This window comes from Ovis canadensis, chromosome 19 (assembly GCF_042477335.2).
Source record: "Ovis canadensis isolate MfBH-ARS-UI-01 breed Bighorn chromosome 19, ARS-UI_OviCan_v2, whole genome shotgun sequence".
Classification (NCBI taxonomy): domain Eukaryota; kingdom Metazoa; phylum Chordata; class Mammalia; order Artiodactyla; family Bovidae; genus Ovis; species Ovis canadensis.
Window position 1 is genome coordinate 35,070,492 of NC_091263.1, and position 144,179 is coordinate 35,214,670.

Below are 144,179 nucleotides of genomic sequence, written 5' to 3' on the forward strand. Positions count from 1 at the left end.
ATGGCTACCCACTCCAGTACTCTAACCTGGAGAATTCCATGGACAGAGGAGCCTGGTAGGCTACAGTCCATGGGGTCATGAAGAGTTGGACACAATTGAGCAACTTTCACTTCATTTTAGTAGACTGTACTTCCAAGCATTCTAAATTTGATCTCTTATATTATTAGTAGATATGGCTTGGATGACTATTGACTTCTTATATAAATTAATGTCAAACTTCAGGAAAAAAATATTTGTGCCACTAAGCATGTTTGTAAGAATATATTCTAAAAGTAATTTCAAATATTCCAAAAAAGTATCAAACATCAAATAAAAGTACTAGAATAAGTGTTTAGACCTTCAAAGCATTATATAAAGGGAGGTACTTTTATCTGAATAAGTAAATTCTGGCATGCCTATCATTCTTTCACATTATAAATTTTAATTCTTTAGCAATTATAATTTTCTAATAATCTGGACATCCCAGCAATAAAATTGGCTTCTTCACAGTTTAATATAAAGCTTATTGGATGAAATTATGTAGCAAATTATTGAAAATATTATAGCAGAAAAGGGTCATTGATCATTTAGAAATTACTCCAATTAGAAACAAACATGTCACAGATTCTGAAAATGCAAATTTGAAAGTTTATTCAGAATCAGAATCACCAAAATTCTTTGTGTAAACTCTAAAGAGTTAGGTGAAAGTAAAAAGGACTGCCATTACTACTGATGGTGGAGTAGCTTTTTGCAGATCAGTTCTCCTGATAAGAACTGAGGAATGTATCCACATGGCTTTTTAATATGTTGAAGGTACTGGAGAGCTAGAAAGATAGCCAGGACTTGAGGATTTAGCATTACAGAAAAAAGGAAAACACTGCATCAGTAGACCTGTAACATTTTCCTCTCAAGGTTATTTACTAATGTGTAAGTGATGGATATAAAGTCCAAAGCTGTAAAGAGCAGTATTGCATAGGAAGCTGGAATGTTAGGCCCGTGAATCAAGGCAAATTGGAAGTGGTCAAACAGGAGATGGCAAGAGTGAACATTGATATTTTAGGTATCAGCAAACTAAAATGGACTGGAATGGATGAACTTAATTCAGATGACCATTATATTTACTACTGTGGGCAAGAATTCCTTAGAAGAAATGGAGTGGCCATCATAGTCTACGGAAGAGTCTGAAATGCAGTACTTGGCTGGAATCTCAAAAATGAAAGAATGATTTCTGTTTGCTTCCAAGGCAAATCATTCAATACCACAGTAATCCAAGTCTATGCCCCGACCAATAATGCTGAAGAAGCTGAAGTTGAACTGTTCTGTGAATACCTACAAGACCTTCTAGAACTAACACCCAAAAAAGATGTCCTTTTCATTATAGGGGACTGAAATGAAAAAGTAGGAAGTCAAGAAATACCTGAAGTAATGGGAATATTTGGCCTTGGAGTACAGAATGAAGCAGGGCAAAGGCTAATAGAGTTTAGCCAAGAGAATGCACTGGTCATAGCAAATACCCTATTCCAACAACACAAGGGAAGACTCTACACATGGACATTACCAGATGGTCAATACCAATATCAGAATAGTTATATTCTTTGCAGCCAAAGATGGAGGAGCTTTCTACAGTCAGCAGAAACAAGGGGAGATGATTGTGCCTCAGATCATGAGCTCCTTATTGCCAAATTCAGAATTAAATGGAAGAAAATAGAGAAAACCACTAGACCATTCAGGTATGACCTAAATATGATCCAGTATCAATATACAGTGGAAGTGACAAATAGATTTAAGGGATTAGATCTGATAGATAGAGTGCTTGAAAAACTTTGAGTGGGAGTTCATGACATTGTACAGGAGACAGGGATCATGACCATCTCCAGGAAAAAGAAATGCACAAAGGCAAAATGGTTGTCTGAGGAGGCCTTACAAACAACTATGAAAAGAAAAGAAGCACAAGGCAAAGGAGAAAAGGAAAGATATACCCATTTGAATGCAGAGTTCCAAAGAATATTGAGGAGAGATAAGAAAGCCTTCTTATCTTAGTGATCAATGCAAAGAAATAGAGGAAAACAATACAATGGGAATGACTAGAGATCTTAGAGATACCAAGGGGCCTTTTCATGCAAAGATGGGCACAATGAAGGACAGAAATTATATGGACCTAACAGAAGCAGAAGATATTAAGAGATGGCAGGAATACACAGAAGAACTATACAAAAAAGATCTTAACAACCTAGATAATCACAATGGTGTAATCACTCACCTAGAGCCAGACATCCAGGTAATGTGAAGTCAAGTGGGCCTTAGGAAGCATCACTATGAACAAAGCTACTGGAGGTGATGCAATTCCAGTTGAGCTATTTCAAATCCTAAAAGATGATGCTGTGAAAGTGTTGCACTCAATCTGCCAGCAAACTTGGAAAACTCAGCAGTTTTCCAAACTGCAAAACTTAGCAGAGTTTTCTAGAGTTTCACAGAGCTGAAGAAACAACAGTTGGAATTCAGGAACAACTGGTGCTCAATCTGGCCACAGGGTTAGAAAAGGTCAGTTTTCATTCCAATCCCAAAGAAAGGCAATGCCAAAGAATGCTCAAATTACCACACGATTACACTCATCTCACATGCTAGCAAAGTAATGCTCAAAATTCTCCAAGCCAGGCTTCAGCAATATGTGAACCACGAACTTCCAGATGTTCAAGCTGAATTTAGAAAAGGCAGAAGAACCAGAGATCAAATTGCCAACATCCATTGGATCATTGAAAAAGCAAGAGAGTTCCAGAAACACATCTATTTCTTTTTTATTGACTATGCCAAAGCCTTTGACTGTGTGGATCACAATAAACTGTGGAAAATTCTTCAAGACATGGGAATACCAGACCACCTGACCTGCCTCTTGAGAAATCTGTATGCAGGTCAAGAAGCAACATTTAGAACTGAACATGGAACAACAGATTGGTTCCAAATTGGGAAAGAAGTATGTCAAGGCTGTATATTGTGACCCTACTTATTCAACTTATATGCAGAGTGCATCATGAGAAACACTGAAGAAGCACAAGCTGGAATCAAGATTGGTGGGAGAAATATCAATAACCTCAGATATGCAGATGACACCACCCTTATGGCAGAAAGTGAAGAAGAACTAAAGAGCCTCTTGATGAAAGTGAAAGAGGAGAGTGAAAAAGTTGGCTGAAAATTCAACATTCAGAAAACTAAGACCATGGAATCTGGTCCCATCACTTCATGGCAAATAGATGATAAAACAGTGGAAGCAGTGACAGACTATTTTCTTGGGCTCCAAAATGACTCCTGATGGTGACTGTGACCATGAAATTAAAAGATGCTTGCTCCTTGGAGGAAAATTTATGACCAACCTAGACAGCCTATTAAAAAGCAGAGACATTACTTTGCCAACAAAGGTCCATCTAGTCAAAGGTATGGTTTTTCCAGTAGTCATGTATGGATGTGAGAGTTGGACTATAAAGGAAGCTGAGCACCACAGAATTGATGCTTTTGAACTGTGGTGTTGGAGAAGACTCTTGAGAGTCTCTTGGACAGCAAGGAGATCCAATCAGTATATCCTGAAGGAAATCAGTGCTGAATATTCATAGAAGGACTGATGCTGAAGCTGAAACTTTGACCACCTGATGGGAAGAACTGACTCAATTGCAAAAGACTCTGATGGTGGGAAAGATTGAAGGCAGGAGAAGGGGACAACAGAGGATGAGATGGTTGAATGGCATCACTGACTCAGTGGACATGAGTTTGAGTAAACTCCAGGAGTTAGTGATGGACAGGGAGGCCTGGTGTGCTGTGGTCCATGGGGTTGCAAAGAGTCGGACATGACTGAGTGACTGAACTGAACTGAACTGAAGTGGCACAGAGCTGAGGCCATAGGAAGGAGAGTGGAATGCAGCATCTCAGGATCTGGGAAACTTAGCAGAGTTTTCTAGAGTCTCACAGAGCTGAAGAAACAACAGTTGGAATTCAGGAACAACTGGTGCTGAATCTGGCCTCTGTACCCTGCCACCAAATTAATTTTTGGAGACAGAGTTTCAGGTGAAGTAGAAAACAATAGCTTTATTACTTTGCCAGGTAAAATTGGCCACAGCAGGCTAATGTCCTCAAAACTGTATATCCCAATCTAAAGTGGGTAGTGAAGAGTTTTAGAGTAACTGTTCAAACAGAAGAGTGTGATCAGCTTATGGACATTCTGACTGGTTGGTGGTGATGTAATTGGGAGACAGCATCATCAGCCTCTCGTTCCAAACCTGTATGGGGTCTACATGAGTTAGTGAGTGAAGTTGCTCAGTCGTGTCCGATTGTTTGTGATCCATAGACTATAGCCTACCACACTCCTCCACCCATGGAATTCTCTAGGCAAGAGTACTGGAGTGGGTTGCCATTTCCTTCTCCAGAGGATCTTCCCAACCCAAGTATCAAACCCAGGTCTCCGACATTGTAGGCAGACGCTTTACTGTCTGAGCCACCAGGGAAGTCTACATGCTGGAGTCTACATGCTGGGAAATATACAGTTAACTCCTCCCACATGGTGGGGGTTTCAGTATCTATTTATAAAACAGTTCAAAGATATTGTAATGTGTACCTATTGTTAAGAAATCAGGACCCTTCCCCAAGGCTACTGTTTCTTGACTGCTCCTCCCTTGTCTAGGCATCTCCTTCCTTCCCTAAATAGCAACTATTTGAGCCTGACTATGGAACTCAGGGAATGTCATGGAGGCTGAATGAAGCCTATTTCCCGCAAACAAGAAACAAATGTGGGACACAGGAAGACTTTTGTGCCCAGGAATCCATAGGACCCTGCTTGTTTCCAATCCCAATTTTTCTCTAGTACTCTTTAGTCTTGAGAAGAACAGATGTTGGACAAACAAGGGAACAATCATTTTGGATAGAGACATTAATCATGTTAGAATTGTCTGAGACACATGTAATCCATGGAACATATACTGATATAATAGCAAAAAGACTATAATTAACAAACAAAAGAGAAAAATGAAAAGAATGTAAATGTTTGATTAGGTAAAAGTAAAAATAGAATAAAGGGAAAGTAACATAAAGCAGGAAAAGAGCTATATAAAGGGATAAAATGACAGATTTAAATCAATTTAAATGATAACACATTAAATGTAATGGATGAAATATTTCATAGGGAGGAAAAAAGAGTCACCAGTATGGTTAAAACGTTAAAACTCTATTTAACTTAAAAGAGACACACCTTAAATACAGGGATACAGAAGATAAAAATAAAAGAATGGGAAACGATTTGTTATAGAAATACTAATCTAGAGACAGTTGGAGTTCAGTTTAGTCACTCAGTCGTGTCCGACTCCTTGTGACCCAGTGAATCACAGCACACCAGGCCTCCTATCCATCACCAACTCCTGGAGTTCACCCAAACTCATGTGCATCGAGTCGGTGATGCCATCCAGCCATCTCATCCTCTGTCGTCCCCTTCTCCTCCTGCCCCTAATCCCTCCCAGCATCAGAGTCTTTTCCAATGAGTCAACTCTTCGCATGAGGTGGCCAAAGTATTGGAGTTTCAGCCTCAGCATCAGTCCTTCCAATGAACACCAGGACTGGTCTCCTTTAGGATGGACTGGTTGGATCTCCTTGCAGTCCAAGGGACTCTCTGGAGTCTTCTCCAGCACCACAGTTCAAAAGCCTCAATTCTTCGGCACTCAGCTTTCTTCACAGTCCAACTCTCACATCCATACATGACCACTGGAAAGACCATGTGAAAGTGAAAGTGAAGTCACTTAGTCATGTCCGACTCTTTGTGACCCCATGGACTGTAGCCTACCAGGTTCCTTTGTCCATGGGATTTTCCAGACAATAGTCCTGGAGTGGATTGCCATTTCCTTCTCCAGGGGATCTTCCCAACCCAGGGATCAAAACTGGGTCTCCCGCATTATAGACAGACGCTTTACCATCTGAGCCACCAGGGAAGTCAAGGGAAAAACCATAGCCTTGACTAGTTGGAGTAGATATATTAAAATGAAACAGATTAGACCTTAAGATAAAAGGCACTACTTAAAATGACAAAAATAACCAAACAACATGAAAATTAAAATGTCATAGGTATAGTTTAAAAATATGTACAACAAAATAAAGGAAATAAAGGAGAAATAGGCTAATATATAATCAAAGAAGGAGACTCATGGTTTTCAAAATTTTCAAATCAACAAAAGTAAACACATGATTTGTATGAATAAATATCAACTAAGTAGCTTATATAAAAAATCACACTCAACACTGAAACAGTGCATGTTTCTCCTTATACATATCAAACAATCGTGAAGAGAGAATCATGACTAGGGTGTTTCCCTAGGTGGGTTTGAGAGTGAAACATTCTAGATTTCACAGGGTGAAAAAAATTTACAGTATGCTATATCAGAAAGCTAGTATCAGCAGATTTGAAAGAAAAAAATAAGCCACTCAGAACATGTTTTCTGACAGTAGAAACCAGAAAGCAGTCCCCAACAGGAAACTACTTGGAAAATAGTTAAATAATTTCAAAATAACCCAACAATTAAAGGATAAATCTCAGTGGACATTAGACTGTGGGCATTATTTAGTTTAAGCTTATTAATAATGAAATTAAGACATGTTAAATTTGTGGGATCCATGTAAAACTGTCAGTTTTAAATATATACATTAGAATAACAGCCTGAAATTCACTTAGACAGCATTCACTTATAGAAAAAAACAGCAAATTAAACCAAAAAAAAAGAAAAAGGAGAAACAATAAAGGCAAAATAACAGTAAAATTGATCATAGAATTTAAATATAGAAAACAGAAATCTCCAAATTAGTGATTTTTTAAAATAATATAAATAATGGGCTGATCAATAATAAAAAGAGAAAAAATAAATCATCAGTGAAAAGAAAAAGGAGAAATTACTGAAATCATAAAGAAATTACAAGGCAATAAAAAGATTAGTAAGAATAAGTTTATGTAAACAAAGTTAAAAATATAAAATAAATTGAAGAAAAGCATAGAACAGCCTAGCATGCCAAAACTAACGGAGAAAAAATTTTAAATCTGAACAGTTCTATATTTTCTTAAGAGATTAAATCCATAAAATAACCCCTTGAACTGAGGGCTTTCCTAGTAACATCTTTCAAAACTGTAAAGAAAAATATCTTTCCGACACAAAATCTTCCAGAGAAAAGTTGAGAAATCCCCTTCTCAACTTGTTTTATAAAGCCAGTGCAAAGTTTATCACACAAACCAACAAGGCTATTTATTACATCAAAGGAAGATTATAGGCTAATCCTCTTGACAACTCAGATTCAAAATACTAAAAAATAAAAATAAAGATTACTGAATCAGATTATGTTGGGGATGAATAAAACATCATGGCCAAGTAAAGTTTATTCTATGACTCCAAAATTAGTATAACATTAAAAACTCAAAGAAGACTTCTGGGAATACAGAACAGATGTACTTCCCTGTTTGTCTTGCTAAATGCAGCCAAAAATTTCTGAACATTATTGTGAAACAAACATAAGAAAACTCTCAAAAGTGAAGATAAGCAAGTACATTGATTGGGACTTCAGGAACTGAGGAATGGCATGATATTGAGAGTCCTGGGTTTCCTCTTAGCCTGAAATATGCAAGATATGGACTAAAGAAGCCAGGAATATGCAATGAGCACAGTCCAAAAAAATAAATGCTCTCTCTAGGAAAAGGGCCAAAGAAGGACGGCTTAGAAAGACACAAAACTTTTAGGTAAGAACACTCTACTCCAGCCAAACACTATACGAAAAAACTGGTTATACCTGCACCTATGCTAGCAAAAGACAAGGGGGTGCCTAGACTTTGACTCTTCTAGACAGTAACAAGGCATCACATGTCACTCTCCAGATGCGTGTCAGAGAAGACTGAATCAGGAACAGTCACTTTCATTCCCCCTAAACAGGAGCAAGGACCCCCTCATGTTGTCAGGGTAGACTAGGTGGGAAGCTGGGGTTCCCAACTTCACCAGAAAGTTGTGAAGCGTCCATATACACTGCGGTAATGGTACGAAAAGGCCTGTGGAGAGTCAGGGCTTCCGCTACTCTCCAGCGATAATGAAACCATTGCTTCTGTGGTGTCAGTGGAAGCCATGTTAAAATGAAATAATAAGTAATGAGATACTCCTGTTCTTGCCAGCTGGCGAGATATGGAAATCCAGAATTTCTACCGCTGTCAGGCAGTAATAAGGAAACTGTTCCCTTTGGTTTCAAATAAAGAGAAATTTACTGGGAAACTTGACTTCTATCATGTTTGGCACTAATGATGTATCAGGGTGAGAAAACAGCAACAAAAACAAGATCCAGAGTGTCATAACATAATCCAACATATTATGAATCCAACATAGGATCCATTCACTATCACTGGCCAACAAAGAACTGGGAAGACCTCAAAGATTATATAGATAGACCCTAGATAGACTTAAGGATGCATAGGTAGATAATGGAGATACATAGATACCAATGGGGAAGTGACAGGGATGCAAGAAGTATCTGATAAAGATTTTAGAGCAGTCTACACAATAATGTATCAAGGATTACAAACACACTGTAGAAACGTGGCAAAACAGACAGTCTCAGTAAGACAATAAAGTTTCAGAAAAGAACTTTAAAAATTTTTAAAGAACCAAATGGGAAAATTTAAGCTGAAAAAATATGTACCAAAATAAACAAACTCAATTGATAGGCTTAACAGCAGAATGAAGAATAAAGAAAAAAGAATCAGGTGTTTGCAAGAATAACGAAACTTGTATACCTTTTTGGTGAAACTATAAGTGAACTGAAACACTCTGAAAGGCAAAGTGTTTATCTGCTATCTAATACCTTTGAGGATGTACATATCTTATGGTTTAGCAGTTTCATTTCTGGAAATATTTGCCTAGAGGAACCTCCATCCATATAATCATGGAACCATAAACAGTGATGTTCACTGCAGCATTATTTATAATATTTTTAAAAAGGAAGCTAAATAGAATATGGATAACTAAACTGATATATTCCCATGATAGAATATGATACATGTAGCATTTCGAATGAATGAACTAGGACTCCTTGTTCTCATATGAATTGATATAAGCATTTCATGAAAGAAAAGAAACCATGCAGAAGGATTTCATTCACCTAAAGTTTAAAAGCAAACCAAGTTCAAGTATGTGTGTACGATAGATAAAAGTAAGTTATACTTACATTTTATAAAGAATAAAAACATAGATGAAGGGCTATGTGTCAAGTTCAGAACAGGGGTTATTCTGGATAGGGGAGGTAGAGGAATAAATGAATCTTCAGCTTTGCCTGTCGTGCTGTATTCTCTAAAGAAAAAGAGGTCAATTGAGAAGTGAAACATGAGTCCAAAATGGCAAATTATTAATATCTGTTCATCCTAGCTGGTAGCTACATAGATGTTTATGATAGCATTTTCTTCAGCCTTCCATCTGCTGGCAATGTTCTATAATTAAAAATATGAAAAGTGGGCCTGTAAGATGACTGACTCATCACTGAAAATACTCAAGTATATACTTTAAAGAACAAATACATATACACTTAAGAGCAACAGTGTGAGAGTGTCTTATCCGTCAAGTATAGAGGCTCTAAATAGATTTCTGTACAAGCCCTAAGAGGTATAAAGACTACAAAATTTTCAGCAGGGTTCGAAAGTCTTTTCCAATGAACAAAGCCTCCAGATAGATATTAGAAGTTTCCCTAATTTTCCTTGTAAATCCATCAGCCTCCTTCATAGAACAACATTATATCATAATGAAGGAAATTTGCAGTCTCCCACTTACATTCCAGAAATTCCCACTCACCCTAGAGAAGCTGCTCTCAGTGCACCATACTGCACCATAAAATATCACTTGTCACTAGCTTGCTTAAAGAACTATCACATTTCTTATGTTAACGGACTTAAGGGGAAATCCAAATTTGGCAATACATTTGGGCATCTGTTGTGTTTTAAACTTCATTTTTTAACAACTTCCCTGTTAAATATATTAATAGTGCTCACTCAGTCATATCCAACTCCTAATAACCCATAGACTATAGCCCTCCAGGTTCCTCTTTCCATGGAATTCTTCAGGCAAGAATACTGGAAATGGTTGCCATTACCTCCTCCAGGGGATCTTTCCAACCCCAGGGATCGAACCCACATCCCCTGCATTGCTGGTGACTTCTTTACCACTGAGCCACTAATGTATTAATACAATATCTTGATGGAAGTACAGATAGTACAAATAAAGTGGAAGTTCTGCTTTGCATCTCCAAAATTCTCTTAGGTTCCACTTGACTGTCCAGAGAAAGCCATTGTTATCAATTTAGAGCAGGGTTTCTGAATGTCAGCAGTAGTGACACTGTGGCTAAGGTAATTCTTTGCTGTGAGGCTGTCTTAAAGGATACTTAATAGCACTCCCAATTTCTGTCTCCTAGATTCCAATTGAACTTCCTCTGTCCCCACTGTGATAACCAAAAATGTCTTCAGGCATTGCAGAATGTCCCCTGTTGAGCAAAATCTCAAAACTGCTATCTAAAAGTGTATCATTTGAGACTTTTACCATACATTTATACATAAAACTTTATATATATATGTGTATATATATATATATATATATGCTGAAATACATAGGGATTTGTGTGTGTGATTTTAAAATATAAATGGTGTCATATACGCACATTTTTCTGCATCTTGGTTCTTTTAATCTAGTGGTAGATATTACAAATCTTTCAACATCTGTAGCTTATTCTTTTTATTTGCTAGGTATTATTCTTTAACATGGATATATTATTTTGTTTAACCATGAATATTTAAGCTAATTTAGGTACATTTAACCTGCTAGAAAAAGACATTATACATCTTTGCTCCCAATTGTAACTAAAATTGTTGCCTTTCCAGTCTGTGTGAGAGTCCCCTCTGCTTCTTATTTCTATCAAACAGAATAAAAATAGGCAAAATCAATATTTTTAAATCCTTCAGCTCTCTTACATATTTTCTAAATTATCTTTCATCCTTATCCTTTCCTTTCTGATGAAGGCGCCACCATGTCTAGGTATAAACAGGCCTTGGATTTCTTTCAACGGATACCTATCACGGTCTGCTTTCTTTCCTTGGGCGTTTTGAGGCTAAGCATTATTGCAGCTATAAATCACCCATTCACAGACTCATTTCCCTTGAAAGGGCCTAAGATCCTCTCGGGTGTCCTGTTTGAGAAAGCATTGATCTGAGCTGGAAGCTGTGTGGCAGAGTGGAAAACAATCTAGATCAGGATTGGAAAGAACCAGGTTCTGTCCTCCTGTGTTGTAAACTATGGGTCCCCAACCTCCAGGATATAATGCCTGATGATCTGAGGTGGAGCTGATGTAATAATAATAGAAATAAAGTGCACAATAAATATGACGCTCTTGAATCATCTGGAAAATATCTCCCCCACTCCAGCCCATCCATGGAAAAATTGTCTCCCATGAAACCGGTCCCTGGTGCCAATAAAGTTGGAGACCATTTCCTCAAGCAACTTCCTTTTGACCCCAAACCTCTGTTTTCTCCTTGGAGTTATAAAGATTTGTGTCAGATGGGTCCAGACTGCAGATCTAGGCTTTCATGACTCTGTTTTGATTAGATGTCAGAGTTTTGTATAGATTTTATTTATCTGGCTGATAATTACTATATCAAATATTCCTCATACTCTCTGTGTAGACAGCAGAGCTGGGAGTTAGAGAAGTTTCCAGTGTAATTCATGTGATAGTCTAATGATAAAAAACACAAACACCTTTTTGCAGGCTTATCTGAAATATATGCAAAGATATTTTTCCTCAACTCTCAACTGAATTTAGCCTTTACCAGTCAATAATACCTGCCATTATACCTAAAATGTCCATTTATGTGTATGTATACCAATATGTATACCAAATCATCACACTGAAATCTTTAAATGTATACAAATATTTCTTGAAATCACTCCTAAATAAGGTTAAGAATATCAATTTCTTATATCATAGTATAAGTTATTATGTAAGACTGAGTCCCTTCATTGCTCACCTGAATTTATCACAATATTGGCTATATTCTAATACAAAATAAAAAGTTAAAAAAAAAGAATTCTGCCATTGGGGGCTTTAATTTCAAACTATTTAATTATTAATTAAATCAGAAAAAAATATTTGCTAATATAGAATATAATGCTGTAAAACATCCAAAGACAAGTCAAAACATAATTGAGTCAAAATTAGTAAAATTAGTACTTTCCCTGGGAATGTAGCCATGGGTAGAAAAATATTGATATAATGACCATATCCAACTCTAGTTGTTTCATCTTCAGTCCTGTGTATGCTATGGTCCAGGTTCTCCATGAAATGATTCGGATGAAAACAGAAATGTGGTTTTCATAAGCCTTTTGCCAGGCATATGTTGACTGCTTCTGTTTCAAGGTCCAACCAAAATCAGACACATGAGTACTGACAACTAATTTTTCCATTTTCTTTTTTCTTTCATGACTGTAGCCACGGCCTCATCTTGATTTACCAGCAAAACATGTTTCTCTATTATTTAAACCAAATGTAGGTTAATCTTAAAAGATGGATTTATTCCGTCATTCATTTTTCTTTCGAGTGAATAGTATTGTCTGAGAAAAACATACAACCTAAAAGTTGAGAATTATATTTTATTTGGTGTATACTGAGAACTGAAGCCTGCAACATAGCCTCTCAGATAGCTCTGAGGGACTATCAGAGCTAAAGAGGTAAGGGAAGAGCGAAGATATGTAAGTGGTTGTTGTTCAGTTGCCCAGTCATGTCCGACTTTTTGCGACCCTATGAACTGCAGTACAGCAGGCCCCTCTGTTCCTCACCATCTCCCAAAGTCTGCCCAAGTCCATGTCCATTGTATTGGTGATGCCATGAAGCTATGAGCCATGTGTGTAGGGCCACCCAAGATGGATGGGTCATAGGAGAGAGTTCTGACAAAACATGATCCACTGGTGGAGGGAATGGTAACCTACCCCAGCATACTTGCCATGAGAACCTTTTGAACTGTATAAAAGGATAAACAGTGTATATAGGAGTAAATAAATAAAATTGGAATATCAAAAATTATCATTAATTAAAGATAAAAATGAAGATCTCAGGTTAATAAATTTAGTGATTTTTCTGTGTATGGGAAGATGCAAGAGCCTAGGCCCATTGAAATCCATCTTTTGATATGCACCTTAACTATCTAGGGCACTTAATTATCCTATCCTGAATTGCCTCAGGGTGCAAGATAGGTGTGGCTGCAGTAGGTAACTGGCTTGATGGTCATAACATCCTGTTTACTGACTGATATGGCAGGTGGCATTTTTCATCCACAGTAGAAACCTGGTTATTGATCTAAATTCAATTAACTGGACATTTTGTAAATCATTTTGTGAAGGAGGCAGACACAGCTTCCTCAAGTCAATTGCAAAAACAAGGTCTTATTCTCCAAAACAAAAATAAACACGTATGCTAATCAAAGATGGTTAACTCTTTTGTGCATCTTATCAAGGTTAATAGATAAGTTGCAGGTCATACCAATAACACAATTCTAAAAGCACCCGTCTATAGCGCATATAGAAAAAAGTGCCTCTAGGGAGTCCCTTAGGCAAAAGTGATCATGGTTTTTGATTCTGTAACTCCCAAACTCTGAACACAACTGATTGAGCTATGAGCCCTGAAAGCAACCTATCTGTTGGCTGGGAAGTGACAAATGAGAGACTCTGGATGGAGGCAGTCTTCCCCGTTAGGAATGATAATGATCAATTAAATCAACCAGATCCTCTTTCATGGTGGTTTGGATTGGAAATACAGAATGTCCAGGACTTCCCTGGTGGTGCAGTGGTTAAGAATCTGCCTTCTGATGCAGGAGAGGTGGGTTTGATTCCTGGTCGATGAACTAAGATCCCACACACAGGTGTTACAGTAGGCATAAAAGTAGGTATAAGCAGGGGCCAGGTGTCTGGAAATCACACATCTTGTAAAGAGCAGATGTTCATAGGCAGACAAAAGAAAGTAGGAACTTCCAGACTGACAGGAAACCACACATCTTGAGTGATAAGATTCTGGGACTCACACAAAGAAAGGTGGGAAAAGGCAAGAATCCCCTGCATCTGAGTGCAACCTGATGGTCACTGTGCTCCATGAAATTAGGCTTACAGATAAGTACCCATCATGTAGCCATGACAGTTCTGATTTGAGCTAAATGAGGACAACCCCCTTCCTCGGGAAACTGGAGCTGGGATGAAAATCAGGGAAGCCTACCCTCAACTCCTCCTTCCCCAGTGAGTATTCCACCCCTTCATTTGCATGCCCCTCAGATCCAGCCCGTGAAAGAAACCCAGGGCAGCCGCTCTTCACATGTCTGCTCACTCTCCCACTGAGAGTGTAACCTTGCTTAAATAAACTCTCACTTTACTTTCTTAACTTTGCTTCTCCTCCAAATTCTTTCACACTGAAGTCTATGTGTGCATGCTCAGTCATGTCTGACTCTTTTTAGTCACATGGACTGTAACCCGCCAGGCTCCTCTGTCCATGGAATTCTCCAGGCAAGAATACTGAAGTGGGTTGCCATGTCCTCCTCCAGGGGATCTTCCTGACTCAGGGATCAAACCCACATGCCCAGTGTCTCTTGCATTGGCAGGAGGATTCTTTACCACTTTACAATGAAGAAAGAACCTTAAATTCACTGGCAACCTGGGGTGGGGGATGGATGGGGGAACTAAGTTGCAGGCTGCAATGAAGACCCAGAACAGTCAAAAGAAAAAAAAAAAGGAAAAGGAAAATCCTTTGGAAGTAGAGAGAGAGAAAAAATAAAACCCTGCATAGTGACAGAAAATATCTAAGTAGCAAGGTGACGGAGTCCAGCAAGAAGCTGAAACTGTAAGTAGATAGAAATCATACGACAGAGAATTCCGAAACAGAAGGTGAAGATTCATAGAATAGAGACAAAGGACTTGAGTTGCTTTGTTATTAAGGATCCAAGGACTCTTGCATATGAGAAGGCAATGAAAAAGACTGAAGGCCAGCATGGGTTATGTTCCTAAATCCAAGTTGCTGACATTGTACCAAGATTCAGAATCCAGGATCCAGGCTGCATATTCTTAGACTGAATTGAGCTAAGCCTGGTGCTGAAGATTTAATAGCATAATAGAAGAGAAAAAAGCATGATATCCTAACAGACAGTACAAAGCCTCAGCTGTGTTCTCTTCTCTTCCCATCCTATTTCATACCTTTGGGCTAAAGAAAAGAATCTAAAACATGAATATACAGTCCTGAAATTATAGTTCAATAATATAAAACAACTTCAGATACAGTAAGAATTAAAGGAGAAGTTATTCCATGCTTCAACAGAGCAAATGAAATTTCTGGAAAGAGCTTCCCCCAATATATATAAGAAAAGTCAAAATACATAGTACAGTAACTAGATTGAGAACATTGTCCAATAGAGTGCAATAGAAGTAATAGCTGATAAACTCAATCTGGACTGAAAAAGAAAGAAAGAACTCAAGTATCAGAAGATTCTCCACAAATCCTTTGTGCTAGAGAAGACCCTACTAAGTAACTAAATTAAATAGACTAAGACCTCCAAGATAAAATAATTTATTATCTTTTAATATTGTTATTTATTTATTTGGCTCTGCCAGGTCTTAGTTGCAGCACTCGGGATCTTTGATCTTCCTTGTGGTGTGCAAGATCCTGAGGTATAGCATGCAAACACTTTGGTTGCATAGGTGGCAATCTAGTTCCCTGACCAGGGATGGAACCCAGGGCCCCTGCACTGGGAGCATGGAATCTTAGCCGCTGGACCACCAGGGAAGCTCTCAAATAACTTTTTAAAAAAGAAATTTGAAAAAGGAATTTCAGAGCTGAATTAAATTTAGAAATAAAACTATATTAGGAAGTTGGGGAGTGGTAATTGGGGGAAGTTGGAGAATGTTAGTAGTTCTATTTTTAAAAGGAAGTTAAGATAAAATTGCAATGCTATTTCACAATAATAATGATGCCAATAACTTAATATTTTTCACAATACTATTTTTTAACTTTAGAGGGATCATTTAGAAAAACAATACTTTGTATAGTGAATTATTATTTGGTATTCAATTTCTTTGTGCTTCTTTTCTGTTTAATTTGCATAAATTAAATTAATGATTCTGTTAATATAATTATATAATGATGCCATTAGAGTTTTTCTGATTTTATAATGATGTATCTCTGTCTTCCTGTGTACACAAAGACATTTGAAATGGTATTTACCTAATAGCAGTAATAGTTATTTCTGGAGAATAGGATTGATTTTAGGTGATTTAAAATTTTTCCTCTGTGTGATTTACTATATTACTTTAATCCCACAATCAGAGTATGTATCAGTTTTATGAAATTAATTAATCTATTTAAAATGTGACCAGACAGAATGTTGCCCGTATCTTGAAGTGAGGTTCACAAATATCTCATTTCCTCTTTCTTTAGCAGTGATCAGAGACTATTCCAAGGAGTATGAGACAATAATGCAAAAAATCTTTAGTGCCTTCTCAAAGAAAATAAATGTCAAGATATCTTCACATTTTCTCACAGCATTATCAAAACTTATTGAAATGCTAAAAGGTTTCCATTGTCTTTTTAGTATCTGTTTCATTCATTTCCACTCTGGTATTTATAATTTCCTTCCATCTGACTTAGGGCTTCATTTATTCTTTTTTCTAGTTTTTTTATATGTAAGATTAGAGTGTTTATTTGTGATTTTCTTATTTCTTAAGGTATGTCTGTATTGTCATAAACTTTCTCCTTAGTACCTCTTTTCTTGCTTCCCGTAGATTTTGGTATATTGTATTTTCATTTTCATTTGTCTTTGTATCAACAGTTGAATGGATAAAGAGGATGTGTTTTATATATGACACTGGAATACTACTCGGCCATTAAAAAAGATAAAGTCTTGCCATTTGTGACAACATGGATGGGTTTTGAGGGAATTATGCCAACTGAAGTAAAATATACAAAGGAAGACAAACGTATGATTTCACTTATATGCAGAATATAAAATACAAGCAGGCAAAATAAGTGAAGCAAGCAAACAAAAACAGACACCAATTACACAAAAACCAATTATGGAGAACAAAGTAGTGGCTACCAGAGTGGAATGGATAGGGGAATGCAATATGGGAAAGGGGGTCAACGGTATGGTCATGAAGAAAACTAAAATTTTGGTGGTGAGCACGCTTCAGCATATACAGATGTAGAACTACAACGTTGCATATATGAAACTTAAACAACAAAAACAACACAAGTAAAGAACCTGAAGATGAACTAAGGTCTTGGCCTTTAAGTTTCTATGAAGAAAATCTACATTTATAGAGAAAAAACCTTAAAGAATGAAATTTCAATGACTATCTCACTTAAGTGTTTAGCTTCACTATTCTGTTCTATTTTTTAAATTTGAGTGTTCATGTATCCACTGCAGAAGCTGAAGAACACTGAAGATAATGTCCAAAGAAAAAGGCCCAGTACTCATAGGGAATATTTAGTGCTACTTGAAAGGGAGGATCCATGGGATCCACAAAGTTGATCTACTGGTACCAGATAATGACCCCTTGTGTGCACTACATGTCTCTGCAAGTAGTGGCATATTGGTTCCCAGAGTAAACATTGTCACCCCCTTCATGCTATTTAGGCTTTGTCACTCATGTACGCTTGCATGAATCTGAGAATAAAAATTATCATCAGAAGCATCACGTTCACATGTCAAGAATGACACATGGAATCAATAACTGGAACCAAGATGTATAACTGACAAGAAAAGAAACCCCGAATACAAGAGTATAAATCAGCTAAATCATTCTCTAAGGACACACATGAAGTTTATAAACAATACACTGAGGTAGGTGATCAAGGACAGTCATTGAGCATGCTTTGTCTTTGAGAATCACAGCATTTCAAGATAAGAAAAATCAAGAACAAATGAGTCTGGCTCCATTTCTTTGCCACTGCAGAGTTGCTGTCAACCACCAAATCTATGTGTTTTTCCACTCCAGATTCAAATTCCCAAGGTGACAGCAGTTCTATCTGTTGCCTCAGGAGGAATGCTTCATCTAACACTGCCAGCAAGATGGCACTGAGAGTTAGCCTAAGTGCTTCCATTATTTTCATTCCATTACTCCTAGTTATCCCCTACTGGGCCATTCTAAATACTGTAATTTCACTCTCATCAGTTTTTATTTCTTTCACATATTCAGAGGCTATCATTAATTCCCCCTGCTTTTGACTCTAAGCTCTTCTAATTGTTTCTTGTAAGTAAGACCTTCCATCCTTTTTTTCCTCTGAAGACATAGTGGTGAGTATAAGGGTGCCTCTTATTTATTTTCATTGCATGGGAATAATATGGTCCATTTATAAAACTTTCTCAGGAGATAAATCACCTAGATCACAGGAGCTGAATGTTTTTGACAATGCATTACTTGCTCTACTGATGATGCTTGAATTCAGGGGCTGTTCTCATAAAAATTGGTTCTTATGGATCATTTGACACAGCCTATGGTGTTGACAGTATCTCAGACAATCCCTCATTGGCCGGCTTTTTCCATGTTCACCACAGCATTTCTATGATTCAAGTAAGTTGCAGTGAATTTGTGAGCTTCAGATCGCATGCCAGCAAGAAATTCATGAGATGTGTCACTAATGAGAACAGAGTTTATTGGGCAGTGATGAGTTCAGTTTCTATTATTCAACTATTTAGCAGGTTGCCCTGCCAACAGTGATTCATAAAACATACGCTGAGATGCATCCATGATTCCTCCTTTCATTCGAAAAGTTCTGAGATGTGCTATGGATGATGGTAAACTAATGTTTTTCATGCTCTCTGAGCTAGAAGAGATCATTACTGTCCAACTTCCCAATTCAAATTAGGTCCTGGGGCTTAGCTGCATGTGTATCAAGATGGTGCAGAACTCCCCGTGACAATGAACTGAAGAGCTTCCATCTGTAACAGAACGTTTTCTCCCATCCATATTTTACACAGTTGGGTCACAGAAGCAGATAGCTATTGGCAGCAGTTAGCACATAATCCACAATGTAAGGAAGGTGTTTAGGATAATGCATATTCTGAAGCCAGCCAGAATAGGGTATTCTGAAAAGTAAAGTGTAGATGTCCAAAGGAAAATGAAGATGAAATTCTTCTAAGAAAATGATACAGACAGTATTAATCACCAACTATTCCTTAATGTTTTCTATCAACTTCCATGAATGTTTCCAGCCAACACAGTGTAGAATTTCCTTCTTGGCCAAATTTTCATTTGTTTGTTTTTAGTTTGCTGTACTTTTCACTGAGTTTCAGTTCAGTCGCTCAGTCGTGTCTGACTCTTTGAGACCCCAAGGACCACAGGACACCAGGCCTCCCTGTCCATCACCTACTCCCGGAGTTTACTCAAACTCATGTCCATTGAGTCGGTGATACCATCCAACCATCTCATCCTCTGTCATTCCCTTCTGCTCCTCCCTGAGTTTACCCATTTCTTTTCTTCTTCTCATCCCTCTAAATATGACTATTTCCCTAATAACTTTTTCTTAAACTGGATGTTTGATTTCTCGTTATTTTCACATTGGGAATTCATACTCACTTTATCAGCTAGCTTTATAAGAGTGACTCCCAAACCTCTAATCTATGGTTGAGTAACATTCCATTGTATATATGTACAGCAGAAACCAACACAACATTGTAAAGCAATTATCTTCCAATTTAAAGAAAACAAAAACAAAAACCCTCTAATCTATCCCTGAGGTACAGAAGTGAATATCCAACTGCTTGCTAGAAATCACCTGAAATTCTTTCAGGCAACTCAAATGTAGAATTGCTCAAACTAAATTAAACTTCTCTCCCTATCTTCCCTATGTTTGCTTCATGACTTCATTTCCCCACTTATTACCTTCTAAACCTCAGTATCACTTTTGAATCTTTCTTCTTGTCTTCCTTGGTTTTCCTCCTTCCCTAATAAAATCCCTAATAAAATAATTCACTGCCCAGTTCCACTCATTTAAAAAAAAAAATTCTTCAACACATTTTCCAAAATCTATTAAACCTACTTTCTATCATATCTCCCCACATTCCATTAATTCCTGCTCTGATCAATCTGCTTTTTTTCTATGTGTACTAATATGTGTTAGACAAGGGAACATTTTTAGTATCAAATATGTTGGACAAATGTGGACTCGTTGGCTTAAAGCTCAACATTCAGAAAACAAAGATCATGGCATCTGGTCCCATCACTTCATGGGAAATAGATGGGGAAATAGTGGAAAGTGTCAGACTTTATTTTTTTGGGCTCCAGAATCACTGCAGATGGTGATTGCAGCCATGAAATTAAAAGATGCTTACTCCTTGGAAGAAAAGTTATGACCAACCTAGATAGTATATTCAAAGCAGAGACATTACTTTGCCGACTAAGGTCCATCTAGTCAAAGCTATGGTTTTTCCAGTAGTCATGTGTGGATGTGAGAGTTGGACTGTGAAGAAGGCTGAGCACAGAAGATTTGATGCTTTTGAACTGTGGTGTCGGAGAAGACTCTTGAGAGTCCCTTGGACTGCAAGGAGATCCAACCAGTCCATTCTGAAGGAGATCGACCCTGGGATTTCTTTGGAAGGAATGATGCTAAAGCTGAAACTCCAGTACTTTGGCCACCTCATGCGAAGAGTTGATTCACTGGAAAAGACTTTGATGCTGGGAGGGATTGGGGGCAGGAGAAGAAGGGGATGACAGAGGATGAGATGGCTGGATGGCATCACGGACTCGATGGACGCAAGTCTGGGTGAACTCCGGGAGTTGGTGTTGGACAGGGAGGCCTGGCATGCTGCAATTCATGGGGTCGCAAAGAGTCGGACATGACTGAGCGACTGAACTGAACTGAACCTCAGGAATCCTCTGAGCACTTAACAACATTATGTAGATTGTGTGTGAATAGAATATTCAGTGTTTGCAAAACTTACTGATAGTGAAATTCTTTTTTTGAAAGGAACAAGTGCTGTTTGGAACACACAGCATGTTACTAGCTTTATCCACCTAAGATATTGACTTTCATAAATTTATGATTTTTTAAAATTTAGTAAATTCAAAATAGAATAAAATGCCCTTAGCCCGATAAAGAGTTTCTATTTAATAGCAACAATAATAAATAACATCCTTGGGTTTGACATATATATGCTACTATGTATAAAATAGATAACTATTGAGAATTTACTGTATAGCATGGAGAACTTGATTCAGTTCTCTGTGATGACCTAAATGGGAAGGAAACCCAAAAAAGAAGGGATAAAAGTATATGTACAGCTGATTCACCTTGCTATACAACAGAGACTAACACAACATTGTAAAGCAACTATACTTCAATAAAAATTTTAAAACAAAAAAAGAAAGAAAGCATATCCTAATTAGGGAAGTGTTTGAAGCACTTCCTTTAGAATCAGGACTAAAAAACATTTACACCACTCATTTCAACACTGTACAGAATGTCTGAGCCAGCAACTAAGACAGGAAGAAGACATAAAGTCATAAGGATTAGAAAGCAGGGAATAGCATCTTACCATTTGTAGGTGACACGATAATCTTCACAGAAAATCAACCAAAAAAAAAATCTCCATATAAATCATGAAGAGACATTTTATGAAAAAAACAAATATATGAATAGATAGTCAACTAAAAGTAATTGAGAAATGCAAACCAAAACTGCTTTAAGGGATCATATTATGCAAATTTTGTGGGTAAAAACTAAGAAGCCTGACAACATCAAATGTTTGATAGACAAGATTTTATCTTTTATCTTTCTGATGGGAGCTATTTTGAGTTCCAGAACCCAATCCCAGTGTATCTGAGTGAAGGAAGATCTCTCCCATAACCCCAAGCACTTGTCAGACACAAGTAGGGTGTCTGAGATTTTAAATCAATTTGGATATTGTCGGATAGCTCTGTTGATTAAGAATTCACCTGCAGTGAAGGAGACCTTGCTCGATTCCTGGGTCAGGAAGTTCCCCTCAAGAAGGCATAGGCTACCCACTCCACTCTTCTTGAGTTTCCTTGGTAGCTTAGATGGGAAAGAATCTGCCTACAATGCAGGAGACCTGGGTTCAATCCCTGGGTTGGGAAGATACCCTGGAGAAGGGCATGGCAACACACTCCAGTATTCTTGCCTGGAGAATCTCCATGGACAGAGGAGCCTGGTGGGCTACAGTACATGGGGTCGCCAAGAGTCAGACTTGACTGAGTGACTAAGCATAGCGCAGCATCAGCACTGTCAGATTCCAGAGATTGAGGGTGCATGCTGTATACTTTAGACCCCCAACACACACATACTTCAGATGCCAGTGGTAAGCCTAGGCCCTTACCTGTTCTTCTAAAGTTTAGACAAAGGAACAATCAGTTTGTGAGGAATTGATGGAACAAACAAAGAAACTTAGGTTTTTGTGAAGAAGCTATTAAAGAGTTTAATTAGTTAAGAATCTAAAATAGAGTTTTAGTTTGGGATAGGAAATTAAAGCAGTACAAGCTTTGTTTATACAGGCTTCTAGGCCTTAATTCACTACTTCTGGCATGTTTCTACTTTCAGGAGATAGAAAGGAGAGTCAGAGTGTTCCTCTTTCATTGGCCATTCGTTAAGTAACTTTAAATCAAAATAATTAATATGTTATTGAGGCACATTTTAGGGGGACATTTAGGGCTCCCAACATATGCACAAGAATATATAAATTATAACACCAAGTGAATATGAATAAAGTGTGATATTATCATTGGAATATTATACAACAATCAATATTTTAAGCCTTATGTATACGTAATATATGGAGAAATTTTAACATTACAGTATTGAATAAAAAGCCAAGCCCCAGAAAATTACAAATAGCCTAAGATTGTTTTTATAAACATTAAAATACCTAAACAACATGCTTTTTGGAATATACATATATATATATATATATATATATATATATATATATATGATAAAATATCATGAGAAAAAAGTTTAAAGATGATAGTTACCTCAGACAGGAAAGTGCAGAAAAATAATATACGGAAAGTCACAAAGAATGTAATAAACCAAGGTTTACCATTAATCCAGTTCTCTTTAGCTGTGTTTAAAATGAACAAACAGAATTCAAGGACTGAAAATTAAACGGTAGAGGGAGAGAAGGAATCCTTGGGTTCCTGGCTTGAGCAACTAAGTGAATGATCATGCCATTTACTGAAATGGAAGAATAACATTTCATTTTGAGTTTTTCAGGGAGCAAAAGTAATTTTCCCTAAAACCTCTGAGTTCTTAGCTAAGGCCCTGTAATAAAAGATGTCTTAACAAGAGAAAAACAAACAGAAATTTAATAACATATATACTGACATATACATGGAACATACCCAGGAGAAAATGTTGAACTCCCCAAAGGAGCTTAGAATTCAAGATTAAATACCATCTTAATAAGGAGAAAGAAGAGGGGTTATAGGCCTCTTAGGGGAAAGTCAGTGATTTTTAGGACTTTTAGAAGAACAGACGGAAGGTGTGATAGTTTTTGACATAGTTTGTCTAGGTGTGGTGTCAATTTCTAGTATCCTGTGACTGTTGAGAGTTTACTGTTGATGAATCTCATGGAGAGGCAATTTAATACAGTTGAATTCATTTTGAAGGTTCTGTCTTTAGGCAGATAAGGGGAGTTCAGAGAAAGCCTCTCCCTGAAAGTCCTGTTTTTCAAGTACCTACAGCTCATCTAATCAATATACAAAAGTGGCGTATTTAGGGATGGCATATTCTATTATTGGACTTCCCTCATGACTCAGATGGTAAAGAATCTGCCTGCAATGTGGGAGACCCAGGTTCAATCCCTGGGTCAGGAAGATCCCCTGGAGGAGGAAATGGTAACCCACTCCAGTATTCTTGCCATGGACAGAGGGCCTGGTGGGCTATAGTCCATGGGGTTGCAAAGAGTTGAACAGGACTGAGTGAGTAACACATACACACACACACACACACGTACACACACATTCTATTGCCTTTCAAGTTGAGTATGAAACATCTATGTATCTAAGTCAGGAACTCACAGTGGGATCAGGACTCACTTGAACACAAAAGACATGGAGGAGCAGCTGCAACTGCCAAGATCCTTATTACTTTCTTTGCCTGGTCACACAGCTAGATTGCATGACCCAGCCATCCATGCAATTAGATAATAGTCACATGCCTAAGTTCAAGCCAATGTAATTTGAGAGGATATGATATGGCTCTTCTACCATATCCTTTTTCTTCCTGAGGCTCCAAGGATGGTATAACCATAAAATGGAAAAAACCAATGTCCTGTAATCATTTTAAGGAGCAAAACCACCCACAAATCATGCCTTCCTTGAAGAGTTACATGATCAAAAAATAAACTTGTGTGCTTGAAATAGTTTATATTATTAGAAACATATAAATCATATACATATATAATTTTATATATAAAATTGTGTGTGTGTGTGCACATGTGTGCTCAGTCATGTCCAACTCCTTGTACCCCACCAGACTTCTTGGCCCATGGAATTTTCCAGGCAAGAATACTGGAGTAGGTTGCTGTTTCCTTCTCCAGGAGATTTCCCTGACCCAGGAGTTGAACCCATGTCTCTTGCATCTCCTACATTTGCAAGTAGTGTCTTACCACTAGTCCATCTGGGACGCCCCAATAAAATTGCATGTCAATATATTAATACATTGACTTTAATAAGCATTAACATATGTATTAATAAATGTTAGTATAAATAGCTAAATTTTAGCACATATTATCTATGTGTCAAAGCAGTTAAATCTATACCACCTAATATGGGAATTAACATTTTTAAGTGCAGTACTGCTTTAACAAAAACTGATAAAATATGTAGCAATGAAGGACTGATTGGGCTCACAGCAGGTAGTTCAGAAATAGATTTTACAGTCTGCAAAGATGGAGGCATGTTAGGTAGAACTGTCACCTTCAATCACTTGGAAAGAAGATCAAAGGCATACTGAGTCTATTGCTCTGGAAGCAGCAGATGGAATGTGTTACAATACCAGTACTTATTGGTCGTTTCTTGCTGCTTATAGGAAGTCATTACAAGCAAAATTTGCAAACAGAAACTAAAGAATTTCGGGACTGAAGTAGCCAATTTCTTATGGATTACAAAGAACAGGAGACAATTTAAAGAAGGCCTATTAAAACTACTCACTTAAAAAAAAAGGAACTCAGCCTTGTGGCAAAGAGAGATTTTTATATATCTACCCAAGCCTTTTATTTCAGATAGCCTCAAGGTAAGTGCCATTAATTTAGGAGAAAGGGACGTGTGTACAAAGAAGAAAAGAAATATGGAGGATGCATCTAGGCAAAAGCTTAGGACATTGTTGCTGCTCTCTAGAACTCCCTAGAAGCAAATAGATCAAAAGTCTACTAAGTTTTTAAGAGAATTGCATTGCCAGTGAAAACACAAGCCTGACCTAAAGATGCCTTTAACCGCTCAAGTCATAAAACATCCCAGGGGCTCAAAACTTGCACCAGCAGCAAGCAGGCTACAAAAGCTCCATATGGGCGCCTGTGCGCACTTAAGATATAGCCAGGAGGAAAATAGGCTAGGAAGAGCATCCCAGAGGGAGTTCTTCCCAGAGAACAAAAGGAGGATATGATGATTCTAGTCACGGAACTTTCTTCATTGCCACACGTCTTTACTGCCTGTTCCCAAGATCCCATCATGGCAATGGACCAGACTGATGACTGCTTTATAGCTTTCTCTTTTTGAATGTAAGTTTTTATTGTGAGTATCCTACCGCTATTCCTCTAATGCATATTGGGTGTGTCTAGAGGTTGTTAACCATGAGTGATTTTATACCCCAGGGTGTTACTGAACCAGGTTCATTCGCCTGATACACAGCTAACCAAACACTGAGATGCTGAGGTTTGTGGCAGAGAAGAGTTTATTCATAAGACAGTCAAATGAGGAGACGGGAAATCAAGCCTCAGATCCGACTGCCTGAAGGCAAGGGGTTGGGAATATTTATGGGATAAAGAAGTAGGATGGTCTTAAGCATGGGGAAGGGCAATGGGAGGTAGAGAAAAGGCGAGGTAATTGGTGTTCCATGCAGGTGTACCTGAGCAACATGCCTCTTCATGGCATGCGTGTTCAAAAATGGAGGTGTTTTGTATTATCTGAGGGTGGAGTTTTTGGCTCTGTGACATCAAAATGTTATTCATCATTGTGCCGGCCTAGTTTTAGTGTCAGTTGTCCAAACCAGTCTTAGGTGACTTAAACTGCACAAGAGCTGACTCCAGGTTCCTGAAAAAACAATTTAAGCCCCCATTACTACAGCTACCCATATGTTGAAGGCAATGTCTATGAGGTGGTTAAGAAATCTTGCAACGTAGGCTACCTGAGGCTTGGAGGGTATGCAATTAAAGAAAGGAAAAAAGGAAAGAAACAAAATAACTAAGGTGCATATAATCAGTGAAGGCAGTTTACAAGCTAAGGAGTGTTTTTAACAATCAGTTTCCAAATCTGTTGTTCTTTAAGACAGGGTCAACAAATTCTTCTGGTAAACAGCTGTTACCCATATGGGGCACAGTTTCAAGGGGATATTTTGCAACATCTGGAGACATTTTTTTGGAGTCACGACTGGTGAGGCTGGGGGTAGCCACTGGCATCAGTGGGTAGAGGCCAAGTATGGTGCTAAACTTGGGTGGCATCACTGACTCGGTGGACATGAGTTTGAGCAAATTCATAAGATGGTTAAGGAGAGGGAAGCCTGGTATTTTGCAATCCACGGGGTTGTAAAGAGTCAGACATGACTGAGCGACTGAACAACAACAAAATTGTGCTAAACATTACACAGGGCATCTGCTACATGAAGAACACCCAAACCACCTGCCTTTGTAAATTTTCCCTTTTGGATTTAGGTGAGGTTATATGGCTAGTTTCTACCCAGTGGAACAGAAGTGATGTGTTTTGTGGCTGGTGATTTCAAGTGAGTAGGTGAGTCTCTTGCTACACTGGCTCTATAGACATAACTCTAAATGATGATGGAGCCACAGACTGAAAAGGGCCAGGGTGTTTCATTCATCCCAACTGACCAGAACATCACCTTTGAATGAGCATTGATGTATTCTGTGTCTGTTTACTATGGTAATCCTGCCTGTCTTTATTAAGATGGTGCTTTAGAGACTATATATTAAAGAAAATGATTTGTGAATGTCTAAAACATCATTGGCCACTCATTAGCCACTTTTTCTCTATTCACTTGTGTGTCTTGTATTGAAATAAATGTCTAATGTACTCAGAATTGTGAAATGGATCTCCATGTGCAAGAAGAAAAGAGCATTGCCCAACTTTGAGGGATCCACAGTCTGTTGGGAAAGTTAGATACTTAAAATAATATCTAACAATACAAGATAGAGAGTTCAGGAAGTACTTGCTTTGGAATGCCATTGGTTTGTCCCCATAGCTTCTACATCCAATGGTAGTTATAAACTTAAATGCCAGCCATAACTTTGACATATTAAATATAACCATTTTCTCCCTCATTCCACATCTATGAAAGAAGGGGAAATTCCATGAAACAATAAAGAAGAGAAAATCAGAGAGGAGAGAATCTGCTGCTTCCGTGGGAAGGACCTATTCAAAGGCAATCTCTTTGGAGAGATCTGCCTTCTCACCTAAAACGATGGGGACAGGGAGCCATGCTGGATACTCACTAAAGAACCATCATGGGCTGAAGTTCTGAAGAGGCAATATTTCCAAACTCTGAGAATATGAGTGTCTCAGAGTAAGGAGGATGCAGTTAGGAAGAAACATGAACCATTGCTACCCAGCCAATAATTAATGAAACAAAAGAACAACAAGAAAGCAAACAGAAGCATAAAACTGGTATTATTAATATTTTGCAGTTTTAAACAAGTCCCATGTACTAGGTACTTAAGGCAAGCTAAGCGCTCTGCTCAGTGGTTTTAAACATCTTATTTAAATCCCAATAACCCTGGTGGCTCAGACAATACAGAATCTGCCTGCAATGCAGAAGACCTGGGTTTGACCCCTGGATCAGGAATACCCACTGGAGAAGGAAATTGCTACCCACTCCAATATTCTTTCCAGGAGAATCCCACGGACAGAGTAGCCTGGCAGGCTAAAGTCCACGGGGTTGCAAAGAGTCGGACATGACTGAACGACCATCACCATTACCATTTGGGGCTTCCCAGGCAGAACTAGTGGTAAAGAACCTAGCTACCAATGCAGGAGATGTAAGAGCTGCAAGGTTCCATCCCTGGGTCAGGAAGATTCCCTGGAGGAGGGCATGGCCGCCCACTCCAGTATTCTTGCCTGGGAAATCCCATGGACAGAGGAGCCTGGTGAGTTACAGTTCATGGGGTTGAAAAGAGTCAGACACAACCGAAGTAACTTAGCATGCATACACCATTATTCTCTCGTATTCATCTCACCAAATGAGAAAACTGAAGATCAGGAAAGAAGAATGTTATGTCCAAAGTCATTCACCCAACATAATATATTGCTGGAAGTCAAAGAGACCTCTTTGAATCTAGAAATATTGTTTAAATTAATCTTCATGAAACAGTTTCTTTACAATGTTGTGTTAGTTTCTGCTGTACAATTAAGTGAATCAGCTATGTATTTGCATATATTCCCTCTTTTTTAGATTTCCTTCCCATTTAGGTCACCCCAGAGCACTAAGTAGTGTCTAGAAACATGTTGACCATCTGGTCAAGCCCTGGTGATATGAAACTTGTCTTCAAATAGAGGCCAGTTAGCAGAAAGTGCAGCATCGTGGATGGACTAAAGTGGTTGATATGAATTGATCAGAATCTGTCCCTGTTGGCTATTACTGCATAACAAAGTACCACTTAGTGACTTAAAAATATTTTATTAATTTTTGTTTTGCTCAGACTCTTGTGGGAAGGATATTAGGAAAGGCTCGGATGGGCAGTTTGAACCATGCGGCATCAGCTGGTGGCCAGGACTGGAGGAACCACAGCCAAGGTCTCTTCATCTACACACCTGGTACCTCGGTGCTTCTTGGCATCTTTCTCTCTGTCTCACCGCATTGCATTTCCACCCTAGCCTGGAGCCTCAGGGTAGACCCAAATCTTACAAGATTGCTGGCTTCCATGAAGGAGACATATGAAGCTGCCAGGACAGCTAAGGGCTATGCTCAAGAAATAAGCACAGAATCACTTGTACCATATCTATTTGTCAAAGTAGTACAGAAGATGCCTAGATTTAAGTTGGTGGAGGAATAAACCCCACCTCTTGGTGCAGGACTGGCCAGGTCACACAGCAGGGGAGCATAAGCAATGGGAGATAATGTGGCTGCCATCTTTGTCAAAGACAACCTGCCCCACAGGCAGGCAGTCTAAGAGGCAGTGTGACAGGACACACAGGAAACAGTACAGGAAGATTATCAGACTAAAGATAAAGCTTTTCCAACCAAAGACACCTTCTATCCAGCAGCACCAAGACAATGCCGTAATAACTAAACACAGAGGAAGAGATAGAATAAGGATAGTTTTTAATAAGTAGAAGTGGTTCTTAAAGATTAGAAGATATGCTTCAAAAAGTGGGCTTGATTGAAGCCATTTGAATGCACTGATTGTTTATATTAGCACTCACATACCAAACCCTATTTTAGGTGTTGGGGATACAAAGATTATAAAGCACAATTTCTGACTTCAAGAAGTTCAGTCTTAAGGAAGCAACATGAGCCCTTTTAATCAATATTTTCTATCACCACCTAGTCAAGGCTGAAATTGTGAAAACAGAGAAAGAGGAAGCAAAAAAGAATCAGGACAAAGAGCACTTTTACCTCACAACATCGAAATTAGGGGAAGAAGAAGGTGCTGATTCTTTTTGAATTGAGGTCACTTATTAAGTCATCTGAATTACATATAAACATATGTTTTTGCAAAATCAGGGATGGGCAATATATGGTGTTTACTCTTCCTGTCCCTAGTACATCAGAGCACCATGTCCTCCTGAGATCACAGGTGGCTTTAATGTCTTTTTTAATACTGCATTCCAGGCAGCCACTGCCAGTCTATCAGGTTACCAAGAGGTGACCTGCTCACCATCATGTTGGAGTGAAGGATTCTCATTTAATATTTTTGAGTCTACCCTTCTGAGTTGACAACTGAACACATCTTAAGACAAGCTGTCATTCAGTTAGTGTGTTATCCTTATGTAAATCACCTGGGGATCTTTGATAAATTATATTATCCAGATGCACCACACACCAATTAAATACAAATCTCTAGGAATGCTGCTGCTGCTGCTGCTGCTGCTAAGTCGCTTCAGTCGCGTCCAACTCTGTGTGACCCCATAAACGGCAGCCCACCAGGCTCCGCCATCCCTGGGATTCTCCAGGCAAGAACTCTGGAGTGGGTTGCCATTTCCTTCTCCAATGCATGAAACTGAAAAGTGAAAGTGAAGTCACTCAGTCCTGTCCGACTCTTCGCGACCCCATGGACTGCAGCCTACCAGGCTCCTCTGTCCATGGGGTTTTCCAGGCAAGAGTACTGGAATGGGGTGCCATTGCCTTCTCCGATCTGTAGGAATAATCATATATATATATAGGGTTAACTTATATATGTGCGTGCATGCTAAGTCGCTTCAGTTGTGTCCGACTCTGTGCAACCCTAAGGGTTATAGCCTACCAGGCTCCTCTGTCTGTGGGGATTCTCCACGCAAGAACACTGGAGTGGGTTCTCATGCTTTCCTTCAGGGGATCTTCCCGACCCAGGATCTAACTCGTGTCTCCTGCATCTCCTGCATTGCAGGTAGGTTCTTTACCCAATGGGCTACCTGGGAAGCCCAATATACATACATATATATGTGTGTGTGTGTGTATATATATATATATATGTATGTATGTATATAAAGTTCTGGAGATGACAATATGCAGCCAACGTTGTGATCCGTTGTGCCTAAACAAGAAATGCTTCTTTGAACTTCTGGTACAAAGACATTATTCATACAGCAGGCTCCCAAAGGAAGATATTTACTGATTAAGACATTGTCAGACGACTGGGTTGTGTTCTCAATAGGTTTAAACTTCCACCAGATATCCAGACTTAGTATATTTCATACTTATTTCCATGTTTATATGCTGATAAAACCTCTGAATTAATCAATACATTACTATCAAAATTTGTTGTTCTTAATCTTGTTGATTTTTCATTTTACATTAAGCAAACAAGGGCAGCAAGGAGTTTTAAAATATAATAATAAGGGAGAAAGGAGTAAATGGTTGTTTTGTTTTTCCTCTGGCACACTTGAAATATTGACATTATTGGAAAAAGTCACCAAAACAAAAAAACACCAGAGGTAATAAAAAATGCCCCCATTAGAAAGGAGTTTATCACATCAAAATTAATGATTTTCAGCCAGTAACAATGCCAGTCTTTGGTTGTCAAGTTAACTCAATTTCAATTTAACTGAGCCACTCTATCATCCAAATCAGAGTAACAGACAGAGATGAATTAGGCGATTTCAGAGGCTGCATATACTATGTGCCCAGGGTAAGAATTAATCCTGGGGAATGCTTTTATTTCTTCATATTTTCTCTCTCATGCTTCTCTATTCCCTCTCTCTTTCTCTGTCATGCTTCTTTAAGACTTGTCTTTCTTAATTGCAGTGATGATAATATCATCAAATTTCTTTTATTCAATGGCTGTGATACTAATTTTCTTTTTCTCCCTTTGTAAAAAGTAGAGTGATACCACACTCTCCAGGGAACTATTATGTGGTCTCTGTCCCATCTAATGTTATAATCTTTTCTTCTTCATTGTTAAATCCATGGCTATTTTAACAGATATATTATCTCTATTTAATTCTCCATGACATTACCAGCTTCAAGTCAGTATGCAAAAATGGTTCCATGTTTTCCTTTTGTGTGTATGAGAGAGTAAAATAGAACTAAAGGTTTCACACAAAGCTCAAATTGGCGTTAATTGGGACATTGACTCAGCAATCATTTCCTGAAAGCATAAACATCAAGGCACCCTCTCAGGCTGAAGGGATACAAAGATGGATGTGACATGATTTCTATACTCAAGAGTAGGTCTAATAGCATTTACTCTGATAAGGGCCATAAAGTCAAAGGATAGCGAGACTGACTAGTTGTTGAAGACTCACTTCTTCCCACTTCCTAGTTAGTTACATCAAAGTCTGACTGTGAGGCCATTTCCTTCCCATTGTGTATACGTGCAGTCACGTCTTTTCTCCACAACCATACAGTAAGCATCTTTCAGAACAGTCTAGTTTCTTCCTGTAATTTTAATAAATTTTGGAGTCATCATGTGGCTCACCAGACAGAATTGCATTTGAGAAAAATTTAGTAGTATAAGAGCAAAAAATAAGTGCAATGTCAGAAACCCAGCTTCGATCCCTGGGTTGAGAAGATCCCCAAGAGAAGGAAATCAATCCATTCTAGTACTCTTGCCTGGGAAATCCCAGGGATAGAGGAGCCTGGTAGGTTACAGTCCATGGGTCACAAAGAGCCAGACATGACTTAGTGACTAAACAACAGCAAGATGATAAAGTTAGTCCCAAGATTATGTAAGAAACTGAATATTTATTCCAAAGTATTAGAAAAATCAATGTTAGACTGCAGTTACTAGGAAAACCAGTTAGTCCTGTACAGAAAAATAAAGCTATAACCTTTGGAGTCATCTTGTCTACCATAGAGAAATCTACAAGTCAATATGTAAGTTCATAGTATTTGCATTTAATTAATTTCAATAAGTAACAAATTCAAACACCAGCATGTTTTCCTAGAGAATGAGATAATTCTTGGGTGGGCCTATTACACAATGAAGCAGCATAACTTTCAGTGGACATATTACATACACTTTTGCCTTATTCCAAGTTATGAAAACTTTTTGTTAACAAATATAAAGTCTAGTTACAGTGGTAGTTAGGATATAAATATGTTGAAGTAGAAACCCTATCTTCTATGTTTTGAGTATTCCTTGATGTATATATGCAATAACATTAAATAAGTATCTAATAAGGACTTCACAGGTGGCACTAGTGGTAAAGAACCTGCCTGCCTATCCAGGAGATGTAAAAAGATGCAGGTCCAATCCCTGGGTCAGGAAGATCCCTTGGAGGAGGGCATGGCAATCCACTCCAGTATTCTTTCCTGGTGAATTCCATGGACAGCCTGGTGGGCTATAGTCCATAGGGTCGCAAAGAGTCAGAAATGACTGAAGCGACTTCACACACACACACACACACACACACACACACACACACACACACTCACACATGCAAATATCTAACAATGGCTTTCCTTGCTAGTTTTTGAGCATAAGGAGATAATATAGGAAAAGTCTTTTCTCTGGAAATGTTCACACGTCAGTGGATATACTCAATACATTCTTGTTGGTTGTTGAAAAAAACGCATACTCTATTTATTAAAATATTTAAGAGATTAGATTCTAGCTGCCTGAAATGGAGTCCGTATGGCTCTGTGATCTTGGCAAGTCTCTTACTCCTTTGAGCTTCAGTTGCTTCAGTTGTAAAAGAAAGACAAAAATAATAATATACTCACAAAATATGTATAATTATTTAATGTTAATACTTTAAAAAGAGCCTAGCACATAGTAAGTGTACAATAAGTTTTAGCTAGCTTTGTTATTACTACAATACACTATTGCAAACTGCTTAATGGGACTTCAAAGATGAAACATGGACCTAAAGAATATCGTATTAAATGAAGGAAGTCAGAGAAAAGCAAACATTGTATGATATTGTTTATATGTACAATCTAGAAAACAGTACAAAGGGACAAAGCAGAAAAAGACAGACACAGAAAACAAACTTATGCTTACCAAATTGGGAAGGGAGGGATAAACAGGAAATAGGAAATTAACACATGCTCAATACTATATAAAAATAGTACTAAATACTAAATACTAAATAAATACTAAAATAAACAACAGAAATTACTGTATGGTACAGGGAACTGCAGTCAATATCTTGTAATAACCTATAGTGGAATAGGATAGAAAAAAGAATATAGACATAGACATATATATGTGTGGGCTTCCCTGGTGGCTCCAATGATAAAGAATCCACAATGCAGGAGACATGGGTTTGATCCCTGGGTCGAGAAGATTCTCTCGGAGAAGGGAATGGTTCCCCACTCCAGTATTCTTGCATAGAAAATTCCACAGACAGAGGAGCCTGGTGGGCTACAGTCCACGAGGTCTCAAAGAGTCAGATATGACTGAATCACTAATAGTTTACCCTTTCTTTTTCATATATATGCATAACAATTACTTTGGTGTAGCTGTACACCTGAAACTAACAAAACATTGTAAATCTACTACATTTCAATTTAACAAAAAGACGAAACTTGCCCAATCCTAAAATCTTAACAAGAAACCAACACAATGTCTAGTCAATGGAAAATACTCAGTAAAATTTAGTGAGTAGATGAATAAATGAATGAATATTGAATTTATTGTAAAGTCTACAGACAAAGTGACCCATTTCTCCTTACTTCCAAATGACAACAGTTTTCCAATGTAGATAGTATGCAGTAGTTAAAACTTTACCATGACTTTTCTAAATTTCTTTAGCCATACTTCAGTAGGTTAGTTTAACACAGCTAACATACCCATAGACCTAGCATCCTATGACTTGCAAAAAATTACTGAAAATTGAGTTCCAAACAAATTACTGAGCTGAGACTTAATTATAAGAAGTAGAGATACCGAGTAAAATTGTTCCCTAAACATTATTTACTTTTCAGCCCGTTGTTTATAACCTTCTTATCCTTCTTCCAATTATCAGCAGAAACCACATTCTCTCAAACAATTCATTTGGCTTTCAAACTACAGAAGCTTGAGTCTGCAGAGCTTATGTTGCTCTAAATGGGGGTGTGTTCTATTGTAAATACATCCTAAAGAATTGAAAACATTCTTTGATTCCAGGTCTTTTTTCTCCCTCCTAGGTTTGTCAAACCACCGAATTGTCAGTGGTGATGCTAAGGCTGAACACACCCAGTGAAGTGACCACTGCTTTTAAGTGACCACTGCTTTTAAGTCAGAAGACACTAAAACTTGATTTTCAGGAAGGACAGTTCAAATCTTTGGCATTTAGGATTTTTCCCATTACATCTACACAGAAGTGCCTAAATCCAAGTTTCTGATCTGAACGTTATAGTGGGAGAGAGATTATATTTATTTCTAGCAACTCCTACATAGATGATACCCTTTCTTATTGCCCCTAGAAGATCTTAAAACCTCCATTATTGGGTATATTACACTAAGTTTGTATTAACATACATGTTTGTTTCTTTTACGAGACAGTGAGATTCTGGAGTATAAAATCCTACCTGTTTTTGTAACTACAAATGTTAAAGTAGTGCCCAGCACACATTAGGCATTTCATAAATGTTTCCTATGCACACCTGACTTCATTTCCCCTTTTTCTCTAGTTCACATCCTCTAAGACTTCCAGCAGTAATCTTCGCTTTGCGCTGTAAACTCAGGTCTGATCTACCCACCTCCAGATTGGCCCAAGACTACTTTTTATGTCAATCCATCTTTATTTATTTATTTTTTAATTGGCAGAACATTGCTTTACAATACTGTGCTGGTTTCTGCCCTACAACAATGCAAATCAATCATATATATATCTATATCCCCTCCCTGTTGAGTCTCCCTCCCCTCTCCCATCCCACCCTGTAGGTCAGCACAGAGCACCAGGTTGGGCTCCCTGTGTTACATACAGCTTCCCACTAGTTACCTATTTTACACATGATAGTATATATATATGTCAATGTTAGTTTCTCAATTCATCCCACTCTTTCTTTTCCCTGTTGTCTTTTTCATGCCTTAGGTTGGAAAGGCTTCTTTTCCTTGTGACTTATTTGAAACCTTTTTACTCTTTTAACATTTGTTTAAGCTTTGCTCTACCTGAGGCAATTGGCCCTTCCTCTTATTTCCCTAAGTGCTTACAGTGATGCCACACTCGAGTCCCACCATGGGCTGCCTCTGCTGCCTTTAATTGTTCCACATGTGCTGATGATATGCGCGGTCATGATGTCTTCTTTTTTTTGTATGCTCCATGATGCCCAGTGCTATATACAGAATAAGAGCTCAAAAAAACTTTTTTTCAAATTGAGTTTGCTCACGTCTCATAAACTAATCTCTTCCAGTGATGGCAATTGAAAGTGCTTTCTGTAAAATTGAAACCTTAAGCATAAGCATGCCTAGAATATTTGATCATGGCAATAAAGCCAGTAATAGATTCTTTTAGTAACCAATTCAAAAATTTTAACTCATGGCTCAATTATAAAACAAAACTAAGAATACTGCTGTTTTAAAAAATCTGTTCCTCTACCCCTTTCCTCCTACCCAGGGTTATCTCGTTGCTAAGGTGTACTTAGTACAAAAGTTAATCTGTTTCTCTTTTTTTTATTTTTCAGCTTTTTTAAATTTAGAAGAATAGAATACTGTTGAGATGCTATTTAAAAGACATAAATCACATTGCTATGCTTTTCAAAGAGAGAGAAAATTGATTGATAGATCCCTTGTCTCCTCTGAAATCTTATCTCCTGTCTAATTCATTTATGTAAACACCACCTTCCTTTTCTTCCTGACTTTCCCCTCTCTTTCTTCTGGCCCCCTCTCTACAAAGTTTGAGAGATATACTTTTTTTCAAAAGTCTTACCTTCCTTGGAGCAAACCTAACCCCAATGAGAGATTTTTGACCCACAGAGGCTTAATATATGTAAATTAAAAAATAAGAGTAAGAGGAAAGCAAAAAAGACTAACCTACTTGGAACAACTATTCACCAATGACTTCCTGCATGTTTTTTTTAGACCCCACAATTGATATGAGAGTCACTACTCATCAGAAACTAAAGGAGGTATAAGAGGTATTCAAGCCATAGCTACAAAACAGCAGACATATTTCAATAATATGCATGTTTGGACTGCAGTATATACCAGTTGTGGCCCCTCTGTAATGGAAATGGAAATATAAAACCACTAACAATTTACTGTTTTCAAATTAAGTTAAAAATGAGCCTTGTCACATTTAATATCAACTCATAAATGCATGATTGTGCCTAGATGAGAATAAACACTTCCAGGGCAGACTGCTGCTGGTTACTGCTACCAGCTGCTGCTGGTTATGCTATCACATAAAGTTGTGACAATGTTAATACCTGATTTGATTTATATAGCACCTCTCTTTCAGAAAGCTCAAGGGCACATGCACTTTGGTATATCTCATGGAACCTTACTGTGTCTGCATTGGAAAATTTCACAGTTACCAGAACAAAAATACCTCAGCTGTAAAACACTGGTCTCTAATTTAAAGATGATTATCTTCTCTTAGAGACTTACAGGATTGCAAATAAATGGCCAGAACTACAGATCAGTAGAGGTGGAAAAAATAACTCATTATATTATTAATGTTGAGATTTACATTTTAATGTTATAAACCTATGATCAAATTTTGTATATACAATTTATTTCAATACATTTGTCTTTTAACTTTTACATTAAAATTTAAAATTATTTGCAAACCAGTATTACAGTATCACTGTTTTTCATATTTGTCTGTATATTTACCCTTACCAGTGAGTTATATACTATCATATGCCTTCATGTTGCTGCTTAATACTATTTATTCAAACCTGAAGAACTCACTTTGTCTACATTTATGAATAAGAAAGCGCTAAAATAAACAACCTATCTTTAAACCTCAAGGAACTAGAAAAATAAGATGAAATCAAGTGCAAAGTTAGGGAAGGAAGGAAACAAAAATCACAAAAGACATAAATGAGATAGACTATAAAAGCAATATTTAAAAAGTCACTGAATTAAAGAGTTGGCTTTTTGAAGAGACAAAAAAAATAAATTGACAAACCTTAAGCTATACTCACTAAAAAAGAAAGTGATAAAAGACCAAATAAATAAAATTTTATAAAGAAGAAGGAAACTTTACAACTGATGTGACAGAAATAAAAGCATTCAAAAGGACTACAATGAACAATTATATGCCAGCAAATTATATAACCTAAAAGGGAAAAAAGTGGACAAATACCTAGAAATATACAACTGACCTGGACTGAATAACGAAGAAATGGAAAACTGAACACATCAATAACAAATAAGAACTTTGAAGCAATAATCAAAAGCCTCCCAACAACAACAACAATGCCACCTCAGGATCAGAAGGTTCCACTGGTGAATTCTACCAAACATTTAAAGAAGAATTAGCAACAATCCTTATTAGAGTCAAACTCATTTTACTAGGTCAGCATTACCCTCATAGCAAAGCCGATAAGGACACTCTAAGAAAATACAAGTAAGAGCATTACAGACCAATATCCTTGATACACATAAGTGCAGCCAGCCAATCTCAAAAAAATACTAGCTAAGCCAAACATAACAGAACATTAAAAGAATCATACACCATGATCAAGTGGGATTTATTTCTAGGAGGCAAGAATTGTTTGACATATGAAAATTGGTAAATACTATCTATCGTATTAACATAATTAAGAATAAAAATCATACAATTATCTCAATAGAGGCAAAAATAATAGCATTTGACTAACTCATACTTTTATAATAGAAACACTCAACAAAGGAGATGTAGGTGGAATTTATCTCAACATAATAAAGGCCATGTAAAACAAGTCCACAATTCGCATTACACTGAATGATGACATGCTGAAGACTTTTCCTCAGAGATCTGGATCAAATCACGGATGTCCACTGTTGCTGCTGCTGCTGCTGCTGCTGCTGCTGCTGCTGCTGCTGCTGCTGCTAAGTCTCTTCAGTCGTGTCCGATTCTGTGCGACCCCATAGATGGCAGCCCACCAGGCTCCCCCATCCCTGGGATTCTCCAGGCAAGAACTCTGGAGTGGGTTGCCATTTCCTTCTCCAGTGCATGAAAGTGAAAAGTGAAAATGAAGTCACTCAGTCAGGTCCGACTCCTAGCAATCCCATGGACTGGAGCCTACCAGGCTCCTCCATCCATGGGATTTTCCAGGCAAGAGTAGTGGGGTGGGTTGCCATTCAATTCAATATAGTACACTGGAATCCCTAACCACAGTAATTAGGCAAGATCAAGAAATGAAAGGCAGCCAAATCAGAAGGGAAGAAATAAAATTATCTCTGTTTGCAGATAACACACTTTTATACATCGAAAACCCAAAACATTACACACACATACCTGTTAGAACTAGTAAACAAATTCAGTAAAGTTGCAGGATACAAGATCAACATACAAACATCAGTTTTATGTCTACACAATAACAATAATCTATCCAAGAAGGAAATGAAGAAAACAATTCTATTTATCATAGTCTCAAAAAGAATGAAATACCCAGGAATACGTTTAACCAAGGTGTTTAAAGGTCTGTATGCTGAAAACTATAAAACATTGATAAAATAAATTAAAGAAACTTGAATAAATGAGAATACATCTGACATTCATGGACTGGAATATATATTACTATTAAAATGCCCATGCTACCCAGAGTGATCTAAAGATTCAATAATATCCCAAATCAAAATCCCAATGACGTTATTCTCAGGCAAAGAAAAAACTAATCCAAAATTCCATGTGGTATCACAAAAGACCACAAATAGACCAAGTAAGTCTTGAGAAACAAAAGCAGAACTGGGGCCATCACGCTTCTTTCATTTCAAAATACATAACAAAGCTACAGGAAAAGGTCAGTTTTCATTCCAATCCCCAAGAAAGGTAATGGCAAAGAATGTTCAAGTCACTACACAACTGCACTCATCTCACACACTAGCAAAGAAATGCTCAAAGTTCTCCAAGCTAGGCTTCAACAGTATGTGAACTGAGAACTTCCAGATGTTCAAGCTGGATTTAGAAAAGCCAGAAGAACCAGAGATCAAATTGCCAACATCCATTGGATCATAGAAAAAGCAAGAGAATTATTGAAAAAACATCTACTTCTGCCTCATTGACTATGCTAAAGCCTTTGACTGTGTGGATCACAATAAACTATGGAAAATTCTGAAAGAGATGGGGATACAAGACCACCTTACCTGCCTCCTGAGAAACCTGTATACAGGTCAAGAAGCAACAATTAGAACCAGACATGGAACAACAGACTGGTTCTAAATTGGGAAAGGAGTACTTCAAGGCTATATATTGTCACCCTGCTTATTTAACTTCTATGCAGAGTACATCATGCAAAATGCTGGGCTGGATGAAGCACAAACTGGAATCAGGATTGTGAAGAGAAATAGCAATAATCACAGATATGCAGATGACATCATCCTTACGGCAAAAAGCAAAGAGGAACTAGATTCACTTGATGAAAGTGAAAGGAGAGTGAAAAAGCTGGCTTAAAACTCAACATTCAAAAATTGAAGATCATGGCATCCAGTCCCATCATTTCATGGCAAATCAATGGGGAAATAATGGAAACAGTGACAGACTTTATTTTCTTGGGCTCCAGCATCCCTGCAGATGTTGACTCCAGCCTTAAAATTAAAAGATGCTTGCTCGTAAGCCAGTCACAGAAGGCCAAATATTGCATGATTCCACTTTAGTATCCAAAATAGACAAATTTGTAGAAGGAAAAATAGATTGGCATTTGCCAGAAGCTGGGAGGAGAAGAAAATAAGATAATGTTATTCAACATGTATAAAGTCTCAGTTATGCAAGAATGAATAAGTTCTAGAAATTGCCTGTACAACATTCTGCCTATAGTTGACAATATAGCAATGAGCACTTAAACATTTGTTAGCAAAGTAGATCTCATGTCAAGTGTTAATACGTATACACCCATATATACACACAACCAAAAACAAAGAGACACAAGGAAAATTTTGGAGGTGATGATTTTGTGGGTATCGGGATACGTCCAAACACATCAAATTACGTACATTAAATATGTGTAGATTTTTTTTATTAAAAGCGGTTTTAGAAATAATGAAAATAATAAGCTTTATAAACAGAGGGCCTCACAGATTATGTTGCTGGTTCTGTTGGAATTGTATTCCTTTTCTCACACTCTCTAGCTGAATGGACAAAATACTTTATATCTTTCAACTTCATCTCCTCATGTGTAAAGTGGTCATGGTGATAGTTCACTGTATTTCCTGGAAGAGTCAGTGAGATAATGTATGCAAAGCACTTACCCATGTGCCTAAGAAGTATTAAGTATGCAGTGAAGGCTGGCCTTTGTTGTTATTTCTGGTTATGCAGGATGCTGAGCCATAGGAGACTGCCACGAGCTTTCTTGAGTGTTAGGCGGGCAGATCACATCTATACTTACAGCTGCATAGTTCCCTAGTCAAAGAATTTGGGCAGCAGTACACACAATATATGATCTAGGCCATAAGGCAAACACCTCTTACTCTATGAAATCTTCCCTCACAGCCCTCTGGATGCATGAAAAAATGCCCTAAGCCTTCCTCCTCTGCTTCTCAGTGGCACTGGTACCGACATTTCGCACCAGGCAAAGCCTCAACTATCAGTGCCTCTCTGGTTTATCACCTCTTCTGTCACCTCTATAAAGCACCACAGATGTATCTCTATCTTTGGACTTAGAATGTGCTGTGCTCTGGTTTAGAGGTGAGGTGAGATACTTCCTCTCCAAAGGCTTATTTTTTAAAACTTAGGTTTCTATTTTTAATTGGAAGATAAATCTGCCCCATTTGAAACTTTCCAGATGCCTTTATTATATATGGCCTGTCTTGGTCTTCACCTTGGGCTCACTCATTTTCAAAGTCAAAGGCAGCAGATGGGTGATCCCAGCAATGGTGTCTTCACTTCCTTTCCCAAATCCCCCAGGCTATACGTTCTGCTTTTCCTTGTGTAGACTGGAGCTCATGAGACTATTGCCTAGAAATACAGGGATGGCTCTAAAGTATTTAAAACATACCAAGAAAATTCCACTCTTTGATTTGAGAAAAGATTGCCCAGAAGGTAAAATGAAAGGATAGTGGGGATATTGAAAAGAGACAGGCTGTAAGTTAGGGAAGAAGTACCAAAATAAAAAAATAAAATGATGCAAGATATTATTATTTCAGCTTTGATCTAGCTTCATATGACAACTCTCGAAAAAGAATACTACTGTAAGACAGTGGAAGTAGTTGCAGAACTTCAAATATTTTCTATTTCATTGTGGAATGGTTGCAAAAGGAAAATTACTTTTGATTATATAGCTCTGTCAGAATTTACTTTCTTATTTGGGGGTTGATACTTATATCACATTCAAAGTCTGGCAGCATGAGGATTTCTGAAGCTGGCACAAAAGAATAAAGGTGTTTAGATATAATCTCCTAAAACAACAGAGAATTTTGTCAGATACAAGCACCCTGACTACATAGTGGGCTCTATACTGGAATATGCAGTTGGGGGGTTCTTAGAAGGGAAAATGTATTACTATTACAGGTCAAAGTAAAATTGAATTATTGTGCTATGAGGGAAACAAGTCTTCCTCTTACCCTTCCTCTTACGTCATATTTCTTGGCTCTGCAACAGTTTAAAGACAAAAGTGATTTGTTTTGATTCCACAAACTTATTTCAAAAGTGGTGTCCAACCATTTAAAGCCCAACTCATGAATACTAACTATGCAGAAAATAGTTTAAATACTATCGTGACCTTACTCTGTTAATAATGGGGATTGAAGAGCATAATTTAAAACACTTCCTACAGTATCACTTAACCTTTGAGTCTTTCTAATGTCCAGGTCTGATCATTCTCTACTGGGCTGGATGCCCATTAAAGGTCCACTCCCTATACCCTGTAAGGCCTGGTTCCCAGCTTGGATTAGAATAGGAACTACACCACTGACTCTGACTCAACAAGTCTCTAGCTCACCCAGCAGTCTTGAGACTTGTCTACCTTCATAATTACATGAAACAATTTCTTATAATAAATCTCTTTATGTAGATGCACATCCTGTTGGCTTTGTTTCTCTGAAGAATCCTAATTATCCCCTCTTTCGGGTAATAATGGAACATGTTCTCTATAGGGGCACAGTTCCTAACACCCTGACTTGGATCTGTTTGGGGCAAGAACTTGAACATTTTTTGGTAAAATAACATTACTTCTTTACTTCAGGTTTAAAAAGAAAAAGGTTTTTATTTCTGTTTATTCTTAAAAAAAAAATAAAACAACTAAACAGAACTATGAAAGTTCTATGCTCCGTATGAAAAGGAGTATCACATTACTCTGCGGTCATCTTTTGAGCACAAAACCAGCCTTTTGTGGTTTCTTAGAAGGACAAATGTAGCCACCAGCAGATTGTATCCCAGTTAGTAAGGGGGACTATACAATATTTTTTTTTCCTGTTGCTTGCCTCATATTTACAAAGGAAACTTAGAAACAATCTCTGTGAGACAGAATGTGTGCGTTTTATGTGTGACTGTGGGGGTAGTTGGTTCTACACATATTATATGTACACGTTTGCACAGTCTCTTCCTTACTTTCCCATGAACCTCGGTTTCTCAGCCTATGCCTTAAATACATATTTGTTAATGAATACTTTTCAGTTCTTCAAAATCTGTGTCGAGGTCTCATAATCATAAATTGCCCCCCTCAGAGTTTTATAAAATAGTGTTTAGATACATAGTGTTAGATAAAATAGTGCTTCTTTATTTCCATAACAAGAATCTTAAAACCTGTGTCTTAAAATATTAAAACCAAAAAGGGCACAATCAGAAGCAGTAGGAGATCCCCCAAAGAAGAAGAAAGACAGTTTCAGCTTTCTCTACTTTAAACCCAAAGCCTATGACAACTTTAACCATTCTCTCTCGAGCTCTCACTCACAGGACCTCAGCAGACTGACAAAGAGTCCGCGTCACCTCTCTGCAGATTTCTGTGAATGAACAAGCTGAGTTCAAAAAGAGCCAGCTTTTAAATGGTGACTATCATAAGTTAGAAGACATAGAGGACCAGATCATATTATCATACCCCTAAACCTGCTTTGTAGCTGGAAGCTAGACAGTTCTGAGCAAACTCTTTTCCCCTCAATAGTCCTGGATCCTTGTTGGCCCTTTGGTGCAGGCAGAAGGAGCTTTGTTATGGTAGAGAGAGGCCTGGACTCCAGTCCCAAAGCTCCTACAACATTAAGCAAAAGAGTAAATCAAAATAGTGATTTTAAAAAATCACTATTCCTTTCTTTAAATGAAAAAGCATATTCCCTTCTTTAAATGAAACCTTACACCAAAATTCAGGATACAAAACAGATAGAAGTGGCACCTCACTGAAGGATTGCCCATAGGCCTTAGGACAGTTCCTCCAAATAATTAATGCATAGTTTGTAAACCAATGGTCTTGATTTAGAGAGGACCCTGATCTAGCTTCAAAGCTTTTGCAAATAATATAGATTCCTGGGCTCTCTTCCAGATCATCGGACTCAGAACCTCAGAAAACCATACTTTCCACATGCCCCTGGATAATTCTTAAGGTGCCCAGTTGGCTGATATGAATCAGCATTTGAAACTACTACATTTAAATCTGTCTAAACAATCAGCGCCACTAAATAAATAACTTAAGATTCCCTCCCCACAGTAGCCGAGTACTTTTACTAGCTTCAAGTTGCCATACTGAAAACAAATGACTTGCAAATTGTGCAACATTCCACCTGGGTTAGACATGCTTTTGTGATAACACGCAAATAATGAATTATTTGCAAAAACTTTCTATCCCTAAGCTCCTTGCAAAAGTGTCTCGTTTTACCATCAGAAGCTTCTTGGTGATTCTTTCAAATGATGTTATCTCTCCTGAAAGACTAAAAAGGGCCACAAAAATGCATCCCACAAATAAATATAGGAGATGTACCTCCGAAGTCCTAATCCAGGAACGGTTTCCAGGGTATTGTGAATTATTCATTTGGGGAAAGACTGAAACCAAAAACATCACACAGTGCCAACAGTCAAAAAGAAAGTAATACGTGTACAGAAAGTGGTATGATTCTTTGTCTATTAGAAACATTGAATGAAGCATTCAACTCACAGCTACTGTGACTGTTACTGTTTATCGTCATTATTAACAGAAACAGGTTAAGATACTTTCAGATTCTATAGGCCTGGCAAATTGTTTAGACAAGGAATATTTGTGTGTATGTAATAAATGCAAAAATATGCTGTAGCTACCTCTGATTAAAAGAGAGGGACATGTTTGGACTCTACAGTAGTAATTCTCTATTTTTAGCTTGCATCAAGATCACCTGGAGGGCTTGTTGAAGCCCATATTGCCAAGCTCCACCTAGAGTTTCTGCTACTCTAAGTCCTAAAAAGGGCCTGAGACTTTGCCTTTCTAACCAGTGATGCTGATACTGTTGGTCCAGAAGTGTACCTCAAGAAGCACTGCACTGATGTAGGATCACACTCCATGATGCTCTGAGAAATGTCCTTTGTAGCCAAGGCCAAAGGCTATGATTGCAGAGGAATGATCCTTAAGATTTTTCAAGTATGCATTAACAGCCCCATTCTGAGCTAAAACTGGTTCATCAAAAACACATTCAAACGCCCCAAGTCTTTATTGAGACATATGGTGTAATGACCAGATTATTTTCTGTTGCAAAACTGACAAATAAAACTCATACGTCTTGATGCAGTGTAAGTAATTTATTGTCTTAAGTAATTGGGAATCCAAGACAGGTGGTTTCAAGGCACAGCACAATATGGTCCGAGATTTCACTCGTGTCTCCTGTGACAGACATCTCTTCAAGACGCAAAAGAGAAGGCATCTCATAGCTCACGATCCACCCGGAAGAGAGCACTGTCTCCCAGTATCCTCGAATGAAATCACGCCGAAGGTCTCTGTGGGCCATCCTGGTAACGCCCTAAATTTTAGACCAATCACCAAACAGAGTGAGCAGGCACAGGATTGGCCAGCCCTTGGTCACATGTTCAAACAGCGGCTGCGAGAAAATTGAAGGGTTTGCGTGAAGGTGCCCTTGAAGTATAGGTAGGGGTAGTCGGCACCACGACAGGAAAACATGGTGTCTAACAAAAAAGACTGTGTGTTGAAATGGAGATTAAATGCCTGGGGTGGAGAGAGAAGTGTATGAGTGGTGAAGACAAGGAACTGAGGCCAGAAGAGCAGTGGACTCCGGTTGTGGTGATTTCAAACCTGTACAAGTCCTTACCCCAGCACGCTCGGACAAAACTCTTAACCACGAAACGGCCTTTCACTTTGTTTGGTGACGCCATGTTCCTGGCGCCATGGAGCCTCCTCTTGCCTGGAATTCTGCATCCTGCTGCTGGCATCCCAGAACTAGTTAACACATAAGCCTTCATCACGTACCTCATGCTTAATATATTATTGAAGAAATAAGTGGCAAAAAAGGACCCAACTGACTGAAATTTGGGTGAGTCAAGTGAGTTTTCTTTTTATTTTTTTTTAAAGTGAGTTTTCTGAGCTCATTTTTTTTTAACCTTTAAAAAATGAATATATTTTCTGGTTATTCTTAAGGGCAGTTTTGAGAATTGAACACGATATATACGTGCCTCTGGAAATTGACAAAAACACAGATGTCAGGTGTTGTTCCAAGGATGTTGTATAAGATTTGTTGGCAGCTTACTATCAGGACAGCTAATTAATATTGCAAAGTAAAAAGCCAGCAATATTGCCTGATGTAGCGCTCCCAAACAGCTCAAATATTTTAATGGTCCTTTATTTCTTCTCCTAACCAGGGATTCTCAGCCCTGGCAGTGTATACAAGTGACACCAGAACTTTGTAATCTGCTACCTAGCTCAACTCAGAGGTTTCATTTAAAATCCTGAGGGTTAGCATCTCCATGGTTTTTAATTTCCCCAGGTGATTGTCATGTGCAGCCAGGGCTGAGAAGCACCAGCCACATCATGTGGTACCAGAGCCTCATTGATACCTACCTGCGTCTCTTTGCTTCTTGAAAATAGGCTTCTCACTTGATTTCAGCTGAGATTTTAAGCCTCAGGTGCAGCGCATGAAATTGTCATTTCCCTTAAGTCAGCATCTTCCCCTTCAAGAGTATGACAGGCCACTTTTGTAACAGTCTCTCAGGCATAAAATCTCTTCCAAATGTGCCTTTCTTACAGGGCTCTGAAGCAAAAACAAAGCAGTTTAACCTTATAGTTACATTGATGACGCACACGAGAGATGAAATTTTTGTCCACAAGCTTTGCATTTATTAAAATTTACTCCTGTTTCTAAATACTTAGAAGAGTTAAGAGAAAGAGGCACAGAGACCAATTTAACTTAATCCTGAAACCTTGTAATATGAGTTCTAATTATAGATGTAGTCTCAGTTTGTCAAGTATTCTTTGCCAAAGGAAACTGAGTTGGAATAGGGGTTACAAAGCATTCCTTTCACTTCATATGATTAAAATATTATTGACTGCCTCCTATGTTCCAGGCAAAGTATTATTTTTTGAGTTAGTAGGAAACAGAGAAGGTAAACAAATATGGAAACAAATACTCAAGCTTTCTGCTCCCATCAAAACGTTACAAGGACAGATTTTTTTAGGATAGAGTTTCTCAACTAGCAATTCTACTGAAAATTGATATTAATAACCACCATAACTAATGAATAATAATTTCAATTATGCTATCTTTGTGTGCCAGGCACTGCTTCAGGATTGGGAGTATACGATTATATTTAATCCTCATCACTCAGAGAGTTAAGATAATTCACTCATGGTTGTATTGATAATAACTGATGGCTGCGGTTCCATTCTTTGTCTTTCTTTGGAATAATGGTCTCTATACTGTGCCCTTTTTTATTTTTTTAAAAAATATTTATCTTTATCTATGTATTTGCCTCTGCAGCATCTTAGTTGTGGCACTTGGGATCTTCGATCTTGTTGCTCCTTAGTAATGGCATGTGGGATCTAATTCCCCAACCAGGAATTGAACCTGGGCCCCCTTGCAGTTGAAGTGCAGATTCTTAGCCACTGGACCACCAGGGAAGTCCCTACTGTGCCATTAAAAAAAAAATGTTTTTTGAGAAAGTTGAAGTTCTGCAAGGTAAACCAGATCAGTGGGTTTCAATGCCATCAAGGCCTGAGAGTACTGATCTTGCATAACAACCCTGGGGTGAAGGCTCACATGTTCTAACTCCCAGTTAAGGACTGCCACCTCAGCTCCCCGAGAGGATTCTAATATCAAATTCCCTGCGTGTCAGAACTAGGCTTGGCACTGTCCATAGAGAGAGCACCTCCCTTGCAGAGGAGTATAGCCCCATAAGTGAATCCCAGGAAGTCTTCCCCTAGGACAATTTATGCTTTTTTCAAATTCGCAATTTTTAATTGGTAGGCTATACAGATTTCTGGGGATCCTTACGGAACAAAAGGGACAGGAAGTGTGTGTGGGCCTTGAGAATGCTTTATAATTTCACATAAAGTTTTGCTAATGAATGAAGAAAGAGGCAATTTGCTCAGAGGTCACCAGCTATCAGTTTCCCTTGTGGCTCAGCCGGTAAAGAATCTGCCTGTAATGCGGGAGACCTGGGTTCAATCTCTGGGTTGAGAGGATCCCCTGGAGAAAGGAAAGGCTACCCACTCCAGTATTCTCGCCTAGAGAATTCCATGGACTATACAGTCCATGGGGTCAAAAAGAGCTGGACACGAATGAGCGACTTTCATTCACCACCTATAACACCAGCCCTCTTGGCACACAAGCCCTTTGTTTCTAGAGCAGCACTCCCCAGCTGTTTTGATACGAGGGACCAATTTAATTGAAGACAGTTTTTCATAGACTGAGGGTGAGGGGAGTGGTTTTGGGATGATTCAAGCACATTATATTTATTGTGCACTTTATTTCTAATCTAATGCTGCTGCGTATCTGACAGGACATGCAGGTCTGTGGCCCGGAGGTTGGAGATCCCTGCTGTAGCACACCAGTGTTCCTCTTGAGTCTTGACATATGCCATCCCCCTTGCCAAAAGTGTTCAACTCCCCAACCTCATGCTCCCCTGCAACTCACTCTTAGAAGGAAAGCTACATCATGCCCACCAAGTCATCAGTGTCACCTCCTAATGGTAGCCCTTCTGACTTCTCTGAGGAGGCCAAATCCCCCTACTCTTGATTCATATAGTTTCCGTTCATTCACTTTGGGGTACATCTATTTTTAATTCCTTCCTTGTATTAGGCACAGTTCTTTGCATCAGGAACACACGATATGTAACAAACAAGGTCTCTACTCTTAACATGACAATATTTTCCATTGTGCTGTTATTGCAAGTGGGGTCCAGCTGCTTACCCCTCTGAAGCTACTCTAAAGAGGCAAAGTTGGTGGAGAAGAATGTTTGCTTTATTTTAGAGGCCACCAACGTGATGAGGGGTCAGGGCAGACTCCTGTCCAAAGGTCAGTTCCCCCACCCACCCCCTGCCTGCCCCATGGACAATCTTGCCCACAAAAAGTGGGCAAGAGCTTTTATGGATGGAGGGAGGGGGCTGCATACAATCAACTCTGACAGTCGTCTTGAAATTGGTCACAGTGTGGTCTGCTCAACATGAAGTGTATTGCTGTAGGTACAGTTAGTCTTCATTCTAGGGTCTGTTAGTTTCCATTTCGTGGAGGCCAGTTCTTGGAATTGTGGCAGACAGCTCATGTGGCTATAGTCCCATCATCATGTAGTTAACTCCTTCCACCTGCTGGGGGTTTTAGTATCTACAAGACAGCTCACAGGATATATGGTTCAGAATATTATCTGTAGCTCTTGAGGAACCAATCAAATTCACTTGAATTTGCTTACTGATTAAGTTATTTTTTTTCCTATTTGACTACTTTCCTTTGCTTCTGTATTTTCTCACTTCTCCGATGAAACTTATCTTTTGGCTAAAGTTCTTCTACAAGCAAAAAGCAAGCAGGCTGGGATCACATATAATACAGTACTATATATAAAATAGATAACTAATAAGAACCTATTGTATACCACAGGAAACATGACTGAATACTCTGTAATAACCTATATGGGGAAAGAATCTAAAAGTGGATATATGTATAACTGATTCGCTTTGCTGTACAGCAGAAACACAACACTGTAAATCAACTATACTTCAATAATTCTTTTTTCTTTTCTAAAGGCTAGTGGAGGATGGGGATAGAGGGTGGGGTGAGGACCATAGAGTCCTAGCTCTGTTTCAGTGCTAAGCTGAATAATGAATAATTTGGCTTCTTGAGTGGCACTCGTGGTGAAGAATCCGCCTGCCAATGATACAAGAGATGCAGATGTGGTCCCTGGGTTGGGGAGATCCCCTGGAGTAGGCACTGGCACTGTACTCCAGTATCCCTGTCTGGAAAACTCCATAGGCAGAGGAGCCTGGCAGGCTACAGTCAATGAGGCCACAAAAATTCGAACACAACTGGGTGACTGAGCATGGATCATTCTAAGAGGCATAGATGTGAAGAACAGACATGTAGACACTGGGAGGGAAGAGAGGGGTGGGATGAACTGGGAGATTAGGACTGACATATATAAACTACCATGGATAAAGTAGATACCTAGTGGTAAGCTTCTGTACAGTACAGGGAGCTTTGTGATTACCTGGAGAGATGGGATGAGGGTGGGGTGGAACAGAGGTCCAAGAGGAAGGGAATATATATAAACACTTGGTGGAATCACTTCATTGTACGGCAGAAACTAACACAACATTATAAAGCAATTATACTCCAATAAATGTGCTTACACTAATATTACATGAAATTAATCAAATAAGGTAATGTGTTGGAGCATCACTATGTTCTTAGTTTAGGTGGAGTCATAGTGAAAGCCTCCCTGAGGAAGTAATGGTTGATTGAGAGCTGAAATGCGAGAACACAGCAGTGGGAAGAACTGAAGTGAAACCAGGAGGGAAAAATCAGGTGTAAAGGCTCTGACAGAAGTAGAGGAACTACTGAGGTACTTTTGAGGCAGAGAAAGAAGGTATAGCCAGTAGACGTAGAGCATGGGAATATGGGAGGCTGTGGGTGGAGGTTGAGCCCAGATAACTTTTATTGTTTATCAGAAATGGAATCATGGTTTTATTCTGGGAGTGGTAGAAAGTCAGTGGAAAGTTTTAAGTAAGAAGATTACTTGACTTTATGAACATTTTAAGAAGTCATTGACAGCTGAGAGCATAGTTTCAAGGGCAACAGTGAGACAGTAAGACCCATTAGAAGTAGTTCCATTCAAGTTTTTAATCAAGAGACAGTGGCTCTCCTTGGAATATAACAGTATACATGAAAGCAAGCACTGGAAATTGGGATGTAATTTGGAAATTGAATCAATAGAACTTCCTAATGCCTTGAAACAAGGGTCCCAACCTACATAATCTAATGCTTGATGATCTGAGATGGGGCTGATGTAATAATAATAGAAATAAAATGCACAACAAGTGTAATGTACTTGAATCATCCTGAAGCCATTCCCCTGCTGCCCCTGAATCTGTGGAGAAATTGTCTTCCAGGACACTAGTCCCTGAAAAGATGTGAAAGGGTAGGATAAACGAATCTAAATTCTTTGGGTTTTGGTGTGAGCACAGGAGTTGCCATTTTCTAACATGGGGAATATCTAGGGAAGAAGTTTTAGCTTGGTCAAAAAGAAATTGCAATTTCAGACTGAATTTTAAATCATTATAAATAGGCTCAAAAACATCTTTATTAATCAAAAGAGGAACCATTACAATCAACACATTTTTGCGAGCAAAAAATAAGTTTGTTTATTCCTTTAGCGTAAAAATGCATGCTTCAGGATTTGATGAAATCTTGCAAAGCATTTTCTGGCTCCTGCTGGTGTGGAAGCATTTTGCCCACAAAAAGTTATTGAGGTGCCTGAAGAAGTGGTAATTGGTTGGCAAGAGGTCAGGTGAATATGGCAGATGAGGCAAAACGTGGTAGCCCAACTCGTTCAACTTTGGAAGCATTGGTTGTGCAACATGAGGTCAGGTGTTGTCTTGGGGAAGAATGGGGCTCATTCTGTTAACTAATGCTGGCTGCAGGCATTGCAGTTTTCAGTGCATCTCACTGATTTGCTGAGCATACTTCTCATATGTAATGGTTTCGTCAGGATTCAGAAAGCTGTAGTGGATCAGACCAGCAGCCGGCCGTCAAACAGTGCCCATGACCATTTTTTGGTATGAGACTGGCTTTGGGAAATGCTTTCAAGCTTCTGCTCGGTCCAGCCACTGAGCTGGTCATCTCCAGTTGTCTCATATAAAATCCACTTTTAGTCAAACGTCACAATCCAATTGATAAATAGTTTGTTGTTGTTACATACAAGAAGAGAAGACAACACTTCAAAAAATAATTTTTTTTGATTTTTCCAACCAGCTCATGAGGAACGTACTTATCAAGCTTTTCCACCTTTCCAGTTTGCTGCAAATGTCTGAACCTCCATAGAATTGTTGACGTTGAAGTCTTTGGCAACTTCTGTAGTTGTAAGAGAATCAGTTTGGATTATCCCTTCATTTGGTTGTTGTCAGCTTCCGATAGTTGACCCTACACTCCTCATCTTTTTTTTTTTTTTAATATTTTCCTTCAGCTGAATTTTATTTAATTTTTTTAAAAAATTGTTTTAATTGAAGGGTAATTACTATACAATATCATGGTGGTTTTTGTCATGCGTCTACATGAATCAGCCATGGATACGCATTACACTCCTTATCTTTAAGGCTCTTGTCTCCTTCGTGAAACTTCTTGAGCCACCACTGAACTGTACATTCATGAGCAGTTCCTGGGCAAATGTATTGTTGATGTTGCAAGTTGTCTCTGCTGCTTTATGACCCATTTTGAAATTGAATTTAAAAATCACCTGAATCTGCTTTTTGTCTAACATCATTTCTATAGTCTAAATATAAAATAAACAGTAATAATTCATCAGCAAAAAAAAAAAGTGAAAAATGTACACAAAAATGATGTATCATCCATGGGGTTGCAAAGAGTTGGACACGACTATGCACACATACATAGTATAACATGACATTTATTTAAGAATATATTCCAGTATCAAACAGGAAAATTCAACAGAGTAAAAGTGCAGTTATTTTTGTACCAACCTAATAGGTGAAGGAGTAGGGATCTTGGAAATCAATAGTTCTATTTTACATCTGTTCTGGGTGCCTGTTAAGATAGTCAAGTGTCAGGATTAAGTGAGCAGTTGAGCCCTGAGATTGAGAGCAGTCGATGAACATTATAGCCCTGAAGTCTGATGAGTTTACTTAGTAAGAGAACAATCATGAGTTTGAAGACTGAACCCTGAAGCACTCCAAAGTAAAAATTGAGCAGAGAACCAGCAAAGGATACAGAAAATAACAAGTGAGATAGGAAAAGAATAACAACAACAACAACAACAAAAATGCAGTGTATATAAAGTATAGTGTTCTTCAACCTACATAAATGAAAATACCTTAAATATTAAGAGAAACACCTGTAACTTTTATTGCAAACCCCTTAAATAATGATTCACTGTTTTTGCAGATGAGAAAAAATGTACTTTGAAAATGAATCAGTACATGAGGCTCAGGGAGGGAGTCTACTTAAGGGCCCTAAAAGGGGATGAGTAATATGACACTATTTTTTTTTAGTATGAAGAATAAATAAATGCTTGAATAATTAATTGTCATTTTCCTTGGAGATTGGTGAGCCCTGAGTAATGGACCTGCATGCAGGAGAAAGATCTCTGAGCAGAGATCTGCATATCACAGAGAGATGAAGCTGACACAGTCTCATGGATGCAGACCCAAAGAGCAAACATTCCATGGTAGTTGGTTCAGACCTTTTTGTCTTTGCATCCTCTCTACCCACTACCAGTTACTACAGCTTTTACTTGCCTCTGCATTAGCCTGTGAATCATAGCCATATGAATCTTACCTGGAAATTATGTGTATATGTAAAATACACATGTGTGTACATCTAATATGCTTGTGTATATTACATCAATAGATATACTATATCTATTTATATACTATATGTATACTTTAGGATGTGTATACATTTTATATGTATATCTTGGAAATTATATATGTGTATATATAATGTATGATCTATGTATATAATATATATCTATGTACACATATTTTGTGTGTGTATATATATATATCTTTCTTGGAGATTATACATGCTGTGCTGTGCTAAGTTGCTTCAGTCATGTACAACTCTTTGAGACCCCATGGACCATAGCCCACCAGGCTCCTCTGTCCATGGAATTCTCCAGGCAAGAATACTGGAGTGGGTTGCCATTTCATATTCCAGAGTATCTTACCGACCCAGGGATCGAACTCGCATCTCTTGTGTCTCCTGCATTGGCAGATGGATTTTTTACTACTAGCCCCAATAGTGTTTCAGTTCAGTTCAGTTGCTCAGTCATTCTGACTCTATGTGAGCCCATAGACTGCAGCACGCCAGGCCTTCCTGTCCATCACCAACTCCCCGAGTTTACTCAAATTCAATGTCCATCAAGTCAGTGATGCCATCAAACCATCTCATCCTCTGTCATCTCCTTCTCCCACCTTCAGTCTTCCCCAGCATCAAGCTCTTTTCAAATAAGTCAGTTCTTTGCATCGGGGGCCAAAGTATTGGACATCAGTCTTCAGCATCAGTGCTTTCAATGAATATTCAGAATTGATTTCCTTTAGGATGGACTGGTTGGATCTCCTTGCAGTCCAAGGGACTCTCAAGCATCTTCTCCAACACCACAGTTCAAAAGCATCAATTCTTCGGTGTTCAGCTTTCTTTATAGTTCAACTTTCACATCCATACATGACTACTGGAAAAAACATAGCTTTGACTAGACAGATCTTTGTTGTATACATATATTGTACTTATATGCTCTCTCTCTCTATATATATATATATGTATGTATGTATTACAATACCTACATTGTATTATACCTTTTTTCCTCACCTGATCAACCTATCTGCAATAGTAAGAATAATCTGAGTCCTTAATTATGAAGCCTATACTGTATCAGGCTTTTGTTGGAAAATTCACAAACCATGAGCTCTTTCTGGCAAAGTAGTAGAGAAGTTACACAGATAATTTAATATGCATAGCTAGTTTAATTGTCTCCAAAATTAATATTCCTTTTCCATAATAACTTTCTTTAGGAATTAATCATCCAAATAATTCTCAGTACTCTACTTTGTTTTATTCCAGCTGACTTAGCCCTTCTCTTAATACTTCCAGATACCCACATAAAATTAAGTTAAAAAGCTTTTCTTTCCTGTCTTCCAGAAACTTACTAAACATCAAGAGATTGGGAAAGATAATTTGTGAGTCATTCACATATTTGGTTGCTCTTTTCATTTTCATACTGGCTGCTGTCAGTTTTCACTCTCCAGATAAGCGTTATCCATGAAGACAAGAGTTTTTAAAATGAGGCTGCTTCACACTTGCTACACAATATTTGTATTAGTAACCATCCTGCTCCCATCAGGGATCATGGGCATTAAAACCATTCCCAGTAATCAGTAGATATAAAATGAAAACCAATACAGTATTGTAAAGTAAAATAAAGTAAAAAAAATAACCCCCCCCCCAAAAAATCTACAAAACACTGATGAAACAAATCAAAGAGGACCTAAATAAATACAATTTTATTTAAAAAAAATGCCATCCCTGAATGTTGGCTGATTTTAAAAGAAATGATTATCTGATACTTTTTTGAAAATATGTTAAGGATTTTTTAAAATGTATCTAAGTGTCTTGAAAATACCTAACTGATCTTTTTTGTTGTTCGGTTGCTCAGTTGTATATGACTCTTTGCGACCCATAGACTGCATCACACCAGGATTCCCTGTCCGTGACTGTCTCCTGGAGTTTGCTCAAACTCCTGTCCAAGTCAATGATGCCATTCAACCATCTCATCCTCTGTCGCCCCCTTCTCCTTCTGCCTGCGATCTTTCCCAGCATCAGGGTCTTTTCTAATGAGTCGGCTCTTTGCATCAGGTGGCTGAAGTATTAGAGCTTCAGTTTCAGTCCTTCCAATGAACACCCAGGACTGATCTCCTTTAGGATGGACTGGTTGGATCTCCTTGCAGTCCAAGAGAATGTTCTCCAACACCACAGTTCAAAAGCATCAGTTCTTTGGTGCTCAGCCTTCTTTATGGTCCAACTCTCACATCTGTACATGACTACCAAAAGGAGTACCTTTAACTATATGTACCTTTGTCAGCAAAGTGATGTCTTTGCTTTTTAACATGCTGTGTAGGTTTTTCATAGCTTTTCTTTCAAGGAGTAAGCATCTGTTAACTTTATGGCTGCAGTCACTGTGCAGAGTGATTTTGGAGCCCAAGAAAATAAAGGCTGTCACTGTTTACATTGTTCCCCCATCTATTTTCCATGAAGTAATGGGACCAGATGCCATGATCTTAGTTTTTTGAATGTTGAGTTTTAAGCCAGCCTTTCACTCTTATCTTTCACATTCATCAAGAGGTTCTTTAGTTCCTCTTTGGTTTCTACCATAAGGGTGGTGTCAGCTGCATATCTGAAATTACTGATATTTCTCCTGGCAATCTTGATTCCCGCTTGTGCTTCATCCATCCTGGTGTTTCACATGATGTACTCTACATATAAATTGAATAAGCAAGGTGGCAACATACAGCCTTGACGTACTCCTTTCCCAGTTTGGAACCAGTCTGTTGTTCCATGTCTGGTTCTAACTGGTGCTTCTTGACCTGTATACAGGCTTCTCGGGAGGCAGATAAGGTGGTCTGGTATTCCCACATCTTGAAGAATTTTCCATAGTTTGTTGTTATCCACACAGTCAAAGGCTTTAGTGTAGTCAATGAAGCAGAAGTAGATGTTTTTCTGGAATTCCCTTGCTTTTTTTATGATCCAACAGATGTTGGCAATTTGATTTCTGGTTCCTCTGCCTTTTCTAAATCCAGCTTGAACATACACAGTTTCTCAGTCAATGTACTGTTGGAGTCTAGCTTGAAGGATTTTGAGTATTACCTTGCTAGTGTGTGAAATGAGTGCAATTATGTGGTAGTTTGAACATTCTTTGGCGTAGGCTGCAGTCCATGGGGTCGCTAAGAGTCGGACATGACTGAGCGACTTCACTTCGACTTTTCACTTTCATGCATTGGAGAAGGAAATGGCAAGCCACTCCAGTATTCTTGCCTGGAGAATCCCAGGGATGGGAGAGCCTGGTAGGCTGCTGTCTATGGGGTCGCACAGAGTCAGACACGACTGAAGCGACTTAGCAGCAGCAGCAGCAGCCCTTCTTTGAGACTGGAATGAAAACTGACCTTTTACAGTCCTGTGGCCACTGCTGAGTTTTCCAAATTTTCTGGCATATTGAGTGCAGCAGTTTAACAGCGTTATCTTTTAGGATTTGAAATAGCTCAGCTGGAATTCTATCACCTCCACTAGCTTTGTTCATAGTAATGCTTCATAAGCCCCACTTAACTTCACACTCCAGGATGTCTGGCTTGAAGTTTACTTCATATTTGATAAGTAAAACTCTCAGTAAAGAAGATGCATTGTCTGTTGTTTTCTGTTGGAAAATAGTGTTCTCTCCCCCCCCCCCCCCCGGCAAGTATAATTAGATTAAACTTGTCTGAGCAGAAAAAATAGATTCACAACAGCTTTTTCTGAGGTTGTTTTCTGTTTGACAATTGTATGAAATGCTATAGAAATCAGACCTTTGGTTGGGGTGGGGGGAGGTGGAATTAAAAACTCAAAGTAGATTAACCCAATAGAGGAACTAAACTGGATAAAACTTAGGGCTTTCTTCCCATCTCCAAGTTTCTTTTCTATGTCATCTTCCATCGCAAGTACTCTTCCCATATGGTGGCATTTCTACTAAATTCCATAATCCCAGTGGAATGAATACCCCTCTTTCCTCAAATTTCCACCAAATTATTGGCATCTCCTTTGTTCCAATAGATTTGAGCCACTTCTTGGTGGTCAGAAGTTTGGAACCTTCTGATAGTCCAAGCTATTATAATGTACTGATCACTTAAAATAAATTAGTAATGGAGAAGGATAGTTTGGTGAAAAAAAATGGAAATTTTATTTAAAAAATATTCAGGGATTGTTGGTTTGGGTAGGACTTTTTTTTTTTTTCCCATGGATGAGCAAATGTTTGTAGTCTGTATGCATGTACACTTCATTTTTATTTGGGAAACATAAGAAAGCATATCCGTTTGATCCTCATGTCAGTGCAGTTTGACACATTCTGAAACTGGGGTGCTTGCTGTTACCCTTAATGCAGTCATCAAAGGCAGCAAGGCAATGTAGTTAAGATCCCTGCTGCAGGCATACAGGTCCCGACTAGCTGTGTGACCTTGGACAAGTCACTTAACTTGTCTGAATCTCTAGATTCTTGCCTGTATAGGAAGTTAAGGGCAGTATCTGCTATAAAGGGTTGCTTTTTAGATTACAAGCCCTAGCAAATGTGTGTAGACCACTGCCTGGCACAGACTCATGCTGAGAAAAATGCTTGCTATATTATTACCATAAAGACTCTATGAATGAAGCTTTAAAAAAAAAACAAAAAAAAACACAAGCCTGACCTAATAGGCAGCCACTGAGAGGAGGCTCGATCATCAAGGCAAGACCTCTGAGATGAGCTGCATCCAACCCTGGGAACAAGACTTCTTTTTCAATGACAGATTTCTACCAGAAAACCAAAAAAAAAAAGAAGTCTTTGGTTTTGTGTTTTTGTGGACAAAATTATCTCAGACATCTAGGATGTGCATACTCAATGATTATATCGTATTTGCTTCATTGAAGTGCCTTCAACTCTAACTCTAAATGCTTTTCCCCATAGATCATACTCTTGCCTTCTGATAATAATTTCATTTCCTGATTTAAACATAGCCTTACAGAAAAAGAGTGTAGCTGCCCTGCTTTTATTTACAAACCAAGATTCCACTTGTTTTCTGGGATTTGACTTTCCCCAAGTTCTATTTGTTTTTTTTTATGCTCATAGTTTATTACCAAAAAGGTATTATATATGAAATTCCATTTTGAGCAGTTAAAGATACTGACTTCATGTATGAAAATTAGGATTCAGAATTGGTGAGGAAGTCCACAGTAGTTTTGTGGTAAGCATGTCTAAGGACTCATGGAAACTTGCTAAAAGGAACATACATTGAAGTGTCTTCAAAAAACAAAACTATAAAATGCTATGAATAAGCTTTTATTATTGTCTGAAAACCTAAGAATATCAAGTGAGTATTAGGGATTATTCTGTGACGTTGGATTTTCCTCCAGTTTTACAGACATATAATTGATAGAATATACGATAGAATTGATAGAATTATATAAGGCATATAGCATGATGACTTGACTTAAATATATTGTGAAGTAAATTTACCACAGTAACTTCTGTTAATATCATTATCTCCTAGGAATATGAAAACAAAAAAAAAATTTTTTTTTCCTTGTTTTGAGAACTCTAAGGCTCTTCTCTCAATAACTGTCAGTGAGTTACACTGGATTCTAGTGTTAACTATAGTCATCATGTTGTATATTACATCTCCAGTACTTATTTGTCTTATAACTAGAAGTTTGTACCTTCTGACCAACTTCATCCAAATCCTATGTACCTATCTTCCACCCCTGATAACCTCAAATCTGATTTTTTTTAACAAGTTTAACAGAGTCTATCCATGTTATCTCAAATGGCAAGATTTCATCTTTTATAGCTGAGTAGTATCCCACTGTATATAGATACCACAACTCCTTCATCCATTTATCTGTCAATGGATACTTGGTTTCTATGTCTTCCCCATTGTAAATGATGCTGCTACAACTATGGAGGTGCAGATACTTTCAACATAGTATTTTTATTTTCTTTGCATATATTCCAGAAGTAGAAATGCTGGATCTATTTTTAATTTTTTGAGGGACACTTATGCTGTTTACTGTAGTGCCTGCACCAGTACACAATCGCATCTGCGGTGCACACAGGTTTCCTTTTCTCTACATACTTGCCAGAGTTTGTTATTTTGACTGATACTTCTCCAATGATAGTGATTTCAGCACCTTTTCGTGTACCTTTTGGCCATTTGTATATCTTCTTTGGAAAAATGACTATTCAGGGCTTTCACCCATTTTTAAAATTGAATTATTTCTTGGTTTGCTGTTGAGTTCTGTATATGTTCTGGATATTAATCTCTTATCAGATTCATGATCTGCAACTATGTTTTCCCATTCCTTTGGTTATCTTTTTTTTCTCATTGATCATATATTTTGCTCTGCAGAACCTTTTATTTTGATATAGTCCCACTTGTTTAATTCTTATTTTGTTGCTTACACTTTAGGGGTCATATCCAAAAAAGCATTGCCAAGACGCATGTTGATAATATTTTTGTTGGGTTTTATTCTAGGGATTTTATGGTTTCTGGACTTATGTTTAATTCTTTAATACATTTTGAGTTAACTTTTGTGAGTGGTATAAAGTAGGAGTCCAGTTTCATTATTTTACATGTGAATATCCAATTTTCCCAGCACATTTTTTAAAGAGACTATTTTTTCCTCAGAGTATTCTTGGCTTCTTTGTCAAATATTAGTTGACTTGATATGTATGGATTTATTTCTCAGCTCTTCATTCCTTTCCATTGGTCTGTATGTCTCTGTTTATGCCAGTATTGTATTGTTTACTGATTACTGTAGCTTTATAGTATAGTTTGAAATCAGGAAGTGTGATGTCACCTGCTTTATTTTTCTTTCTCCAGATTGCTTTGGCTATTTGCGGGTCTTTGACAGTTCCATATAAATTTTAGAATTGTTTTTCCTATTTCTGTAAAAACAATGCCATTGGAATCTTGATAGGGGTTGCATTGACCAATAGACGGCTTTGGGTAATATGAACATTTTAACAACATTAATTTTTCCAATCCATGAACATGGATATATTTCCATTTATTTGTATCCTCTTCACTCTTTCGTCAGTGTTTTGTAGCTTTCAGTGTAGATGTTTCACCTCCTTGGTTAAATTTACTCCTAAATATTGTATTATTTTTGATGCTTTTGTGAATGAGATTTTGTCCTTATTTATTTTTCAGATCATGTGTGGTTTTTGTGTAGAAATGCTACTGATTTTTGTATGTTAATTTTGTATCCTGCAACCTTATTGAATTTGTTGATTATTTCCTATATGTAAAATTGTCATCTGCAAATTGGGACAGTTTTACTTCTTCCTTTCAAATTCTGATATCTTTTCTTTCTTATTACCATCTGAATGCTTTAGCTAGGACTGATAGTACTGTGTTGGGTGGCACTAGTGACAGTGGACATCCTGTCTCATTCCTGATGTTAGAGGAAAAACTTTCAACCCTTTCACCATTGAGTATGGTGTTAGCTTTGTGCTCGTCACTTATGCCCTTTGTCTCGTTGAAGTATGGTCCATCTATACATAATTTGTCAAAAGTTTTTATGATGAACAGATGTTGAATTTTATCAAATGTATTTTACACATCTATTAAGGTGATTATATGAAATTTTCTTTTTTTTTTTCATTTTATTAAAGTCTTAAGGAGTACATTTACAATTCAAAAGTGCTAATCTGTACAGTATCCTCCGGGATGCCAAGACTCACAGGATGAGAGAGCCCACACTCACCAATCTACTTGTTTGAATTTGGTGAGTAAGGTTCAGAGGGCTTCTGAAGTTTCCAATTCCCTTGGAGCATTTTTTACGTTTAGATCTCCTGCAATTTTCTTTCGACATAAAGCAATTGTGTATTCATGCTCAAAGAAGTGACAAAGTGAAGTGATTTTGGGGTGAAGAATTATTGGCTTGGTGATCACTGAGTGGTTTCATTTAGACATAGGGCTGTCCCTGTCTTTGGGATAAGGAGGGCAGGTACTAAGAAAGAGAGTTCCAGCTAAGGAGATGAAAGTTACCAAGGTCTGAATTTCTCTTTTGAGCATAAATATTATTATGCTAAGTTTTCCAAGATGGAAATGACTCTAAGAGGCTTATTTCTCCTTTGATAAAATATTTTAATTCAAGGTTGTTTTACTAAATAAACTAACTGATAAAATTTGTGACGATTTATTTTAAAAAACAACACTTCCGGAAGTTTTACAGGACTGCTCTGTATTTTCATGTCTCTAGAGGCGTGGTTACTGTAACTTTGTGTATGCCATTTTGCATTTGCTCTTTTTTGCTTAACATGGTTTTCATGTTTCAACACAATCTTCCTAATTAGCGTTTTGAAATCTTCCTGGCTTAAATGGACATTCCAGTGAGTATCTTTTTATCTATGTATTTTTGATTTTGAAATCATGCTTAAAGTTCTTGGGAGTAGGTTATCTTTACCAATCAAACCAACCACCCTTATGTTTGTGACTCTGTAATATTATAGTGTCTTCCAAAATGCCAGGTAATTTACTTCCCTGGTCACAGAGCAGGAGTACAATGATTTCAACTCAAGATTGAACCGCAGGGTGTTAAGGAAAGCCTGAAGGCTGTCAGTTGAGTTTCAACTGTTTGAGGATAGCAAGCATGTATGGTGGTTCCTCCAGAGAAAGTAATGGCACCCCACTCCAGTACTCTTGCCTGGAAAATCCCATGGACGGAGAAGCCTGGTAGGCTGCAGTCCATGGTGTCGCTGAGGGTCGGACACGAGTGAGCGACTTCACTTTCACTTTTCACTTTCATGCATTGGAGAAGGAAATGGCAACCCACTCCAGTGTTCTTGCCTGAAGAATCCCAGGTATGGGGGAGCCAGGTGGGCTGCCATCTATGGGGTCACACAGAGTTGGAAGCAACTGAAGTCAGACACGACTGAAGCAACTTAGCAGCAGCAGCATGGTCGTTCCTCAGCTTGAAGCAAATACAGAGGAACAGCAATTTTCATCTCTCTATATAGTAGGGATCACATCTTCTAATGCCCTCATAGTTCTTACAGAGAGTGCAAATTAATCAAGCAAGGTTATCAGGGAGCCTGTAGGAAGAGATAGAAACAATACAAAAAATGGAGTGTGCAAGCACTGTCTACCCTATCCATCCCCGTCTTATAGAGTCGTCCCTACTCAGGTCCAGCTGAAATGTCCCGATTTCAAAATGTTGGCCACTAGTTCCAATTTATTATGTATAAAGCATACAGGAGGGAGGGAGCAAGGAAGGACAGAAGACAGGAAATGAACAATTGGTTTGTATACAGACTTTATAATATATTATCTGCCGTAATTTTTTCTCTGTGGAAGTAAGGCAAGTCACAATGAGAAGATGCCTTGTAAAACTGTTGACTGGAGTTGGTACTGATATAAAAAGTACAAAATGAAAGAGCTAAGCAACCAGCAACATCTAAAAGAAATGTCATTTGCAGTGATACACGGTATGCATACTTGAAAAGCAGAATTAGATGCTGGGCTCTAGCAGATGTAATTATATAGCATGATAAAGTAAGCCACAAAAGGAGTTGAACCACTCTTTCCAAATTACAAAGCTGTGAAGCATTCAGCAGTCAAGTAGTAAAAAGGAAAAAAAAAAGTGCTTTAATTTGCGTAACCTATTTTCCCCCCAGAACAAAACGCCTAGGGTGCACAGTGCTTTCAGGAGCTGCAGAGTGACTGCTGTTCCTCTCCACTCATTTTCCAAGTGATTTAATTTCTTCAATAAGATCACCTACACAGGATAGTGAGACGCCCTTGACAGTGTGTCTTTTTTCAGGTTTGCCTTTGTGACATGAGAAAATGTGACAGCAAAGAGGGAGGAAAACCTCTAAATCAGGGAAGGATATTGACAGGGATAAGAGAATTCAACCCTCCAAGAGTGAATCTCTGCTCCTCATTTCTCAGTGTCCTGTTGAGTTTATTCTTGCATGTTTGGGGATAAGGCAGGAGTAATCCCATTTGCATGACCACCTGAAGTTATCTGCAATGCTGCCGGCTATCAAACAAGCAGAGTGAGAGGAAAATGGAAGCATATTTGGAGGAAGAAGAGACAGGAGTGTTATTAAGGCCATGGAAGAGGGCATTTTGCCATCAAGACAAAAACCCAGAAGATTCTAGTTTCAAGCAAAGAATGTAAACAAAAAGGACAACTAAAATTTTATGTAAATTGCCTTTTGCTAAGATAATGAAAGATCAGGGACTGGCAGGAATGACTGAATCCACAGATTTGAGTTCATTATTCCTTGTTTTTCTGTTGCCTTGGGCAGAGTCTTCAGTGCCAGCATTTCTGCAGGTTCAAAGTACACTTATGCTTAGCTAGTTCACAGGGCTCTTATTCAGAATGTGGAGATTTTAAGTGAGATACTAGGGCAGATATCTAGGTAATTCAAGCTAAGTTACTCTTGAATTTAAAATGGCCTCACAGATGTATTGATCCTTAGGTATGTTTTTCCAACATGCTACTGAAATTCAATTTCTTTATCACTAATATTTTCTAAGCCTGGCTGATTTGGAAAACTCCTCTATTGAAGGAACCTGCAATGCTTCCTTGGACTAGAAAAAGTTGTAATAAATAATCCTTTACAAGGCCGTATCACTCAAATCAAGCTCTTGCCTCCTCTCCTTCCCTTACTTCCTTGATCTTAAAGTCTGTTCCCATGATACAAAATGTTGTCTCGCATTGCATATCCCTTCTAAATCTCTTCATCAGTGCCTTGCCTTGTGAATTCACACATAAACCGTATAATAGAGATGAATAGTCTGCCCTGGAGATACCGTCCTGTAGAGAGGATGGCGTAATCATCATGTACATTGATTAGACAGTTACTGTGTGGCAGGCCTTGACTAGATGGACCTTTGTTGGCAAAGTAACATCTCTGCTTTTTAATATGCTGTCTAGGTTGGTCATAACTTTTCTTCCAAGGAGTAAGCGTCTTTTAATTTCATGGCTGCAGTCACCATCTGCAGTGATTCTGGAGCCCCCAAAATAAAGTCCGCCACTGTTTTCACTGTTTCCCCATCTGTTTCCCATGAAGTAATGGGACCGGAAGCCATGATCTTAGTTTTCTGAATGTTGAGCTTTATAGGGTCGCAAAGAGTCGGACATGACTGAACAACTGAACTGAACTATCGCAGGCATTACACCAGGTGATAATTGGAGCAATTGAATGCATTAAGGGCTAATTCCTAATATAAAGGTGCAAAAACTGAGGATAAGAGATGTGAAATCATTTTTAAGGTTGTTTAACCATCAAGTGACAGTTCTGGGACAAGATCTCAGGCCTGACTTCGAAGTCTAGACTCTTAGCCAGTACTTGGTGATATAAATGATGATGAAGAGGAAGACAAAAGCGATGATAGCCCATGTGTATTTGGCATTGTGTGTGTGTGTGTGTTTTAAGCAAAGTGCAAGATACTTGACATAGATTATAATCTTGTTCCATTAGAATAACTACCTTGTGAGATCAATACTGTTGTCAACCCAAATTTTTAATATTAGGTGATGAATACCAAGGGATGTAGAAATTAATTAATTAATACAGTTTGGGTTTTAGTTGTGGCCCTCTGGTTCCAGAGTCTGTGGGCTCAGTAGTTGTAGCTCATGGGCTTAGTACTCTGCGGCATGTGGGATCTTAGTTCCCCTGTGTTGTAAGGCGGATGCTTAACCTCTGTACCACCAGAGAAGTCCCACAAATTATGTCTTATGAATGGTCATTCGATGTGTTCTCCCTGAACACAGTGAGTCCCTCTACTGCATCAGAACCAGTACTTCTAAGTTTTCACCAGGCAGGTACCATATCCATCTTTGGCTTCTGAGGAATGCAAGGAATGTGAAGAAATTATGTAGCAAAACACAAAGGAAAACCCTGTTTGCCTGGAGTAATGTGAGGAAATAACCAAACAGAAGTAAACAAGTTAAGGGGGAAAATACTGACTACTTCCATTAACATTTTTGCAGAATTTCTTGGGGTCTGTCCTAGCCATCTAATTGCTAAGTCAAAGAGCTTCATCTGTTTTTTCTAGGATCCCCTTAGAGCATCTAACCAAAAGTGTGCTTCAAAGCATTTAATATCAAGGGGCCAGTTCCCAAGCAGATTGAGGTAATGTTTTAGGAGTTTTAGGATCGCCTCATTTCAGGGGAGTACCTTGTGACTATTGCACTTAGTGAATATTTGTTTATTTCAGTTTTTGATGCTTAGGAATCAAGTGATTAACAATTAGTTTCCAATCATTATACACATTCTCTCATATCCACTGAAACATTTTTTGTATTAGAAAAAAATAATAGCAAGCTTGTGCTTATACTTGATTTGTCAGAACAGTGGTTACAGTATTACTCTTTTCCCATCACAGTACTGTGAAACTTACTTGAGAGGTATTAAAGAATGAGGATATGATTGCTTTAATGTGAGTCCAGGTTCAGTGCATGATACAGGGTGCTCAGGGCTGGTGCACTGGGATGACCCAGAGGGATGGGATGGGGAGGGAGGTGGGAGGGGGGTTCAGAATGGGGAACACATGTATATTCATGGTGGATTCATGTCAATGTGTGGCAAAACCAATACAATATTGTAAAGTAAAAAAAAAATGAAAAAATAGGGGTAAGTTATCATTATTATTTATTTATCTGACAAGCATTGGTGGGATCCTGTTTTATGTTAGGGCTTGGCTAAACTTGCTGAAGAAAGCAAAGACGTATAAAGACATAGGAGTCATTCCATCAGTACAATGTTAATTGCAAAATTCACTGTGTGGAGGATAAATATCTTGAGTCATCTATAATTTGTTATCTACTTCATTCTCTTCATTTGCAAAGACAATGAATGATTCTGTTAGTAAATGTGTGAACAGTGGCTATTAAAGCATAAATACATCCATTTCACTACCTCTTTCCTTTTGCTAATAAGTCTTCTCTATTAATAAACTTCCATGCACAAATGCAGTTTATAGATGAATTGCACTTAGACATGAAAAACATGCCCTGCGTGTGCAGTGCTAAAAATGATATAGGTATCTAGAAGTGAGACACTAGAACAATTAATCACAGTCCTTCAGATCTAACTGCCAGTGGTCTTCATGGTGGTGTTTATTAAAGAATTAAAAGCACATTTTCAGGACTTGCGTTACAAAAATGATAGCTTTACCATACCCTTAGAAATTATATCTGCAATTATATTAATATTTTGTTCCAATAGATTTTCTCTTTGAGATGTTTCTGCTCATTCAGATACTGACTATAAAAGCAAAATGAAATGTGGAGTTTAAGTTATGATAAAAAAAATTTAAAACCTTATTGTCAAACAGGGAGTAGTGGCAGTTTTATATTTTCATTGCCTTCTCTAAATAACTAACTACCCAATCTTCTACTTCACTCTGGTAATGTAGGTAATGAATATAAACCCCTTATATATTTGTAAAGCACTTGGGTTTTTATTTGCAGTAGTAAGACAGGTGAGGTACCCTGGCCAAAGCAACTAAAATTGGAGGGCAATTTTACTTTATTGAGGTATAACGTGCATACATTACAGCATGTAAAATGCACTAATCCTGGGCATACAGTTAGATGAGTTTTTAATCCCTGTACAATCACCACCCAGATCAAGATATGGAACATTTCCAGAGTGCCACAAAGTTCCTTCATGGCCCTCTCTAGTCAATAACCAGCCCCACAACCCCCAAAGGGTTTTTCTGGTGGCTCAGATGGTAAAGAATCTGTCTACAATGCAGAAGACCCAGGTTCGACCCTGGGTCAGGAAAAGCCTCTGGAGAAGGAAATTGCAACCCACTCCAGTATTCTTGCCTTGATAATTCAGTGGACAGATAAACCTGGCAGCTGCAGTCCAAGAAGTTGTAAAGAGTTGGACACTACTGAGTAGTCATGTATGGATGTGAGAGTTGGACTGTGAAGAAGGCTGAGCGCTGAAGAATTGATGCTTTTGAGCTGTGGTGTTGGAGAAGACTCTTGAGAGGCCCTTGGACTGCAAGGAGATCCAACCAGTCCATGCTGAAGGAGTTCAGCCCTGGGATTTCTTTGGAAGGAATGATGCTAAAGCTGAAACTCCAGTACTTTGGCCACCTCATGCGAAGAGTTGACTCATTGGAAAAGACTCTGATGCTGGGAGGGATTGGGGGGCAGGAGGAGAAGGGGACGACAGAGGATGAGATGGCTGGATGGCATTACTGACTCGATGGACTTGAGTCTGAGTGAACTCCGGGAGATGGTGATGAACAGGGAGGCCTGGCGTGCTGTGATTCATGGGGTCGCAAAGAGTCGAACACAACTGAGCAACTGAACTGAACTGAGTGACTAACACCAATCCCCCTAATCCTACTAACTACTAATGTGGCTTCTCTTAACATTGATTCCTTTTGCCTGTCATATAAGTAGAATTATGCAGTACATACTCTTTGTGTTCAGTGTTTGTTTTCCCTACTGAACAAAATGTAAAATTACTCTTTGTTGCTGTGTGTAATTGACTGTTGTGCATAGTTAATTCCTTTTTATTGTTAATAGTGTGTTTATATTGTATGTATACAACAATGTATTTATCCATTCCTTTGGTGAAAGGTACTTGGGTTGTTTCCAGTTTTTGAAGTAGTGGATCAAATACTTTAATAAAACCTTTAAAAGAGTATCAGTAAACTGAAACAAAGTAAAGAATATTCAAAAGACCAAAATCTAAATAAAAGCAGAGACTGAAAAGTTGACTTTAAACTTGAGGGTCTTTTACTAAACTTGGTGAACCTGAGGTTCAAGTGTCAGAGCCTCTCAGATTAACAGGACAGAAGAAGCCCCATCTAAGTAATTAGAACAAAGCAAAGTCTAAAAGAAACCTTCTTTATTAAGCTAGAGCTCTCCTGTGGGGGTCAAGGTGAAGTGAGACTAACTCTGCAGGGGGCTGCAAAGAATACTGCCCATTTTAAAAGGAACTGCAAAGCATTGGAGAGAAAGAAATTCACTCTGATGTTTGTTTTATTTACCCAAGTTAGACCCGTGTGAATTTGAAGCCCAGTTTTTACCTCCTACTTGATCCTAAAATCCTCAAGTCTAATAAAATTTTCCTAGGCTATTGGTGCTATCCAGGTACTTGTATGAAACAAATTTGAATTTTCTGAGATGATTCACTTTCAACTAAAGCTTCAAAAGCTCTCATAAAGTTGAGGAAGGATCATGAAACAGAAAGGATCACACTGGAACAAGAACCAGCAGAAATAGACTGATAAAGGAAACCTGTATTGTAATTACAAAATATAGATTATAAAAGAAAATGATAAATATGCTGAATGAAGAAACTGAAAATATGAGTCAGTATAAGAGACGTCAGAAAGTTTAATTTTTGAGAAAAAAAAAAACAGAACCTAGTAGAATTTATGGTAATAGAAAATAATTAAAAAGAGGACCAAATATTTGAATTGAAATATATAAATTACATTTCATCAGAGTTCCAAAAAGAGAGGAGGTAAAGAATGATGAAAAGACCATATTAGAGGAGATTATAGCAAATAATTTTTTAGAACAAACAAGACAATTTATTGATTCCATAATGTCCCAAAAAAGAAAAATATTTAATAGAGTCCGCATCTGTTTATACACCATATTGAAAATTGTAGAATGCGAAGACAAAGAGAAACACCTAATTCAGTTAGAGAGAAAAGACATATTCTCAATGAATGGCAATTGAACTGGCAGTTGATATCTTGGAAGCAAAAGAGGAACCTAAAAGGAGTGTAATAATATATTCAGAATGAATATTTAGAGAGTAGTTAGAATTGTATGTTCATCAAAAATGTCTTTTTTATTTAGATATACTTGACTTGTAATATTAAATGAGTTTCACATATGCAACATAATGGTTCGATATTTGTATATATTGTGGAATAGTCACCATAACAAATCTAGTTTGCATCTATCAACATATATCATTGCAGTTCTTTTCTTGTGATGCAGTCTTTTCAAATCTACTCTTAAAAACTTTCAATAATGTAGGGCTATTATTAATAGTAATCCCCATGCTATGCTTTACATTAACATGGGTTACATTTTATACTTGGGAGTTTTTACTTTTAAATCCTATTCACCCACCACTAATCTCTACGCTCCAACTTCTAGTAACCACTTAGGTATTCCCTGTATCCACGAGCTGCTTTGCTTTTGTCTCTGCTCATTAGGCTTGTTTTGTTTTTGTTATTCCGTATATAAATTAGATGATCCCAGACTTTACTTTCCTAGCATAATGATCTGAAGATCCATCCATGTCATTGCAAATGGCAGAACTTCCTTCTTTCTTAGGACTGAATAATATTCCATTGTAGGTATATGTATATATGAATATACATATATATATACATGCATTATATACACACACACATACATGTGTGTATATATGCATACATGTGTGTATATACACATGTATGTGCACATACATATGTGTATATACACACATACATGTGTTTATGTGTTTAGGTATACGTGTATATCTATGTGTAGGCATAGGTATATGTGTTTAGGTATTCACCATATCTTCTTTATCCATATGTATATGGATATGGAATGGATATGGATATGGATATGTGTTTAGGTATACACCACATCTTCTTTATCCATTCATCCATCAGTGAACACTTAGGTTGTTTCCATGTCTTGGCTATGAACATGGGCATTCAGATGTCTTCAGCATAGTGTTTTCACATCCTTCAGATATGTTGCCAGAAGTAGAATTGCTGGTCAAATGTTAGTTCTGTTTTAAGAAGGCTGCATATTGTTTTCCATAGTGGTTGCGTCAACTGACAAGCCCATCAACAGTGACCAAGAGTTTTATTTTCTCCACATCCTCACCGACACTGTTACATTTCAGTATACTAACAGCAAACTATTAGAGAAATTAAGAAAATGGTCCAATTCACTTACATCAAGAATACCTAGGAAGAATATAGCAACAGAAGTGAAAAGACCTGTACTGGGAAAAATAGAAGACAGAATGAAAGAAGTTGAAGACCCAACAAATGGAAAGATATGCCCTGCACGTGTAGTGAAATAATTAATGTTAAAATAGCCATACTCCTAAAGGCAATCTACAGATGACATGTAATTCCTATTAAAATACTAGTGACATTTTTTTTCCCAGAACTAGAACAAATAATTATGAAATCTGTATGGAAACATGAAAAGTCCTGGAATAGCCAAAGCAATTTTGAGAAAAAGGAGCACAGCTGAAGGCATCTAGCTCCCTGGTTTGGAATTATGCTCAAAGCCACAGCAATTAGAACAATATGCTAGTAGCACAAAACAGACACATAAATCAATACAACAGAATAGAGATCCCAGAAATAAACCCACAGTGATCTGGTTAGTCAGTCTACAACAAAGGAGTTAAGAAATATACACTGGGGAAAAAAGAAAACAGGCTGTTCAATAGATGGTGTTGGGAAAACAGAACAGCTATATGCAAAAAAGTCAAACTGGACTACTTTCTCATCATATACAAAAATAAACTGAAAATAGATTAAAGATTTAAGTGTAAGACCTGAAACTGTTGAGTTGCTAAAAGTTGGCATAGGCAGCTCTCTCTTTGACAGTAGTATTTGGGGGAAGGGGGTGGTATGTCTCATCTGGCAAGGAAAATGGAAGCAATAATAAATTTTTTGTGACTACATTAGACTAAAAAGCTTTTTCATAGTGAGGAACACTATCAACAGAATTAAAGATGGCCTGTTGAATGCAAGAAAATATTTGGAAATCATGTATCTTAAAAGGTGCTAATGTCCCGCATATTAATATATAAATAATTTATAAGACTCAGTGGCAAAAATAATTTTTAACCCAGTTTAAAAATGGGCAGAAGATCTGAAAAGACTTTTTTCCCCCAAGAATGAATACAAATGCCCAACAAATACCTGAAAAATGCTCAGTATCTGTAGTCATTAGAGAAAAGCAAATCAAAACCACAGTGAGGTATCACTTCACACCTGCCAGGATGGCTGTTGTAAAAAAGAAAAAGAAAAAAATATCGTTGGTGAGGATGTGGAACAAAGGGAAACCTTGTACTGTTGGTGGAAATGTAAACTGGTACAGCCACTGATGCTGCTGCTAAGTTGCGTCAGTCGTGTTCGACTCCGTGCGACCCCATAGACGGCAGCCCACCAGGCTCCCCCGTCCCTGGGAGTTTCCAGGCAAGAGTCCTGGAGTGAGTCGCCAGTGCCTTCTCTGAGAAAACAGTATGGAGACTCCTCAAAAAATTAAAAGTAGGATTACCATATGATCCAGGAAGCCCACTTTGGGGTATTTTTCCAAAGAATACCAAACACTAATTCAAAAAAGATACCTCTTCAATGCAGCATTATTTATGATAGCCAAGATATAGAAGTTTGTGACAATGTGGATAGACCTAGAGGCTATTAATGCTAAGTAAAATGAGTCAGACAAAGACAAGTACCATATGATTTCACTTATATGTGAAAACTGAAAAGCAAAACAAGTGAAACAAACAGGTGCTTGTTAGAGAGAAAGGGAGTGGAGTGATGAGAATAGATGAGGGAGATTAAGAAGTACAGAGTTATATTTATAAGATAAATGAGTCATGGAGATGTAAAATACCATGTAAGGAATATAGTCAACACTATAGTAATAACTGTGTGGTGACAGATTTTACCTAGACACACAGTGGTGATTATATTGTAATGAATAAAATTGGGTCACTGTCTTGTACACCTGAAACTAACATTTTAAGTCAACTATACTTCAATTAAAGAAAAATATCTTTTTAAACATAGATGAAATCAGCATCTTTTGAAATGGATAAAAAGATGAGTTTGCTACCTGTGAATCTATATTCAGGAGAATTCACAAAAATCTGCTGTACTATAGAAATTGTAATGAATGATGTCAATAGCAAACAAATTAAACAAAACATTGATTGTATACAACAAAATCTTATATAGTTAAAAAATAATAGCAAAATGAAGCAGTAGTGTGTAAATTTAGAGAGAAAAAAATTGTTTATATGTTCTAAGGACTTAGTGTTTGGGGGAAGGGGTAAAGATAATCAGGACCTTAATGTTTAATGAACTAGTGTAGATGTTAAAATCTAGAGTAACAGATGTTAAAATCTAGAGTAACAGAATGAAAACTCTTAACTTGCCAACAAGTAGAAGGAAAAATGAATTCAGGAAAGAAAATACAATATAAAAGAAGGCAAAGAAAACAAGAATAGAAAATAAAATGTAAGGCAAAGTAGAAAATGTAAGATAAGATCACAGAAAAAAATCCCCAAATATCAGCAATTTATAAATGGATTAAATGCTTTAGTTTAAAAACACAGATTGTCCAAGTGAATGAATAAAAGAATTTTGGTTCTATGGTGTTTATGCAAGTGAACGTGTTAGTCACTCAGTTGCACCTGGATCTTTGTGACTGCCATGAACTGTAGCCCACCAGGCTTCTCTGTCCATTGGGGATTCTCCAGGCAAGAATACTGGAGTGGGTTGCCATGCCCTTCTCCAGGGGTTCTTCCCAACCCAGGTGTCAAACCCAGGTCTCCTGCATTGCAGGCAGGTTCTTTACTGTCTGAGCCACCAGGGAAGTCCAAGAATACTGGAGTGGGTAGCCTATCCCTTCTCCAGGGGGTCTTCTTGATCCAGGAATCAAAGCAGGGTCTCCTGCATTGCAGGTAGATTCTTTACCAGCTGAGCTACCAGGGAAGCATGGTGTTTATAGGGGATTCCAAGTGGCTCATGGTAAAGAATCTGCCTGCAATGCAGAAGACGCCAGGGTTGCAGCTTCAGTCCCTAGGTCAGGAAGATCCCCTGGAGAAGAAAATGGCAACCCACTGCAGTTTTCTTGCCAGGAAAATCCCCTGGACAGAGGAGCCAGGCAGGCTGCAGTCCGTGGGGTTGTAGATTAGTACATGACTGAGCACGCGCAGAGTGCTATAAGATGCAGATCTAAAATAATTAGAAACAAAAGTTAGTAACTAAAAAAAGGAGAAAGATTTATTGAGAAAGCATAAAACGTAAAAAGCTAAAACCCTGTATTAGTATAAAACAAATTGAACATAAAAAAATATCTGAAATTAAGACAGTAATATACAGAAGAAAACAGATAGTTACATAGGATGACGTAACAATTCCAAATCTACCTTCAAATATATTAAAGCCAAATTAATGGAATTATAAAAAGAAAACCCAGAAATAGATCCACACAAGTATAACCAACTGATTTTTCGAAGAAATGCAAAAGCAATTCAGTGGAGGAATGGTTTTTTTAACAACTGGTACTGGAGTAGTTGTATATCTGTAGGCAAACAAACAAAACCCCTCGATCTAAAACAACACACATTATTGCAAAATTAATTCAGAATGGATTACAGATCTTTATGTCAAACTGAACTGTAATGTTACTAGAGGAAAACGTGGGAAAACATCTTTGAGACCTATAGTGCACTGAGGAATTCTTAGAAACAAAAACGTATTCCATAAAAGAAAAAAAAAGTTTTAAAATTGTATTTCATCAAAATTTTAAAAATCTGACCTTCCAAAGACCATATTAAGAGGATGAGAAGATAAGGTACAGACTGGGAGAAACTATATGCAGTCCATGTATCTGACAAAGAACTCATGTCTAGAACATATAAAGAATTCTTTAAGACTCAGCAGTAACAATCAAACAATCCAATTAGAACATCAACAGATAACATGAAGAGATACTTCACCAAAGAGGATATACAAATAGCAAATGAGCACATGAAACAAATGTTAAATGTCACTATATGTTAAAGACCATGATGAGATTTAATTTGAACAGCTAAAATTAAAAATATTGACAATGTAAAATTATGAGAATGATGCTAAGTAATTGGATCTCTCATCCATTTTCTCATGGAATGCAAAATGGAACTATACTCTGGAAAATATTTTGGCAGTTTCTTTGAAAACTGTATAGAAACTATTATATAATCCAGTAATCACAATTCTGGGCATTTATCAGAAAAAAAAGAAATGTATATTCATACAAAAAGATTCACACAAATACTCATAACAGCTCTATTGGGAATAGTCAAAAACTGACGGTACGCTCCTCAGTACTTGCATGGTTAAACAAAATGCAGTAAATCCTCACCAAAAAATATTACTCAGCAGAAAAATAACAAAGTGTTAATTCATTCAATTTGGTTAGACCTCAAAGACATTAAGCTGTTAAAAAGCTAATCTCTTAATGTTGCGTACTTTAAGATTCAAGCTATACAGCATTCTCAAAACAGAAAAAATTGTTTAGAAAACAGTTTACTGGTTCCCAGGGGTTAGGGTTGGCTGTGTCTATAAATGAATAGCAGGGGAAAGATCTTAGTAGTAATAAAAGTTTTTTTCTTTTTTCCAGATTTATTGAAATGATATGTAGCAGTTAATAAGTTTAGTATGTATAGCATGATAATCTGATTTACATATATCATGAAATGATTGCCATAATAAATTTAGTTATTGACCAACATTTCATATAGATACAAATATAGAGTTGTATTTTTCCTTGTGATAAGAATTCTTACAATTTATTCTTAAAGTTTTCCATATGTATCTTACACCAATGTGACTGTAGTCATCATGGACTGTCTACATTATGTCCTTAGTAGATATTTCTCTTATAAGTTTGTGCCTTTTGACCACCCCTTCTAATTCCCATTTCCCCCAACCCTGCCTTTGGAAACCACTGAATCTGATCTCTTTTTCTATGATTCTGGTTTGTTTTTGTTTTAGATTTCACAAACAAGTGAGATCTTACAGAATTTGTCTTTTGCTGTCCAACTTACTTCACTTAGTTCAGTTCAGTTCAGTCGCTCAGTCGTGTCTGACTCTTGGCGACCCCATGAATCACAGCACGCCAGGCCTCCCTGTCCATCATCAACTCCCGGAGTTCACTCAGACTCATGTCCATCGAGTCAGGGAAGCCATCTAGCTATCTCATCCTCTGTGGTCCCCTTCTCCTGCCCCCAATCCCTCCCAGCATCAGAGTCTTTTCCAATGAGTCAACTCTTCATATGAGGTGGCCAAAGTACTGGAGTTTCAGCTTTAGCATCATTCCTTCCAGAGAAATCCCAGGGCTTATCTCCTTCAGAATGGACTGGTTGGATCTCCTTGCAGTCCAAGGGCCTCTCAAGAGTCTTCTCCAACAGCACAGTTCACAAGCATAAATTCTTCAGTGCTCAGCTTTCTTCACAGTCCAACTCTCACATCCATACATGACAACTTAAAGTTCCCTTAAAATCCATCCATACTATCTCAAGGCTGGTATAAGACTCTGCTTGCAATGTGAGAGAGCTGGGTTCAATCCCTGGGTTGGGAAGATCCCCTGAAGAAGGGAAAGGTTACCCACCCCAGTATTCTGGCCTGGAGAATTCCACGGACTGTGTAGTCCATGGGGTTGCAAAGAGTCAGACACGACTGAGTGACTTTCACTGTCACAAGTGGCAAACTTTCATCTTTTTATGAGTGAGTAGTTTTCCATTGTATGTATCTATTCATCCGTTGCTGGACACTTCGGTTGTTTCCATGTCTTGGCTGTTCTAAATAATAAGGTCATCAATATGAGTGTTTGGTTATCTTTTCAACGTAGTATTTTTGTTTCTTTCAGGTAGGTTATCAGAAATGGAACTACTGGATCTACTTTTAATTTTTCAAGGACCCTTCATACTGTTTTCCTTGGTAGCTGCGCCAATCTACAGGCCTACCAAGAATGCTCAAGCGTTACCTTTCCTCCACATCCTCAAGGTTTGTTACTTCTTGTCTTTTTGATAATGGCCAGTCTAGTGGGCATGAGGTGGTATTTTGTTATGGTTTTGATTTGCATTTCCCTGATGAATAACGATGTTGAGCATTTTCTTATTTACCTGTTGCCCATTTGTATGTCTTCTTTCAGACAGTTTATTCCTCTGCCCATTTTTAAATTGGATATTTTGTTTCTTTGCTGTTGAGTTGTATGAGTTGTTTATGTATTTTGGACATTAGTCCCTTATATATATGATTTGCAAATATTTTCTCCCATTCCATAGGCTGCTTTCTCATTTTGTTGATTTTTTTTTCTTTTGCTGTGCAGAAGCTTCTTAGTTGGATATAATACAGCTAATTTATATTTCATTGCTTATATTTTACTGTTATATCCAAAAAATCATTACCAAGACCCATGTTAAGGATTTTATTTTTCCTTAGCTTTTTTCTAGGAGGTTCATGGTTTCTGGTGTTACACTTACATTTTTAATCAATTTCAAGTTAATTTTTATGAGTGGCATAATATGGGGGCCTAGTTTTGTCCTTTAAGATGTAAATATCCAGTTCTGCCAGCACATTTATTGGAGACACTTTTTCTCCATCCAGTGCTCCCTTGTCTAATGTTGACCTATGCTTGGGCTTATTTCTGGCTAATGATCTGTTCCACTGGTCTGTGTGTCTGTTTTTATGCCAGTGCCATGTTGTTTTGATTATTATTGCTGTATAGTAATATAGGTTGCAATCAGAAATTGTGAGGATTCTGGTTTTGTTGTTTCTCAAGACTCTTTTGGTTGTTTGGGGTCTTTTGTGGTTTCATATAAATTTTAGGATGGTTTGTTCTATTGCTATAAAAAAGTGCTGTTGGTATCTTGATAAGGATTGCATTGAATCTATAGGTGTCTTAATTAGTGAGGACATTTTAAAAATATTATTTCTAGCAACCCACAAACATGAGATTTTTGCATTTATTTGTATGTTCTTTGATTTCTTTCATCAATGTCTTATTTTCAGAGTAGAGATTGTCCAATGCTTGATGAAATTTTCCCTATGCATTTTGTTGTTTTTGATCTATTGTAAGTGGGATAGTTTTCCGTATTTCTTTTTCAGACAATTTGTTCTTTTGAAGAGATGCTACTGATTTTTATATGTCAATTTTGTGTCCTGCAACTTTACTGAATTCATTGGTTATATCTATCAGGTTTTTTGGAGTTTTTACCTATCTTCTGTATATAAAATCCTGTCAGTTACAAATTAAGACAGTTTGACTTTTTACTTTCCAATTTGAATGCCTTTGTTTGTTTTTTCTCACCTGATTGTTGTGGCAAAACTTCCAGTACTATGGAAAATAGGAGTGAGAGTGGGTACACTTTTGTTGTTTTTAATCTTAGAGTAAAAGCTTTTCAACATTTTACCTATGAGTATAATGTTAGCTGTGGCCTTGTCATACATGACCTTTATTATGTTGCGTTATGCTCCTTCTATATCTAATTAAAGAGATATTTTTTATCATAAAGAAATTTGGAATTTTGTCAAATGCTTTTTCTGAATATATTGAGATAATCATAAGATTTTTTTCCTTAATTGTAATGTGATAGATTACAGTGGTCCCCAACCTTTTTGGCACCAGATACGAATTTCATGGAAGACACTTTTTCCATGAACTGGAGTGGGAGGGTTCAGGATAATTCAAGCACATAGCATTTAATGTGCACTTTATTTCTAATATAATGTCATCTCTGATCTAACAGGAGGCAAGAGATACTGGTCCACAGCCCAGAGGTTGGGGACCCGTGAATATCATATTTATTGATTTGCATTTGTTAAACCATTCTTGCATTCTGGAGATCATGGTGAATGATCCTTTTATTGTGCTAAAGTGAGTTTGTAGTATTTTATTGATAATTTATGCATCTGTATTCATTAAGGATGTTGGCCTAACATCGTTGGGATCATGGCCTTTCCTGGCTTTGGTATCATGGTAATGTTAGCCTAAATAGTGAATTTCGGAGTGCTCCAACCTCTTCCCCTGTGGCTCAGCTGGTAAAGAATCTGCCCACAATGCAGGAGACCTGGGTTCTATCCCTGGGTTGGGAAGATCCCCTGGAGAAAGGAAAGGCTACCAACTCCAGTGTTCTGGCCTGGAGAATTCCATGGACTGTATAGTCCATTGGTCACAAAGAGTCAGACACAACTGAGCAACCTTCATCATCATCATCCCACTTCTTCAATTTTTTGAAAGTTTGAAAGGACTGGCATTAATGTTCTTTTTAAGGAATTAATTTTATCAGAGTAAAATTGCTTTGCTATGTTGCATTAGTTTCTGCTGTGCAAAGAAGTGAATCAGCTATATGTACACATGTATCCCCTCCCACTTGGACCTCCTTCCCATCCCTCTGGGTCATCACAGAGCACTGAACTGAGCTCTCTGTGCTTTACTGCAGAGTCCCACTGCCTATCCCACACACACGGTAGTACGTATATGTCAGTCCTTATCTCCAGATTTGTCTCCCCCTCCTCTCCCCCACTTTGATCCACATGTCTATCATCTACATTTGCATCTCCATTCCTGCTCTGCAAATAAGTTCATCTGTACCATTTTTCTAGACTCCAGATGTGTGAGTTAATATATGATCATTGTTTTTCACTGGCTTACTTCAGTCTGTATGACTGACTCTAGGTCCATCCAGTCTCCACAACTGACTCAATTCCCTTCCTTTTTATGGCTGAGTAATATTCCATTGTATACATGTATCACATCTTCTTCATCCATTCCTCTGTTGATGGACATCTGGGTGCTTCTATGTCCTGGCTATTGTAAATAGTGCTGCAGTGAACATGGGTGTATGTGTATCTTTTTCTATTATGGTTTTCCTGGGGTATATGCTCATAGTGAGATTTCTGGGTCATATGGTAACTCTATTTTTATATTTTTAGGGAGCCTCCATACTGTTCTTCATAGTGGCTGTATCAATTTACATTCCCACCAGCAGTGTAAGAAGGTTCCCTTTTCTCCACACCCTCTCCAGCATTTATTTGAAGATTTTTTTGATGATGACCATTCTGACCAATGTAAGGTGATACTTCATTGTAGTTTTGATTTGCATTTCTCTGATAAGTAGGGGTGTTTAGCATATTTTCTTGTGCATGTTGGCCATCTATATGTCTTGTCTGGAGAAATATGTTTAGGTGTTTCACCCATTTTTTGATTGGGTTTTTTGTTGTTTTGATGTTGAGTTGTATGAGTTGTTTGTATATTTTGGAGATCAATCCCATGTCAGTTGCTTTGTTTGCAAATATTTTCTTTTGTTCTGTGGGTTGTATTTTCATCTTGTTTATGATTTCCTTTGCTGTGCCAAAGCTTTTAAGTTTAATTAGGTCTCATCTGTCTATTTTTTTCATTTCTCTAGGAGGTGAATAAAAAAAGTTATTGCTATGTTCATGTCAAAGAATGTTTTTCCTGTTTTCCTGTCAGTTTTATAGTGTCCAGTCTGACATTTAGGTCTTTAATCCATTTTGAGTTTGTTTTTGTGTGTGGTGTTAGGAATCGTTCTCTGTGTGTGTACTGAGTTAGTCAGTCATGTCAACTCTTTGCAGCCCCGTGGACTGTAGCCCACTAGGCTCCTCTTTCCATGGAATTTTACAGGCAAGAATACTAGAATGGATTACCATTGTCTTTTCCAGAGGATCTTTGCGACCCAGAGATTGAACCCACATCTTTTCCATTTCCTGCACTGGCAGGCAGATTCTTTTACCACTAGAGCCATCTGGGAAGCTCAGGAAGTCTTCTAATTTCGTTCTTTTACATGAAGCTGTCCAGTTTTCCCAGAACTACTTACTGAAGGATTGTCATTTCTCTTTGTAGATTCTTGCCTTCTTTGTCAAAGATTAGGTGACCATAAAGGCATATGTTTATCTCTGGTCTTTCTGTCCTGTACCCAAAACAAATCAATGTTTGTTTTTCTTCCAGTATCATACTGTCTTGATGACTGTAACTTTGTAGTATAGTCTGAAGTCAGGGCACCTGGCTTCTCCAGCTCTGTTTTTCTGTCTCAAAATTGCTTTGGCTAATCAGGATCTCTTGTGTTTTTAAACAGATTGTAAAATTTTTGTTCTAATTCTATGAAAAATGTCATTGGCAGTTCAATAGGAATTTCATTGAATCTGTAGATAGCTTTAAATATTAAGTAAAATTCATCACTAAAATCATCTGGTTTGGGGCTTTTCTTTCTTGAGAGATGTCTGATTATTGATTCTGTCTTCTTACTAGTAATTGGTCTGTTTCAGTTTTATATTTCTTCCTGTTTCAGTCTTGGTAGGTTGTATATTTCTGAGAATTTTTTTTCCCCATTTCTTCTATTATCCAGTTTGTTGGCACATAGATGTTCGTGGTATTTTATTACCCTTTGTATTTCTGTGATATTAGTTGTAATTTCTCTCTTTTTATTTATGATTTTGTTGATTCGAGTCCTCTCCTTCTTGGTTAGTCAGGCTAAAAGTTTGTTAGTTTTTTCTTTGTTATACTAACTTTGTTCTCAGTTTGTTCTTTTTCTAGTTTAAGGCAGCGAGTTAGGTTGTGCTAAGACAGTGTTGTAACTTGATTGCAGTGGAATCAATGTTACAGGAATCTATACATGTGGTTATACGCCATAGGTCTTTACGCATATCCTGCACCGCACTCAGTTTTCTGGTTCTGATAGTATTCTATAGTTATGAAAATGTAACCATCAAGGAAACTGGGTCAGGTATAGGTGGAATCTCTCTATACTATTTTTGCAACTTCCTGTGAACCTGTAATTATTTTAAAATAAAAAGTTAAAATATTAACTAGGCAAATCCACCATCATAGTGGAAAACTTTTTCTCATTTCTATTAATAACTGATACAACAAGAAAGCCAAAAAGAAGAAAAATAAACAGAAAAAAGAAAAAAAAGATACCTAAGATTTGATCAACTCAGTTAAAACCCTTGTTTTATGGAAATATAAGTGGTGGACACTGAACTAAAGTAACAGTGTATATATATTCTTTTAAAACACACTGAAATCATTAACATATTACACACACATATAAATGGCAATATAAACAAAATATCAATAAAAATGAAACTTGGAAAAATATGTAGTTTTAGAAATTAAGAATCAGTCTTTAGGTGATTAATGAGCTAAATAAGAAATCACAATGGAAATTAGGAAAAATTTCACTGCATGGTAACAGCATAGACAAATGATGTCATGTGAGTCTGTGCTTAGAGGTAAATCTTTAGCTTTACATACTATAGAAAATAAAGACATAAATATAAACATATTCAATATCCATTCAAATGTTACCAAATAAGATATTGTATAAAACTAATAAAAGTAAAAATAAAATGTAACAGAATTTAGAGCATGGAAAGGGGAGTCGCTCAGTCGTGTCCAACTCTTTGTGACTCCATGGACTGTAGCCTACCAGGCTCCTCCATCCATAGGATTTTCCAGGCAAGAGTACTGAAGTGGACTGCCATTTCCTTCTCCAGGGGATCTTCCCAACCCAGGGATCGAACCCAGGTCTCCCGCATTGTAGACAGACGCTTTACTGTCTGAGCCACCAGGGAAATCAAGAGTATGGAAATGGTATACAAAGTGATAAAATTTTCAACAAAGCCAAAATTTGGTTCTTTACAAAGACAATTGAAATTAACAAAATTGGAAAAAAGAGGGTAGGGAGATGTATTTAAATGATACGAGTACTGAAAGAAATGCACAACTACAGATCCTGCAGACATTAAAAATAATTAAAAATTATTTGATCCATGTGTGCCAACCAATTTGAAACTTGAATAAAATAAATACCTAGACAAATATAAATAAGAGAGATTGCCTGAATAAATGGGAAAATTTTAATGACAGATTACTAAATTCAAGGATGGATATATGGTTATAACTATATTGTACAGCCTTTTCTACTAACTTGAGCAGAATAGTAGCAGTTAGGATATGATGGCTTGTAATTTTGGAAGTTTGTTAATTGTCAAATCAGTCACCAGAACAATGGAATAATGCAGTCACACAAATAACCCTCGGATTGGTCCTTGAAGGAGTTACAACCACTATCAGCATTATCAGTAGGAAAGTCATTTCTCAAACATTCCAAGAAGGGGTGAGGAGGTTTGTTGTAGTCATCCAGAGACTTATAGATCACCCCCACTCACATTCATATTCTTGTTTTAAAACTGTAAGAGACAACTGGCAGTTAACAATAGATGTATGTGAGAGTTCCCCAAAAGTGAAATGAAAACACTCAAAGTTTCTCATACACTTCAGTGTAGAAGTGGTTGTCAGTTAGATGTTTGATTACAGTGCGATGGAAAATGTGGTTATTTAGTTGCTAAATCGTGTCTGACTCTGCAACCCCATGGGCTGTAGCCCACCAGCCTTTCTATCCATGGGCTTTCCCAGGCAAGATACTGGAGTGGGGTGCCATTTCTTCCTCGAGGTGATCTTCCCGACCCAAGGATCAGAGCCGTGTCTCCTGCTTGGCAGGTAGATTCTTTACCATTAAGCCACTTGTGAAGCCCTGCAATGAAAAATAGTGTGATTTTAAAATTTTAATATTAGGCTGTGAAGAATTTTTAAGAAACAGTCTATAGTATAGTAAAATAAATGGGTCTTAATTGAATACCAACTCTGGTGTTCTATTCTTCACATAAAATCAATTAATTTATAGATCGGTTTGCTGCTTCAAAAATATCTATAACTGGAAAAAGGAAGAAAAATGCAGAAATACTTAAGGAAATCTGATACACCATCCATTTTAGAGACCTAGGTCTTTGGGTTAACAATCCACAGTGTTGTAACATTTTAATTCCTTAGTTATTTGTTTCTAGTCCTCATCAAATCTTTTACCTTTTTCAAGGCTCTTGAAGCTGTTTTCGATGGTTGAACAGAAGCCACTGCACCATAAGCAGTCACAATGAATAAGAAACAAAGACCATTAACAGAAGTCAGTTCATGCCTAGGAGATTCATGGAGCACAAAAGAGATGCTCATGTCTTGGCTGTTCATTTTTCTGGGTACCACACTGATTTTCATGGCAGTATCTTTAATTTATAACTTATTTATCATTGGTCTTGAAATGCTAAGGAACTTGGAATTCCAGCAACTCGGCTCTATTTCAGGTAAAACAAAGGTGTGGCAAGATATTTCCCAAGTGAGGTTCCCAACTATTATTTTTCCTCATAATCTGAGCTCCTTGAACCATACAACAGCATGGCTATTCAATTTCCTTAATTTTTATGCATAGAGAAATATTTTTGCATGTTAAAAAAAAACCCTGAACTAGGAAATACTGAATATATTCCTTTAACAAATAAATGTTGGGTATCTATCTTGTACAATGCATTTTGCTAGATGCACGGCTATAATTATTTTTCCAACAAGTAGGATAATGTAGGTGGCAACACCCAGTGAATATTAAAAGGGAAAATTTCCAAATTATTTCATTCTCTTGAGCAAGTTTACATTCATTTACTCATTTATGTGTTCATGTGTGACAAACATGTACAGAACCTTTTCTTTAAAGCGGGATCCCATAGAAGGACTTAATCTTTCTTTATCTTAATTTCCTTAACTATAAGACGGTGATGATATTTCACTGGGTGGTTGCCAAGATTAAATGAGTTAAAGTGTCTGAAGCGTTGAGAACAGAATCTAACACATGGAAATTCTATGTATATATTAACCATTGTTTTAACCCAGCACCTCTAAGAAGGGTTTCCTGAGTCAGCCTATTAAGTGGCCCCATTCAGATGCTGATATTTCATTTGTGAACTGTAAAACCAGGACAGTGAGGGTGAGATTGAAAAATGAAACCTCAGTAAGCAAAGAAAATGATGTGAAATGGTGTATGTCCATGCCAGGGACCACTTCACTACAGGCTGCTAAGAGATCAGCAGGACAGTCAAATATGTTGGCTTGCCCCATGCAGTTTCTTCAGGACATCATCCATGGTAGAGAGAAAGGAAGGGAAATTAATCTGTGTGGTTCCTTCCACCTCCTCCATTCCTCACATACTTGCAAAGTGTCCTCCTCTGAGGTCTCTCAGGAAACTAGATCCCATACCCAGTATTTTGTATTTCGTCCCAGTCTTTTTCTCTTACATTCCGGTTGTTATTAATCAAGCCACACAATGGGAAGCAAAAGCAATATCAAGGTTGCCTTTGACTCAAACCTCTTTTTCAAAGCTCTCAGCATAGTGTAGTTGACAGAAGCAAGCCTTTATAATTAGAGGGGTAGCTTTTGGTGTTGGATCTTCTACTTGCTAGATGTGCAAGTTATTTAAATGCTCTTTGCCTTAGTTCCTTTCATAAATCTCTAAAATAGAACTATTAATATACACCTTATAGAACTGTTACAAAGGATGAATGAGCAGTAAAGTAATGAGAGCTATGATTGTCACATAAACGTTTCAATAAATGTTTACTACGACCGTAATTATCACTGCATACAAATGAGGTGATCAGGAGTACCCAATCACACCATTAACTGTGAATCATACTAGAAGGAATATACCACAGCCGTCAGCTACATAGGAAAAGTAGAATTGAGCAATAACCATGATAAATTAGATCAACATAGAAAGCTGAATAAATAATTCAGAACCCAAACTATATATTTCTCTCACTTGACTAAATTATTCAGAAAATTCTTACTCCCTCCCACTTTAATTTGCCTTTACAGGTACTGCCATAAAGTCACTTATCTATACTCTCATTTGATTCTTTGACAGTCATGTTTAAAAGTGTGTCGTCAAACTCTAAATGCATTTATATCAGATGTTGTAAATTCCTATTTTATTCTGCCAAGGCAGAGTTGAATGAGAGCTTTAAGACTTGCAGAAGTATTCACCACAACATATTTATAGACACATCCCAATAAGCAATGATATCACCACAGTGGTATTAATGGATGTCTTCATGTGAGATGATTAAATTTTTAGGTTGTCATCTTCCAGCAGATTATGCTGTACATTCCCACCTGCTTACTTGAAACTTCAAATTGGCTATTATTTGACAATAAAATAAGCTTTCTATACAAGACACCCATTTTACATATAATGAAACAAAAACTTATTTTATAATGCTACATGTTTTATCTTGGGCAGAGAAAAGAAAAGAAAAAAAGCTTTAATTTCTTAAACATGCTTTAGAGTCAACATTTCTTTAGATTCCAGTTAGTTACAACACCTTATTAGCCCAAGCTTAATACATTAACCTGTATTCCAGTGATTTTTTGAGAATATATAATGCAAAAAGACTGACAAAGTTTAAGCACAGACCTAAACTGTTGCTGCCAGTGTTCGTAGGTTTTAAAATCATATCCTATGCTTGTTAAAATGTTCAGATTCTTATACATTGCACCTCCACCTTGAGATTTTATTCAGGAGGTCTAGGATGACAAATAGATGTCAGCATTTTTAACAAGTATCTCAGATGCAGGCAGTTCATACACCACAGTTTGATCAACTGATCAAAGTATGTATAAGCCTTTTATGGTCCAGAATCGGGAGAGAAGTTAACACTGACTTTCAGTAACTCTTACAAAATATCACAAAACTTCTAGTCACTGAATACTTTGACTACTAGAAATGCAAGAATATTTGGATTTAAGGTTGTAATAAGCTGATGTTTTCCACAATCTCGTTAAAATCAATTGTTTTCTCTGAAAGGGACTCATTTCTCAGTACTTCTTATATTTTAGCTGATATACTTACTTTTCTAGTCTCCAGGAGATTAAAAAAAAAAGGCGGCACATCTCTTTGAGTTTCTGAGACTGTTCTTTATACAGCCTTTTCTGCTGCTAGGGAAGATGTGATTGCTGATCTATTGCATAGATATTCTCAGGCATACAACTAATGATTTTTCAAGAGACTTCTAGTAAATTTAGAGTAAGTTTGACATTGAAAATTTTGCTTCTGTGATTCCCACCATTTTCTTACTGTTTAAATTTTCTATGGAATTTTCCCACACTGTTATTTAATGATGCTCCACGGGACGCCTACAGGTTCAAAGTAGCCCTAGTAGAAACTCCACAGTTGGATGATACTAATAATACATGGTAGATGTCTATGGGGCTTCCCAGGTGGTGCTAGTGGTAAAGAACCTGCCTGCAATGCAGGGGAGACATAAAAGATGCAGGTTTGATCCCTGGGTTGGGAAGGTCCCCTGGAAGAAGGCATGGCAACCCCTCCAGTATTCTTGCTAGGAGAATCCCATGGACAGAGGAGTCTGATGGGCTACAGTCCATAGGGTTGCAAAGAGTCGGACATGACTGAGCAGCTTAGTTCGCACATCCAATTATGATTTCCTCCTCCTCGAGTGGAATCAGAGACAAGAAGAACAGAATTCAACAAAGAATAGAAATATTCTTGGGTTATAAAGATAGAATTGAGGAATCTTCTTCCCCATGTAAACATGTGTCCTTTTGATTGACAGAGAAGAATATTAAAAAATCCTTTTTTTAGTCTTTCCATCCTTCAGAACATAACTTAAATATTTTTCCCAATGGAATTTTTACTTATGCTTAGGCATGATCTTGTGATTTTCATCCTAGTGAAACGTTAATGCACTGTGTATGTCTTTTAAGAAGTGAATACTGCCCTGCAGTATGGATATTAATTTATTAGTAAATTATTTTCTATATTTAGTGAATGCTATGTGATTATCACACTGAATATAAGGCCACAGAAGCAAATTAGTAAATGACAAGCCACCCATCACCCTTACTGTGAACCCATGTTCCAGTGGGGAAAAGGACTGTAAATTAATAGCTACAAACACTGAGAAATTGAATGTCAAAGCTAATTCACAACTAGATTTGGAGTTTGAATTTTACAGAACTGATGAAGATGTGACTTCTGTACATAAACCAGGGGAGGGTTGATTATTTGATGTCTGGGTCTTGGCTCTAAGGAGATGAAACATTTTTAAATGAAGTTTCTGCTATTTTCTTTCCTTTTTAACTAAGATACAATGTCAGCATCATCCTCCAATAATTACAGTCTGTCTTGCTTTATTATTTTGTATTTCTCTTTAACACTTAATCTCTTACTTTTTCCTTGATATTTCCTCTCTCTTCTAGAAAAGGGATCAGTGAACTATTTATTGCCCATTAGCTTGTAGCCTGCTTTTCTGTTGAAAATCCTACTGAAATATACCCTGTCCACCATTTATACATTGTCTATGGCTGCTTTACATTGTAATGACAGTGTTAAGAAGTGGTGACAGAGGGCAAATGACTAACCCACAACTCATAACATTTTTACCATCTTGCTGTTTAAGAAAAAAGTTTGCTGCTTTTCTGACCCCATGACTTAGCAGTGAAGAATTCTCCTGCAGTGCAGGAGCTGCAGGAGATACAGGTTCAATCCCTGGATCAGGAAGATCCCCTGAAGGAGGAAATGGCAACCCATTCCAGTATTCTTGCTTGGAGAATCCCATAAACAGAGGAGGCTGGCATGGTATAGTCCATGGGGTCACACAGAGTCAGACACTACTGAGTGAGCACACACATGGTCAAGAACAAGGACTCTGAGGGCGGAGACTACATCTTGGTCAATTTTTGTAATCTTAGTACCAAGCATGGCCATCAGGGAATCTTTAATTTTTTTTTTTCACTGTGATAGAAGTCACATAATAGACAACATACTATTTTAACCATATTTAACTGCTCAGTTCTGTGGCACTAAGTACATTCGCATAGTTGTAGAACTCCCATGATCATCCATCTCTCAGATTTTTCACCTTCCTAAAATGAAACTCTGTTTTGATTATGCAGTAACTACTCAGTCACCCGCCCCACCTCCCCCGAGCCCCTGGCATCTACTTTCTGACTCTCTGAATTTGACTATCTTCCCTGGTGGCTCAGAGGTTAAAGCGTCTGCCTCCAGTGCGGAAGACCCGGGTTCGATCCCTGGGTCAGGAAGATCCCTTGGAGAAAGAAATGGCTATCCACTCCAGTATTCTTGCCTGGAGAATCCCATGGACGGAGAAGCCTAGTAGGTTACAGTCCGTGGGGTTGCAAAGAGTTGGACACGACTGAGCGACTTCACCTCACCTCAAGGCAACGGCACCCCACTCCAGTACTCTTGCCTGGAAAATCCCATGGACGGAGGAGCCTGGTAGGCTGCAGTCCATGAGGTCACTAAGAGTCGGACATGACTGAGCAACTTCACTTTCACTTTTCACTTTCATGAATTGGAGAAGGACATGGCAACCCACTCCAGTGTTCTTGCCTGGAGAATCCCAGGGACGGGGGAGCCTGGTGGGCTGCCATCTATGGGGTCACACAGAGTCGGACATGACTGAAGTGACTTAGCAGCAGCAGCAGCAGGTATTTCGTTTAAGTGAAATCAAACCATATTTATCTGTACCTAATGTAATTGGAATGCATTTTAAAGGTAACTTAATATATATCCTACAAATAAGTTGTATCTTCCCCCTACCCCCCCCCACAATGCTATGCAGTAGGTTCTCATTAGTGATATATTTTATACACAGTAGTATATATATGTCACTCAAAATTTATCCCATAAGCCCTTTTCTTTCTCGGTGTCCACATGTTTGTTCTCCTTTTTTTTTCCACTACATCTGTGTCACTATTTCTGCTTTGCAACTAGGATCAACTGTACTATTTTTTCTAGATTCCACATATGCAGTAATATACAAAATTTTTCATTTTCTGACTGACTTCATTCTTCGTAAGTCTATAACTTCATCCATGTTTCTGAAAACTACAGAATTTAGTTCCTTTTTATGAATAAATAATATTGTTTACATGTACCACATCTTCTTTATCAGTTTATCTGTTGATGGAAATTTGGGTCGCTTCCTGACTCTTGTAAATAATACTGCAGTGATCACTGGGGTGCATGTATCTTTTTGAATTATGGTTTTCTCTAGGTATGTGCCCAAGAGTGGGGTTGCTGGGCCATATAGTAGTTCTGTTTTAGTTTTTTAAGGAATTCCCATATGTTCTCCATAGTGGGTGTTCAGTTCAGTTCAGTTGCTCAGTCATGTCCAACTCTTCGGGACCCCATAGACTATAGCATGCCACACTTCCCTGTCCATCACCAACACCCCAAGTTTATTCAAACCCATGTCCATCGAGTTAGTAATGCCATCCAACAATCTCATCCTCTGTCATTCCCTTCTCCTCCTGCCTTCAGTCTTTCCCAGCATCAGGGTCTTTCCCAGTGAATCAGTTCTTCACATCAGGTGGCCAAAGTATTGGAGTTTCAGCTTCAGCATCAGTCCTTCCAATGAATATTCAGGACTGATTTCCTTTAAGATGGACTGGTTGGATCTCCTTGCAGTCCAAGAGACTCTCAAGAGTCTTCTCCAAAACCACAGTTCAACAGCATAAATTCTTCAGCACTCAGCCTTCTTTATGGTCAAATCTCACATCCATACATGACTACAGGAAAAACCATAGCTTTGACTAGATGGACCTTTGTTGGCAAGGTAATGTCTCTGCTTTCTAATATGATGTCTAGGTTGGTCATAGCTTTTCTTCTAAGGAGCAGGCCTCTTTTAATTTCATGGCTGCAGTCACCATCTGCAGTGATTTTGGAGTCCACAAAAATAAAGTCTCTCACTGTTTCCATTGTTTCCCCATCTATTTCCCATGAAGTGATGGGACCAGATGCCATGATCTTAGTTTTCTGAATGTTGAGCTTTAAGCCAACTTTTTCACTCTCCTCTTTTGCTTTCATCAAGAGGCTCTTTAGTTCTTCTTCATTGTCTGCCATAGGGTGGTGTCATCTGCATATCTGAGGTTATTGATATTTCTCCCAGCAGTCTTGATTCCAGCTTGTGCTTCATCCAGCCTGACACTTCTCATGGTGTACTCTGCATATAACTCAAATAAGCAGAATGACAACATACAGCCTTGATGTACTTCTTTCCTGATTTGGAACCAGTCTGTTGTTCCATGTCCAGTTCTTAACTGTTGCTTCTTGATGCATACAGATTTCTCAGGAGGCAGGTCAGGTGGCCTGGTATTCCCATTTTCCCACCCACAGTGTAAGAGGGTTCTCTTTTCTCCATACCCTCTCCAGTACTTTTTGTTTGTAGGTTTTGTGGTGATGGCCAGTCTGACCAGTGTGAGGTGGTAGCTACCTCGTTGTAATTTTCATTTTCATTTCTCCAATAATTAGTGATGTTGAGCATCTTTTAAGTGCATTTTAGCCATCTGTATGTCTGCTTTGAAGAGATGTCTATTTAGGTCTTCCACCCATTGTTTCTTTGGGCTTTTCGGTTTTTTTTTTTGATAAGCTCCATGAGCTATTTGTGTACTATGGAGATTAATCCCTTGTCCATTGCTTCTGTTTGCATATATTTTCTCCCATTCTGAGGGTCGTCTTTTCATCTTGCTTATGGTTTCCTTTGCTGTGCAAAAGCTTTCAAGTTTAATTAGGTCCCATTTGTTTAGTTTTGCTTTTATTTTCATTACTCTAGGAGGTGGGGTTAAAAAAGATCTTGCTGGAATTTATGTCAAGGAGTGTTCTGCCTATATTTTCCTCTAAGATCTTTATAGTATCCAGCCTTACCTTTATCTCTTTAATCCATTGTGAGTTTATTTTTGTGTATGATGTTAGGAAGTGTTCTTTTACATGTAGCTCTCCAGTTTTCCCAGCACCACTTATTAAAGGAACTTATCTTTTTCTCCATTGCCTCCTTTCTCACAGTTTAGGTGACCATATGTACATGAGTTTATCTCTGGCCTTCTATCCTGTTCCATTGATATTTATTTCTGCTATTTTCTGGCAATACCATACTGTCTTGATTACTGTAGCTTTATAGTATCCTCTGAGGTCAGGGAGCCTGAGACTTCCACCTCCATTTTTCTTTCTAGAGATTGCTTTGGCACTGGGTACTGATGTCAGAGTTAGATGTTGGTCTCAAATGTTGCATATAATTAGTACAGTGATGGGAAAACACCCTTTGCATAAAGTTCATTCTTTCAATATGTGAAAAAGCTGGTGTGGAAGCTTATGGTTCTAAATTCTGAAGGTAAGGAAGAAACCCACTTTACGGTATTCTTATGTGAATAGTTTTTTAATTGATCTTCCAAAGTCATGATTTTTAAAAGCTGAAAAAATTGACAAAATTGTGGCTTCTGTTAGTTTGTGATGACACACAGTTGCTAATAATGTAATATAAGTACAGTTCAGTTTGTATAATGCAGTATAATGACCAAGTGAATGGTCAAATGGAACAAAAAATTAAATAAATATGCTACATGATGTATATCTCCCAGTGGTAGATTGTATTCAGTTCAGTTCAGTCACTCAGTCATGTCTGACTCTTTGTGACCCCATGAATTGCAGCATACCAGGCCTCCCTGTCCATCACCAACTCCCAGAGTTCACTCAGACTCACCTTAAATCGAGTCAGTGATGCCATCCAGCCATCTCATCCTCCATCGCCCCCTTCTCTCCTGCCCTCAATCTCTCCCAGCATCAGAGTCTTCTCCAGTGAGTCAACTCTTCGCATGAGGTGTCCAAAGTACTGGAGTTTCAGCTTCAGCATCATTCCTTCCAAAGAAATCCCAGGGATGATCTCCTTCAGAATGGACTGTTTGGATCTCCTTGCAGTCCAAGGGACTCTCAAGAGTCTTCTCCAACACCGCAGTTCGAAAGCATCAATTCTTCGGCACTCAGCTTTCTTCACAGTCCAAATCTCACATCTATACATGACCACAGGAAAAACCATAGCCTTGACTAGATGGACCTTTGTTGGCAAAGTAATGTCTCTGCTTTTCAATATGCTATCTAGGTTGGTCATAACTTTTCTTCCAAGGAGTAAGTGTCTTTTAATTTCATGGCTGCAGTCCACCATCTTCAGTGATTTTGGAGCCCAAAAAATAAAGTCTGACACTGTTTCCACTGTTTCCCCATCTATTTCTCATGAAGTGATGGGACTGGATGCCATGATCTTCGTTTTCTGAATGTTGAGCTTTAAGCCAACTTTTTCACTCTCCTCTTTCACTTTCATCAAGAGGCGCTGTAGTTCCTCCTCACTTTTTGCCATAAGGGTGGTGTCATCTGCATATCTGAGGTTATTGATATTTCTCCTGGCAATCTTGATTCCAACTTGTGCTTCTTCCAGCCCAGCATTTCTCATGATGTACTCTGCATAGAAGTTAAATAAGCAAGGTGAAAATATACAGCCTTGACTCCTTTTCCTATTTGGAACCAGTCTGTTGTTCCATGTCCAGTTCTAACTGTTGCTTCCTGACCTGCATATAGGTTTCTCAAGAGGCAGGTCAGGTGGTCTGGTATTCCCATCTCTTTCAGAGTTTTCCACAGTTTATTGTGATCCACACAGTCAAAGGCTTTGGCATAGTCAATAAAGCAGAAATAGATGTTTTTCTGGAACTCTCTTGCTTTTTCCATGATCCATCAGATGTTGGCAATTTGATCTCTGGTTCCTCTGCCTTTTCTAAAACCAGCTTGAACATCTGGGAGTTCACGGTTCATGTATTGCTGAATCCTGGCTTGGAGAATTTTGAGCATTACTTTACTAGCATGTGAGATGAGTGCAATTGTGTAGTAGTTTGAGCATTCTTTGGCATTGCCTTTCTTTGGGATTGGAATGAAAACTGACCTTTTCCAGTCCTGTGGCCACTGCTGAGTTTTCCAAATTTGTTGGCATAGTGAGTGCAGCACTTTCACAGCATCATCTTTCAGGATTTGTAACAGCTCAACTGGAATTCCATCACCTCCACTAGCTTTGTTCGTAGTGATGCTTTCTCAGGCGCTCTTGACTTCACATTCCAGTATGTCTGGCTCTAGGTGAGTGATCACACCATCCTGATTATCTTGGTCATGAAGATCTTTTTTGTATAGTTCTTCTGTGTATTCTTGCCACCTATTCTTAATATCTTCTGCTTCTGTTAGGTCCATATCATCTGTCCTTTATTGAGCCCATCTTTGCACAAAATGTTCTCTTGGTGTCTCTAATTTTCTTGAAGAGATCTCTAGTCTTTCCCATTTGTTTACTTATATGTATATTCCTATTACCATTTTCTTAATTGTTTTAGGTTTGTTTTTGTAGGTCCTTTTCTTCTGTTTCCCACCTAGAGAAGCTCCTTTATTTTAGTATTTATTGTAAAGCTGATTTGGCGGTGCTGAGTTCTCTTTTGCTTGTCTGTAAAGCTTTTGATTTCTCTTTATTATCTGAGTTAGATCTTCACTGAGTAATCTCGGTTGTAAGTTTCATCTTTCATCACTTTAAATATATCCTTCCACTCTCTTCAGACCTGAAGTGTTTCTGCTGAAAAAGCACCTGATAACCTTATAGGGTTTCCCTTATATGTTATTTATTGCTTTTCATGCTTTTTCTTTGAATTTAATTTTTTATTAAATTAGTTTGATTAATATACGTCTAGGCATGTTTCTCCTTGGGTTTATCCTGTGTGGGACTCTCTGCTTCCTTATACTTGAGTGGCTATTTCCTTTCACATATTAGTTAAGTTTTTTTACTATAACCTCTTCAAATATTTTTTTCAGATCCTCTCTCTTTTCTTCTTCTGGGACCTCTGTAATTCGAAGGGTGTTGCATATCATGTTGTCCCAGAGGTCTTGAGACTGTCTTCATTTCTTTCCATTCTTTTCTGTTTATTCTGCTCCTCTTATTTCCAGCATTCTATCTTCCAGGTCACTTATTTGTTTTTTTGCCTCAGTTATTCTGCTATTCATTTCTTCTGGTATATTTTTCATTTTAGTTAGTGTGTTGTTCATCACTGTTTGCTTGTTCTTTAGTTCTTCTGGGTCCTTGTTAAACATTTCTTATATTTTCTCAATCCATGCCTCCATTCTATTTCTGAGATTTTTGAATCATCTTTACTCTCATTATTATGAATTGTTTTTCAGGCAGATTGCTTATTTCCTCTTCATTTATTTGGTCTGTTTGGTCTTGTAGGTCTTTACTTTGCTCCTTTGTTTGTAAATATTCCTCTGTTGTCTTATTTTTGTTGATTAATGGGACTGTGTTCCTGTCTTGCTTGTTGTTTGGCCTGAGGCGTCCAGCACTGAAATTTGCAAGCAGTTGGATGAAGCCAGTCTCAGTGCCAAGAGGAGGACCTTTGGGAGAGGTCACACTGATTAATGTTCCCAGGGTCTGAAGTTCTCTTGTTAGTCCAGTGGTAAAACTTGGTGCTCATGCCACATTGCCAGCTGTGAGGAGACATGAACTGCATGTCCTCCCTCTCTGCCATCTTGACTCTGCCTCCTATCAGAGAATTTTGACCTGAGATCTACCATATGTTCATTTTCCAGAGATGCAGTTAACTACCAAGAACTCCTGGCTAAGTTGTATATGTGTGAGTACGTATACCCATTTGCATGGGACACATTTATATTTATTAGGAAAAAGTTTCTTTTCTTGTTTATGTTCTCAAAGGGAAATCCTAGTATGGCCAAACAAGTGCCTACCCTCCCGTATACAACAACTGTGAACTCTGGACACTATACCAAAAAAAAGGACTTTCTAAAGGTACTAAGAGCTAACAAAAGAAAAAGATTCTAGAAAGGAGTCAAAACTTGGGGATAGCACTCAATATGTGTTTTCTCTCTCTTTAAACTAAGGGCAGTTTACATTCAGGGTAATGTAGAATGACCTAGAACTGTGATTGAAACCCATGATATTTCTTGCCTAAAAAACTGGAGAACTGAGTTTGGGACATTCACAAACTCTGGAAAGTTTTGGAACAGCAATGATGGTGAAGTATGAGAAGGAAAGAGACAGCAAAATCTGCTAATTCTCTATCCAAATCTCTGCTCCCTCCCTGAAGGATACCTGTATGGAACAGACACCAAGCAACCGATATTAGGATAAAAGAACTAAGATAAGTTTTCACTTGTCCAAGAGTCAGATTTTGTACTTTGAGCCCAACTAAATTAAGTACTTGGTAAAGCACAAAGTTACCATTCTTCTGAATCCAGATAGCATAGCAGAATCCAGAAGCTCCAACACATAACACCGATAATATCCATGATATAATTAAAAATTACTCAATATACAAAAAGCCAGAAATATACAATAAATACTCAATTTAAGAAAACAGATACTCAGTTTAAGAAAATCAGAAAAAAAGCCAAATTACCTAAACATTAAAGTTAGAAGACAATAACTAATGTAACAATTGTAACTGCTCAATGAGAAAAAGAAAAATATGCTCATAATGAATCAAAAGTCAGAAAACCACAGCAGAAAATGATGATTAAAAAAAAATGGAAATTCTAGAACTGAGAAACACAGTATTTCATGAATATGTGGTTCTTTCCTCAAAATTAAATTACATTGCCTACTGGTTCACTGTGCATTTTATTTGAGAAACTTGAGTTTGATGTCCTCTGAAAATAGAATATGTCTTAACAGAAGGATACAGAGGAGTGTGGTGGGCTGCAGTCCATAGGGTAGCAAAGACTCGAAAGCTACTGAGTACACACAGTCCAAATGTTGAAATAGCATTAGAGTTGAAATTTTTCATCTATAAGAAGGCAACCAGTTGTTGCCTAAATAACCTGATCTGGAGCAAATTACTTTACCTCTCTTCATTGCATTTTCTTTAGCTAAAAATGGGGATAATAATGGTATTAAAATGTAATATAATGTTCTAAGCACAATTCCTATAACACTGTAATTGTTCAAAAACTGTCTGTGATAATGATTTTTTAATTGGATTCCTAATGTACCTTTTTATAAAATAGGAGTATCAAGGTAGATGACATATTCTGGCTGGGTTTTGATAGCTCACTGAGAGAAGAAAGGCCACGACCAGATAAAGTCATGTAAAGAGATTTCCAAAAGCAAAGAGTCTGTTTCTAAGACTTAGCTCATAATCCTTTGTAGAATTCATTCACTGCTAATTAGCTTTTGACATCTGTGCCTCTCCTCTCAATTTAATGTGAATAGTCTTTGTCAAATGATTCCACTAAAGCATCTTGTTAACCCTAAAATAATGCTGAAATGATTAATTTCCAGGTGCTGAATTGAATAACATTAATCTTTTTAAAAATCATTTGGTATGAATGTGACTGTCCTATGTATTTTAAAAGACTGAAAGCAACTGCCTCTTTCTGATCTGTCTTGTCACTGCTGTTGATGTTTGAGGAGGTGAGGGGTCTGCTACCTCCAGAGGCATATCTCACATGTTTGACACTCAGTGATAGCAGTTGTAATTGTAATTGAAATAGAACTTTCAACTGCTTGTCAAGTAGTTCTCCCAGAGTTCTCCTCATGAACACTGAGATGCATATTCAGAACATAAGATCCAGGGGCAGTCCTAAGATGGTGGAGGAATAGGACGGGGAGACCACTTTCTCCCCCACAGATTCATCGAAAGAACATTTGACTGCTGAGTAAATTCCACAAAACAACTTCTGAATGCTGGCAGAGGATATCAGGCACCCAGAAAAGCAGCCCATTGTCTTCGAAAGGAGATGTTTTATCAACGGTGCTGTATGGATGGAGAATGCTTGAGGCTACGGTAAAAGTAAGACTGAAAACCAGAAGCTGGAGGCTTAAGTCCAAATCCTGAGAACACGAGAGAACTCCTGACTCCAAGAAACATTAATCGACAGGAGCTCATCAAACGCCTCCATACATACACTGAAACCAAGCACCACCCAAGGGCCAACAAGTTCCAGAGCAAGACATACCATGCAGATTCTCCAGCAACACAAGAACACAGCCCTGAGCTTCAATATACAGGCTGCCCAAAGTCACTCCAAACCCATTGACATCTCATAACTCATTACTGGACACTTCATTGCACTCCAGAGAGAAGAAATCCAGCTCCACCCACCAGAACACTGACACAAGCTTCCTTAACCAGGAAACCTTGACAAGCCACCCATACAACCCCACCCACAGCAAGGAAACTCCACAATAAAGAGAACTCCACAAACTGCCAGAATACAGAAAGGCCACCCAAAACACAGCAATATAAACAAGATGAAGAGACAGAGGAATACCCAGCAGGTAAAGGAATGGGATAAATGCCCCCCAAAACAAACAAAAGAGGAAGAGATAGGGAATCTACCTGAGAAAGAATTCCGAATATTGATAGTGAAAATGATCCAAAATCTTGAAAACAAAATGGAATCACAGATAAATAGCCTAGAGAGAAGGATTGAGAAGATGCAAGAAAGGTTTAACAAGGACCTAGAAGAAATAAAAAAGAGTCAATATATAATGAATAATGCAATAAATGACATAAAAAACACTCTGGAGGGAACAAATAGTAGAATAATGGATGCAGAAGATAGGATTAGTGAGGTAGAAGATACAGTGGTAGAAATAAATGAATCAGAGAGGGAAAAAGTAAAATGAATTAAAAGAAATGAGGACAGTCTCAGAGACCTCTGGGACAATGTTAAATTCCCCAACATTCGAATCCTAGGAGTCCCAGAAGAAGAAGACAAAAAGACCATGAGAAAATACTTGAGGAGATAATAGTTGAAAACTTCCTTAAATGGGGAAGGAAATAATCACCCAAGTCCAAGAAACACAGAGAGTCCCAAACAGGATAAACCCAAGGCAAAATACCTCAAGACACGTATTAATCAAATTAACAAAGATTAAACGCAAAGAACAAATATTAAAAGCAGCAAGGGAAAAACAACAAATAACACACAAGGGGATTCCCATAAGGATAACTGCAGATCTTTCAATAGAAACTCTTCAGGCCAGGAGGGAATGGCAAGACATACTTAAAAGTGATGAAAGAAAATAACCTACAGCCCAGATTACTGTACCCAGCAAGGATCTCATTCAAATATGAAGGAGAAATCAAAAGCTTTACAGACAAGCAAAAGCTGAGAGAATTCAACACCACCAAACCAGCTCTCCAAGAAATTCTAAAGGATCTTCTCTAGACAGGAAACACAAAATGGGTGTATAAACTCGAACCCAAAACAATAAAGTAAATGGCAGTGGGATCATACTTATCAATAATTACCTAATGTAAATGGGTTGAATGCCCCAACCAAAAGACAAAGGCTGGCTGAATGGATACAAAAACAAGACCCCTATATATGTTGTCTTCAAGAGACCCACCTCAAAGCAAGGGACACATACAGACTGAAAGTGAAGGGCTGGAAAAAGATAGTCCACGCAAATAGAGACCAAAAGAAAGCAGGAGTAGCAATTCTCATATCAGATAAAATAGACTTTAAAACAAAGGCTGTGAAAAGAGACAAAGAAGGACACTTCATAATGATCAAAGGATCAATCCAAGAAGAAGATATAACAATTATAAATATATATACATCCAACATAGGAGCACCACAATATGTAAGACAAATGCTAACCAGTATGAAAGGGAAAATTAACAATAACACAATAATAGTGGGAGTCTTTAATACCCAACTCACACCTATGGATAGATCAACTAAACAGAGAATTAACAAGGAAACACAAATTTTAAATGTTACAATAGATCACTTAGACCTAATTGATATCTATAGGACATATCACCCCAAAATAATGACTTTCACCTTTTTCTCAAGCGCACACAGAACCTTCTCCAGGATAGATCACATCCTGGGCCATAAATCCAGCCTTGGCAAATTCAAAAAAATTGAAATCATTCCAGGCATCTTTTCTGACCACAATACAGCAAGATTAGATGTCACATACAGGAGAAAAACTATTAAAAATTCCAACATATGGAGGCTGAACAACATGCTGCTGAATAATCAACAAATCACAAAAGAAATCAAAAAAGAAATCAAAATATGCATAGAAATGAATGAAAATGAAAACAAAGCAACCCAAAACCTAAGGGACACTGTAAAAGCAGTGCTAAGGGGAAGGTTCACAGCAATACAGGCATACCTCAAGAAACAAGAAAAAAGTCAAATAAATAACTTAATTCTACACCTAAAGCAACTAGAAAAGGAAGATACGAAGAACCCTAGGGTTAGTAGAAGGAAAGAAATTTTAAAAATTAGGGCAGAAAGAAATGCAAAAGAAACAAAAGAGATCATAGCAAAAATCAACAAAGCCAAAAGCTGGTTCTTTGAGAGGATAAATAAAATTGACAAACCATTAGCCACACTCATTAAGAAACAAAGGGAGAAAAATAAAATCAATAAAATTAGAAATGAAAATGGAGAGATCACAGCAGACAACAGAGAAATACAAAGGACCATAAGAGACTACTGCTGCTGCTGCTGGTGGTGCTGCTGCTAAGTCATGTCAGTCATGTCCAACTCTGTGTGACCCCATAGATGGCATCCCACCAGGCTCCCCATCCCTGGGATTCTCCAGGCAAGAACACTGGAGTGGGTTGCCATTTCCTTCTCCAGTGCATAAAAGTGAAAAGTGAAAGGGAAGTCGCTCAGTCATGTCCAACTATTAGCAACCCCATTGACTGCAACCTACCAGGCTCATCCATCCATGGGATTTTCCAGGCAAGAGTACTGGAGTGGGTCACCAGTGCCTTCTCTGAAGAGATTACTAGCAGTAATTATGTGCCAATAAAATGGACAACGTGGAAGAAATGGACAAATTCTTAGAAAAGTACAACTTTCCAAAACTGAACCAGGAAGAAATAGAAAATCTTAACAGACTCATCATAAGCATGGAAATTGAAACTGTAATCAGAAATCTTCCAGCAAACAAAAGATCAGGTCCAGATGGCTTCACAGCTGAATTCTACCAAAAATTTAGAGAAGAGCTAACACCTATCCTACTCAAACTCTTCCAGAAAATTGCAGAGGAAGGTAAACTTCCAAACTCATTCTATGAGGCCACCATCACCCTAATACCAAAACCTGACAAATATGCCGCAAAAAAAAGACTACAGGCCAATATCACTGATGAACATAGATGCAAAAATCCTCAACAAAATTCTAGCAATCAAGGAACAAACCTTAGCATAATAAAAGCTATATATGACAAACCCACGGCAAACATTATCTACAGTGATGAAAAATTGAAAGCATTTCCTCTAAAGTCAGGAACAAGACAAGGGTACCCACTCTCACCACTACTATTCAACATAGTTTTAGAAGTTTTGGCCATAGCAATCAGAGCAGAAAAAGAAATAAAAGGAATCCAAATTGGAAAAGAAGTAAATCTCTCACTGTTTTCAGATGACATGATCCTCTACATAGAAAACCCTAAAGACTCCAGCAGAAAATTACTAGAGCTAATCAATGAATATAGTAAAGTTGCAGGATATAAAATCAACACACAGAAATCCCTTGCATTCCTATACACGAATAATGAGAAAATAGAGAAATTAAGGAAACAATTCCATTCACCATTGCAATGAAAAGAATAAAATACTTAGGAATATATTTACCTAAAGAAACAAAAGACCTATATATAGAAAACTATAAAACACTGGTGAAAGAAATCAAAGAGGACACTAATCGATGGAGAAGTATACCGTGTTCATGGATCAGAAAAATCAATATAGTGAAAATGAGTGTAGTAGCCAAAGCAATCTATAGATTCAAAGCAATCCCTATGAAGCTACCAGCGGTATTTTTCACAGAGCTAGAACAATTTCACAATTTGTATGGAAATACAAAAAACCTCGAATAGCCAAAGTAACCTTGAGAAAGAAGAATAGAACTGGAGGAATCAACCTGCCTGACTTCAGGCTCTACTACAAAGCTACGGTCATCAAGACAGTATGGTACGGACGCAAAGACAGAAATATAGATCAATGGAACACAATAGAAAGCCCAGAGATAAATCCACGCACCTATGGACACCGTATCTTTGACAAAGGAGGCAAGAATATACAATGGAGAAAAGACAATCTCTTTAACAAGTGGTGCTGGGAAAACTGGTAAACCACTTGTAAAAGAATGAAACTAGAACACTTTCTAACACCATACACAAAGATAAACTCAAAATGGATTAAAGATCTAAATGTAAGACCAGAAACTATAAAACTCCTAGAGGAGAACATAGGCAAAACACTATCCGACATAAATCACAGCAGGATCCTCTACAACCCACCTCCCAGAATATTGGAAATAAAAGCAAAAATAAGTGGGACATAATTAAAATTAAAAGCTTCTGCACAACAAAGGAAACTATAAGCAAGGTGAAAGACAACCTTCAGAATGGGAGAAAATAATAGCAAATGAAGCAACTGACAAAGAATTAATCTCAAAAATATACAAGCAACTCAATTCCAGAAAAATAAACGACCCAATCAAAAATGGACCAAAGAACTGAACAGACATTTCTCCAAAGAAGACATACAGATGGCTAACAAACACATGAAAAGATGCTCAACATCACTCAATATCAGAGAAATGCAAATCAAAACCACAATGAGGTACCATTTCAGCCAGCCAGTCAGAATGGCTGTGATCCAAAAGTCTACAAACAGTAAATGCTGGAGAGGGTGTGGAGAAAAGGGAAGCCTCTTACACTGTTGGTAGGAATGCAAACTAGTACAGCCACAATGGAGAACAGTGTGGAGATTCCTTGAAAAACTGCAAATAGAACTGCCTTATGACCCAGCAATCCCACTGCTGGACATACACACCTAGGAAACCAGAATTGAAAGAGACACATGTACCCCAGTGTTCATTGCAGCACTGTTTACATAGCCAGGACATGGAAGCAACCTAGATGTCCGTCAGCAGACAAATGGATAAGAAAGCTGTGGTGCATATACACAATGGAGTATTACTCAGCCATTAAAAATAATACATTTGAATCAGTTCTAATGAGGTGGATGAAACTGGAGCCGATTATACAGAGTGAAGTAAGCCAGAAAGAAAAGCACCAATACAGTATACTAATGCATATATATAGAATTTAGAAAGATGGTAACGATAACCCTGTATGCGAGACAGCAAAAGAGACACAGATGTATAGAACAGTCTTTTGGACTCTGTGGGAGAGGGTGAGGGTGGGATGATTTGGGAGAATAGCATTGAAACCTGTATAATATCATATGTGAAATGAATCGCCAGTCCAGGTTTGATGCATGATACAGGATGCTCGGGGCTGGTGCACTGGGATGACCCAGAGGGATGGTATGGGTAGGGAAGTGGGAGGGGGATTCAGGATGAGGAACACATGTACACCTGTGGCAGATTCATGTTGATGTATGGCAAAACCAATACAATATTGTAATTAGCCTCCAATTAAAATAAATAAATTTATATTAAAAACACACACACACACACACACACACACACACACAAGATCCAGTCCTTCCCTACTATTGCATGCATGTGGAGTTGCTCGGTCACTCAGTCATGTCTGACTGTTTGTGACCCCACAGACTGTAGCCTGCCAGACTCCTCTGTCCTTGGAATTTCCCAGGCAAGAATACTGGAGTGAGTTGCTATTTCCTTCTCCAGAGGGATCTTCCTGACCCAGGGATTGAACCCACATCTCTTGTTATCTCCTGCACTGGCAGGTAGATTCTTGACCAACTGTGCCACCTAACCTCAGGCAATTCCTGGGAGATGCAGCTCAAATAATGGGTATATTTAGCTTATGGTACTGAAAGAGAGGGGCTTTCCTCATGGTTCAGTGGTTAGGAATATGCCTGCCAATGCAGGAGACACAAGTTCAATCGCTGGGTAGGGAAGATCCCCTGGAGAAGGAAATGGCAACCCACTCCAATATTCTTGCCTGGGAAATCCCATGGACAGAGGGTCCTGGCAGGCTACAGTCCATGGGGTTGCAAAAGTGTCAAACACGAGTTAATGACTAAACAAATCAACTGAATGTGAAGCAAGATTGTCTTTCTGCCTTCAGCCTTATAGCTCTCTTGGAAAAGCATTTCTGAAAGTTGAAGGATGAGGAGATCACTTATGGAATATGTATTAGGTTATTCTTTTGTATCAGTGCTTATAATAGGTAGCAGGAGCATACAGAGGGGAAGACATATCCTGTTATCAGATTCTTCTTAACTAGTAGGGAAATGGAATTAAGTTTTGCCTTATTATGAGCCACATAACTACTGTATCATTTGCGAACATTTGAATTAGTTTCCATAAGCATCCAAGTAAGCCAGATATCTTTTTTTTTTTTCAAATTTGGGCAGCTAAGTCTCAATGGGTGTGATATAATTTGTAGTCACTGATGTAACCCAGGAGAAAGATGACAGTGACCTGTTTTTGGAGCATGGCAATGGGATCCCAATATATTCTTATTTCACTTCAGTCACTCAGTGGTGTCCAACTCTTTGTGACCCCATGAACTGCAGCTCACCAGGCTTCTCTGTACATCACCAACTCCTGGAGCCTACTCAAACTCATGTCCATTGAGTCAGAGAAGCCATCCAACCATCTCATCCTCTGTTGTCCCCTTCTCCTCCTGCCTTCAATCTCTCCCAGCATCAGGGTCTTTTCAGATGAGTCAGCTCTTCGCATCAGGTGGCCAAAGTATCAGAGTTTCAGCTTCAGCATCAGTCCTTCCAATGAATGTTCAGGACTGATTTCCTTTAGGATTGGCTGGTTGGATCTCCTTCCAATCCAAGGAACTCTTAAGAGTCTTCTCCAACACCACAGTTCAAAAGCATCAGTTCTTCAGCACTCAGCTTTCTTTATATATTCTCAATAACTGATAATATGTCATCATTGTCTGGAGTAATGAAGGAAGAATAGTTTGAAAAATATTAAACTCCAAAAATAGGTTATATGTAAACATAATTATAATCATGTAGATGCATCAGAAACCTTGTTTGTATCTCTTTATTAAAGCTTTGAGGATTGAAGGAATATATTACTGTCAGCAGCATTGCGGGTTTGTTGAGTGCTCTGGGATTGTGTTAATTTCCCAATAAACTGTGCTTGACAGCATATTCACTTAGTCATTGAGAAGTAATTGTTGAAATGTTTCAGTTATTTTTTATTAAAAGATAACAGCTCTCTTGCTTTGAAGGCTGAGATGAACACTTTAATTTCTAACAACCTGTGCAACACCACCAAAAGGAAAAGATCAGAATCCCCATTTTATAAATGAAGACACTGAAGCTCAGGAAGGCTACATAATTTTCCAAGGCTATAGATGTCATAAGTATCAAAATAAGAAGTAAGTTATATATCTCTGTTTTACTCCAAAAAGCGATGTTCTTAAATTCTGCCTCCTTTTGAATAGGAATTTGTTTTACATTTAACCCAAAGAACAGAGATTGACTGCAGAGGATAAGAAGATAACCCTGCCTTAACCCCACCCAAAGGAAAAAAAATAAAAAGTATACTAAAAATAACTCTCCTGGCATTAGTATTTGCTCAGATTAGGAAACATAAATAGCCAAATAGCCCTGAATGGCAAAGAGAAACCTTAATTCACCAAACAGTCTTATTAGCCCTGTTTTACTGGTTCCAAATAGGAAAAGGAGTACATCAAGGCTATATATTGTTACCGTGCTTATTTAACTTCTATGCAGAGTACATCATGGGGAACGCTGGGCTGGAAGAAACACAAGCTGGAATCAAGATTGCCGGGAGACATATCAAGAACTTCAGATATGCAGATCACACCACCCTTAATGCAGAAAGTGAAGAGGAACTAAAAAGCCTCTTGATGAAAGTGAAAGAGGAGAGTGAAAAAGTTGCCTTAAAGCTCAACATTCAGAAAACGAAGATCATGGTATCCAGTCCTATCACTTCATGGGAAGTAGATGGGGAAACAGTGGAAACAGTGTCAGACTTTTTTGAGGCGGGCTCCAAAATCACTGCAGATGGTGACTGCAGCCATGAACTTAAAAGATGCTTACTCCTTGGAAGAAAAGTTATGACCAACCTAGATAGTATATTCAAAAGCAGAGACATTGCTTTGCTGACTAAGGTCCGTCTAGTCAAGGTTATGGTTTTTCTAGTGGTCACATATGGATGTGAGAGTTGGACTGTGAAGAAGGCTGAGCACTGAAGAATTGATGCTTTTGAACTGTGGTATTGGAGAAGACTCTTGAGAGTCCCTTGGACTGCAAGGAGATCCAACCAGTCCATTCTGCAGGAGATCAGCCTTAGGATTTCTTTGGAAGGAATGATGCTAAAGCTGAAACTCCAGTACTTTGGCCACCTCATGTGAAGCGTTGACTCATTGGAAAAGACTCTGATGCTGGGAGGGATTGGGAGCAGGAGGAGAAGGGGACGGCCGAGGATGAGATGGCTGGCTGGCATCACTGACTCGATGGACATGAGTCTGATTGAACTCCGGAAGTTGGTGATGGACAGGGAGGCCTAGGGTGCTTGGATTCATGAGGTTGCAAAGAGTTGGACACGACTGAGTGACTGAACTGAACTGTTTCACACTGGGAATACTTGTATACACTGAAGAGAAAGATTGAATTTATTCTGTTTATATATAAACAGCAACACATGGAACTCTAGGTAGAATGTTGTCAAGGTTTCAGTCTCAACTCAGTGAAACACCTCTGTAATTAAAGCATCCCATCTTGGAGTCTGCCCTTTGGGATCTGGTTTACTCTATCCTGTGAGATTTTCATTGAGACCATAATAAGTCACTTGCTCAATATGTTATAGTAAGATTCTTACCTGGATGAACTTAAGCTCCTGATTTCTAAATTTATAAAATTATATTAACCTGTAAAGTAGTCAGAAATATAATGAAGCAATGGAAATCTAGCTTTTCTCATCAGAAAATCATGGTTCTATAGTTGCTGGCAAAGTGAGATTGAGAAAGTTATTCAATTTCTCTGAGCCCCCATTTCCTCATCATGTGAAATTAATATCATAGTCCTCATAAGACTGTTGTGAAGAATAAAGACCATCCATGGGAAGTGCTTAGCACATGTTAGTTATTACATTATGATTAGTATATAAGCTTATATTAGTATACATGCTTCTTACCTGGTGTGTCTAGAATCTTCAGTATATTGCAGCTAGGAATATAAATGTGAAGGGTTAAGTGTTTCTATAACAACAGTTCATATCTGTGGCAAGGTCTAGGCTGACTTTGAGCTTTGGAGGCCTAGAAAGTGCCCCCCAAAAGGTATTTACTTTCTTCAGCCATTTGGGTGCTAGGGAGTGGTAAGAAACATGTGGTAACTGTAAAATTATGCCACAAGACTCTGAGGAGAATATTTCTAATGTGGTTTGAAAAGTATTCTATACAGTCTTTAGACTTGGCAGCTGCCTTAAAATATCCCTCAAATTCTAGTTGGATTTGAAGAGCTTGAGTATGTGTCTTGGGTATCACCAGTTAAAACCTAGCTTAATACCTGAGGGACAAGTATCATGGGCCTGCATTCTTGATGTAACGTTTACTTTATGAATTAGTAAGCAATGAATAGGGGAACATGTATGTTTGGATAGGCTGTTCCCTGTATATGTTCACTTAACTAAGCAGTTAGACGGGGGCTGAAAACCAAACTATACTTGGATCATCAATGTGTATACCCTGGCAAAGATGTATAGACCCAGGTGGTAGTGGTTTAGTCGATCAACTCTTTGCAACCCCTTGGACTGTAGCCCACCAGGCTCCTTTGCCCATGGAATTCTCCAGGCAAGAATACCCAAGTGGGTTGCCATTTCCTTCTCCAGGGGATATTCCCCACCCAGGGATTGAATTCATGTCTCCTGCATTGCAAGCTGTCTCCTGCATTGCAAGCTGTCTCCTGCATTGCAGACAAATTCTTTTATCACTGAGCCACCAGGGATTCCCTGTCTACCTAGAGAAGAAATCTTATTTTTATAATTCACGTATAGTTGTCATTGAACTAAAATAGATGTAGATCTGACAGCATTTACCCTTACTTTTCAGGGTCTCTATATATTTTGAAAGGTACTGAGGCTCAGAGTGGGTTATATGCATTAGATGAAAAGATATTTAGGGTAAGGGAATGCCTGTATGCAGAGTGCTTTCCACTTGATGAGCACATGGCCATTTGCTCCCGCATCAAAGAGTTGCTCATTAACACCCAGGGAACCGTAACTTCAGGTCTGAGGGCCATATCACAGCTTACTCCCCGTTTTGTCCCTGAGGAGTTTACTATCTAGTGAATGTGGTAAAGTAGACTAATAGCTGTGCTAGAAAGTAGAACACAAGGAAAGTCTTAAGAGGGGTACAAACAAATGTTACTGAACATTCTGGGAAGGGCATCTATGCATTATGTGCAAATGGAAGGCTTCAGCCCAATTTGTGAATTACTATTCCAGAGACTCCGCAAGTCTTTTCATCTCAGCCTCCTTTAATTAGCAGATGCTGTTGATACCCTTCTTCATGTTGGCTAGTGTGTTCAGTATAACAAAATTAGGAAGCCACTGGATAATACAAGATAGTCCCTGGGTTATATCCCCCAATATGAGGAGCCTCTTTCTTATGCTTGTTATGGAGAGATCCTGAACTTTTGGAGGAGGAACATCCTTAGTGGTATTTTTTTTTAACATCACATAAATTCTAAATAAGCATTATTGCTAAATGATACTGTTTCCTCTTTATTTATGTTGTATCTTTTTTATTTGGCTAATGTAAAAATATATGCATATGTAAGAGATTTCAGTCATAGGTTTGTTTCCAAATATGTGTATGTGTTGTTTCCAAATATGTGTGTGTGTTAGTCGCTCAGTCGTGTCTGACTCTTGATGACCCCAGAGACTGTAGGCCACCAGGTTCCTCTGTCCATGGAATTCTCCAGGCCAGAATACTGGAGTGGGTAGCCTTTCTCTTCTCCAGGAGATCTTCCCAACCCAAGGATCAAACCCAGGTCTCCTGCATTGCAGGCAGATTCTTTACTGAGTCACTAGGGAAGCATTATACCTAAAAGCCAATAAGTTTTTTATTCTTCAACCCTAATTTTCATATAAAACTTGTTTTTAGAAGACTAGTACACAGAAGTATATGGAGAAATACCCATCCTTAAAAATTGCTAAGAAATTCAACATATGTATGCTCTTCTAAGAGCTTCCTTCATCGCTATGTCAGTAAAGAATCTGTCTGCAGTGCAGACAACCCAGGTTCAACCCCTGGGGCGGAAAGATCCTCTGGAGAAGGAAATGGCAACTCACTCCAGTATTCTTGCCTGGAGAATCCCATGGACAGAAGAGCTTGGCAGGCTACAGTCCATGGGGTTTCAAGAGTCGGACATGACCTAGCAACTAAACCACCACCACCACCACCATCACGGTATTCTAAATAACATTAATCATGGTTTGATGAAAAGGTGAGGGATGGTGGAAGCCAAGTCCTGTTTTAAGTGAAGTATTACTTTTTGAGAACTTTTAATATTTACTCTCTAAGCAATTTTCAAATGTGTAATAGAGTATTTCTAACTATAGTCACCAGGCTGTATATTACATCTCTCAGTGTACTTTTACGACAAGAAGTTTGTATATTTTGACCCTCTTCACCTTTTGCTCACAATGCACACAGCTTCTGTCTACCACCAATCTTCCTTGTTTCTATGAGTTTAGTGGGTTTCTTTTTATTTTTAGAGGCCAAATATAAATGAAATCATATGGTGTTTGTCTTTTTCTGACTTATTTTCACTTAGTAAAATACTCATAAAGTCCTTCTACGTTGACAGAAATGCAGTGTTTTATTACTTTCTATAGCTGAATAATTTTCTGTTGTACGTTTATACCATATTTTCTCTATTCATCCATCAGTGAACACTTAGGTTCCTTCTGTGTCTTTGCTCTTGTAAGTAATGCAGTAAATATATATCTTCTCAAGTTAGAGTCTTGGCTTTCTTCAGATAAATATCTTAAAGGGAAACTGCTGGATCATATGGTAGTTTTGAACTTTTTAAATAACCTCCATAGATTTTTGTAGTGGCTCTATCAATTTCCATTTCCACCAATATTTCTGCATAGGATTTCCTTTCTCCACATCCTAAGAAGCACTTAATTTTTTTCTTTTTGATAGTCTTTCTAATAGGTGTGAGGTGATAATTCATTTGTTTTTTAATATGAGATATTGTTGATTTATAATATTTTAATTGTTTTTTAACATGAACTATAAAAGTGAAGTGAAGTCGCTCAGTCATGTCTGACTCTTTGCGACCCCGTGGACTGTAGCATACTACACTCCTCTGTCCATGAGATTTTCCAGGCAAGAGTACTGGAGTGGGTTGCCATTTCCTTCTCCAGAGGATCTTCCTGACCCAGGGATCGAACCCAGGTCTTCCACACTGTAGGCAGACGCTATACCATTTGAGCCACCAGAGAAGTTCACTTGAAGTATAAACATGAAGTATAGTTGATTTATGATATTAATTTCAGGCTACAACATAGTGATTCAGTATTTTTATAGTCCAGTAAATGTTTTTACAAGATATGGCTATCATTCCCTGTGCTATGTATCCTTGTTGCTTCTCTATTTTATACATGATATTTTATATCTCTTAATCGCTTACCCCCAAATTGCTCCTCCTACCTTCCCTTTCACCTCTGTAACCATTTGTTTTTTCTCTGTATCTGTGACTCTCTGCTTTGTCATATACATTGATTTGTATTTGTTTATCTTTTAAATGTTTATTTTATATTGGAATATAGTTGATTTACAATGTTATATTAGTATCAGGTGTACAGCAGAGTGATATAGTTGTACATATATATATATAGGTAGCTATCATTTTTAGATTCTTTTTCATATAGGTTATTACAGAGTATTGAATAGAGTTTCCTATGCTATATAGTAGGTACTAGTTGATTGTTTTATCTATAGTGTATATATGTTAATGCCAACCTCCTAGTTTACCTCTCTCCTCATACTTCCTCTTTAGTAACACTAAGTTTATTTTCTAAGTCTGTGAATCTGCCTCTGTATGGTAAACAAGTTCATTTGTATCATAGGATATTTGTCTTTCTATTTCTAAATTATTTCACTAAGAATAATATTCTCTAGGTCCATCCATTGTTGCTACACATGATAGAATTTTATTCTTTTTTATGGATGAGTAATATTCCATTTTATGTATGTACCACATCTTTGTCCACTCATCTGTTGATGGACACTTGGTTTCCTTCCATATTTTAACTATTATAACTAACATGGCTATGAACACTGGAGAGAGGGGAGGCATATATGTTGTTGGATTAGTGTTTCTGTTTTTCTCTGGACATGTAGTCAGGACAAGAATTGTTGAATCATGGGGATGTCCTTTATATCATAGGGGACTGGAATGTAAAAGTAGGAAGTCAAGAGATACCTGGGGTAACAGGCAAGTTTGGCCTTGGAGTACAAAAATGAAGCAGAACAAAGGCTAACAGTTTTGCCAAGAAAACGCTCTGGTCATAGCAAACACCCTCTTCCAACAACACAAGAGATGATTCTAAAAATGGGCATCACCGGATGGTCAATACCGAAATCAGACTGATTATATTCTTTGTAGTTGAAGATGGAGAAGTGCTATACAATCAGCAAAAACAAGATCAGGAGCTGATTGTGGCTCAGATCATGAACTCCTTATTGCCACATTCAGACTTAAATTGAAGAAAGTGGGTAAAACCACTAGACCATTCAGGTATGACCTAAATCAAATTCCTTACAATATACAGTGGAAGTGAGAAATAGATTCAAGGGATTAGATCTGATAGAGTGCCTGAAGAATTACAGACAGAGGTTCGCAACATTGTAAGGGGGAAGGTAATCGAAACCATCCCCAAGAAAAAGAAATGCAAAAAGCCAAAATGGTTTTGTGAGGAGGCCTTACAAATAGCTGAAAAGAAGAGAAGCAAAAGGCAAAGGAGGAAAGGCAAGATATACCCACCTGAATGCAGAGTTCCAGAGAATAGCAAGGAGAGAGAAGAAAGCCTTTATAAGTAATGAACAATGCTGAACAATGCAAAGAAACAGAGGAAGACATAGAATGGAAAAGAGTATAGATCTCTTCAAGAAAATTAGAGATACCAAGAGAACATTTCATGCAAAAATGGGCACAGTAACGGACAGAAATGGTATGGACCTAACAGACGCAGAAGATATTAAGAAGAGGTGGCAAGAATACACAGAAGAACTATACAAAAATGATCTTAATGACCTGAATAACCATGATGCTGTGATCATTCATCTAGAGCCACACATCCTGGCGTGTGAAATCAAGTGGGCCTTAGGAATTATCACTATGAACAAAGCTAGTGGAAGTGATGAAATTACAGTTGGGCTATTTCAAATCTTAAAGATGATGCTGTGAAAGTGCTGCACTCAATATGCCAGCAAATTTGGAAATCTCAGCAGTGTTCACAGGAATGGAAAAGATAAGTTTTCATTCCAATCCCAAGGAAGGCCAATGCCAAAGAGTGTTCAGACTTCCACACAATTACATTCATTTCACATGCTAACAAAGTAATGCTCAAAATCCTTCAAGCCAGGCTACAACAGTACATGAGCTAGGTACTTCCAGATGCCCAAGCTGGATTTAGAAAAGTCAGAGGAACCAGAGATCAAACTTCCAGCATCTTCTGGATCACAGAAAAAGCAAGAGAATTCCAGAAAAACATCTAATTCTGCTTCATTGACTACACTAAAGCCTTTGACTTGTAGATCACGACAGACTATGGAAAATTCTTAAAGAGATGGGAATACCAGATCACTTTACCTGCCTCGTTCAAAACCTGTATGCAGGTCAGGAAGCAACAGTTAGAATGGGATGTGGAAAAATGCACTGTTTCCAAATTGGAAAAGGAGTACTTCAAGGCTGTATATTGTCACCTTGCTTATTTAACTTTTATGCAGAGTGCTGTGCTATGCTTAGTAGCTTAGTTGTGTCTGACTGTTTGTGACCCCTTGGACTGTAGCCCGCCCGGCTGCTCTGTCCATGGGAATTCTCCAGGCAAGAATATTGGATTGGATTGCCATGTCCTCCTCTAGGGGATTTTCCCAAGCAAGCAATTGAACCCATGTCTCCTGCATTGCAGGTAGACTCTTTACCATCTGAGCTAGGATAAAGCCCAACTTGGAATCAAGATTGCCAGGAGAAATATCAATAAACTCAGATACGCAGATGACACCACTGTTATGGAAGAAAGCAGAGGAACTGAAGAGCGTCTTGATGAAGGTGAAAGAGAGTGGAAAAAGCTGCCTTAAAACTTGACATTCAAAAAATGAAGAATATGGCATCCAGTTCCATCACTTCATGGCCAATATATGGGGAAACAATGGATACAGTGAGAAACTTTGTTTTCTTGGGCTCCAAAATCAGTATGGATGATGACTGCAGCCATGAAATTAAATGATCCTTGCTCCCTTGAAGAAAAGCAATGACAAACCTTGACAAACAATGACAATCCTCCCTTGAAGAAAAGCAATGACAGCATATTGGAAGACAGCATATTAAAAAGCAGAGACATTACTTTGCCTACAAAGGTCTGTATCGTCAAAGCCATGGTTTTGCCAGTAGTCATGTATAGATGTGAGAGCTGGACAGTAAAAATGGCCGAGCACTGAAGAATTGATGCCTTCAAACTTTGGTGCTGGAGAAGATTCTTGAGAGTCCCTTCGACTGCAAGGAGATCAAACCCATCATTCCTAAAGGAAATCAACCCTGAATATTCATTGGAAGGACTGATGCTGAATCTCCAATATTTTTGCCACCTGACGTGAAGGATCAGCTTGTTAGTAAAGACCCTGATGCTGGGAAAGATTGAAGGCAGAAGGAGAAGGGGATGACAGAGGATGAGATGGTTGGATGGTATCAACTTAATGGACATGAGTGTGAGCAAGCTCCGGGAGATGGTTAAGGACAGGGAAGCCTGGCGTGCTGCAGTCTGTGGGGTCACAAAGTGTCAGACATGAGTGAGTGACTGAACAGCAAAGGGTAGTTGTATTTTTAGTTTTTTTGAGGTACCTCCTTACTGTTTTCCATAGTGGCTGCAACAGTGTACACTCCCGTAATCAGGGTACAAGGCTTCCCTTTTCTTCACGTTTTCTTCAGCATTTGTTAACTTGTAGACCTTTTGTTGATAGCCATTCTGACATGTGAGGTGATTTCTCATTGTTTTTATTTGTACTTCTCTAATTAGTAGTGATATTGATCATATTTACTGGTACTCATTGGCTATATGAATGTCTTCTCTGGAAAAAATACTCAGATCTCTACCTAAGTTTAGTCAGATTGTTTTTATGCTATTGAATTATGTGAGTTATTTAATTTGGATATTAGCTCCTTATCAGATACATGATTGGTAAGTATTTTCTCCCATTCAGTAGGTTTTCTTTTCATTTTGATGATGGTTTCCTTTGCTGTGCAGAAGCATTTTAGTGACATAGTACCACTTGTTTATTTTTCCTTCACTTTTGATGTGAGATCCAAAAATTTACACAGAGACTGATGCTAAGAAGCTTACCACCTATATTTTCTTCTAGGAGTTTGATGACATCCGATGTTACTTTAAAGTCTCTAATCCATTTTAAGTTAATTTTTCTATATGGTAAAAGATAGTGGTCCAGTTTTTTTAAACTTTTTATTTCATATTGGAGTATAGCCTGTTTAAAGTGTGATGGTTTCAGGTGTTCAGCAGAGGAACTCAACTATACATACACAAGTATCAGAAAAATTAAATGGAAGTAATCTTGTTCAGGCTTCAGAAACAAGAAAGCAGAGCAGGCCTCTGACCTTGCTTCTGACCTGCCTGAACACTGCCCTGACTGAGTGCCTGCTGTGAGTGCAAGCTGAGCAGCACTATAGATAAATTAGGGGGCAGATCTTGAAATTGTTGAGCCCCTGGAGGAGATCTGGCCAATCAAGCCCAGGGCTTAATAGTGTTCCAAGATTGGAAGACAAAACAAACAGCATTGTAAGAAGAGATTAACATAGAATCAGAGCCGCAGTTTACTGGCAAACTGATGGTGCTAGCAGTTTGAAGCCTGGGGTTATAAATGGGAACCCTCAAACTGCAATTCTGAAGTCTCACTCCTGGAGTGAATGCAGTACCCCACGACCTGTTACATGAGACTTCTCAGTGCCTTTTTTGTCTGAATGTCGGTCAGGCCAATCTAGTCATGTATGTACTGTTAAACTCTCCTTTACTGTTTCTATTTACCTTTTTGGTTCAGTTCAGTTCAGTTGCTCAGTCGTGTCTGACTCTTTGCGACCCCATGAATCGCAGCACACCAGGCCTCCCTGTCCATCAGCAACTCCAGGAGTTCACTCAGAGTCGCGTCCATTGAGTCAGTGATGCCTTCCAGCCATCTCATCCTCGGTCATCCCCTTCTCCTGCCCCCAATCCCTCCCAGCATCAATGTCTTCTCCAATGAGTCAACTCTTTACGTGAGGTGGCCAAAGTACTAGAGTTTCAGCTTTAGCATCATTCTTCCAAAGAAATCCCAGGGCTGATCTCCTTCGGAATGGACTGGTTGGATCTCCCTGCAGTCCAAGGGACTCTCAAGAGTCTTCTCCAACACCGCAGTTCGAAAGCATCAACTCTTCAGCGCTCAGCCTTCTTCACAGTCCAACTCTCACAACCATACATGACTACTGGAAAAACCATAGCCTTGACTAGACAGACCTTTGTTGGCAAAGTAATGTCTCTGCTTTTCAATATGCTATCTAGGTTGGTCATAACTTTTCTTCCAAGGAGTAAGCATCTTTTAATTTCATGGCTGCAGTCACCATCTGCAGTGATTTTGGAGCCCAAAAAAATAAAGTCTGACACTGTTTCCACTGTTTCCCCATCTATTTCCCATGAAGTGATGGGACCGGATGCCATGATCTTCCTTTTCTAAATGTTGAGCTTTAAGCCAACTTTTTCACTCTCCTCTTTTACTTTCATCAAGAGGCTCTTTAGTTCCTCCTCACTTTTTGCCATAAGGGTGGTGTCATCTGCATATCTGAGGGTATTGATATTTCTCCCGGCAATCTTGATTCTAGCTTGTGTTTCTTCCAGCCCAGCGTTTCTCATGATGTACTCTGCATAGAAGTTAAATAAGCAAGGTGAAAATATACAGCCTTGACGTACTCCTTTTCCTACTTGGAACCAGTCTGTTGTTCCATGTCCAGTTCTAACTGTTGCTTCCTGAGCTGCATACCGATTTCTCAAGAGGCAGGTTAAGTGGTCTGGTATTCCCATCTCTTTCAGAATTTTCCACAGTTTATTGTGATCCACAAAGTCAAAGGCTTTGGCATAGTCAATAAAGCAGAAATAGATGTTTTTCTGGAACTCTCTTGCTTTTTCGATGATCCATCAGATGTTGGCAATTTGATCTCTGGTTCCTCTGCCTTTTCTAAAACCAGCTGGAACATCAGGAAGTTCATGGTTCACGTATTGCTGAAGCCTGGCTTGGAGAATTTTGGGCATTACTTTACTAGCGTGTGAGATGAGTGCAATTGTGTGGTAGTTTGAGCGTTCTCTGGCATTGCCTTTCTTTGGGATTGGAATGAAAACTGACCTTTTCCAGTCCTGTGGCCATTGCTGAGTTTTCCAAATTTGCTGGCATATTGAGAGCAGCACTTTCACAGCATCATCTTTCAGGATTTGAAATAGCTCAACTGGAATTCCATCACCTCCACTAGCTTTGTTCGTAGTGATGCTTTCTAAGGCCCGCTTGACTTCACATTCCAAGATGTCTGGCTCTAGATGAGTGATCACACCATCGTGATTATCTGGGTCATGAAGATCTTTTTTGTATAGTTCTTCTGTGTATTCTTGCCATCTCTTCTTAATATCTTCTGCTTCTGTTAGGTCCATACCGTTTCTGTCCTTTATCAAGCCCATCTTTGCATGAAATGTTCCCTTGGTGTCTCTAATTTTCTTGAAGAGATCTCTAGTCTTTCCCATTCTGTTCTTTTCCTCTATTTCTTTGCATTGATCTCTAAAGAGGGCTTTCTTATCTCTTCTTGCTATTCTTTGAAACTCTGCATTCAGATGCCTATCACAGTAATCCAAGTCTATGCCCCAACCAGTAACGCTGAAGAAACTGAAGTTGAACGGTTCTATGAAGACCTACAGGACCTTTAGAACTAACACCCAAAAAAGATGTCCTTTTCATTATAGGGGACTGGAATGCAAAAGTAGGAAGTCAAGAAACATGTGGAATAACAGGCAAATTTGGCCTTGGAATGAGGAATGAAGCAGGGCAAAGACTAATAGAGTTTTGCCAAGAAAATGCACTGGTCATAGCAAACACCCTCTTCAAACAATACAAGAGAAGACTCTACATATGGACATCACCAGATCATCAACACCGAAATCAGATTGGTTATATTCTTTGCAGCCAAAGATGGAGAAGCTCTATACAGTCAACAAAAACAAGACCAGGTGCTGACTGTGGCTCAGATCATGAACTCCTTATTACCAAATTCAGACTGAAATTGAAGAAAACAGGGAAAACCTCTAGACCATTCAGGTATGACCTAAATCAAGTCCCTTATGATTATACAGTGGAAGTGAGAAATAGATTTAAGGGCCTAGGTCTGATAGATAGAGTGCCTGATGAACTATGGAATGAGGTTCGTGACATTGTACAGGAGACAGGGATTAAGACCATCGCCATGGAAAAGAAATGCAATGTTATTGTTTAGTGACTATATATTGAAAGTAAATTGGATAATTTTTCTTTAAATAGTGAAATTGTTTGCATATAACAAGCAGAAAACAAGTGGTAACTTTTGTTAACAAGTCCTTCAAACCTGAAGTGTAAGTTAGAACTTTCAGCAAAACAGTACCCATTCTCCCCAGCTCCTCTCCCATCCAGTTTGCCACATAGCATTGAGCAGTGTTCCCTGTGTTAAACAGCATGTCCTTGTTGGTTACCCATTTTCTATATAGCAGTTTGTACATGTCGATCCCAAACGCCCTAACTGTCCTTCCCCCTGGCCACTGTTAGTTCATTCTCTAAGTCTGTGAGTCTCTTTCTGTTTTGTAAGTATGTTCATTTGTTTCACTTATTTTTAGATTGCACATATAAGGAATGCCATACGATATTTCTCCTCTATCTGACTTACTTCACTCAGTGTGACAATCTCTAGATCTATCCATGTTTCTTCAAATGGCATTATTTCATTCTTTTTAATGACTGATTAATATTCTGGTGTATATTTTGTACCACATTTTCTTTATCTAATCCTTTGTCAATGAACATTGACGTTGCTCCCATGTCTTGGCTTTTGTAAACAGTGCTGCAGTGAACATTGGGATGTATGTATGCTTTTGGATCATGTTTTTCTCCAGATATATGCCGAGGAGTGGGATTGCAGGGTCATATAGTAGCTCTAATTTTAGTTTTTTAAGGAACCTCCATACTCTTCTTCATCATGGTTGTACCAGTTTACATTCACATCAACACTGAAGGAGAGTTCCCTTCTCTCCACACCCTTTCTTGTACCTATTATTTGGGATTTTTTGATGATAGCCATTTTGACTGGTGTGAGGTGATATCTCACTGTGGTTTGGATTTGTTTTTCTTTAATAATTAGTGATGTTGAGCATCTTTTCATGTGCTTCTTGGCCATCTTTATGTCTTCTTTGGATAAATGTCTATTTAGGTCTTCTGCTCATTTTTTGATTGGGTTGTTTCAATGATGTTAAGCCTCATGAGCCATTTGTAGATTTGGAGACTAATCTCTTGTCTGTCTCATCATTTGAAAATATTTTCTTCCAATCAGTGCGTCGTCTTTTCATTTTATTCATTGTTTCCTTTGCTGTGCAAATGTTTTTGAGTTTAAATAGGTCCCTTTCATTTATTTTTATTTGTTATTCTGGGAGATGGATTGAAAAAATACTGCTGCAAGTTATTTCAGATAGTGCTTTGCCTATGTTTTCCTCTAGGAGTTTTATAATGTCTGGCCTCACATTTAAATCTTTAATCCATTTTGAGCTTATTTTTATGTACAGTGTTAAAGAGTGATGTAATTTTATTGTTTTTACATGTAGCTGTCCAGTTCTCCCAGCATCATTTGTTGAAGAGACTCTTTCTAACAGTGTTTAGTCTTGTCTCCTTTGTCATAGATGAATTGACCATAGGTGTATGGGTTGATTTCTGGGCTTTCTCTCCTATTCCACTGATCTGTATTTCTGCCAGTACCGTACTATTTTGATGACTTCATTTTTATCCTTTTGCATGTGGTTATCCCATTTTCCCAACACCATTTACTGAAAAGACCATTCTTTCCCTATTGTATATTTTTGGCAAGTTTGTAATTAATTGACCATATATGTGTGGGTTTATTTTGGGGATTTCTATTCTGTTCTGTTGATCTTGGTGTCTGTTTTTATGTCAATACCATGCTGTTTTTATTACCATAGCTTTGTAATATAGCTAGAAATCAAGGAGTATGATGCCTCCAGGTTTGTTCTTTTCTCTTGAGATTGCTTTGGCTATTTAGGATCTTCTGTGGTTCTATACAAATTTAGGATATGTCATTCAGTGAAATGCTAGTTTGAGTATCTGGAATATACTCTAATAAAACTACTGTGCTATCCAGCATCATACTGATTTTTCTTTTCTGTACTCCAGAGAAAAATTGTAGGAGAAGTTATCAATTTTATAAAGACATAGGTTGGTCTTATAGGTTCACTCTGAAGAATGTGTTGGTTAACAGCAAATTGATTTTACTGGCACAACTACAAGTGTGGAAGTTTCTATAATAGCTCATCTATAAGATATGGCAACAGAATTAAGAAGCCAGGTCTAAGAGGGTAAGGGATAATAAAAGAAGGATGGAAAGGAGTCACACAAGAATGACATGTGGGTGCCCCCAAAGAGGCAGGCATGTCAGGGACAAAAAAGGCAGACTTGAAAGAAGCATACAGGAATATTTAAACCTCTTCTGGATTTTGTCTATCCCGAAGAGTCCTCACATAGGTGAAGTATAGAGCTATTTTCAGTGATGGATTAAGCAAACTATCGTTCTAGTTGTTGCGGGGGCATGACGGCAGAGCATCCCCTCATAGGATAGAGTTGAATACAGAAAGAAAATCAGACCAGATTTATTCGGCATTGTTGGCTGCCCCTACAGGCTTTGTTCCAGTCTTACTCAATTCACTCTATGTCCCATTGGGACCTTGGGCTGCCAGAGCAACATTAAACGGGCTTGCAGAAAAGCCTTCATTGTGAAGTCTCGCAGTTCTATCCAGAATTTCCTCTTGAATGTTAGAAAAGTGGAAATAGCTTTTAGAGTCGTAAAGTGCAGAAATGATGATGTAGCTTGCCTAAACAGGCAGAAACAGAGATAGGTAGCCTTCTAGGAGAGTCAAGATGCAGATGTTTTGATTACTTCTACTACAATGCACTCTGCTGGAAGAAAAATTACTAACAAAGTCTAAGCCTAACATGGGCGACCAAATGAAATCACTGAAATGTAGGCTGGTGTGTTAAATATTTAATATCTCTTAAATTGCTTTTGATCTCCCAATCACACTGGCTAGTTAACTGTTTAACACCATCTTTTTAGTTTTTCTTTCTAGATTTTATTAACATCTCTCTTATTTTCTGATAAAAATGTGTTCTATACACAATAAAACTTGACAATATTAATAAATACAGTAAAAATCCAAATCATCCATAATCCTATCTTTTTGAGGTAAGCAGTGTTAAATTTGATGTAATTTTTCTTTCTAGTTTCTAAGCATGTATTTTTTAATCATACTTGTTATCTTGAAGATGAAATTTTATATCCTACGTTTATATCAGGTTACTTAGATGATGAGGATTTTCCTGTCTTTCAAAGCCATATGTTAATGTCTGGAAACCGTATGTTAATGTCTGGGCTTTCTTGGTAACTCAGCTGGTTAAAGAATCTGCCTGCAATGTAGGAGGCCCCAGTTTGATTCCTGGATTAGGAAGATCCCCGGAGAAGGGTTAGGCTACTCACTCCAGTATTCTTGGGCTTCTCTGGTGGCTCAAATGGTAAAGAATCCACCTGCAGTGCAGGAGACCTGGGTTTGATCAGCAGGTTGGGAAAATACCCTGGAGAAGGGAACGGCTACCCACTCTAGTATTCTTGCCTGGAGAATTCCATGGACAAATGAGCCTGGCAGGCTATAGTCCATGGGATCGCAAAGAGTCAGACACAACTGAGCAACTTTCACAAACTCACTAATGTCTGGAAAATATCTCATGATACCATTTACCATGAATGATCTAAAACTTCCCTTATGTTTTGAAACACTTAGGTTGTTTCCAAATTGTGACGATTTTGAGTTACATTAAAATAATTCTTCCTCATACATAAATTTATGAACTCACCTCTGAATAATTTTTTACAGTAGATTCCTAAACTGGGACTACAGTTTCAGAGAGTATGCCCTTGCTTAAGCTTCTTAAATTACAAGATAGGTCCATTAAAGCCAAAGAGTAACATTTAGTATAAACTGGAGACAACTCAGCATGGCCCAGTCAGCCTGTTATCGATTGAGGACACACCAAGCTCAAAGTCCCGTAAGTGTTAGCTGCTATTTCTATGTGTTTTAGAAAATAAGAGCTTTATGAATCCATTCAAAATATACTAAGTATGAATGTTCTTGCTGGTTGCTTTGGTAAGGTGGTCTGTTCACTTGTTTTTACATAGCCAACCAAATTAAAACTGTCCTCCTAGTATATAATACTTATATGTATGTATGTACACACACACACACACACACACACACACACACACACACACACACACACACACACACACACACACACATATATATGGGTTTTGCTGGTTGCTCAGATGGTAAAGAATCTGTCTCCAGTGCAGAAAGACCTGGCTTTGATCCCTGGGTTGGTGAGACCCCTGGAGAAGGAAATGGCAACCCACTCCAGTATTCTTGCCTGGAAAATTCCATGGACAGAGGAGCCTAGCGGGCTATAGTCCATGGGGTCACAAAGAGTCAGCTGCATCTGAGCAACTAACATGCCCACACCACACACACATATACATATGTGTGTATCAAAGCAGCTTGATCTGTGTGTTTCAGATAATCTCCAATGTAGGACATACACAACTTCCCACATGACTCACATTGACAAAACACCTACTTTGTGCCAGGTGGTTTCACATACATTATTTCAGAGATTCCACCTCTGACAGCAGGCCAAGACTTAACACAGTGATGATGAGAGAGGTGGTCCTAATGAAGACCCATGGTCATGCCAGAAGCAGCACATGCTTCATGTCTTACTCTGGATACTGAGTGACGTCCAGTCTCCCCGTCATCCTCTGACTCCTGCCCTTGGATTTCGATAGTGTTATAACATGGGACCCAGGTAAGAACCACTCTTAAGCCACCAGCACTCAACGCAGAAGCAGTTTGAGGTTGTGGTGGTTAATGCCTTTGGGGCTGCCCTTGAGCAGTAGAGCACTGGAGTCAGTGGATGAAGGCTTCTCTGCGTCCACCTGGGCAGGAGAGTCAGCGGATCTTTATAAGGTCTTGGTAAGGCTGAGCACTGGTCTCTTAGACAGGAAGGGTAGAGAGCTATCTCAAAAAAATATAAAAATTCATCTGATTGGTTTTCCTTTATTTCTGAGGATTATATTCCCAGAGTATAATGTTCCTGAATAAATTACCTGCATGTTGGCCTTTGTCTCAGCTTCTGCTTTCCTCAGGAGCCATGATAAGGCAAACAACATGTCTAAAGTCCCACAATAAAAGAAGTGGACCCTTCCTTTACTTTTTTTTTTTGGAGAGGGGGAGGCGGAAACAGCCCTTTATTTATTCTCTCTATTCCTCTTTCTGAATATTTTATTTTTTCTCTTTTTATAAACATAAGTACAGACACGTTTTTCAAAACTTTAATGGAGTTAGAGTAGTGAAAGCTCAACCTAGGGAATTACCCAGTAATTCAGTAAAATTAAAAATTAGCATGTGATGGTATAACATAAGTCATTTCCCAAATTTTGGTAATCTAAATCAGCAGTTTTTAAAATATGGTTTTGCATACACTGGGAGTCCCCAAGACTCTTTCAGGAGGTCCAAGAAGTCAAACCTACTTTACTAATAGTATTAAGATGGTAGTTGCTTTCTCACTTAACTGACATTTGGAATAATTAAAGCAAAAACCATTTCATCCTCTGTTGCCTCCTTCTCCTCCTGCCCTCAGAGGATGAGATGGTTGGATGCCATCACTGATTCAATGCACATGAGTTTGAGCAGACTCTGGGAAATAGTGAAGGACAGGAAAGCCAGGCATGCTGTAGTCCATAGTGTCGCAAAGAGTCAGACATGACCTAGCAACTGCACAATAACAAGAGTAAAAACAATGGTGGGTAAAATGCTGGCAACTTAGCATGAATCAAAACAGTGAAACCAAACTGTATTAGTACTATTATCCAGTATTTTCCCCATCAAAATGCACTTGGAATTTTTAAAAAACTGACAGTTTAACTCAAGAGTTAAGTCAAGTTAACTTAACATCAAGTTAAGTCCTTGATAAAACAGTTCAGCTCAGTTCAGTTGCTCACTCTTGTCTGACTCTTTGCGACCCCATGGACTGCAGCACGCCAGGCTTCCCTGTCCAGCACCAACTCCTGGAGCTTACTCAAACTCACTTCCATCGAGTTGGTGATGTCATCCAACCATCTCATCCTCTGTTGTCCCCTTCTCCTCCCACCTTCAATCTCTCCCAGCATCAGGGTCTTTTCTAGTAAGTCAGTTCTTCGCATCAGGGGGCCAAAGTATTGGAACTTCAGCTTCAACATCAGTCTTTCCAATGAATATTCAGGACTGATTTCCTTTACAATAGACTGGTTGGATCTCTTTGCATTCCAAGGGACTCAAGAGTCTTCCCCAACAGTTCAAAAGCATCAAATTCTTTTGCACTCAGCTTTCTTTATAGTCCAACTCTCACATCCATACATGACTACTGGAAAAACCATAGTTTTGACTAGATGGACCTTTATTAAAAGATCCTTTATTAAAAAGTTTCTGCTTTTTAATATGCTGTGGTGGCTCAGACGGTAAAGCGTCTGTCTACAATGCGGGAGACCTGGGTTCAGTCCCTGGGTTGGATCCGCTGGAGAAGGAAATGGCAATCCGTATTGCCTGGAAAATCCCATGGACAGAGGAGCCTGATAGGCTACAGTCCATGGGGTCGTAAAGAGTCGGACACGACTGAGTGACTTCATTTTCATTTAGGTTGATCATAGCTTTTCTTTCAAAGAGCAAACCTCTTTTAATTTCATAGCTGCAGTCACCATCTGCAGTGAGTTTGGAGCCTGAGAAAATGAAGTCTCTCACTGTTTCCATTATGTCCCCATCTATTTGCCATGAATTGATGGGATTGGATGTCATAATCTTATTATATTACTATATGTTACAGATATATAATATAGTGATTCACAGTTTTAAACATATGCCATTTATGGTGGTGAGGGTTTAGTCACTAAATCATGTCTGACTTCTGTTACCCCATGGACTATAGCCTGCCAGACTCCTCTGTGCATGGGATTCTCCATAAAAGAATACTGGAGTGGGTTCCAGGGGATATTCCTGACCCAGGAATCGAACCCAGGTCTCCTGCATTGCAGGCAGATTCTTTGCTGACTGAGCTATGAGGGAAGCCATTTATAGTACCTAATATATATATACTATACTATATAATACCATACTACATATACTACAAAGATCCGCCTAGTCAAGGCTATGGTTTTTCCAGGGGTCATGTATGGATGTGAGAGTTGGACTCTAAAGAAAGCTGAGTGCTGAAGAATTGATGCTTTTGAACTGTGGTGTTGGAGAAGACTCTTGAGAGTCCCTTGGACTGCAAGAAGTTCCAACCAGTCCATTCTAGAGGAAATCAGTCCTGGGTGTTCATTGGAAGGACTGATGTTGAAGCTGAAAGTCCAAGACTTTGGCCACCTCATGCGAAGAGCTGACTCATTTGAAAGGACCCTGATGATGGGAACAATTGAGGGCAGGAGGAGAAGGGGATGACAGAGGATGAGATGGTTGGATGGCATTACTGACTCAATGGACATGGGTCTGGGTAAACTCCAGGAGTTGGTGATGGACAGGGAAGCCTGGCGTGCTGTGGTTCGTGGGGTCACAAAGAGTCAGACACAACTGAGCAACTGAACTACATATTATACTATATGGAGTATACTTTATAGTAAATAGTATAATATATTGATTATATTCCCTATGTTGTACAATATATCCTTATAGCTTATTTTATACACACTAGCTCATGCCACTTAATCCCATATCCCTATATTGTTCCTCCCTCCTTCCATCTCCCCACTGGTAACCTCAAGTTTGTTCTTTAAACCTGTGAATCTGCTGTTTTATAATATTCGCTAGTTGTCTATTTTTAGATTCCACCTATACATGGCATTATATAGTATTTGTCATTCTCTGTCTGACCTATTTCACTTAGCAAAATATCCTCCAAAGTCCATTCATGTTGCTGCAAATGGGAAAATTTCATTTTTATGACTGAGTAGTATTCCAGTGTGTGCACATGTGTGTATGTATATACACATCATCTCTATCTGTTCATCTTTATTCGTTCACCTGTTGATGGACACTTAGGTTGCTTCTATATCTTGGCAATTCTAAGTAATGCTGCTATAAACATTCGGGTGCATATATCTTTCCCAATAGTGTTTCTGATTTTTTTTAGGATACGTACCAGGGAATGGAGTTGCTGAGTCATATGCTAGTTCATTTTTAGGTTATGGAGAAGCCTCCATATGATGTGCCACAGTGGCTGCACCAGTTTAAATTCCTGGCAGCAGTGTACAATGTTGCCCTTTTCTCCATATACTCACCAACATTTGTTATTTGTGTTCTTTAAAAAAAAAAAAAAACATTTATTTTTATAGTGGCACTAGTGGTAAAGAACCCACCTGTCAGTGCAGCAGATGTAAAAGATGAGGGTTCAATCCCTGGGTTGAGAGGATCCCCTGGATTAGGAAAGGGCAACCCAGTCCAGTATTCTTGCCTGGAAAACTCCATGGACAGAGGAGCCTGATGGGCTACAGTCCATGGGGTCAGAAAGAGACATGACCGAACACTAATACTTTATTTAATTTATTTGACTGCCCCAGCCCTTAGTTGTGGCATGTGGGATCTTACATCTTCATTGCATTCATTGAGATGTGGTATCTTTAGTTATGGCATGCAAGCTCTTAGTTGGCAGCATGTAGGATCTAGTTCCCTAATTAGGGATTGAACCCAGGCATCCTGCATTGAAAGTGTGGAGTCTTAGCCACTAGACTACCAGGGAAGTCCTTGTTTGTGTTCTTTTTGATAATAATCATTCTGAACGGTGTGAGGCGATAGCTCTCTGTGGTTTATTTTGAGTTTGCATGATACTTAGCAGTGCTGAGCATCTTTTCATGGAGTGCACATTTTTTTAAACATTTATATGACACCCTTGAAAGTGTATATACAGTCTACCTACTGAGGTGCGATGGTTTTATTGAGAAAAGAGCTCTGGTACAATTGTTCCTGTTGCCAGCTAAACTAGCCCCTTTTCTTATAAAATAGCATTTTTTAAATTAATTTATTTTAATTGGAGGCTGATGACTTTACAATGTTGTAGTGGTTTTTGCCATACATTGACATGAATAGAGCATTTTTACTTGAAAGAAAAATAGACCCACTGTGATCATTCATCATTGGGTATTTGACAGATGTTTTCTAAGAAACAAAACTCAGCCTGTCATCTAAAGGAAGAAATTATCAATAACTCTGTTGCCAATTATAGAATTTGAATTTAAAGTAAATTTTGAATATTGGAAAACCCCACACTGTTCCCAGTACTTACCAACTATTCTGATGAGTTTTCAGTATCAACAGTTGTGGGTTTCTGAAATCATATAACAAAATGGGTCAGTCTTTGGAAAATATTGACAAAGACTTAGCGAGGACTCTCTTAGCCCTCTTCTCAGCTAGGCTTTACCTTAGTCCTCATCCTTGTTGGACTTATATAGCTCAGTTTGTCAAGGATCCTTCTAAAGCATTTTTATCAAGAATTCCCACACCCTCAACATCTGATCACCCTCAATATCTGACCAAGTTCCCCCTCCCCCAGCTTTGATATTAAGTCCTTACTTTGTCTTCAGCAGAAGTCATATGAAGTTGGAGAAGCAAGAATCCCCCTAGCTTTGCTGTCTTTTCTTAGGAATTTGTCCTCCACTGACACCCTGTCCCCCACCTCCGTTCATTGGCTATACTTCCCCAGCTGTCTTGGCTGTATTTGTACCTGAGCCTGATCTCTCTCCCCTCTTGCTATAGTCTTGACACCTATTACAATAGTCCTTATTAAAGCCTTCCCTTATCATTTGTAACAAATGTCAGAATAATTTTTTTCTTTACGAGTATACATAACAGAATGAACCTATATCATCCAAAAGACTAATGTAGGATATTAAAAATCATGTGCAGGTAAAAGAACCATTCATAATATAAGAGAAATCAAAGGACGTTAATGAAACAGAGCCTCACAAAGTTTATCGATACGATTTCAGATTCCACATTGCAACTAACCTTTAAGAAACTACCATTTGTTAAGCTCTGTTGTAATACCAACGATGCTTATCCACAATTATCTCTGGATGGGATATTAAAATACTCTTTTCCCTTGTCTAATTATCTATGCATGTGAGGCAAGATTTTCTTCATTTATTACAACCAAAAGAACATACTGAAACAAATAGAAGGCAGGAGTGGATATGAATCAAGCTGAGATGCACAAATATAAGAAACAATGCCACTCTTCTAATCGTTTGCTTTAGAATATAGTCTTATTTTTCATATAACTATGTTGTTTTTAACATGTAATGAATTCAAAAGAATGAATACATATATAATTTGATGTTTTAACCTAGTTTAATTTCAATTTGGTAAATACTAGTAGATATGCGTGCTTAATCACTTCAGTCGTGTCCGATCCTATGGGCCATAGCCCACGAGGCTCCTCTGTCCAAAGGATTCTCCAGGCAAGAATACTAGAGTGGGTTGCCATGCCCTCCTCCAAGGGATCTTCCCGACCCAGGGATAGAACCCATGTCTCTTAAGACTCCCCTCGCAGGTAGGTTCTTTACCACTAGCGCCACCTGGGAAGCCTAGCCAATAGGGATAGGTATAACTCACATGAACTCAAGCTCTTTAGAGCATTCAGTGATTTTTAGAGGTCTAAAAGCATTTTTGTGAACAAACCACCTGGGAACAATCTGCTTAAGTGTGTCAGTGGTTCAGCTTTCTCTTGTAATGATGTAATAGATGGTTGGATGGCATCACCAACTCAACGGACGTGAGTTTGAGTAAACTCTGGGAGTTGGCGATGGACAGGGAGGTGTGGCGTGCTGCAGTCCATGGGCTCACAAGGAGTCAAACATGACTGAGCAACTGAATGAATGTAAGAGATATTTGAAAGTTTGGAAGTAACGAAGTGACAAACCAGGTCAGTGATACTGTGTTGAAGTTAGTGGCCCTGGGCAAACGTATTCATGAGTATAATTAGATTCCTAGAAGCAAAGAAAAATATCAAGCTGGCAAAAGGAGGAGGCAGAGGGGTAAAATGTACAAAGAAAAATAAACCTGGCCTTGAGAAATCTAATCACCAAATCAAATTGTATTCACTTGATCTTATTAAACTACCACCCCTACCTTGTGCTTTTTCCAAAAATGGTATACTATGTGAGCTCTTAACAGGTTTCTGTGGTTTTATATGTGCATTAAGCCATGTGGAACCCTGAATGTCTCCATCTCTGGAGAAAAAAATAATCATCTTTCTGGGCTCAGGTTTGAGAAAGACCTGAGGATTCCAAAGGATAAAAACATAATTCTGAAGCATAAAGAGACATGGCCACAGATCAGTGTGGAGGATTAAAAGGTGACTGTTGTTTGGGATCATGGTTTCCTGAACTGTATCTTAGTGCAGCCTGTTCAGGAGACTTCTTTCTTGGCTTCTATAGTTCTGTAGTTGGATTCCATGGTACAAAGTCAGCTTTAGGAGTATAAAATACAGAGTTGGTATAACTAGAGAGCATCAGCTGAACTACTTTCTATTGTGGTCTATCTTAGTATTAAAAAATGCAGGTCCAGTGGTTAAGACTCTGCCTTCCAATGCAAGGGGTGCAGGTTCGATCCCTGGTCAGGGAACTAAGCTCCCACACGCTGCATGGTGAGGCCCCCCCAAAAAATAAAAGTTAAAGATTATTTTTGAAATGTACTAGAACCTTTCAGCATTTAACATTTATCTATTGAAGTGTATATATAATTGTGAATTGTAAAAATATTTTCAAATATTCGTCTATATTATTGATATAGTCAGACCCCAAATAATCAACATATAGTTAGTAGCTTGCTGGGGGAAGTTGAAAGAGGAGATGAGAAAGTCAGTGATGTTCAATGCATGGGTTGCTCTTTAGCATGAGATTCAGATGTACTCACTTTGGCCTGCTTTGGTCTGTGTTTAAAACAAAAGATTTATACTTGACTAGGTTGATGCAATGCTCAAATTAGTCATCAAACATCTCTATAGTTTATTAGTTAGCAGAAACTGGTAGCAATTGAAATGTCTAACATAGGGAAATAATTAAGTAAATGGCAATAAAACTATGAAATAGGATGTAGTTAAATAAAATAATGCTTGTAAAATATTTAAGTAATCTCAGAATAAATTTGTTTCACAACATTAAATGAAAGAGTAGGCAGAAAATGGCACAGATGAAAATCTAAAATTTATAAAAATTATACAGTTAGTGTCCTGGGTTTTTCTTTTTGTATATATAACCAGGAGTGAAACTTCTGGGTCATGTGGTATTTCTGTTTTTAGTTTCTTGAGGAACCTCCATATTGTTCTGCATAGTGACTGTACAATTTGATTTCCACCAACTGTGTTCAAGAGTCCCCTTTTTTCTACATTCTTGCCAACATTTGTTTTCTTTTTTTTAACATTTTTTAAATTTATTTGGCTGATCCAGGTTTTGGTAGCAGCCTTTGGGATCTTGAATGTTCCTTGCATTCATTGTGACATGCAAACACTTAGTTACATCATGTGAGCTCTTAACTGCATCATTTGGAATCTAGTTCCCTGACCTGGGATCAAACCTGGGCCCCCTTCATTGGGAGCCTGGAGTCTTAGCCACTGGACCACCAGGGAAATCCCTATTTGTGTTCTTTTTGTTGATAGGCATTCTGACTGGTATGAGGTAATATCTCATTGTGTTGTTTCCGCCTTCCCAGGGGGCAAGGTTTTATTGAGGCCCATGATGCAGCAGGGGCCAGTGAGAACAAGCAACAGGCTCCCTTGCTTGCTCATTCTGTGAGGGGGCTGCGAGCTTGTTCATTTTATGGGGTGAGAGTAGGGATGTGTCAAGAAGTTGGGCTGGAGTGATAGCTTCGGTGGTTTGCCTACCCATTAGGTGATATTGTATGTAGGGGGCATGTGCAGTACCCTGCTTTTTTTCTGGGCTCTTCAAAAGTGGTAGTTGGGTTTCTTGGTCTCTTTTTGTATCTTCTGTCCAGAATTTTCCCTAACTGTACATGCATGCAGTTATTTTTAGTCCCTTGTAGTTCCATTCTATTTTGTTGATCAAGGAGAGGTATGTCCAGGGGCTCTTCCCAGCTCAGAGATCCAACCAGCATCTCCTTGGCAGGCAGATTCTTTACTGTTGAGCCGCCTGGGAAGCCCCTGGATAGATGTACCCAATCAGATACCCCTTACAATTTGACAGCAGTGGGAGTGGTTAGTATTACTTTATAGGGGTCCTTCCATCTTGTCAACCATTGGTATCGGGGGGAACCCCCTTTCCAGGTTTTAAAAACTTGGTCTCCAGGGTTTATTTGTGAAGGGACGGCTCTTTCCTCTGTATTTTCAGTGGGAGCTGGTGTAGTACCTTGAGGGCATAGTCCTGGACTGCCTTCCGAACTTGCTGCCAAGATCCCGGCCTCTGTTCTCCAGTGTGGAATAGGAATATGGAGACAGAGTTTTGGATGTAGAATAGAAAAGAGTGGCTTTTATTGCTTCACCAGCCTAAGGAGGTCACCGTAGGTAACACCCTCAAGACTATGCCCTCCCTTAGGAAAAATAGGAAGGGGTTTTATAGTTCAGGAGGGGAAGGGAGTGCCACAGGTGAAGAGTAGAGTGTATCCAAGCTTGAATTCTTCTTTCCTCTCGGAAAACTTATACATCATCAGAGTTGGTGCCAGGCAGCCCTGGGAGAACTACTATGGTCCTCAAAGCTGTCCCACTGTGACTGTCTTTCTGGAATAAAGAATGCTCACAAAAGAAGGGAGTGTTAGGGAATGCCTCCTCAGGAAGCAAGCAACATGTGCATGGTACAGCTCTGATTAGAAAATAATCATTCTCAAGTGTGATTAACAAAGAAAGACAAACATTTCTGAGAAAATGGCCCGAGTGGGCTAAAAGAATAAGGCCTAGAATATTGGAAGCAGCCGTAACCAACTTCTGTTGTAACAAACTTGTCCTGGATTAATAATATATATCAGGGCCTTGTTTTCCTGTCATCCAGTAGAATGTCAGTAGTAAGAAAAGGTCACCCATAGGTCATTTCAGATGGGCTAATAAGCCTCAGACCACTGCTGGGGGCTACATGAACCCCAAGGAGTGGAGTGGGAAGCAAGCTTGTCCAGGGAGCATGAGCCTCTTGGCAAAGCTTTGCTAAGGTTTTCTTTAAAGTATGGTTCATTTTCTTTACCTTCCCTAAAGACTGGGGATGCCAAGAAGTGTGTAGCTTGTAATCTATCCTTAGGGCTCTTGTGAGCCCCTGTGTGATTTTAGCTGTGAAAGAGCCTGTTATCACTCTGGAAGAACTTCAGAAGTTCAAACCAAGTAATTATTCTTTTAAAAGGGACTTACAGATGTCCATGGCCTTTTCAGATTGGCCAGGGAAGGTGTCAGTCCGTCCTGTGAACGTATTGAAAAACACTAGCAAATATGTAGATACTGATCGTGGGGGCATTTGGGTGAAATCTAACTGCCAGTCTTCCTCCAGATATGCTCCTTGGTGTTGCATTGACCTGGGTAATGAAGAGGCAGTTGGATGTGGCTTATTATGGGCACATAAATCACAGGCAGGCATTACTTGTGTTACTCTTCTTTTAAGCCCCTTCCCTGGCAAAAACCTTCTGCATCAAGGCACATAGTGCACCCCTCCCATAGACGGTGATGTCCTGTAAGCTCTCAGGGAGTTTCCATTGTTGGGTATCAGGGATTAGAACCTTATCCTCCTGTTTATACTAGCCTTTGCTTCCCTTCTCACAGCCCCATTTCTCAGCATGTTCTCGTTTCCTGTGGGGAACATTGGGAAAGGCTCAGGAGTTCAGGGGGAGCCAGTCACTGGAGCCATAACTTGTTCAGGTTACTGCAGTCAAGCTGTCTGTTTTGCCCTTTGATCAGCTTTGCTGTTCCCTTGGCTCACAAAGAGCCCTCCCTCTGGCCCCTATAGTGGATTACAGCTGTCTGGGTCGGGACCTGCACTGCTTCTAAAAGAGCCAGAATCAAATCTTCATGTTTTGTGGGAGAACTGCTAGCAGTTAACATTTCTTTTTCTTTCTAAATGGCAGCATGAGTGTGTAGCCTGTGGAACCCACATTTAGAGTCAGTAAAAGTATCTAATTTCTTGTCCTTCCCTAATCGCAAAGCTCTCATTAATGTGATTAGTTCATGCTTCTGGGCTCATGTCTGGGGTTGCTGGGCCTTGGCTTCTGTGCCTTCATCTAGACTAACTGTGGTGCACCCTGCCTTTCGGGTTCCCACTTCTACAGAACTGTTCCCATCATTAAACCATTCACCCTCAGGGCTCTCAAGAAGTTCATCTAGATCAGACCTGCTGGAGTAAGTTCTTCTAAGATTTCTCTGTACACTGAGGCAGCAAATCTCTACTCTCGACCACTGGAAGCAGAGTTGCTGGGTTCAGGGTTTGGCTCACCTTTCAGGTAATGTTGGGATGTCTGTTAGGAAGGCCTGATATCTTGTTAACCTTCCTCCAGTCAACCAATGATGTCCTTTGACTTCCAGCACAGACTGTACCTGATAAGGGGTTAATACATCTACATCTTGTCCCAGGGTGAGCTCGTTTCACCAACTGGGCTACCTGCTACTACCCACAGGCGGCTTGGCCATCCCAGGGCCACTGAGTCCTGTTGGACTGGATCTGTTTTAACCACAGAGGCCCGAGTCCTGGAAAGTAGACTGAAGAACAGCTGTCCTCTGATCAGCTCCAGTAAGTCATCAACGTACTGCAGCAGAGTTCCCTTAACAAGGCTCAGTTCCCTTGTGAATGCCTTTCCAAAGAGATGGGGGCTGTCCCCCAAATCCTGCAGAAGCACTGTCCATGTATATTGGGTAGCCTACAGGGTATCAGGGTCCCTCCATTCAAAAACAAAAAGATATTCAGAGTCTGGATATAGGGGAATCCAGAAAAATGCATCTTAGAGATCCAAAACAGAGAAATACTGGGCCCTCCCCAGGACTTGGGTGAGGAGGGTGGGTTTGACACCAGTGGGAGTAATAGGGATGACTGCCTCACTCACTGCTCGCAAGTCATGCACAGACTGATACTCCCCCTCAGGCTTCTGAACAGGGACAATCTGGGTTGCAAGGAGATTGGCAGGGCCTAATGAGTCCATTAGGCAATAAGGATTAGCTGAGTTGGCAACTGGACGGAGAAGGCAATGGCAACCCACTCCAGTACTCTTGCCGGGAAGGTCCCATGGATGGAGGAGCCTGGTAGGCTGCAGCCCACTGGGTCGCTAGGAGTTGGACATGACTTCACTTTTCACTTTCATGCATTGGAGAAGGGAATGGCAACCCACTCCAGTGTTCTTGCCTAGAGAATCCCAGGGACAGGAGAGCCGGGTGGGCTGCCACCTATGGGGTCGCACAGAGTCGGACACAACTGAAGTGACTTAGCAGCAGCAGCAGCAATGAGTCCATGTTTTAGGAATTTGCTAAGCCGCAGTTGGAATCCCTTCAGGGCCTCAGGCTTTAAAGGCTATTGTCTCTTCCAGGGGTATTTTCCCCCAGGCCATAAGCTTTTTTTTTCTTTTTGAGCAGGGGGCCACATGTGGCCCATACTGGCACCAAGATATCCCAAACCGCAGGATCTGCTTGTTCTCTAATTTCTTGGGGGCTATTATGGGGAGTATTTTGATACCCAACAGGTAGGTCATCTGAGGCTACTAATGGATGCATTCTCTGTTTGGATTCTTTACCTCCTTGGATTTCACCTTGTCTTAAGAATGTACTAGATCCTAACTTATTTAGCAAATCTCTTGCGAAGAAGGGTAAAGGCCTTTCGGGCATGTACAAAAAAGGAGTGAGAATAATAGACCCGATTCCGCAGGCAAGGGAAGACATAAATTGTTCCAGTACAGTCACGACTAGAGAGGTGGCCAGCTGGCCAAGGCAGAACAGAGCAGGCAGCTCTAGTGTCTACAAGAAATTCAGCCTCCTATCTACCACACTCAGGGTGACCCAAGGCTCCACTGGAGTAATAAGGATGGATCTAGTGAGATCTGGCAGAGAAGGCAATGGTACCATACTCCAGTACTCTTGCCTGGAAAATCCCATGGACCGAGGAGCCTGGTAGGCTGCAGTCCATGGGGTCGCTACTAGTCAGACACAACTGAGCGACTTCACTTTCACTTTTCACTTTCATGCATTGGAGAAGAAAATGGCAACCCACTCCAGTGTTCTTGCCTGGAGAATCCCAGGGACGGGGGAGCCTGGTGGGCTGCCGTCCATGGGGTCACACAGAGTCGGATACGACTGAAGCGACTTAGCAGCAGCAGCAGCAGTGAGATCTGGAGCTGGAACAGGCACTCAGACCCCGTTAGTTGGCGTGTGGAAATCTCTTATGCAAGAGGTGTGCAAGGAACTGGGGCCAGTCGGGATTCCCCCTCGGCTGTTCCGTGGTGGGTACTCAGGACATTTGCTCTTCCAGTGCCTCCTTTCTGACAAAAAAGATAAACTGGTTTGGGCTCAGTCAGCTTCTTGGTGATCTCTCTAACCTTCTCATCCCTCCAGGGTCCCCTCGAGGTGCTGGGGGAATCAAAGCAGACAAAAACTGCATTTTCTTTATTAGCCCCTTTTCCTTATTGCCCCCACCATTAAGTTAAAGACCCTGAAGGCCTCCTCTACCAAGGTTGACAGTGGGGCTTGGGGCTCAGCCTCAAGCTTTTATAAGTTTTTCCAGATATTAGGAGGAGCTTGGGTGATAAGATGCATGGTCAATAGTGACCTCTTTTCTGTGGACTCAGAGTCTGTACCCATGTTCTTCCTGAATGCCTCTGACACCTGGCTCAGGAAGACTGCTGGGCTTTCATCTTTTTTCCTGTGTAACTTCTTATATAAATCCTATCATGATTTATACACTTCACCAAACACCTTTTCATTCTTTCTGAAAAACAAGTAATGTAATGTCTTACCCTAGGTTGGCCTAGAGAATCTTCATAGTGCGGTCATGTTCTGGGATTGTGTCCCTGCCTGATGAAGTTAGTGGTGTGGATTGGTGGCCAGTAGACCATCTGCATGTTCCCTGGCCTTTCTCAATATACACTCCTTTCCATACGGGGTGCAACAGGGAACCAGAGTAACCATGATGCCCTGCCAAGTGAGAGAGAATGGCAGCCCCAGCCTGACAAACTCTTCCCTAAACTTGTCAAGGTTCTCTGAGAATGTGGCAAAACTCTCCTTACATATTAACCCAGTTAGTTTAGGATCTCTCTTTGGGATGTTCCAGGGGCCCTTGAAGCACCCCAAAATTAAATAGAAGTCAAGAGAATTTCAAGTAGAATTTGATATTTGTGAAGTCTGTCAATTTTTAAAAGTTGCAAAACACCTGATCAGATAGGATCATAGGCTTCTATGAAACAGTACATATCCCTTGAGCTATGGTGGGAGAAAAATTTAAAGTAAATACAGGTCACTTAAAGGCATGGGAACTCAACACACTTTGTTGTTGTCAAAAGAAGCATCAGGGGAACTTTGTTCTCCTATGAGACAGAAACCAAATCCAGCCCCGCACTATCCTACTCTTAATAAAATCCATTTCCCTAATTAAATTCAGTCCAACCCTAGAAAATCCTGAGCACATATGAAATTCTTTTCTCAATACTCCTTTTCCGCAAACCTTCTTCAACTTTCTAGAGCCATACTTTGTCCTCATTCTTTCCCCCATTCTGAACTAGCCAGCTCTAGGACAAAGTCACCCTTTTTCCTTTCAACAAAATATGTTTCTATTCTTCATGCCTTCTTTCCTGAAAACATGCATCCTGTTTTCCTTAAGCAGCCATGGGCTGCCCTTTACATTTGTTGTTGTTTAGTTGCTCTGTTGTTTCCGACTCTTTTGTGACCCTGCAGACTGCAGCCCGCCAAACCCCTCTGTCAGTGGGATTTCCCAGGCGAAAATACTGGAGTGGGTTGCCACTTCCTACACCAGGGGGTCTTCCCAACCCAAGGATGGAACCTGTATCTCCTGCTTGGCAGGCAGATTCTTTACCACTGAGTACCTGGGTAAGCCGGTCCTTTACATTAGCATTCCATAAATTGATAGGGAACATGTCAGGGTGGCACCAAACATCTTTAGTTTCTCTCTCACAAGAAGACAAAAGTAGGTAAATTTAGACCTGTTTAGCAATTAATATTCCAGCATTTTATCTTATTTGAAATGGCCTGAATATTCAATTAATTCCTGTCATTTAGCTTAATTGTTCCAAATTTACCAAAATTTGGAGAGACTATATTAGATGGATGTTTCCAAACTATTATTATTCCTATAGTGTTTACCCAAAAGTTCTTATCCCAGTTAAACTTACCAAAAGATTTAATCATATCAGGTTATTTTCCCTGTTGACAGATTTTATTACAGAAACAATATTCACTGATTGACTTCCAGTAACCCAAGGTGCACGAAAGTATTATACTTAACACTGATGTCTCTAAAGACAGGTCTGTATTAGTTAAATCTGCAAGTTTAAGCTAGACAAGTTAAGTTCTACAGAACCGTGCCTCTCATACGTTTGCCGCTTGAATGTGAAATGGCCCTCTTTTTTCCCTCAGTCTGGGGGACTACAGATGAATCAGCTCCTCAGTACAGGCAAAACAGACGAGAGAGATAGACAAGCTCCTTGAGCCTGGGCAAGAAGAGTTTCATTGAACGAGCAGAGGAGGGAAAAACACAAGCTCCTATCTTTTCTTTTTGTTCTTTAAAATACACTAGGTAACCCAAGGCTGAAGTCTCAGGCAGCATGGGCTGTGTTTGTGTTTCAAGGCTTAAGTGTTCCACCATGCCCACGATGTCGGCGAAGACTAGCAGGAGCAGTTGGACAGACAAAACTACACCACAAACAAAGATGCCCATCACAGAAGTTAAGGACACAAGCAAGCAGTTTTCAGAATAAAGGGGACTGGAGTGTAGGTGTGAGGACCAAGGGAGAAGTAAAGGGAGGAGGGACAGAAAAGACTGAAAGAGAGAAAGAGACAGGAAAAGAGAGATTGCACTGTGAACCCACCACCTGTGGGTGTGTATTCGGGCACCAAGCTGCTTGCTTCCAGAAAGGACCCATGAAGGAGGGAGCACCCTGTCCACTGCCAGCCAGGGTGATCAAGCCTGGAAACCAGTCAGTTGTACATCGTCTGTGGGACTGCACGCACAGGTGGGACTCTCACCCACGGGTACACGAGTATATAGAAATCTCCACTTGAGCATGTTCCCAACGGGACTTCTCTCGGTGGCAGGAAAATAAAGGTGAGAAGATTGGGACGATCACATTTCCAGCCACTACATGATACAAGATCTGAACCTCTGTCACTCTTATTAATCTCCAGTCAGGCAGTGCCTGCTGGACCACAGTCTGCACGGTGTGAGGCATGCCTCTCCCACCACTGTTTGTCACGCGTGAAGGTGAGCTGTTGCCAGCCAGACGGACATGGAATCACAGGCTGAGAGGAGTGATGCTGTAGCTGCCTGATGCCCACTCTCTTGGAAGGACAAGAGAGAGACGAGAGGACAGGCAGAGAAGTAAGATATTTCAGGAGAGGGAAAGGGGAACAGTGAAGGAAAAGGACAAAGAGGAAGGGGAGACCATTGCTTGAAGAAGGGTGCTGAGGCCCCAGGGACCAGGAAGGCAGACTTACCAACGATGCTGAAACAGGAGTTTCAGGAAGCTGCTTGTCACCCTTTGGGAAGCTGTGTTTGGTGCTCCAAGAAGTGCCCAGATCCCCTTCCCAGAGGGGACCAAGCTCCATGTTGGGCGCCACAAAATATGTTACTGATCAGAACTGTGTCCACTTTCACCGCTACTATTCAACATAGTTCTGGAAGTTTTGGCCACAGCAATCAGAGCAGAAAAAGAAATAAAAGGAATCCAAATTGGAAAAGAAGAAGTAAAACTCTCACTGTTTGCAGATGACATGATCCTCTACATGGAAAACCCTAAAGACTCCACCAGAAAATTACTAGAGCTAGTCAATGAATATAGTAAAGTTGCAGGATATAAAATCAACACACAGAAATCCCTGGCATTCCTATACACGAATAATGAGAAAGTAGAAAAAGGAATTAAGGAAACAATTCCATTCACCATTGCAACGAAAAGAATAAAATACTTAGGAATATATCTACCTAAAGAAACTAAAGACCTATATATAGAAAACTACAAAACACTGATGAAAGAAATCAAAGAGGACACTAATAGATGGAGAAATATACCATGTTCATGGATCGGAAGAATCAATATAGTGAAAATGAGTATACTACCCAAAGCAATTTACAAATTCAATGCAATCCCTATCAAGCTACCAGCCATATTTTTCACAGAACTAGAACAAACAATTTCAAGATTTGTATGGAAATACAAAAAACCTCGAACTGCCAAAGCAATCTTGAGAAAGAAGAATGGAACTGGAGGAATCAACTTGCCTGACTTCAGGCTCTACTACAAAGCCACAGTCATCAAGACAGTATGGTACTGGCACAAAGACAGACATATAGATCAATGGAACAAAATAGAAAGCCCAGAGATAAATCCACACACATATGGACACCTTATCTTTGACAAAGGAGGCAAGAATATACAATGGAGTAAAGACAATCTCTTTAACAAGTGGTGCTGGGAAAACTGGTCAACCACTTGTAAAAGAATGAAACTACATCACTTTCTAACACCCCACACAAAAATAAACTCAAAATGGATTGAAGATCTAGATGTAAGACCAGAAACTATAAAACTCCTAGAGGAGAACATAGGCAAAACACTCTCAGACATAAATCACAGCAGGATCCTCTATGATCCACCTCCCAGAATTCTGGAAATAAAAGCAAAAATAAACAAATGGGATCTAGCTAAAATTAAAAGCTTCTGCACAACAAAGGAAAATATAAGCAAGGTGAAAAGACAGCCTTCAGAATGGGAGAAAATAATAGCAAATGAAGGAACTGACAAAATCTCAAAAATATACAAGCAACTCCTGCAGCTCAATTCCAGAAAAATAAATGACCCAATCAAAAAATGGGCCAAAGAACTAAATAGACATTTCTCCAAAGAAGACATATGGATGGCTAACAAACACATGAAAAGATGCTCAACATCACTCATTATTAGAGAAATGCAAATCAAAACCACAATGAGGTACCACTTCACACCAGTCAGAATGTCTGTGATCCAAAAATCTGCAAGCAATAAATGCTGGAGAGGGTGTGGAGAAAAGGAAACCCTCCTACACTGTTGGTGGGAATGCAAACTAGTACAGCCACTATGGAGAACAGTGTGGAGATTCCTTAAAAAATTGCAAATAGAACTACCTTATGACCCAGCAGTCCCATTGCTGGGCATACACACCGAGGAAACCAGAATTGAAAGAGACACATGTACCCCAATGTTCATCGCAGCACTGTTTATAATAGCCAGGACATGGAAACAACCTAGATGTCCATCAGCAGATGAATGGATAAGAAAGCTGTGGTACATATACACAATGGAGTATTGCTCAGCTGTTAAAAAGAATTCATTTGAATCAGTTCTGTTGAGATGGATGAAACTGGAGCTGATTATACAGAGTGAGGTGGGCCAGAGAGAAAAACACCAATACAGTATACTAACACATATATATGGAATTTAGGAAGATGGCAATGACGACCCTGTATGCAAGACAGCAAAAAAGACACAGATGTGTATAACGGACTTTTGGACTCAGAGGGAGAGGGAGAGGGTGGGATGATTTGGGAGAATGGCATTTTAACATGCATACTATCATGTAAGAATTGAATCACCAGTCTATGTCTGATGCAGGATACAGCATGCTTGGGGCTGGTGCATGGGGATGATCCACAGAGATGTTATGGGGAGGGATGTGGGGGGGGGGGGGGGTTCATGTTTGGGGACGCATGTAAGAATTAAAGATTTTAAAATTAAATAAAAAACTAAAAAAAAATTAAAAAAAAAAGAACTGTTGGCCTCCTTAATCAAAGGAAATTGGTCAGAGGTCAGATGAGAAATTCAGGCAAGACTTTACTGGGGCCCCTGCTGCAGCAATGGGAAGCAAGAACAAACAATAGGGTCCTTGCTCGCTCACACCGTAGTGGTTTTAATTTTCATTTCCCTGGTAATTAGAATGTTGAGTGTCTTTTCATGTGTCTGTTGGCCATCTCCAGGTCCTCTTTGGGAAAATATCTATTAAATTCTACCCATTTTTAATTGGGTTGTTTGGTTTTTTTGTTGTTGAGATATATAAGTCATCTATATATGTTGGGTAATTAACCCCTTCTCCACAAAAACATTTGCAAGTATCTTTTCCCCTTCAGCAGACTTTTTTTTTTCATTTTCTCAGTGATTTTCTTTTCCGTACAGTAGCTTTTAAGTTTAATTAGGTTCCATTTGTTTAGTTTTGCATTTATTTGCTTTAGGAGACAGATCCAAAAAATAAATATTGCTGTGATTTATGTCAAAACATGTACTAGCTATATTTATTTTCTCTAGGAGTTTTATAGTATCTTATCTTACATTTAGGTATTTAGTAGAGAATATACAGAGTCAACTGATACACAAACGTTAGTATTGATACATCATTGAGGGCCCTTTGGTTATAAGCATTAGAAACCAATCCTCTTATAAATGCAAATGAATGTGTTAAACAAAACTAGATAGCTCATCAAACCTAAGATAGAAATATAGCTGTTATCAAGAAATGGAGTAAGAGAAAATATGGACAAGTTCTTCAAAGCCTGTCTTATAATAGTGCTTGTCTAAACGTTTTCTGCTCTTAAGATACAGTACTTGTAGGGAGGTTGTGACTTAAGTTTGTGTGAGTCAAGTGTCTGTCTCCTAGCCAGAGAAGAAGAGGCAACTCGATTGACAGCTACCAACATTAAATGAGGGAAGAAGTGAATTAAGAAAATAAGCATGCTGTCTACTACAAGAAAGAAATTATTGAGCAGGTTAAAACTATGTGCCCTGCAAATACATATATGATGATCCTAATAACAGTAACTACCCTTAGTTGAAGGGCTTCTCAGGAGGCACAGTGGTAAAGAATCTGCTTGCCAATGCAGGAGACAAAAGAGATTTGGGTTCGATCCCTGGGTCATGGAGATCCCCTGGAGTAGGAAATGGCAGACCTCCAGTATTCTTGCTTGGAGAATTCCATGGACAGAAGAGCCTGGTGGGCTACAGTCCATAGGGTCACAAAGAGTTGGACTCGACTGAGCCCAGCACAGCAACCCTTAGTTGAACACTTACTATATTCTTAATGCTAATCTGTTTTCTCTATTGACAAGGGTGCACTCCTTTGGACCTCTCAACATCCAAAGATTGATTGTAATACTAACTCCAATTTACATAGGTGGAAACTGACACTCAGAAAGGTTAAATTACCTAATGTCATACAGTGAGAATATGGTGAGTATGGAATTTAACCTGTGGGTGTCTAGCTACAAAGCCCATGAATTTATCTGCCAGAATACATTGTCGATAACAGTATATTTTGATCATGACTGCTGTTTTAATTTCTCTCAGTGCCAGTAGTCTAAAAGAAATGGTGGACTAAATATTAGAGCCTAATGTCTGTTTCACTAAAGCAATACTTGGGTAGTCCTCACCACCAGCACCTCCCACCCAAATGGGTTTTTTTTCTAAATTTAGTTAGTTCTGAAATCTCCTTGCTGGATTATTTCTATCTACTCTAGAATAGTTGGACATTAGCTTTAAAAGTGTGGATCCAGCACATTTCAGCTGTTTTATTGGGATGAAAGAATAGAGTTACATGTCACACCACATTTCAGTTAGTCATGAAGAATAACCACAGAATGCTAGTGATAAATGAGTGTTCCATTCCCCCTGAAGAGTTAATATCTTCAAAGTCAATTGCATCTTAACAGCTCTAACTAGAATAAGAAATAATGTAACTTTTTCACTGCAACAGTCTGAGGCAGGTACCCTGGCCTGTACATTTTACCCCTTAGCTCCCAGATTGATTTCTGGGTCCTCAGTACCAGCTTTGTTTCATTGAGTTTAAACTACTGGAGATCTCAGAATTCCTCCAAGTTCAAACATTAAATTCTTTCCAAATGTCTCCAATGTTTATTACTGAAATCTCGAACAGTAGCTTCTGTAAGAATTCTTTCGTGAGCTTCTTTATTTTTCTTAGTGAGTTATAATTGACATACAGCTCTACATTAGTTTCAGGTATACAGTGTAATGATTTGATATCTATATATATTGCAGATGTTCAGCATAATAAATCTAGTTATCATCTGTCATCCTACTCAGTTACCAAATAGTTTTTTTTTTCTTGAGATGAGAGCTTATAAGATCTTTCTTAGCAACTTTCAAATACACCAAACAGTACTATTTATTAACTGTATACACCGTGTGGTACAGTACATCCCCATGACTTATTTTATAACTTAATGTTTGTGCATGTTGATCCCCTCTACCTGCCTCACTTCACCCACCATCCAGCCCCTGCCTTTTGGCAGCCACCACTCTATTCTCTATGTCTATGACCTTTTTGGAGGTTGTGTTTGTTTTGGTTTTTAATTTCACATTGAGATTATAGTGTTTGTCTCTCTATGCCTGACTTACTTTATTTAGTGTAATGTACACCAGGTTGATCCATGTTGTGACAAGATATTTTTCTTTTTATGGTATGTGTGTATGTATGTATGTGTATATATATATATATATATATATATATATATATATATATATAGGCATGTGCATGCTAAGTCACTTCAGTCATGTCCAGCTTTTGCAGCCCCATGGAAGGTAGCCCGCCAGGCTCCACTGTCTATGAGATTATTCAGGCAAGAATGCTGGATTGGGTAGCCATTTCCTTCTGCAAGGGAGCTTCCTGACCCAGGGATCAAAGTCAGTTCTTCCACATTGCAGGCAGATTATTTGCCATCAGAGCCATCTTCACAATAATAATAATTAGTAATAATATATAGGGATAATTTTACATAATTTATATTTTCTTAGGTTGTTTCCTTATCTTGCCTATTGTAAATAATGTTATGAATATGATAGTACATGTATCTTTCGATTTATATTCTCATCAGTAGTGTGCAAGGATTCCTTTTTCTCTATATTCTTGCCAAGACTTGTTATCTCTTTTCTTTTTGATAATAACATTTTAACAGATATGAAGTGCTATCTCACAGTGGTGTTGACTTGCATCTGTCTAATGGTTAGTCACTTCATGGGAAATAGATGGGGAAACAGTGGAAACAGTGTCAGACTTTATTTTGGGGGGCTCCAAAATCACTGCAGATGGTGACTGCAGCCATGAAATTAAAAGACACTTACTCCTTGGAAGAAAAGTTATGACCAACCTAGATAGTATATTCAAAAGCAGAGACATTACTTTGCTGAATAAGGTCTGTCTAGTCAAGGCTATGGTTTTTCCTGTGGTCATGTATGGATGTGAGAGTTGGACTGTGGAGAAAGCTGAGCGCCGAAGAATTGATGCTTTTGAACTGTGCTGTTGGAGAAGACTCTTGAGGGTCCCTTGGACTCAGTCCATTCTGAAGGAGATCAACCCTGGGATTTCTTTGGAAGGAATGATGCTAAAGCTGAAGCTCCAGTACTTTGGCCACCTCATGTGAAGAGTTGACTCATTGGAAAAGATTCTGATGCTGGGAGAGATTGGGGGCAGGAGGAGAAGGGGACGACCGAGGATGAGATGGCTGGATGGCATCACAGACTTGATGGACATGAGTCTGAGTGAACTCTGGGAGATGGTGATAGACAGGGAGGCCTGGCGTGCTGCGATTCATGGGGTCGCAAAGAGTCAGACACGACTGAGCGACTGAACTGAACTGAATGGTGAGTGCGGAGAAGGCAATGGCACCCCACTCCAGTACTGTTGCCTGGAGAATCCCATCGATGGAGGAGCCTAGTGGGCTGCAGTGCATGGGGTCGTGAAGAGTCGGCCATGACTGAGTGACTTCACTTTCACTTTTCACTTTCATGCATTGGAAAAGGAAATGGCAACCCACTCCAGTGTTCTTGCCTGGAGAATCCCAGGGACAGGGAAGCCTGGAGGGCTGCCGTCTATGGGGTCACACGCAGTCAGACACAACTGAAGTGACTTAGCAGCAATGATTAATGATGTTGAGTGTTTTTTCATGACCCTGTTGGCTTCTGTGGGAAAAGTATCTATTCAGATTCTCTGCCCATTTTTAATTACATTGTTTCTTTGCTATTGAGTCATATGAGTTCTTTGTATATTTTATATATTAGCTTCTAATCAGAGGTATGATTTGTAAATCTTTTCTT